At 37.1% G+C, this 140,688-nt stretch overlaps 3 protein-coding genes across 9 annotated transcripts in view; all 3 read left to right on the top strand.

The window, feature by feature from the left end:
- TNPO1 (transportin 1) overlaps positions 1–7,265 on the top strand; it is an 80,656-nt gene extending 73,391 nt beyond the window's left edge. For all 3 annotated transcript variants that reach the window (XM_082075277.1, XM_082075278.1, XM_082075276.1), the window contains 3 exons: positions 1,452–1,526; positions 4,036–4,181; positions 5,673–7,265. In XM_082075277.1, coding sequence (XP_081931403.1) covers positions 1,452–1,526; positions 4,036–4,146 — 186 coding nt within the window. In that variant the 3' untranslated portion in view covers positions 4,147–4,181; positions 5,673–7,265. The remainder of the gene's footprint in view (positions 1–1,451; positions 1,527–4,035; positions 4,182–5,672) is intronic.
- Positions 7,266–20,700: 13,435 nt separating this feature from the next.
- Positions 20,701–117,846, top strand: FCHO2 (FCH and mu domain containing endocytic adaptor 2). 5 transcript variants are annotated; one of them, XM_082074775.1, is made up of 27 exons: positions 20,701–20,878; positions 30,904–30,995; positions 36,681–36,755; positions 38,051–38,192; positions 38,293–38,445; positions 43,278–43,382; positions 50,173–50,271; positions 51,381–51,477; positions 67,935–67,979; positions 69,775–69,847; positions 74,311–74,335; positions 82,434–82,491; positions 84,968–85,143; positions 85,788–85,799; positions 86,187–86,211; positions 87,146–87,188; positions 87,851–87,945; positions 91,721–92,230; positions 93,848–93,951; positions 96,138–96,267; positions 101,174–101,285; positions 101,854–102,009; positions 103,866–103,998; positions 107,950–108,149; positions 110,992–111,056; positions 113,567–113,731; positions 113,969–117,846. In XM_082074775.1, the coding sequence occupies exons 1-27, from the start codon at positions 20,849–20,851 to the stop codon at positions 113,989–113,991; spliced, it is 2,943 nt and encodes a 980-aa protein (XP_081930901.1). In that variant the 5' UTR covers positions 20,701–20,848; the 3' UTR covers positions 113,992–117,846. The 5 variants fall into 5 exon arrangements, with proteins under 5 accessions (XP_081930901.1, XP_081930902.1, XP_081930900.1 ...); XM_082074776.1 differs by lacking the exon at positions 85,788–85,799; XM_082074774.1 differs by lacking the exon at positions 85,788–85,799 and having other exon boundaries at positions 84,968–85,155.
- A 13,937-nt stretch (positions 117,847–131,783) lies between these two features.
- The window catches only part of TMEM171 (transmembrane protein 171), a 14,305-nt gene continuing 5,400 nt past the window's right edge, over positions 131,784–140,688 (top strand). The window contains exons 1-4 of the mRNA XM_082074667.1: positions 131,784–131,927; positions 137,763–137,891; positions 138,359–139,067; positions 140,680–140,688. The exon at positions 140,680–140,688 is cut by the window's right edge and continues 133 nt beyond it. Coding sequence (XP_081930793.1) covers positions 138,437–139,067; positions 140,680–140,688 — 640 coding nt within the window. The 5' untranslated portion in view covers positions 131,784–131,927; positions 137,763–137,891; positions 138,359–138,436. The remainder of the gene's footprint in view (positions 131,928–137,762; positions 137,892–138,358; positions 139,068–140,679) is intronic.

Here is a 140,688-nt window from a genome sequence, read left to right as displayed (position 1 = left end):
TTATTAGATCTTGACGTCTTTTCTCATGTGAAATTTAGTGAAAGCTGTGTATGGAGTATAAAAAAGTTTAGCTTGACATGATTCCCTGCAGGGCATGATGTAGCTCTGTTTTGTGGTTAAGGAGGCCAAAATGTGTATGCTGCAAATGATACATATTGTTACGCTTCCGTAATTATCACCTAGCAGAGGAAAGGAGAAGAATGTTGTTGAATTTAGTTTTTCTCTTATTTACGCAATGTAAATAATGAACTTTGATTAAAATAACTGTATTTTGATACTTCTGTCAGGTTGTGTTCAGGATCTGTATGATAATACAAGGCAAAAGTTGACATACCTAAACCTATTTTCTAGATGTAACCTAGGCTTTTAAAACAAGAAACAGAATAAAAACAGTAACCACCCCTTCATTCTTTAAACTTCAGTAGGGAGGATTCTGTTTTAACTTTGGGTATATTCCTTAATACATGTCAATGCAACAAGGAACATGCATCTCTTTAAAATAAATGGTGCATCTGAATAATAGATGGTGACTTGCTCTTTAATCCTCACACCTCCAAAGTAAAGCTGTACCAATGTAGTGTTTTCTAAGAGTAAAATGAAGGTGATTTTTCCCTTTCCTTTGCCTGGAATTCTTCTTGAAACACAAGAATTGAGCCTCTACCTTGTTTTGAAATTTTCAATTAATTTCACTTATGCCTTGTTCTGTACTTAGTGTTTCCCTCTTCTGCTGTCCATTTGTTCTTTCACGTAGCTGAAGAGAAGGGGATAATTAAGGACTTTTTTTGTTATCCTACTTCTCCTTCTCTGTAGTTGTTATCCTACTTCTCCTTCTCTGTAGTTGTTATCCTCAGTTCCTACCAAAGCATGTGCGTTGTTAATGATTAAAGACTGATGTTTTAATGGTGTAGTAGGAGGTAATGCATGACAGCAGATGAACTAGATATAGAGATTTTGGGGTAGCTTTAGTTTTGAACCTGTATGATAAACATTCTGTGTGTCTCAAAAAAGAAAATTCTGGTTCTGCTTAAAAAATACAAGAGTTTTTTTCCCCAACTGGAAATGCATGAAGAGAGTGTGTTGCAACTGTGGTCTTAAGTTTTTTGCTTGTTCTTAGGGTGATTGATTCTTGGACTTGGTATGTGTACTAAAAGCATTAATATTAGACAAGTATAGTGTGGGAGGGGAGACTGGTTCAGGTTTTTTAACTGTAGTTTTATTTAATCAAAATTTGATTAAACAAAACTATTCATACACTCGGCTATTTCTATTTCTGAACACTTAGGCATACAGTAATTAACTATTACTGTCCGTATTAACTGGGAAATAAATACGTGAAAAGCAGTTGTGAATTAGGATAAAAGACCCTACATAGTTCATAGAATGAACATCAAGTGTTGTTTTCAGACCTATAAATTGAGGTTTCTAACCTATGTGATCGTTCAATCTTGTAGGACTTTATTTTTTTTTGTGATGCTGTTGCATCGTGGATTAGCCCAAAAGATGATCTCCGAGACATGTTCTGTAAGGTAATGTTTCTAATACAACTGTATGTCCTAATGGTGGTTGTTATGAATTCTCCAGGATTTTTTACTTGCTTTCTGTTTCCACTGTTACTCTATTTGTGGTCATGGGGGCTTCTTTGGAAGTTCATAAATTTTCAGACAAAACCTAAAAATCTTGAGTTCCTTTTTAACAGTATTGTGCTCAAGATCTTATTTGAAGGGATAATCATCCTCAAAGAGTTTTTCATAATGTCCAGCCTACTATGTTTTTCCTGCATTTGGAAGTATGGAGTTTTTTATACTGCATTTTTTTTTTCTAGAAAATGAGATTTGTATAGTTCAAGACTTCTTTGCTATGAAGATGCCTACTTTATTTTGGAGAAATATCTAGAAAATTGCAAACTAAAAATATTCTGTGGTATCCTGATCAGTTTCTTTTAGTCCTGCTGAAAATAAGGGGTTTTGGGATTGCTTAATCCTCCTCAGAATCCCTCTTGGATCAGCAAGTTTTAAGAAACTAACATACCATTATACCCAAGAACACATCCCTAGACAAAGTCTCAATAGAATTTCAGTGAAAGGATTATTTGCCGTGTGTAGAACCCCACCCACAATGTGTTATATTGTGTTTTGCCTGATACTGTTTGGTAGTGTGGCTCCCCTCAGAAGTTGTAAAATCAAAAGTTCATTTAATTATCTTAACGCAAAAATGGGGTATATTCCTAAGTAGTGCCACGTGTAAGCATCAGAAGAGAAGCTGGAATCATAGTTAGCTTCACAGATAACTGGTCTCCTTCAAAGGAACATCATGTCCAGGAAATGCACAGCTGTGAGTATTTAGCATCAGCAGATGAGAACAGCAAATACTTAAATGCTTGAAAGAGTCTAGGATGCTGTCTGTGATGATTGCGCAAAGCAGTCTCAGTGTGTGTTTCTGCACTAGTCCTACAGTATTGAATATTTGCTTCAATAAGTTAAGACTCTGCTTTTTGACATTCTTTCCAAGTTATTCATGTGGGATCTAATGCATTTAAACTAGACACAAAGGCTTTTGGTCACTTGGCAAAGGACATCCTTGCTTTTTAAAGTGTATTTTTTGTGCTTTTTGCCATGAAAGGAGACAAAGCTTTCTTCAAGTGATGGTATGCACTTTTTTAGATTACTTCTTTGTGAATACATTATTACTGTAGTCCAGTTAGATGTTTTTACAACAATAATTATGCCTTTCAGGAATGGAAGAAAATGGGCTGTTCAGTGTTTCATTTTTTTGTTTTGTTTTTTAGCACTAGAGATGAGACAGAAGATACCACTTCCAAGAGCATAGGTAGATAAGCTGCCAGTGTTGAAATCTGACACATATCCTAAGAATTTTATCACTTTTTATAAAAGCAATTTATCTGATGACTGTAGCTGAAGCTCTCTTGCTAAAACTCTATTGGAAGATGATGTTAAAAGTGTTCCTTATGTTATACCTGTACATTCTTAGATTTTTCAGTAGTTTCTTGGTAGCTGGCTAGTCTGACTCTTTGGGTTAGGAGCGGGAGGTGAGCCTGCTTGTGGAAGGTCTCTCACTGGGAGAAAAGCAGCAAAGTTAACTAGTGACACTGTACTGTTGTTATTGCTACATCCTGTTTAAGAACAGCTCTGCTTGAGAATGTTGTGATGAGGGTGAACTCAGTACCTTGAGCATTAACTTTGACATTGCCTTTTCTGTGAGGATGTGTTCATGACAGACTTTTCCACAATTCCAGTATCCTTGAATTTAAAAAAGAAAACCAAAACTTTAGATTCTCTTGGCAAAATTTTCTATGAGGAGTAGCCACTTAATCTGTTTTTTTTCTTTCTGACGTTTGTCTTTTAACGTGGTGTTTTGAGAACTAACATACCTTTTTGATAGTATAATTTAATTTTCGTAGTTTTCAATTAATTTATTATGTTGGAAAGTCAAAACTGAAACCTGTAGGCTTCTTTTTTACCTATTTCACGGGCTTTGGACTGCCACTGACTGTGAATCCGTTCTTTGAAAATACAAAAATATTTTGGTAGTTTCCTTTTTAGTGACTGTTGTCTTAGAGGTTCCATGGGAAGCAAAACCAACTCTCAAAGGATGCTTTTGTATTTGTGCTAGAAACTGACGGGCATTAATTCTTTCAAATGCTGGCTGCATTTTTGGACTAGCTTTCTTCCCACAAAATATTACACATCTAAAAAGAGATGTGAATACAGTTATCTTAACATACGTTAACTGTCAATTGATCTTGTAAGTCACCTTACTCATGAAAAATACATAAACACTAATTTGTGTGGGTATGTATATTCTATATGCCACCCTTGAAAGAAAAAAAACTCGAGTTAAGACAGACATTACTAAATTTCATTTGTTTCTTAGTAGCATTTCGGTATTAAATTGGAGAATTCAAACGGACAGATGTACGGTCCAGCAGTTTGTGGTTTACTGCTTACGTTGCTAGTAAACAATGATCATGTATCTACTGTTTAGTGATTACCTTTATTTTTCCCCTCTCGTTTGTAGATTCTTCATGGATTTAAAAATCAAGTAGGGGATGAGAATTGGAGGCGTTTCTCCGACCAGTTGTTTCCTCTTCCCTTAAAAGAGCGCCTTGCAGCTTACTACGGAGTTTAACTTCATGCACTGTAGCTGCAGTCCCATAATTAGAGGTAAGCACACGAATCTTCCATGTTAAGCAGAGCTATATAACAGACTTCCTTCTGTTTGCCTTACGTGAAACATAATTCATCAGATTAAAATTTTTCAGTTATGCTGGATATCTTTCCTTCCTATACGAAGGAGAAAAAAGGGGATGATAGTGTGCCTAAATGATGGTATCTGTAGCAAAAGCAGTTGCCTGACTCTAATATTTCATTTTTACAGACAGAGCAAGAGAGAAAGAAATAGTGAGTGTTATGGTACGCACAGCAGTGTATCAAGATAAGGTTGGAAGTGTAGGGTATAACAAGGTGCCGGTTCAGGTTTAATCAGGAAGGTGATGAATGTGATCCTCCAGCCATCGAGCTGAATATACAGGCTCCCTGGTGTCTTTTGAATTAGTAGGCAGCAGATGTGGTCTAAACAGGTATATTCCTCTACGATAGGAAGGCAGGTTTTTAAACATGTTAGCCGTGAGGAGTCCAGTACACTCCTAATCACATTCTAGTTGATCTTTGCACTGAATAAAGGATGTTATGCTAATCTGTAACTCAGCTGTGGAACTTTATACTTTGGGAAGGCTGATGTGTTTGTTATTTCCATGTTCACAAGTGTTACAGTTCTGTGTGGAGAACTATTTGGTTTCAGCAAAGAATAGTGATAATACATTCTAGAATCCTTATATTATTATAGCACCTTGCTTTGTATGCTGTCTCTGTTCTCTGTATAAAACAAATTTCCACTGTGTAATGCATTGTGATGCTGTGAAGAGATTACTATACTACCCAAAAACAGTATGAAATAGTATGAAATAATGGGAGTGAGTTGTTCAATTCTCTTTTATTGTTGAATGGACAACTATTCAAAAGTTGGCTTAAGATTTTTTTTTTTTTTTTTTTTTTTTTTCAAAATCAGTGACGTAAGAAACTCTGTTTGGTTTATTTTTAATCCATTGTTCAGATCAAACATGTAATACAATTCCAAACATTTATGTATTTTTCAATGAGGGCATTTTAGTTCTGACATAAGGATGTTTTCTCCTTGTAATGAAGGAGAATCCAAAGGAAAAAATTTGCCATTATTTTCAGTTTGAACTGAGGAGACACTATGGATACCTTGTTTAATCCACCTAGAAGTTAAGTTGTTCGGTTAGTAGCAAATATGTTTAATATTCTTTCTCAGTATGTCAGAACTACCTCATAGTTTTTTTTTAGAATACATAGGACTGCTTTTATCTTAAACCGAAGCTTAGCCACAATAGTGGAACCGTCAGTGTAGCTTTAAAGCATACATTGTTGTTTCATGAAAAATAATTTATCTGATAATTGGGCTATTTTCTTAAACAGACTTAAAAAGGAAAACCTAGGCATAAGTTCATTTTTAAGTTAAAGTTTGGCACCTGCTGCTTAGAAAAGGCAAAAAAAGCTCTTTGTTTTTACACAGATCTGTCAGTTAAGGTTCAAGGTAAGTTTTAACTATGCTTTTATCTTTTCCTTTCACAGGTCCTTCAGTCTGGGAGACTATGAGGGAGCCTCTGCACCCAGGGAAAATGTTACCCTTTACTGGGGGGAAGGGTAAACCAGTAGGGAATACAGTACAATCCCAACCCTACTGGGAGGGGCGGGAGGGAGGTGTTGCCGTCACTGTATTAAGTCGATGTTGGGAAATGTTTTAACATCTGGAGCCTTTGTGGGTGGAAATCTGTCTCCTATTACAACTCTGCACTGGATGTGAAGAAGAAAAAAAAATAAAAATCTAGTCACAAAACAGCACATTCTGGAATATTGTGGGGAATTGTACCAAAATAAGAACCATATAATTGAACCATAGGGATACGTAAAGAGGAAAACTATTTTGCGCACAATAAAGGAAACCCAAGGACGGGGGTCACAAACAGTAAAAGGCTTTCTTTTCTCTTATGTTTTTTTTTAAGTAAGGGTTTTCTACATTATGTCATCCTGCTTGATGGGATACCTAGGTATTTGCATGTTAATGAAGAACTACACAAATGAAGTTAGTACAGTTAAAATGCAGCTTGTGTCTGTATTAGGAGCAGGCACTTGCAGCGTACAATATAGAAACCCCATCATAAATTAACAAACGTTAACTTGAACAATGAAGCAACCTGCAAGCTGCCAAATAAGTCACTCCTTTCATTTTTGGGGTAAGGGGAGGGACACTTCAAAGGAAAGATTGACATCTTAATTTTTACATTAAAAAAGAATTAAAGTAGTGGATATGATTTGATTATTGTACTTCATTAGATTTAATTTCTAGAGTAAGGCATTATTCTTAACGTGCAGTTTAAGGTTCAGGCATGCGTTCTGGCTCATAGTGATCAGAAGTAATTTAAATTAGTGGGGAAGTAGCATGCTTGCATCACATAGAGTGGAATTGGTATACATTTACCTATGTTGCGCCAGTTTTGTGTTGCAGTTTACCAATTCAATATAGCCCTGCATTTAAAATTTCTTTTTTAAGATTCTGTGGATTTTATTTTTATTAAGAATATAGATATAAAGTACTGTAGTTAACAATTAGGCCTTGAAATACCTTATTAGGATCTGTTAAGAATAAGATTGATATTGTATTGTGTGTAACCTGCACAATGTGGAAAGCTGATATAGCTGTGCAAAATATTTGCCTCTGTGCTGTCAGTGTGATGTGCTTTCTGCATGGTTATATACTAGTGATTTTATCAGAATCTCTAAAAATGAGTTACATGGTAAGACCTGTTAAAGGCTGCATAAATGTTAGTTGGCACGTAAAGACAATTGTAGAAGTCGATGACATAATTGCTATATTTGTGTTTATTCCCACTCAACATATTACCTTCTACGCTTTCTTTTTTTTCAAAGCATGATCTTAAAGAGATGTTTAAGTTAATGGATGTAATGCAGGGTATCTACACTGTATTGGCGCATGTTGGTGGCCCTTTGTGATGTAGTTAAATGCACAAGGGTGCAAGTTTAAAGCTACAGAGTGAAAGTTGGTTTGAATCCTCTTCATTTCATTTGTTTAGCTTTTCTGTTGTGTTTTTTTTTCTCTACTTACATGTATTCCTGTGAATAAATCCTTGTTAAGTTAACCCTTTACTTTTCCTTCCATGTGTATTTTCTTATGTACTGTGAATGTGAAATCCTAACTGGTACACTTGATCTTGTGTCCATCTGAAAGTGGCAAGTCTTTAATAATACAGATTGCCTAAGAGTATCCCATGATGATAAAGGAAAATGGAGAGATTTTTAACTCTGCTGGTCAGAGGTGAAGCCACAGCTTTCCATTTTTCGAGTGCTGCATAGTTAATCTGAAAAACAAAATTAAGCCATAACAGCCTTTTTATAGATTTAATTTCTCACCTTTGCATTGCAGAATGGATACTGGATAACAGTTCTTGGGTTATTTTGTTTGGGTTGGTTTTGCTTTTGGTTTGCGGGGTTGTTTTTTGTTTTGGGGGTGGTTTGGGGTTTTTTTTTAATTTTTTTTTTTAGATTTTTGAGAACTTGCTCTTCTTTGCATCATTCTGTTCTTTGACTGTTGAATGATTTAGCCATTGCACTGAAGTTTGAGCTGTGTGAGTGTGAACTTATAAATGCTGTCTAAAGAGTTTTGATTTTTTTAAATGCATGATAGCATGCATCTTTTTCATGTCACTTCTCCCTTTTTTTATCTTTTTTTTTCTTTTTTTTTCTTTTTTTTTTTTTTTGCTTTGCAAATTGTAGTGGATTATGCATGAAGAATAGTTTGGATGTGTACTGTATGAAGTACATTCAGTAATGCTAATACATAGTATTTATTCAATTTGGTCAAAAATGCATGTGATAACTTGCTTTCAAATTACATAGCTTTGGTAGGAAATACAAAATTCCTTCTTAACTAATAACTCTGAAGTAAATTTGTAATAGTCACTGACAACACTTCAAAATGAAATTCTGGAATGAAAAAAAAAAAACTTCAAAATTTGGCAAGGTGGCATATTATTTTAGACCCAAACTTGCTTTAATTTTGGGTGTGTTGGAACATTAGGGAGGAGTATCTGAGAAATGACATAAACATTTTGTAGAACAGAAAACCTACCTAAATAATACTGTAACATAACAGCTAGAATCTGAGTGTGACTAAACTTCTTAAATTTCAGAAAGACCCTTTAACCAAATAAAGCCACTTCACCTCAGATTAGCTTAGGAGGCCACTTTTGTACATATGTATTCACAGGTATTTTACAGGTGTGAACTGATCTGGTATAAGAGCAAGGAAAATAATTAAATAAGGCAAAAATAAATAGTACTGATAAAATAATCTTTTGTATCAGTAAGTTATTTCATGGTATATTTTAAAGCAAATAAACCATATTCCTAATGCATAATATAGCGCAGAGATTTGCAGAAGCCATTTAGAGTATGATGTAAGGTAAGAAAAGTTCTGAATCAGCATTAACATTTATAATTCAATTATTGCATCATGGGATATATAAAAAGGATCTTAATTCTTGTGGTGTAGTCTTGACAGTTCTTGAATGTTGACTGAATGTTTATACTGGTAGAATTGTGAGTTTGTCTTTGTTACATTCCAGTGTTTCTGCCTCTTGGCATGCTAAAAAGCACGGCTTACTTCATTTGCTCCTTACACACTGAATAAAGTGCTGTTAGTGTACTAAACTACAGAAATAGCCGCTGCTGTGTAATGGTGTAGATCTTCTACTTGAATATTTTTTGTTGTAGGAACCTCAGGAGGTCAGTGTTTACTGTTTTTATATATGCCTTTTTCATGTTTTGAGTTTCCCTTTTTGAAGGATTCTGAGGGTGAACAAAAGCTGCTGATCAACCTAAGTTGGTAACAGAAAGTATATTTAAAATCCTTATAAAGGCATCTTTTTGGCAGTTCTAAATTGCTATTAAATTAGTCTTAAGTGAAGTTCAATACTAAATTTTTTTCATTATGTATTCAGGAAACAGCCTGTTTCATTTAGGGAAGAAGATTAGAATAGTTCATTATTTTAACCAGTGCAAGCAAAAATAATCAATTTTGTAATTTTTTTCCAAAGGTTGATTATTTTCTAAATCAGTGACTATGTATATATTTAAATTGCAATAAGCTAATTCTTATGCTTTAGTTTATTGCTCCTTAAAGCTTATACTCAAAAGATCACTTTTAGAAGAATGGGTTTAAAATTTATAATCATTTGTCATTTTTAAAAGTTATGAAGTAGCATAAATTTTGTAACTAACAATATTGATACACACTGTGATTATTTTTTTTTGCTAGGACTTTTATGTTAGCATCAATCTTAATTACTTAAGCTGCATATATTGTATAATAGTAAAATGTATATTTTAAAATTTCAAGTGGCTTTCCTCAAACGAAACTTCGTTGCTACTTAGAAATATTCAAATACTAGCTTTATCTCAGGTGAATACTCTTGTACCCTTTTTGTTCAGAACACATGCTAATAAAAATGTGTCTTAATTATATCAGTTTATGTATTTCATTTAGGCAGCTCCTCTGTCTTAAACTTACTCTAAATTAACCTTCTACTATGGAACATTAATGACTTTTGCTTCACCTATTTTATTCATATTGAATGTATTAACAGATAAGGTGCAAAAACATTCTTCCCTTGAGGAGAATGCATCCATATTCAAACAAATTAAATACTTTGTGAAAAATGCTTTAAATGCAACATTAATATTGGGGATCGTTTGTTTTTGGATTTTCGTCAAGGAAAGAAGTTGCAACTTAACACTAACTGCTTCAATATGATCTTTTTGATGGGGATAATAGATGCGTAAAGCTTCTATATAGGGTTTAAAGAGTAGCTTTTTGTCTTAGATAAAGGTTAAGCTCTACAGTGAAGTGGCAAAACAACCTGCAGTTATCTCATAGGCGCTGATGTAGTTTGCATACATATTTGTTATATATTACGTATTTCTAGTAACTTCATCTTGAATAAATAAAGCTTGATCAGTAGCTGTGTATTTCATTCACCTATGCATTCTCCAGAATTACTTGCATCCATCAGTCTTCTAGGTGTTTTCTCCAATAGAAACTTATTTGTCTGCCACTGATGCTTGCTCTTTGCACTTAATGGTTGGAGCAAGCCAGTTTTAGATTACTATTTTAAATGGGGAACTGAGGCGAGTACTCTTGTTGCTTGCCTTGTGGAGTATATTCTGCTAAAATAATAATAAAATATTCACTTGAATGTACTTACATGAGGGAAGTTTTAAAATGGCTCTGTTAGATGAATCCCTGTGTGGTGTTAAAATTTACACTAAGACAGACCAATCCACATCTTGGAAGAATTCGGCGCTTACAGTAGAGTATCACTTTTCTATAAGCTGGTTCTGTTGTGCTAATTTCATCTTAGGTATCTATTTCCTTACTTTAGGATGAGCAACAACACTGAGAAGGCCTGAGTGTTTTTTGCAAGGACAGCAATTAGGAAAAAAGTATTGGTATAAGCAGGTTCATTTGGCTGTTGAAATCTCCAGTGGAATATAATCTTTTTTCATAGGAAGGGATTGATAGTTAACTTTGTACATTGCCTGACTTACTAATACTAGACACTTCTAAAATTTTAAATTGGATGCTATGTACAAAATAGTTAAAAATGAAAGATGACTGGATCTTTCTGCTGACAACTTAGGTTGTATGAGTTTTGCTTGAAAGCTTTAAATCTGATGTTTCTGTATCTGCCACAATGTTGGAATGTTTCCTTCAAACATATCCTCCTGCAACCTCTCAAACTGTACTAAATTGAGTGATATTTCTTGAAGTCTGCCTATGTGCTAACAGAACTTCATTTTAAATAGAATATGGTTTTAATTTTTGATAAGCTGCTGAATTTTAAAGAGTTTTTGGGGCCACCAAATATTTTGGATCATGCAGAGAATATATATTGTACTGTAGTAATTTTGTATTTACGTTTGTATGATGTGACATAATAGATGTGAATGTTAATCACTGCTTGACTATGTTAATAAAGTTGTTTAAATATAGATGTTGCATTGCAATTTTTAATGAAAGGTGAAAATTTAATGTTTTATCTGACTCAGTAGTGCACTCTTCTGGTTCACATGTGTAAGTTCTGGAGTCTCTTTAATAAGGATTTTCATTTCATCTGAAAGAAAATGATCTTTCGATAAGTTAAGGACAGTTTGGTTTAGAAGCTTCATGCTGCTTGGGGTCAGATCAATGTAGAAATAGGAGGTTTATGTGAACTGAAATCAATGCCTGTTGGGTGGTAACTGGCAACTGCTTTACTACTGAGAAATGGAACATCGACTGTCTTTTTGTTAGAAACAGCTGATACTTGCTGAGCCTGAAAAAATGGGAGAGGGAAAAAAACATCATTCTCATTGCTTCTGCTAATGTGAATAAAAAAGGACTAAACTAGAAATAAATTAAAATCATTCATGACTTTGAATCAAAACTCTCAGTGGTCTTAGTCTAATTTTATCTAGCTTTTTTGGGGCCATAATAATGCAAACTGTTTAAAGCTATGTCCTTCCATTTATATAACTTCCAGATACAGGGGTCTTTAAAATGAAGGTATGAAACTAACAGTAGTAGCTCTCTGGACAAAATCAACCCGTGTTGAACATTCTGTGTTCACTTCCAATATTTAACAGTTGGTCAATGGCATGTAGACGATTACGAATGTCTAGCACAGATAGCTTCTATAGTGTAATCATTAAATTCAGTAAAATGCATTGTTATGACTACTGCTCTTAGATAGTAGAAATTGTTTGCTGCATACTCAGCTGAAAGTCTGCTTAATGAAGGGCTTAGATTTCTTCTCCAGAAAGAGAAGGCCACGGAGTAGCTGTTAGCAGCAGTCTAGGTGTGTAGTTGATGAGCAGAGGTCAGTTCCTGTTGGCTGGGCACAGCAGTGTCTGTATGGGGGGAAGTTTTGTTTTGTTTCAAATAGCCCTCTCCACTCCCCTGATGTTGTGGAGCACATATGATAGAACACCCTGCTGTCAAGTCTCCTACTGTGAGCTTAGAGCTTAATCTTAAACTGTGGCCTCTAATTTTGAGTCTGAGGTTAATTACTACTTGTATATAAAAACAAGAGATGAGCAGAGTAAGTATTAGCATCTTCAACAAGTGAAATCAATGTTACAACTAAGTTTCTGGTCAGATTGCAACAGTGCAAAGGATTGTACTTCCAACATAAGTCATGCTATTTCTTAAAAAAAATACATGTAAGTTAAAGAGGTAATTGAATGAAAAAGCATTTCAGTAGGAATATTTTGTGTATAAAATAATTGAGGGATGTTTAGTGCTCACAGAATAGATGCTGGTAGCTATTATCCCAGAATGACCCACAATGAAACACACTGCTTAATAAGTTAATGTTACAGTATGCTTCTTTCAGAGGCATTTACCCTTATTTTGCATAAAATGAGCAACATATACCATTGATACCTCCCAAAAGACACGCAGATATTAATCTGAATAATGGCAGACTTAAAGTTATTTCCTGTATCACTCCACTTTTTAAGGAAAACAGATGCAATTACGCTGCACATGTATTAATGCTTATATGTGAAAGTGAAATCTTTCCCTGTGTTTACAGCATACAGGTTAATTTGGATGTGTAACTACTGCAGTATTACTAAAACTGATAGCAATATTTTAAAATACTCCATTAACTCTCTCTGGATCCCCAGTGCTTAATACACATGCCAAACAGAATTTTGTTTCTCCAAAAAAGTACTGTTACACAAAGAGCAGCAATGTTGATTTGCCAGTCCTTTTACATTGAAATGACTGTCTATAAATGTCCTTACATGTAAGGCATATTCAATTTGCAGTTTTCTCAATCTGTCAGCTTTACATTCATGTCAGCTTGTTGAGGGTTCTGTGGCTTGCAGATAAGAAACTGAAGACTTCTCTAGTTTGAAAACTCATAAATAGTGAATAAGATCATACAAAATGAAAAAGTGGGATTTAGTTTAAAAGTAACATCAACAAAAATAAATATAAACTGTCTTATATCTAAATTCTGTGGTGGTATTCTTCTTCGCAGAATGGCATCTTGACACAAGGAATCTTTCAGTGTCATCTTAATCATGCTCTCAAAGGGAAATTTTGAGTGGTCTCACCCAATAAGTTTTTTTTCTCCTTAGCACATTAATGGTCATTGTCTTGCATATACCTTTTTCATTCTGAAATGTACATGCTCAAGTAAACATTTTGAAGTTTTATCCAAAATAACCCCAGGCATGTAAATACACGCACGTTTTCCTTCTAGCTTTGGAAATACTTTGGAAGAATAGATGAATCACATGACAAAGTAAGAATATTCGTTTCAATTCTTTATGTAGCTTAGCATAAGGGAGTAAGCTGTGTATCTTTCAGTACTCTGCCATAAGAAGATGTAGCTAATTTTAGTTCTGCTTATCCCCATTCTCCTTATTGAAGGCCTTACACACCAAAACTATTGCTATCTTTGGTCCAAAATGAGGTGGAAGGTAGCTGGAACCTTGGGCCACAGCTCTCCTTGGTTGCAAGCATTCACTCATCTGTGTAACTGTTTCTCAGTCCATAATATGGCAATGTTCAACAGGGAGTAGTTGGGCATATAATTGCCCAGTGTAACAACTCAGAGTTTAGTTTGTCTAATTAAGAGCCATAGGCATCTCAGCTACTCGTGTCCTTCAAAAAAACCCCACACCTCATTGCCTTAATTTCAGATTTGGCAGAAATAATGGGATGTTGCTCAGTGTGTACAGACACAGCAGGCCCTCTAAATCATTACTAATACAAATCTGCACATCTTTGTAAGTACTTAGCCTTTTATCAAGAGTTTTATCAAGGTGATAAGGATGCTATGAAGTTCACATCTTCCAGCTGCTCCAGCGGGTGGCTGCCATCAGTAAGCACTAGTATGTGTATCTATAGATGTTGTGAAGAAGCAAGGGTAACAATTACTTTCACATAGCATGACTTCTGCCCAAATGCAAACCATTCACTACCCATCCTGTTCATGCTGCCATTCTCATTTTTACTATGCAATCCTAATTAAGTACCTGCAGAAGTGAACAGTTTTACCTCTTTCACAGTATTTCAAATAGGTGCTTCTTACCTGGACAACTAAAAAGTCTGTCCAGACCAATATATTTCTTTTTTTATTTTTTTCATTTACTATCTTATATAAACTCATTTGCAAGCCTTTTTGTTAGTATAGTAATAATGATAAGCTATATTTGGTTTAAACACAAGCACCATTTCTTCTACACTGCTGTACAGAGAATACCTCCCTGAGATACCATGTAATCAGTTTAGCTTAGCTTCAGATCCTTCAACCACCAGTTAGCTTTCTGTTGTATGTTATATCCAGAGTGGAGATGGTCTTTGTGACCTGAACGCACATCTTGCTTATGTGGTGAATGCTATGGAGCGCTTTGGTATTAAGTTATACAATCAGAGCTTGCTCTTCTAAACAGCTCAGGTTTGTTTGCTTTTCATTGAATTAAAATGGTTTAAAATAACTTCAGTAATTTTCATTTACATTGTTTTTTACTAGCTGACTGCAAATAAGCTGCTTCAGATTCACTGGTTGATGTATTTGCAAGTAAGTGCCTAAAACATGTGCCATGTCAAATACATTGATACATCAACAGTATAAATTCAGCTAACCATTGAAAGTATTCCTGACAGTATTACAAGGTGATAATTTAATATGATATTTCCCCATCTTGGATAGAATATAGATGAAAAGGGTGTAGTAGTGCACCTCCTGAACACATTAGAAATCTCCCACATATTTTATGCAGAGCTGGAGTGTAACTAAAATAAATCAAAATGGAATCTACAACGATTAAATTATTCCAGTTTGTAGTTACCAGTATTCACTAACATGTTGCAATCCTTCCATTCTATTGAAGGTTGATTTGATGAAGTGTGCTTTTGGCAGCAACAGAGCAGAAGAGTAATAAATGTGGTGTATTGGTACCAAGTTACTCATTCTGAAACAATGCTGTTGGATTCATAATTTAAGTAATTGAAGTAATGAATGGGATGTGATCAACCTTGGTGACTAGATCAGTAGTAGTGTGCATTTAGGTATACAGTGAGTCGGATGACACAGCTTAATGGAATATATCATTCCAGGGATGTTGAAAACAGTGTCATTAAAACTTCTGTAGATCTTCAACAGAAAACAGAAATCATTACTAGCTTTGAAAGAGTTTAGATGAAGCATTGCACCAAGCTGAAAAAGAATCAGCTCATCTCTTACTATAATAAATTTGGCTATCTGTAACTCTATGCACAGATATTTTTTGTTTATGTTAAACTCAAAAAAAAGATGTTAGAAGCATCCATCCTACCCAGAAGTACAATGTAGGCCATAATCTCACCAGTGATCTCCCATCAGACTGCCATTTGGGTTTTTGCATATATTTCAGAAAAGGGCCTAGCTTGTCTTAAGATTGTGTTGGAAATTTCCCAGTACCCTTTGAATAAATTATTTCAGGTCAGCTGTATTCACTGTTTATAATCTCTGTCTCCTAGCCAGACTTTTTTCCCTAAGCTCTTCGAGCTTTAACTTCTGTCCATGGTCTTTTTGTACTTTTTGTACAAAAAGGCTACAGTAAATGCCTAGTTGTGAAGGTAATGTATAAGCCATAAGAAGTGAATTATTAAACTTCTGGGTAATGTCTGCAGGTGTTCAGGTACAAGTGCTTGGTTAGAACATACTCCTGGTGATTTTAAATCCTACAAGGTAACCTGACAGTACTTACCAAAGTTAAATGACTCTTGAAATGGGCTTGCCTAACAATTCTGCCTTTTCCCCATCTTTTTTTCTCCACCACAGTGGTAAACAACTCTGGATTTTTATATCTTCTGGGGCTCATAATGTTTTGGAACATACCTCAAGAGTATAAATTTCTGTTTATATATCAAGATTCTTGTGTGTTTTTTTTAACAAGGACTGTAAGGGGGTGGGGAGGGAAGGCATATCCTCAATCTGGTATGTGAAATATATATCTGGTATATAAAATGGCTACACTATCTGCTACTTCAAGTTGTCTTTAAAAATAAAGTGCAGTGTTATTTTATGTATTTTACTTCAATCAGTTTCTTACTCCTTTTTAATTTATAAAAAGCTTTAAGTATCAACTGGCTCTTTGGCAGTTCATTATGACATTAGCAATGTCATAATCTGAATTATTTTTGGCAATTTGGATCTTTTATTCATTTTTCATCTTAAATATTAAAACATTCACTTGTAGGTCCATGTATCAAGGGTTTTGCGAAAAATTCAATGCAGTTATTTTACCTAGAGTTCAAAATCAGTTTTCAAGTGGCTTAGACATAAGGCAAATTTATTTAGTTACTATTGGTAAAAATACAGTACACAATCTCTTTTTTTTCAGTCATCATATTAATGTCTGAATTCTAGATGCACTGTATCTTTAGTATCTTATTTGACAAGTTATTTCAAGTAGCAACTTAGTGTATATAATTCCATATCTGAGATGATCTACACCCTTTAAAACAACTGATTGTTGGAAATAAGTCAATATCAACACTTATTAAACCAGAAGCTGGAAATATGGGAGCATGGGTAAACTTGAGTTGCAGACAGCAAACTGTAAAATCAGGGGATGCTTTTCTGAGAGGGAAACTCTGATCTAAACACCTCCTTTCACATGTATGCAAGCCACATAAATGCCAAATGGCATTTTTCAAAAATTAGGAATATATTAATGAGAGATAACTGTTAACTAGTATAGCCAAGAAGTCTCTTTAGTTCTTCATACCCTTACTGTGAGGTTTGTTGCAGCTCTTTAACCTTATATAGACAGCAAAAATAAATTGATTTTTTTAACTCTCTACTAAAAAAAAAAGGCAATCCAGAAAACTATTTTGATCTGCCGTGAAAGCTGCTGCAAATATGCAATGGGAATGTTTGTTTTATTATACAGGATGCACTGTGTAGTTATGGCTATGAAAATAACGTTCCTTTCTGTCCACCATGTTACACCAGAACAGGAGAACATACATACTGCAAGAAAGAGTCTACCTAGCGCAGTATCCAGCCCTTGGCAGCCAGGGTCTAGGGAAGAGTAAAAGATTAAAGCACTATAAATGACACTATTGCAAACTGTTCTCACAGGCTTCACTAATCTGCACGTCAGGGACTTCCAGAATAAGTGATGTTGCCTTTTTATTTAGTAATCCATTATGGATTTCTCAGATAGAAGAATTTCTCAGAAGAAACCTAGAAACTTGGTCCAGTTTCTCCTTCCTTCTAGGTTGACTGAATTCTCTGCTTGTGCTTTTATTATGTTTTTCACTTTTAGCTCATTTATTCTATTTTTGCTCATGAGTCCTCTGTATTGTGTTCTTTCTCAGACAGCTCTTTTCCAGACTGAAGAATTCTAGATTACTTGGTGGATGTTAGTTGCCGTATCTTGGATTCTTTTTTGGTGCTCTTATCTCAGTCTTGTGAGATTTTTTTCGGTTTGTGGTGTCAGGTTTTTTTATTGTGGGGTGTTCTTTTTGTTTTTGTTTGGGGGTTTTTGTGTGTCATTTTTTTCTTGGGTGTTTCTTTGTGTTTGCTTGGGGTTTTTTGTGTTGTGGTGGTGTGTGTGTATTTGTTTTTAAGGTAAGGGGTACCAATGCTGTGCACAGCATTCAGAGCGCAGGTGCCCACACACTGGGTGAGGTTCTTTGTTCCTTTCCTAATGTTTAACAGTTTGTTTTGAATATAACTGAGCATCAATTTCTGCCTTGAAGTCCTCTATTTAGCTAGTCTCGCAACCTCAAGATCTCATGTAAGTGTCAGCTCAGTCTGTCACCTTCTAGAATTACCTTAATAAACTGTCTGGTTATCAACCCCACACATAAATACACCAACCTACTACATAAAATCACCTCCCCATCACACCTCCATATGCTTCTTTACACTGAAATTTAAATTCAAATAGAAGATACTGAGCGCTGATATCTGCTAATACCTGCTGCTGGGCTTTATGCAAGAAACATGACTGAAAAACTGTACAAACAGCAACTGGATATTGCCATGGCCCTGGCACAACACATGGACTGATTCTTCAGTCATGCTCACTACTGAATGTGCAGTGGCACATACAGCAAAATAATCAGTAATCTAGGATTTTTCTTACCCAGCCCAGTCTCTAAAGCAGCAGCCTGTGTAATAGGACTGTCCTTAGTAATGACTTTTCAGGCTGTGCTGTTTTAATGAGAAGGTAAGTGACAAGATTGGCATGCAGCATGTAGGATGGTAAATTTAAGAACAGCCATTTATTGCTGGTTGAGCTCAGTTTATGCTAGTACAGGGAGTTCAAGAGAAATTCATTCCTAAAAAATTGATTTTATTGTGGGGAATTCCAGTGTGCCTTAAGAACATAACTATTGATCCTCATCATGATCCTTGTCAAAGTGGTTTTCTGTATAACTGTATAAACCTTAAAGTTTAGGTCTTAAGATTTTGCGTTTCACTTGAATTTTTGTGGAAAGCTGTTGTTGAAAACCTGAGGATGAGTTTGATATTTGTGTGACAGTACATTGCTACAGCCCTGCAGCAGTTGCTCCACGTATTAATGTAGCAGTAGATAAGGGATTAATATCATATATAGCTTTGAAAATGTGGAAGATGGGAACTTTTCTATGAAATGTAGAAGTGAACCTGACTCCCCTTCCATACAGCATAGTATCTGTCCATGTGAAAGGTAGTTTTCTATTTTCCATGGAATAAAAACCTTCAGCTCTGATCATGCAGCTTTTATCTCAGTTTGCACTCATGTACCTCCTTAAAGATAGCTATGCACACTGCAAAAAGCATGTTCATATCTTCAGATTGTAATGCAGATTATACTTATATCAAGTAAACAGATGTATAAAGTAGTTTTTCTTAAATGTAGCCCTATAGCATGTTGTTACTGTTCAGAATTTGGTACACATGCTTACTACCATTATCAAGAGAGAGATCCAGATCTAACAGTCTTGAGACTTCTAAAGAAATTTTCACCATGAAAGGGGTCCAGAAGTTTTCTGTCCTGGAATTGGCAATTTAGCAAACTTTGCATAAACTGAAACATTGCTAGCAACAAGGAACTCCTAAACTTACTGTGGAGCTGCAGAAAGTGATAGACCAAAGCTACAGCCAGTTACCGGTAACTGTAATTGCAATACAGCTCAGAATGATATGGTTTATCTTCTCTGAAAGCATCTTTGGTAAAGGTAGCTGGAATTTGGTAATGCAGAATGAATCACATGGACTTTTTTTAAAATATGAATAATACAAATTTGGCTACCTTGTTTGACCTAACTAGTATTTGTTTGCCCAATGAGATTCTATAGCTTTGTAAACTTCTGAATCACATTTTTCCTAACCTTTTGGCTTTCATGGAAGTCTTTAGTCAGCATAAATTTGACGTAAGTTGGTGAATTCATCACGTTATTGGGGTTTACTTGAATGTTCTGCTCCATGCCTTACCTAGTATCTTAGAGAAAAAAGGCCAAAGGACATCGAATTAAGGTGGAGGTAAGTGAGATTTTTCAAACTAGAACTGATAGGGGTTCCATGAAGGGAGAGGACCTTGAGCACAAGGCGTAGAATATCAGCTTCTTTTTGTATCGTCTATAAAGTCTTGCACTGACAACAGCAAAATTTGGATAAAGTGCTTACCACATGTTTGCATAGGGCAACCACCTGCAGCCCCTCACATCACTGCTTAGACCTGGCCCTCTGGTTTTAGTCAATAAGGAAAACCCTACCTGCTGTCTTGGGCAACAACATAATCTCATTAAGGTAGAATGGGAACTCTTTGGGCTCCCAGGAAGAGCCCAGTGGTGCTGGTTCTGCTGTGAAGGATATATTAAGGTATTTTCACTGAAAAGCAGCGCTCTGGGTACAGATGGGCCACAGATGGTGCGTCAGCGGCTCTGTGTTCTGGTCCAGCTGCCAGCATCACCCCCACTGGTTAATCATCTACATCAGGCACAAGAAGGGTCTGTAAACTGTGTCACTGAAGAAGATGAAGGGTTGAAGTAAGCAGTTTCTCCAGGCTCTTGGGCTTTAGATGAGGTGCATTGTTTCTAGGAGCATGCGCCTGGAACTGCAAAGCCGGTGAGAGGAGGCAGTCGGGAGGGTAAGCTGGGCTTTATCAGCGAGTTCCAGCAGGACCAGTCACCACCTGCTTTGCAGGATCTGATCCCGCTTGGCTGGCACGATGCTCGGTTGTGAGGCCACGTCAAACAGTACGAATCTCCTCTCCGTGCACTGCAGCCGTGCCCTGGTCGTTACTCAGGGTTTCTGAGTGTCCCCTGCGACCCGGTCTGTATTTCTACAGATCGAGGTTTCTTCACTCAGGAGCCGACGCCCGCCTGCTGCCCTGGAAAGCCCGTGCTCACCCGGCCGACGGGGACACCCGTCCTAGAACCCCCAACTCCGAGGGCTCGCCCTCCGCGCATGCGCCTCTGCGCGGCAGAGAGGGAGCCGCTTCGCGCCTGCGCAGGAGCCCGGGCGGCAGGCAGCGGCGGGCGCATGCGCGGGTCGGTGGGCGGTGGAGCGAGTGGAAGGAGGCGGTTGCACCGTAACGGGAAGGGCGGAGCGCCGCGGCGGCGCCCGTTTCCTCCGTCGCGTCTCGGCGGCTGAGGCAGCCGGGGCCGGGCTCACCGGGGCGGCGGCAGGGGGATGATGGCGTACTTCGTGGAGAGCTTCTGGGTAGGGAAGCGCCGCGGGCCGGTCCCGCCGCGCCGCGGGTAGAACGGGCAGGGCGCGGCGCGGTGCAGCCGGGGTCCCCTCTGCAGGAGCAGCCGCGGCTCTTGCGCCACCCCCGGGACTGGGCCGGGGCCTTGCCGCGGGGGGCGCGGCGAGGGGACGGTTGCCGCCGTCCCGCCCGCCCCGCGGCCGCCAGCCGCCGCGCTCCTCGGCCGGGCTGGGCCGTGGGGAAGCGGGGCACTTGCTGCGCTGCCGCTGCCCGGGCATCCGGCGGCGGGGCGACGGGACCACCGCCCCCTGCCCGGCCCGCCGCGTCGCGGTGCTCGGGGCTCCGGTGGCGACAGGCGGCGGGGGATTTGCCGGGGCCGTGGGGGCGCTGAGCCGAGCGGGGCGCGGAGCCTTTGCGCGGGGTTTGGCTCCCGCAGCAGCGCGGTGCGGGGATGCGGCTGGAGCTGAGTCCGAGCTCTCCTTAAGCCGCCGAGACAATGCAGCTGTTCTGGGGAACTGCACCGACTGTAACAACTTAACAGTTGTATCACGCAAACGCAAAGCCGCGCCTCGGAGCTCTGTGCTTTTGTACCGATAAGTTCTCTCTGTGTGCGTGTCAGAAGGTACAGCCTGAGCAGCAGCCAGCTGGGGGGACGACAGACTTTGCAGTCTGGCTTAGAAACACAACTTATCAGTCATCTCTGTGCACACATATATGTTTTTAAGTGGGCAGATGTATGTGGAGGAAAAAATAAAACATGGATTTGGATTGTTATTGAGCCTCGCATGGAATGAAACTTGTTTTCATTGTGACCACAGCTGGTCTGAAACATTAAAGTGAGCGTTCTTGTCATCATGGGGCTGTTTACAATGTTGCCACTTTGCTGCATGCTTATTTTTTAGCGTGCATTCCTGCCAACTAATAGGGGAAATATAAAAACGGTTATTTGTTGTGAGTGAAACAACAACAACAGCAACAAAAAGAGAAAATACCTGTTAGATGCCTGCTTTTTCTGCATAAGGAACAGTTATCCCAAATGTTTAGGGAAAACTAATTTCGCAAATACAATGTACTATTCTTGAATATAAATCGTAGCTTAGGCCAGATTTTGTTTTGTTTGCAGCATTGTGTTTAATTCTGACTCTTTAAGGTGTGCTTTCAACAGCATATTAAAATTTAATTAAACAAAATATTGGATTTGCTCTCTTGGCATAAAATCTACTTAATTTGAAGCCTCAGTGCAGGAGATCAGTATTAAACTAATATGTGGAAAAAAATTATTTTTCATTACAATAAAATTTAAATTAATTTAAAAGTCGAATTTTCATTTTAAAAGTTACTTTCTCACCATAAGATTAAAGTAAAATATATGGGGTGTTATTCAGCTATCTCAATTGAAATCAAACACTTTTTATTTAACTGTGTTATGTTGAAGTAAGTGTTTGATCTGTTATATTTTAATTGGTCAGTAATTCAATAAAATTGTTAAATCAGTGAAGGCAGTGGGCCATTCCCATACATTCTGTTTCCCTTCCCTGTCTGTCTCTTCACAAATGCCATCAGCAAATATAAGGTACTAGACATCCACCCAAATTTCCCATTCTCTCTGTTCTGCAGTCTCTGCCTTATAGCTCTGCTGGCAAAACCCATAGTGTGGGTCGGCAGTGTGTGCCAGGAGAAGGGGGTTTTATTCTGTTGGTGTAGGTTTTTCTCATACCCCAAAAAAACAACACAAAGTAGGACAAGTGTATTCTACTTGTTTGTCTTGCAATGATGACAAAGAGACAGGGTCTTAAATTTGCAAAACTTGGCTGATAAACCTTTGTAATACCATGGACAGGGTTTTATTTTGTGTAGAAGTAAAATAAAAAAGAATGGGGACTGCTCCTTCTTTGCTGTTGTGGGTAAATATATTTCAAGATTAACTGTAGTGTCTAAATATGATGAATTTTTAAAGTCAGAAAGTTGAGTTTCTAAATGTCCTCAGAACCAAGCATAGATTATAGGTGTGTACATTTTGAATCATTAGGTGTCTCCATTTCTACTAACTTTTCAGAAAAGGTTATTGTTCAGAATTGTTACTGCAGTACTTTGGAAGACTTGGGATACTTGGGATATGGTTTGGAATGTGGTGAGAAAGTTAGGATGGAAATTAGAAGACTACTATTAAATGCAGTGACTGCAAAATGACAAAAAATAATGAAGAGAAATCCATAAGGAGAAAGAAGGGTGCTATTGTGTAGAACTTTGGAAGAATTGTCTTATTTTTCTTGCTTTTGCCTTGACCTTCTAGGTGGCACCAGGCAAAATGTTTTTGTTACCTATGGGATGGGAACTTTCTAAAGCACTGGTGTGGAAGTAAATCCAAAATATAATTAATATCGTTTGATGCACGTGTTGTCATCAGTTTGCACCTGAAATTGTTCATTGGAAGTGGAACTCTGGATCTTGAGCAGCAGGATGCTCTCTCCTGTCTTGGTAATTTGTTGTAACTGATAGGTAAAGATATCAGAAACTTGAGGGATTTGACTAATTTCTTCAGAAAATGAGAGTAACATGTATGTGAATGTGTATTAATTTCTTACACACTATTTAGGCTGCTGTCTTTCAAGAACTTCCTAAAAGTGCTCATGTAAACAAAACAAATCTTAGCTTCTTTATTATAATAGTCTTGAAGCTTGAGACTTTCATCCTGTTCTGCTTGTGAAGTGTTTGAATAGTTGCAGTCTTTTTGTCATTGTTGTTTTTAGAGAATTTAAGAAAAATAGATGTTTTTTGGGCCTGCTATCTGTTGACTGCTTCCAAGAGGTCTTTGAGAGATAAACATGACTATTTTCAGGATGTGTAAAGTTGAAGTACAGAGACCTGTATTGTCACTTGAAAAATTTTACTATCCCTTGAAAAATGTAGGGGTCTGCTAGTAGAGTGCAGCACTCTAGAGCAGCAGTTTTCAAAGTCAGCAGGGTACAGTTACTTTTTGTTGCATCAAAAGTTATGATCTGGTAGGACAGGCTATAAATGGCTTCGATTCTTATGACTGCGTTTTAGGCATTCAAGTCACGTGGCCAAACATTCCGAACTCCTAATTAGGATGTTGTCATAAAACATTGGGTGCTTGCTGCTATATGTGTGCTACATCAAAACAGTGACGTAATTTAAAGGGAATATATTCATTAAGTTATTTCCATTATACATAGCTACGTTATGTCACTTTGAGTACACTCATACTGGTACAGTAGAATAAAAAGCATTGGTTATCATTGACTTACTGTTTTCTTAAGACTGCTTAGGAAGTGTTGCATAAGCTTTGACATTGTATTTAAACTGACTGGTGTGGGTGATAGTTTTGTTAATTCTAAGTCTATTGAACTATGTCAAGTCAACAAAAATACACCACTTCTAAGTCAGTCAGTATTTATTTATGAATTGTTTAACTTAATTTGATTTAACTGTTGAAAGTTCTATGTATAGCTGAAATTGGCTTCTGTGAAATGCTGTACTTGCTGAGTCTGGAGGTTCTGGGATATAAAAGTGTGTATTTAAATTAGCTTTGAGAAATTCCTTTTATTTTATGTTTTTAATCACTTGTGCTACCCGTAGTTTTTGAGAATGGTTGTGAGGAAGATTCCTTTATTTTCTTGAACATATACGGTCTGACTGTATGCAGGGTTAATAATCTTAGCTTTTGAAGCAGCTTGCTGTAGTAAGTGTAAGACGTATGGTCTTAGGCACTTATGCAATATGAGTGACATTGAGACTTGTCATGCGTCCATCTGGAGTTCCATGCATATGTTTACGCAGTGTTCTTCTGCTTGGCATACAGTTGGATGCTCATTTGCAGGAGAGCTGTTGCGCAATATTTGCTTAGTCTCCTCCCTCCTCATGTGTGCGTCTAGCATGAGTTGGCAACTCTCCATTTTTTGTTCAAAAATATTTGTAATTATCTAGATAGAGAGGAAAAGATCTGTCCTTCCTCATACGCGTAAAGCTTCTCTGGAGCTGACCATTATTCAGTTTATTGAAGCTGGAAGAAGGAAATTGGAATTCATGAGTTGCTTTTGTGTTTAAGCTTGTCAAAACTTTCAGAACTGACGAAGTTAGATTGCCTGTGTAAACGTCAGGTGACTGCTTTTTTCTCCACATTTTGATGCTTTCAGTTTTCTATAGCTCTTTCAGACATTCTAATGTAACTTTACTGATCACTAGCGTTCAAAAATATAACACCATAATATTAATGACAGGAGTATTTTCATGCATGCAGGGCCCATTAAATTAAATAATTGTGTATGTGGAAAGGATGAAACACATGTTACTTATTTGAAACTGCAGCAAGAAGTAACAGTTTAACAAAAACAACAACAATGTTTTTCAAAGCATCTAAAATGAGTTTACACATCCCTGGAGTTAGGAGAATTTCTATTGCTCTGTTTCTTTAAAGTGTTACTCCTTTCTGAATGAAAAGAAGTTGCCAATACAAATGAACACACCATAATGAATACTATACACCTTTCGAAGTTTGTGGGTAAAGAAAAGATTGGTTTGGGTTAATATTTGGAACTTTGATTTTTAGAATTATGGGAATGACTACCTAGTGACTGTTGTTCTTTTGCACTAAAATTTGTACATTAATTGTTAAAATAGGATATCTTTTAAGCTGCATAAATCAAATCTTGTAGTTACTTAACAGTTGTACCTAGTTTCAGCAAATACAGAATTTCACCTGTATGAGGGAGTTGTACTCCCTCAATTCCCATTAATGGATTTTCTACAGCAGAGGTGTCAAACTCATTTTCACCGGGGTCCACGTCAGCCTCTGTTGCCTTCAAAGGGCTGAATGTAATTTTAGGACTGTATATATGTAACTACTCCTACAGTTATTACTTGGCAAATTGGTGTAACTCTGGAATTTTCTTGAAGCAAAACTTTTTTACCAAAAATACTTTGATGCTATTATGGTTTATCTGTATTAGGATTCTTGTATGCATAATCTGTTGATCAGGGGTGTGATTTTTCCATAGTTGTATCTCACAGAAGAGCATGAGCAGTAATATAAGTGTAAAACTAGCTGTAGTACAGCTTCTCTAGGCCTGACCAAAATCAGAGGCAAAGGCTGCAAATTCTTCTATTCTAGCCCCCCGAACTGAAGTGATTCTATTTCCCATATTAATTTCTCGGCTTTTTCTGTTTAGCATTTAGATAACAAGGTGTGTGTGTGTAGGGCTTGTTAGTCATATTTCATTGATATATCATGTTTGCAAAAGGCTGTTGTGAGGTTTATCTAGGATTAGGAAACTCAGTTTGGAGATTATCCAGTTTTCATTTTATGACAATTTGAAGTAAATTAGGGTCCTGAACTTTTTATGTTTAAAAAGAAATCCTGCAATTAAGTTGGAGTACCACTTCCACATGTTGCAATTTGAATATTTGTCTGCCAGTTCCCTGAAGAATAAGTTGTGGGTTTGGTAGGCAATTTTAAAAAGAGGATTAGGCAGGTTATGACTTAAATAATTTATTATAAAAAGTACAGTTTTCTCAGTTTCATCCATTTTTTCTTTCTAATGTGTTGGTGTGGTCATGTTTAAAGGCTTGAAGGAATGATCGCGCATGCTTAACCACCACTAATGCGTGTACTAAAAGCATAGTTCGAAATAACAGTAATTCAGTTATTGTAAAATGTTTCTATAGTTGCTGAACTTTGGTGAACAAAGTCTATCTTTGTCTGAGCTTCTCTCACGCAGATTCTAAAGCCTCACCAAAATATAAATGTGTTTAAGAACTGTGTTTGCCTTTTATTGTCTCATATGCTTAGTTTTGCTGTGAAAATAGTATTTGCAGCTGTCCTTTTCTTGCTTCTCACAGTAGCTAAACAAGTAGTATATATCCATCTAGTCCTGGGAACTTTAGAATCACCTTAATAACTGAGAAACATTTGTTTTTACTGGGTAAAAAAGCAGTGCTGTAATAGAGAGTATTAACTTTTCACATTAATACACATTAATGTTGAACAGTTTTAGTCCAGTGTAGAGGGATCTTGCACTCATACATTTTGATTAGAAACATAGGAAATAAGTACTGCTGCAAATTACCCAGAAATTTCTGGCCTCTTTAACAAATGTAGGTTTTAAATTCAGGATCACCTTTATATTCAACACACAAACTTATTCTCAAAATTTTTAAAGTCTGTTGGGTAGTTCAGTAAAACAGAGTTCCTGTAATCTGTTTCCTGTTATGCACAAGCCATGGAAATGCTGAATTCTGACTTCACATTTGCTGACAGGGTTACTTTCATTTCCATGAGAAAATCATTGCAGTTAATTCTTGATGAAAGGAAATGGAAGGACTGTTTGCACTCACTTTCCATGACTTAATTTATTTTGTATGCAAAGCTGGTCAGTAATGCCTCATTGTAGGCTTATTTAAGTGAACGGTTAAGTTGTATTTAAAGTTTTGTTTCCTCTTATGACTTGCTGTCAGGAGACATCTATATACACAAATGAGCTCTCTTACAGTAGTGTAAAATGGGAAACCTCAACAACACCACCAGCTTCTGAAGAGAGTTTTGTTAGGTCTAGGGAAGAAGGCAGAAACTGCTAATGAACTTCAAAGTAATTAAATGGAGCCTGTGTGGAGAGGGCACCACTTACTTTTGGCATTCTTGTACACAGTTTTACAGTTGTTTTTCTGTTGAGTAATGACAGCATCATCCTTAACAGATGGTGTTTTACCTGTGAATTGACATTCAGAATGGTCTTTCAAGCTGATCTCGAAGTCTGTTGCATACAATCTGATGTTATACGTGACAACAGAGGTTCCTCATTTTCCAAGATGTAACTTCTAGAAGAGTCTGCATCTGACTTTACTGTCTGTCTGTGATAGCAGTGGATCATAATTGCTTCTGAAAGGGAGTAGAAGGTCTTACAAGTTCCCTCTTTTATGTGCTGCATTTCTTTATTTTTAAGTAGGCCAATACTGAGCTTTTAGTGATCCCAACTATTACAACTGCCACCAGAAAGGAACAGGTAAAAACTCTTAATGAAGAAAAATTGACCAGACACACGATTTCCATGTACAGAATTTTATACCATGTGTGTGTGAATGTGTGGTGTTGAGGAAAAACAACCAAAACACAAATAAACTGTGTTGGTGGCATATGTGCATGTAACAGCATACATGTTTTTTTGCAAATTGAACTACTTTTCCTCTTACCCACAGCATACATCTCTATCTTTACCCTAAATACAGATCCTTAACTCTAATGCTCCTCGTATTTATAATCTGAGCTAATCTTCATGAAAATAACTGCTGCGTGAAGGAATTGTGGACAGGTAGTATAGCTTTTTCTAAGCAGAAAAATGTCTGCTTTCTGCACAGAGATAATATACTTAATTTGACATAGGTACATGTCTCTAAACATGAGTAAAAGACAATGTAATTTATAGAATTGGCATCAGGTTAATCATCAGAACCCTTGATCATGTAAATTACTGAACAGTTTTGAAGTCTAGATGTTTGCAGTTATAGGTAGAGCCTGATAATGGTAAGACAGGCTACATTTGGCGTTATATTCACAAGGGAAAACATGTCTTTTAGTTGTGCCAAGCTTAAACTACATAGACCCTCAAATCTAGGAGTCTGCTTTGGACTTGCTGCTTTATTTAAACCTTAATATATTTTTCACATAGCCTCTTAGCCTCTGATAACTATTGATAACACATAAAACGTGGTTTTCAGGAGACTTTTTTTTAATTGAGGAAAGTATCTGTTCTGTTTCTCTGTTGTGCTTTCTACTATAAAACCTGAAGTCAGGAACAAGAGTAGGTCTGATTAGAAAACTTAAGTGGAAAAATGAGTTCCTTTGCAGCAACCTTCAGTTACACTTAGGGAACAAGATGATGATGGGAATTGGTTGTTCTGGCTCATTCCATTCTCTAGAGGTTTGCAAAGTTACATTTCTGATAGATTATCAGCATTAAGGAAGGCTGCAGCCAGAGGCTGGGTCATGGCTATGCTACGCTTCCTGTATTTCTAAAGTAGCAGGAAATTTACGGAGCTTCAGTATAGAAAAGTCCCCATTAAAGCTCCCATTACGAAAAATTGCTTTTAAGAGTTCAGAAGCAGTCTGTGTTCAGCACATTTTGATCAATGTTTTTGTTTAGCTAGAAGAAATACCTTAAGACAAAGAGAACAATTCATAAAGGAGGATTTTACTGTTTTTTCTGGAAGAAATATCCATCACTTATTTGTTAAATGTTTATCTCCAAATTTGGGTACAGTAACAACTTTGGAGTAGTTAAATAATAATTTTATTTTGTATTCTAATTGAAAATATTGGTGAGGTCTTAATTACAGAGCTACTCAGGTGGGTTTGGAATGCAGTGGCATTCAGGGCTTATATTGAGTAAATACAGGAAGTTAATAAGCTACCTATTAGTGCATTAGTAGTCAAAATTACTGTGGGCTTCAAACTACAAGGAAAAATGGGACAAAATTTAAAAAATTAATTATGTTTCCTACTAATTGGTGTTCTTATCCTCTTCTTTTCCAAACTTATAATTTAGTTCTGCTTGTACTTTTTACAGACCTTTCTGTAATTGCACTTACACTAAACCGATCTTCATGTTGATGAACTTTATCAGGTTACAGCTGAGTGCAACTCTAGGAACTGTGGTTTTGTGGGTGTTCTTTTCTTTTAATTTGTTTGGTTTTGTTTTCCCCAGTGCTTGGAAGAAGTAAAGCAGATAATCCTGCCTGGTAATCTATGTGTTGTGTCCGTTACGGCAGCTTGCTATATTTTTTATAAGACTGTATTATCTAGTGCAGTGAACACTTCACAGAAGTGGGCCTACCACCACAACTGCTGTGAAGTTCTTCCATCTACCCGTGGCTGCTTCCACTTACTTAAGCTGGTGGATCCTTGCCTGCCTTCTCCTTGCTCCCACCTCTTCTGCTGAGCAATGCAGTTTTTTGTCCTCATAGTCATCTGAATCTCTGGTCTTGATTTTTCTTTGCCAGCTTTGTTTTTGAGCTGTGTAATTTCCCTTATCAGGTGTACCTTATGACTGCACACATTTTTCCACAACAAAAAGGATGGAAATGTTTGGAAGGCTGTATGACCAGATGCTCAGGCTCTTCTCACTGGAGATGTAGAGGTGTCATTTTGAGAAGTCCAGGATTCTTCTTCCCATCCTTCTTTCCTTTCCACTCTGAACATGCATGCAGTTTTCCTGAGGGTGTGCTTCTGTGTCCTTTGTAGCAGCAGCATTATGGATCTGAAGCTTTTGGAAGGGAGAATGGGAATGGATAATGTAACAGGAAAACTTTTATAGTAGCAGAGCTATTATGCCATGCTTTGCCACGTCTTCCTTTCATTTCTATTGTTGCTTTCTCCTCTCTGGGGAAGTCCACCGTAGTGCCAGAGGTGACAAGCTGGCTGAATTTATTTATCAGTGTTTATGCCAGTGTCTCAGTTTTAATGGTGAGGTACACCTTACTCACCGAAAGATATTTTAAATTTTAAAACTAAACTTAAGAATAGGCAAATGGAAGCTACCTGTAAGAAGGAAGAGATTAGTGATTTTTCTTCTTTTTTTTTTTTTTTTTTTAACCAGTTTTACAAAAAATTGAGAAAGATACTTGGAGCATGAGGAACTGGGGAGGCAGAATATCCAGTGATCCCAAAGTGTGAATTTTAGTTCATGGAAAATAATGAAAGATACAAGAGACTACAATAACTACATATTTAATAACATGCAAAGTGAAAGAATATAAGACCTGGAGATACCCAGAAAATAAATGGCTTTGAATAAAGCCTAGAGTTGTCATTTGAAGGCTAGTAGTAGCTGCTGAGGTGATTTTAGCTTGTTTTACATATAGGGGTTTGAAGGGAACTAACAGCGATTGGTAAAAAGCTGAGGCATTAAAAATCATTCACTTAATGAAATTTCATCACTTATTAAAATGCGTAGGTTCTATACGTTGTTCTGTTGTTGCTTCAGTGTTCAGTGTTTCATAGTTCTGCTTTCTTTTTATTAATCTTTAGGGGGAAAGGAACAATGGCTTTGATGTCCTCTATCACAACATGAAACATGGACATTTGTCAACAAAAGACTTAGCGGACTTTATAAGAGAAAGGTAAGTATTCATCCTCTATATAGTTTGTGGCTTATATTTAAATTTATGCTTAACAATAACGTGCAAAATATGTAAAAATCAATGAGTATTTAAAAATATCTCTTAAATCCTACCAGAATATCCAGGTTTATTCCATTCACTTACAACTGAAAAGTGACTCTTAAGCGTCAAATAATAACAGGCCTCTAATTTTTCAGCTTTGAATTAATAAAAAAAAGAGTTAAAAGCTAGAAGTGTCACATTAGGTGTCCAGCAGTTTATTTAAATTAAGCCAATTTTTTGGTCATGTTTGGAAGAAAAGCAACGAAGTAGCAAAAATTATCAGTCTTACAAAGTTTTTGACCATAGATGTGCAATTAGGATATTAGCAACTGCTAGGATGATATTAAAAAAAATATATACTTTCTGATTAAGATGTTGAGAACCTAGGTTTGTTAAAGAAAAGGGAGTGATTTGTAGGGACAAGAAAGTAATACGCAGAAGATAACAGGGCATCTTCTCTATGGGATGGAAGGGACAGAACTGAAATCTGCGGATGTGGCAATTTCCAAAACAGATGACCTAGAGCTGTTTTTAGTTCTTCTTTGTGGAAGATGACTGCTGCTGCTATGTTGACCATAAGAGTTTTCATTCTGGACAAAAATAATTATACATCTGCTTCAGAGTTTTGTCTTAATTCAGTTATTGTTACTGGACAACACATGGCAAAAACTTGCAAAAGACTGAGGACCTGATTCACTCTTACAGTAAAAGCTATCAAAAAAACAGCCTTTGTTTTGTGGAATTTTTCATCAAAATTTCAGTTTTAGCCTCAAATAGAATTCAAAAAATATATATTTTTTTTTTTAATTTCCACAAATATAACCACCACAAATTTGCAGGTATTCAAATGCACTGACATTTGCGTAGTTTCAAAGTGAATTGGAGAAAATGACAAAAATCTTTCCACTGAGTAAAAATGGGTGAATTCCAGAGTCCATGTGTGATGAGCTGTCTTCTGTTGAAAGGACTATACAAACTAAGGAATCTTGCATTTCAGGAATCCCTGATTCCAGAGAACACATTATGAAGCCAGACAGGGCTCCAGTGAAATCCTGCTTTGGATTGAGTGGAGGGGTTCATGTTTAGGGTTTGAGAAGCTTGCACTTTTAATATTGATCATTATAAATAGTTGCCTTGTGTTATCTTTGTGAGTGCCTGGATCTTTCCTTTGAAACCTGCTTTAATTCTTGGAATCAGTCAGTTTTTATAGCAGTAAGTCATCAACTGGACACGTTTCATTTTATTCGTTTTACATCCGTTGCATTTTGATTTACCTCCATATTTAGATCAGAAGTTCCCTCACTCACTATGCTTCTTACCTCGTTTACATTGTATTCTTTTGGCATGCTCCATTTCATTCATGTAGGTCCTAAGGTGAAAGGTCCTATGCAAATGGATAAAAATAACTTGATGCTCTATCTGTTTTGGATTGTTTGCTTTATTATAGTGACATAAATAAAACTTGACAGTTGTTTCTACATAAAATTCCTGGTAAAAGGAATGTGACATTCTAGTTTTTTTCACTCTATCAGCTCCTAGAAGTTGAATCTTGAATGAGGTGTGCCTTTGCAATTATTAAGTAAAAATATTTAGACCTTTCTCCACATATTAAAAATCTTTCAGGTGAAATTACTGTTCATTCATTCTAGTGGTTTGTCAAGGAGGAGGCTTTGTTTTTCCCTAGTTAAACAACTTTAGTAACATTTAAGACTAAAGATTAATGACCATATAGAAATACATGAGGATCCACATGGGCATTTTTTCCTTAGTGAGAGATTAAAAAATATATTTTCTCCTCTTGTGGATGGATGTGCCAAAGAGATATGTAGCTGTCTTAGAGCATTTTTGGTAAAATATGTGAAAACTTTTAGTTCTCATTAACACACCAAAATTCACTAGAATCCTAGTGCTATATTTTAATCTATTTGTCAAGACTGCAATATAGTCCCTTAAGAGCCACTTGCCCTGGGACTGGAAAACATCGGTCAGTGATGCAGACCAGGAGCAGTAAGTGCAGTCTTTTCCAGTGACCTTCTCTCATCAGGATGTTAAACCTGGAATCCTGTCGATTCCATTGTGTTTCCTTCAGCTCTGCTTTATTGATGCATCTCAGTATACCAGGCTGCCGTTAAAACAAAGCAGGTCAATGCGAAACAGTTACTCATTTCCAAGTGAAGGGTGCATCACTGATCAATCTCAGTCAAAGCTAGCAGTAGTTTGTGGTGTATGGTTTGTAGTTTCAAAGAAATTGATGGACCTTTTTGGTAAAAATGTTTACAAGTGTCCATATCTAGGCAGTGAAGCCCTTCACTATCATTCTGAAGTTACTGCTGGGCTGTCAGGTGATTTCCCAGGTAGTAAATACGGTTTACTAGCACATATTTATTCACATGGGTGAAATTCTTGTTCTCAAAAGAAATTGGATTGGACAGTACTTCAACAATATTTTACAACAGTCCAGTTGTCTTGACCATATTCTATTTTACGTCTTTGTTTATCAGAAAAAATTTAAGAGATGTTGCACACAATTATCTTTTCCCTTCCTTTGTCCACAGAGTATAGTCTGAATATTGTTTTGCTGTACTGTTTTCTTCTAGAAATACATAAGTGGATTAACAACATTTATTAGGAACGTCCTAGATCCTAGTGGTTTTATGCCCTGACTTGCATGTACCTGGTTTTCTGAATGGCTCCCTATGGAAACTAAACTTAACATACATTTGAACTTTCTTCACAGCTATTCTTCCATTACTTTTGAACATAGGGCCATTTTTTTTCGGAGTAGAGACACAGGAGAGTAAAGACTGCTGGATAAGTAGACGAGACAGATCTGAGTTGTTGATAATACTTCTAACAAGTTGGAGGACTTAACCTCTGTATGTGCTGTTTGACAATAGTCACCTGGTCAGTCAGGATTGCCGGAGTCTCCGTATTAGCCACAGAATTTGACTTTTTTTTTTTTTTTTTTTTATTTCAATTGAGTGATCTAAGAGAAGAAAGATGTTTGAGTGTATTTGGATGTACAGACTGCTTAGGGCACAAAGGACACATGTCTCTGAAGTCAGTCTCTGTTGCTTGCGCTGATCGGAACAGTTTTTTGGTTGTGTGCAGCCTAATGGGGAAAGAGTCTATTGTACCCTTTTCTCTAACCTCAGAAATAGAAATGGAAAAAAAAAAAAAAGAAAAGAAAAATTGTATAGGATATGGGAAAATGTTTTGGTTTAGGATGTGGGAAAATGTTTTGGTTTTATTATCGTTGGCTTAAGGATTTTTAAAAGATTTTTCTTTCGAAACTTCTCTGAGAACCTTCTGAAATTGCAAAGTTGTTTCCTCTTAAAAAAAAAAAAAAGTTGGGAATGTGTTCATTTTTAATAATATAACGTTTATGTGCTGTATCTGCTGTTCCAAATGGATATGCCTAGAAGGGGCAAAAGCTTTCTTCTTCAGCTGTGTTCAATTAGTCAATACCAATTCAATTTTCAGTAGTGTTGTTTCACTTGTTCATTTTTGGTTTTGAGTGTTTGGTAATGGACAAGTACTAAAAGAACTGAGAAGCAGTTAGATCTGTGGTTCAGGAATACATAATCTAAAAGAATGAATTTTATGGTAGGCAATCTGCTCAACGTTGGTAAAGCTTGGGTGGAGCAGGTTACTTATCTGCTGGAAGGTAAATATCTTTGTTCTGTTCTTGATAAAGTGTGTAGAAATTTTGTTTCTAAAGAAGTGAAAATCTAAGAAGGTCGGGCTGCTGCCACAGTTTGGTTTGTTGTTTTTTCTTTAATACTGGGAAGATTTTGTAGGTGAACTCTCTTGTATTTGAGTGTTTTTAACACCTAAATTGTTTACATGTAAGAAACCACTGTGCTCAGTTTTTTTCTGCACCACTTGCCTGCAAGCATCATAAACCTAATCTACTTGATCAGAATAAATTGGAAGTGCATATATTCCCGTTTAACTTTTAAATGTTTAACAGATACCAAGCAAAGACAGATTTTCAGATGGGTGAAAATTAATTTACTGAGGCATTCATAGCGTATTACCAGTACATCAGACTGCTCTGGGAAGTCAGTTGACAGGAAAATGTGGATATAAGTGCCCAACTGGTCAGTAACAGCATCTTTCGGTTGTCAGGCTTTGTAGCTGTTGTATGTTGATAAGATGTGGTAAACAACTCGAGTTTTGTGGAGATTGCTCAGGTAAGTATGCGGTAAATTGCTCCAAAGAAAAGAGGTGTGGATTTTGGTCAGAATAAAAAAAAAGGAAAAAAAGGCACTGAGCTATCAAACTAGAAAGCTTTGATAGCAGGTATTGATAATCAATCAAAATATATTGTTCATCCTGTTAACTAATGAAACATCAGTGTCTTTTCTGGATGTCTGTACATATGCACTTGTTGCTGTGCAGTGAACAAAAATTCCAAACCTTGGAAACTGAAACTTGTTCATATAATCAAAAATACTTAGTGTGTGGAAGGATAATAAAGTTATTTGACTTTTTTAGGGTGAATAACTTTGCGGTTGTTTGTGTGTGAGATTTAAAATGTAACTGAGTTCTTACATTTTTAAATTTACATTCTTACTCTTCTCCAAATTGATTGTGTAGCTGACCGCATAGTTACTTTGGAAGTCCAGTAGGTTTAAATACATGGCCCACTGTTTCAGGTGCCAACTGCTACTTTGTTTCATATTTTCATAAGAAAACTCTTTTTTGCCTGGACAGTGTTGCTATTAAGGAGAATTAGAAACCTCTGCCTCAGTGATTATAGTCATGGTGTAACTTGAGAGAGGAGTGAATTCTTCATCTACCTTCTCTCTTTTGCTCCTGAATAAAGGAGGAAAGAAATTGCTTCAAGCTTTTGCGTTTTCAAGAAAAGGCAATTACAGTGTTTACTCAAATCCACGATGCTTCTAAATCTAAGTTGACACTACATACTGAATATAGATTTAGCATGGGAAATTAAAATAGTGTGTATCTTTACCTTAGTAATAGGAGGGTGAGGAAGATGGATGGGGAAAGACATCGCAGGGAGTCACTGCTGTGATACGCTGTGTGTGACTGCTATTCCATGGCAATTGACTCAGCAGAGGTTCTAAGGAGAAAATCTATGCAGACCCTTGAATTTTGGATCCCCAAAACACAAGTTACTTAAAAACAAAACAAAACAAAAATCTGCTTATAAAAAAGACAACACCCCATTTTATTTAGTGTGATTGCTCAATAAGCTTTCAGTTTGTTTATTTTAATGTTTTCATCACAAATGTATTTCATTTTTTTTTTTTGCTCTGTAAATCTCTGCTGTTTAAACAGTGCTAGGCAGGTGATTGTTATGTCACTTTGTTGTGACTGTTACTAAAGAATGTTAAAGGCAGAGAGGAACAGCAGAGAGTGTAAGAAGAATCATCTTTTTCAAGCCTTGAGTCCTTAGGGTTTCTTGTTTCTGTTTCCTGCAACATTCTGTTACAGGCTTCTTAGATACATATATATATTTTAAATATACTGTGATTTTTTTAATAAAGTTTTTGAGGAATCATTAAAATGGAGTCATTTTCAGCTAAATTTGTTTTGCACCTTTAGAATGCATATTCATCTGTCTTCAAATATCTTCCATATTTTGATTATGCTTTCAATGGGTTTCTTTGACAGGGCTACAATAGAGGAGGCATATTCAAGGTCAATGACAAAACTAGCCAAATCAGCAAGCAATTACACACAACTTGGGTAAGTGTACATGAGAGAAATAATTCACTGCATACGTGTTAAGAATCAAGTTTGATTCTGAAGTATTTTATTGGTGATGTTGATGGTAATGTAACTATGACAAAGCAAAAGACAGTACTGTTCTTTATTCATATTTTGAAAAACAAAACCAAACCACTGAGGAACTGCCTGTTCCTCTGTGTTTAAGGTTGAGTTATTTTCAGACATAACAAAGAATGTGACTTTCTATTCTGTGCTTCCAAGCCTATGGTTTTTATTCTGAAGAGAGAACATATCGTCCACAAATGTGGCAGTAAATTTGTCTATTTCTATTATTTGTGCTTTCTGGAGTGTTATCTGTGTCCTCAGAGATGTCAGGAATGAGACTTTCTAGTAGATTTATTCTATAGTTTAATTTACATTTTATAGATGGGGTATGTTTTTAAAAACTGGAATGATTGGATATTGTTCATTAGACAGATTATGCTGACAACTCAGACTTCTTAGGTGAGGATAGATTTTTTTTTTATTTGTAGTAATCACAGCAAGAAATGGGGGGGTTTTCATCAGTGGTTACCAGTTGTTGCTGCTCTCCAAATGTTTTGTAGCAGCATGTTAGTATGAACAACAGTGCTTTAAAGGCTATGTATAGTTTTGAAGTTTTTCAGCAGCATTAATCAGAAAACTGAGGTAGAAGCGTGTCTCTACAAAAGCTGGAGAAGTCTGCCCAGTAGAGAAATCTGAATCAGAGCAATGACCTGTCCCCCACCTTCTTTTGCCATCTGGTTAATCTCTGTTAATCAGTAAAACCCTTTTAGTGGCAGACCATCTTTACCAGTGTTGTTTGTTGTGTTTGGTTTTTTTGTTTGTTTTGTTTTGTTTCCCCGCATCTTCTGGCTCTTATGATATAAGACAAGTAAAAACTTAAATAACTAAGTAATTTTTTATTTGTTTGGACGATTCAAGTATACATGTAAAAATACTTCTAAATGTTAAGTTCTTGCATCATCTTTGTGAATATTGCTTGTCATTATTGTTTGCTTATGATAGAGATGATTAAGTGATTTTTGCTGTGTTTTACTCATTAGAGTCAATACAAGTAACACATAAACATGTAAAAATCAGTAGATAGGATTCCAAGTAAATTTGAAACATATTTAATACAAATTTATAGCAGCTGTTTTTTGTTTCAGTTTTAGGAACAGAACTGAACTTCTGTAAACTTATAAATTATACTTTAGCACTATTAAAAAAAATGTTGATAACTGAAAGGAAAAAATCCAGATGAACATTACATATTGTCTTCCTCAATCTAGGACATTTGCACCAGTTTGGGATGTTTTCAAAACCTCAACAGAGAAACTAGCAAGCTGTCACTTGGATCTTGTGCGAAGATTACAAGAGCTAATAAAAGAAGTTCACAAGTATGGAGATGAACAAATCAAAGCTTATAAGAAGGTTATTAATTTTTTTTTCTTACACATTTTCCATGACTTCTTAACATCTGTTGTTCAAAATTAAAATGGTTTGGTTTTGACAACTATGTGATATTTGGCAGACTAAAGAAGATGTTTCAGGAACATTGGAAGCAGTGCAAAATATTCAAAGTATCACTCAGGCCTTACAGAAATCAAAGGAAAACTACAATGCAAAGTGTGTTGAACAGGAACGTTTGAAAAAGGAAGGAGCAACACAGAGAGAAGTTGATAAGGTAATTATGTGTCTTTAGTTCATCCTGTTCTCAATCAGTAAAACATTAACATTGTATTAGTAAGTGAAATGCTCAGAAAGGATTAGAAGTATTTAAAAGTAGTAGTTGTGACTATTTCATAATGTGCATGATAATTTGAATAACTGATTATCTTTTGTTTACAGTTACTTCCTTATCTGTTCTATCTGCACTGCAGTTCTAATTCTTTATTTTGTAAATACCTGCATCATATGATAACATTGTTTAGTGCTCTTACAGAAATTACATATTACTGTTTCAGCTTCTATTATGTCTTGGATAATTTCCTTAGGTAAATATGCAAACACTTTATGCCCTTGTTATAGATTTAAGTGGTAGGAGGTTTTGTGTAGTCCTTTCAATGAGACAAAGTAGCTAATTACATGAGTATTTGAAGTCTGTTCCATTGTGAAGAAAACCAAGTTAACATTACTTTCAGCACTAATTTAACAGCTTCCAGTTTCACAGACCAAAAACCCAAGGGATGAGTACTGCCCCTAGGTCTTGAGGGAGTTTGATCCAGTCACAGAATCACAAAATGGATGAGGTTGGAATGGACCGCCTGCTGTTCAAGCAGGGCCACCTTGAACCAGTTGCCTTGGACCACATCCAGACAGCTTTTGGATGTCTCCAAGGATGGAGGCTCCTCCAGCTCCTTGGACAGCTTGTTCCATTGCTCAGTCGCCCTCAAAGGGAAAAAAAAAGTGTTTCCTGAAGTTCAGAGGGAACCTTCTGTGTTTCAGTCTGTGACCATTGATGGCCATTGTTCCTGTCGCTGGGCACCACTGGAAACAGCCTGACTCTGACTTCTTTGCACTTCAAGTGTTTGCATACATTGAAGATCTGCCTGAGCCTTCTCTAGGCTGAACTGGCCCAGCTCTCTCAGCCCTTCATTGTGAGAGAGATGCTCCAGACCTTCATCATCTTTTTGGCCCCTTACTGGACTCGCTCTGGACAACCCAGAAGTGGATCCAGTACTCCCAGTGTGACCTCACCAGTGCTGACTAGAGGGGAAGGATCATCTCCCTTGACCTGCTGGTGTCAGTGTAACTTTTTCCTGTTTTCAGAAAACTAAGTAGTAGAGGAAAGAGGTCATATTTTCCTGTCTCTAAATATGTCTTCTCTTTTTAAATCTTGATACTTCTGCCTATTTCCATTTCGATTCCCTGATCTGTGTAAGACTCTTTTTCTCATTAGAACAGTTATAGTGCCTTTTGTACTCCTATCTTGATGGAGCAGAGTTGGTTATTGTCTTTTCACTGATGACAGAAGTGATCCTGTTGACCATGTTCTGATTGGTTTATCTTTGGTATAAATCTAGCATTTTTTTTTCCTAGCTTCTGTCTGAAATGACAGTCTGCTTTGGATTCTAGAGATGAATCAGAAAAATGTGGGTTGGGAAATGTTTTCCTGTCCGTCTATTCAAAGTATGATTTTTCTGAATTCTTGTAAATAGATTTAAACTCTTCAGTAGGAAAAGTTGACTTGATGGAAGGCTTGTTTTTAAGAGGCAACATTGTCCTTGTTCAGTTGGAAACAAAAAAAATGTTCAGTCTGACTGATTTCTATGTGAGAAGGGAGAAAGAGGAAACATTATAGGATGAAGGCCATTTTTTACTGTTTTATGCATTTTCTCTAGATACTTCTGTTTGAACAACTAGGCCATAGTTGCATGCTCGGCAAGTACTTAAAAAATTTCTAGGAGGAGCAGGTAACTGTGACTCTTACATCTCTTCAGTCATGTCTTCATTCAAATTTACACTTGTAATTTCAGAAACATGGTGGCAACCATTGTATTTATTTATTTTCCCATTGTCAGACAATAGATTTGTTACTTTTAGCACACGAAATGCATTTTCTGTCAAAGTTGCAGAATAACTACTTCTGTCAGAAAGCAGAGGATCTACACCAATACACTAAGAGCTTATCACACAGCCAAATATTTGCAGAAATACTTTATGGAACAATCTGAGGAGGTATTTGAGACCCTGCTGTTTTTATTGCAGCTGAATGTTGGTGTTAACTTGTGTAGTAATTTCCTGTTGTTCTCTGGCATGTGGACTTCTCTATTTGTAGTGACTTGACAAAAAATCTTGACTGATCTTTATTTCACTAACTGTAGATCGACTAAATAGAATTCTATCAATTGCTGCACCTGAGAATAAATGCATCCTGTTTTCAGAAGAGATTGCTAGTTAATCATACAACGTTCCCTTGTTTTTGTCATTTTGTCTGTCGTGCTGAGCAGGTGTTTTTTGTAGACGCTCATCAGCACATAACACTCATGATTCTGCTCATCATTAAACATGATAACAAGAGATAGTGAATGTTTTGGTTTTGCCAAAATCTCATGCAAATGGAGATTATATAATGCTTTATGAAAACCCTTATTTTTTTAAATCTTTTAACTTGGTATTTCCTTTCTTTTCAATGATTGTTTGGAATAATTTTATTGCAAAGCAGTCTTAATTATTTTTAAAACCAGGTGTTAAAAGAGCATCTTGGAGTTTCAGAGTAGTAAATGGCATTTGGGAAACAAGATAGGACTATTTTCTTTTTGGTAATTTCCCTATGTGAATATGTAAGAGTGAGAATCATAAAGTAAAACTCAGGACAAATAACTGATGGGTTTGCTAAAACCTGTCATGTTCTCCTTTTAATGCCTGAAGGATCCGTATTCTTCATACAGTAAAGTATGTTCAGGCTTTGTTATGCTGGGTTTAGAACACTACACAACTAAAATCTGCAAAAGTTTTAATTGCAACTGGAAAAATTGAACTGTAACCTTGGTTCCTCTTCCTTTGAAGTCGCAATTGATGTTTCCTCAAGTGAAAAAGTGCTAACACTATATTGTTACTCATGATTTTCAGTTATTTTTCTCTTGTAAATTGTGGAATATGACTCTCTCTTTCCAGAGGGCATCTGTCCTGTTTTAACCCAAACTACCAATATAACCACAATACCTGCTCACTCACCTTCCCTGCCACCCACCCCCAGATAGGAGAGAGAATCAAAAGGGAAGAGATTAAATTCGTGGATTGAGATAAACACAGTTTAATAAAATAACAATATTAATAGAATATGATGGAAAATAGAATATAAAATAAAAGATACTCAATGCAATTCCTCACAAACTGCCTGCACTGAGCAGCCAGTCCCAAGAAGAGAGAGATTCCTGGTCCCAGACAGCTGGTCTTGGGGAGAGAAGAGAGAAAAAAAGACAAAAAGGCAGAAAGGCCCAGAGGCCAACATCAAAATGGCAGAATGCCTTTTGGCTGAACTTCAGCCTTTTGGCTGAACTAAAAGAACTCCCAAATGTAATTCCACAAAAACGGACCAGAAACCAGAACAGGTCTCCATCATCCAATTGTCCTTAAATACAAAGCATGATGCTAATGGCATGGAATATTCTCACTGATCACCCTGAATGTCAGTCAAGCTCTGGCTCATCCCTGCCCCCTTCCTCACTCCTCACACCTGTGGGCGGAGATCTCAGAATAGGCTCCCAGACAACAACTAAGATACTAGTAAGCTCTTACGTTCTCTTTGTTCCAACTCAAAGACACTGGAAAGGTATTGAAGAAAAAGATCAACTCTGTCCCAGGGTGTTGTGTTCTTGTTCTCAAACTAAATCCAAACAACGACTGTGCTAGGTAAGAAAAAGGAAGTTTTTAACTGCATGAAGAAAATTAATTCACTTTCAGTCAAACCAGCACAGCACCTCTACATTAATTCACTTGAAAGTTATAGATAGTGGTCAGCTTTACAAGTCATTGCAAGTGAGAAATAGTTTCTGTTTTTACTGTGGGACAGATGTAATTAATTTGAAAAAGGGGAGGAGAGCTATTCATAGCTAGAACAAATAGTAAATACACAGCTGTCTTCACTGATGTCATTAACAATTCCGGAATACTTTGGAGTTACAATGGATGGAAAATTTCAGTGAGATAAAATAGGCATGTTGAACAATGAAGCTAGAAAAAAAAATGGTGTTCAAGACAATTTTTTTCATTAGCTTTTAATTTGGAAATAGCAAGAATATCGAAGGTTTGAAAAAAATCCATCTTGTGTGTCATGCTGTAAACTTTGGAAATAACTTTTTCTCTGCCACAAAAAAATCACTTCATTCACTTCCGTTCTTCATGTAATACTGGCATTCTCCTGTATTTTGTTTTGTCTTTTAAGAAGATTAAATCCCCAGAAAAATATTATTTTGGTTTATGAACAACAAAAAAAAATTTAAAAATAAAAAAATACTGTTATAAACAAGCTACATAAATCTGCCCATCAGTATGTTCTCTATTTACTTTCAAATATGTGTTAATCTTAAAATTTACCTTGATGTAATGCCTGTATTTCTGAATTTCTTCCTTCATTTCTAACAGAGCACTCTTTTTTTTTTTTTTTCTTTTTTACTATTGACTCTCAGAATTTCACAAATAACTGTTCTGTATTTCAGCTCTGATTTCTTCCTGTTTTTCTGTTGCAGATCTAAATCTTTGACAAAGGCTAATTAGTTAACTTTAGCAATACAAATTTTATTTCAAAATAAGTGTATTATAAATCAGTCATTGCTGATAAGTGGAAGGAATTTAAATGAGGTGATTGTTTTGTTGCTTTTTAATGTGGTTTATGTATAGCTTTCAGTGGAAATCTCTGATGGCTTGAATATGAGTTATTTAGTGGGGAAAATTTGTTTTGACACTTCACTGTTTTGATATGCTCCTGAATTTTTTTAATAGTGACTTTAAAAACCTTGGATCAGATTGTATGTGTGACATTTGACACTTTCCTTTTTTTGTACTGATCTACAGGCAGCAGTTAAAACAAAGAAAGCTACGGATACCTATAAACTATATGTGGAGAAATATGCTGCATTTAAAACTGATTTTGAACAGAAAATGACAGAAACTGCACAGGTAAGGCTTATAGTAAATGAGTTGCCTTTAAAATAGATTAATAAGTGTTATCTCATCTTTGAAGACATCTGAAACCAAAGCTTTTGAAAAATTGTTTCAACATAGAATGATCTTCTGTGGAAACTGATATGAATGATAATGTCAGAAGTAATATGTTTGAGGTGCAAACACTGCCCACTTAGGTTGTGATGGCACTGTCCTTGAATGACACAGTTGAACACTGTCACTCTAGAAAGACTCTTAGAATAAAATTTTAGGAAGAAAACAAAATGAACTTCTGGAAGTATTGCAGATGCATTGTGATAATGTGAGAATTCTTGTGAATTGCTGTACTTTCAGAACTCATTTATAGGAGTTTTAATACTGGGATCTATCATGGTTCTTTCATTAGCATTCCAGCAAAATAGTTACACCTTGTTAAAGTGTATTCCCAGGGTTTACGTGAGGTTTTGAAAAGTCCTTACGTCTGTTCAAGTTTATGTTGTTGGGTTTTTTTAGAAGACTTTTGATCTGTATTCCGGAGGATACCCAGTTCTCTGTATGATTGCATATGCTGCTGCTTGTTACATTTTAAGGTTTCTCTTTCAGATCTATTGATAACAGACCCTTTTCCGTTGCTCCAGATTTCAAAAATCAAACTTCATCAATTCTGCTTTTAGTACTAATAGTTGAGGACTGGTTGGCATACATATTTGTGTATGTTTCTTGCTTTGGTAAAACTTTTAGAAGATGGGAATTGTATTTTTGTTGAAAATTCCTTCTTCTCTTCATTAGTTTCAAAGATTAATTATTGGGCATAGATGCAGGTATTAGGGAGATACAGTCATACTTGTGTTTTTAACACACAAGTGGGAAAGTGCTAGGGTTTTCCTTAACTCCTTGGTAATATGGATTTCACAGCATGGGGATTGTGTAAGCTGATATGTTAGAAGCTTGCCTCTCCTAAACTGTAAACTGCATTCCTACTTTGAGAACTTCATTAGAATTTGATCTAGTTCATCTCCAAATAGATACTCAACACAGCTATTAGAGAAAGGTTACCACATGTATCACATACCAGAACTCTTCCACCCCCCTGTCCAGACATTTGCAATGAAGTGCCCAGGCATGCTACTGCAAAATTCGTCTTTAACATGGCTGTTACATTACGAGTCTTGATAGCTTTTCCTTGAAGACTTTGCAGAAGGCATCTTTTTGTGCAGTATCCTGGCCAAGTTCTGGTTGAGGGAGCTGCAGTCCTTATGCTTTTCAGTTTGAGTTATGTACATTATTTTTCCTCTTTAAAAAAAAAAAGTGACTTTTAAATGCCTCTTTTTCCATTGTAGGGTGTGAAGCAGTGATGATTGCAGTTACTCAGTGGTATAAAAAGGCATTATTAAAAAATAAAAGTTCAACAAGAAAAAGTATGGGTACCATGGTCTAGGTCGTAAGACCTGTTGTACTTCTGTCTTATCTCTGATGTGCGAAGATGTGTTTTCAAGACATGTTTTGAGTCAGTATTGCTGTCAAAGTAGCAGCTGTCCTATTTCCATGCTCTTCCTTTGTCAAGTATTTGTGCAAGGAACTGTCTTGTAGAACTAATTCCGCTAAAACTAATGTATGAAAGAAGGTTGAGTTTAACCCAGAAGAGACCTGCAGTCTGATTTATTAAGAGATCACACAAGTATTTGTGCTGGCACAAAGACAGAGGCAATGTGGTACCAAGGGTAGAGAATTGCATCTTTAAGCTAGTTTTATGTGACATTGGCCTGAACTCACTTGTGTATGTGTCCACCTTACATATTTGTGTCTGTTGCCTTAGCATTGTGTGTGTCTACTGTAAGTTAAAATATTTGTATATCAGTTATCGCTAGGCAACTTGATTTGCATTAGGACTGGCATGTGTGGTTACAATCACTTGAGAATTTGGGGAGTAGGCAACCTTTTTAAATTTAACTAATATGTATCTTAAAACAATTTTGGAAACAAGTATAATATAATAGCAATAAAAGAATCATTGAAGTGTGACATTCCTCCTGGAGAGTTTTCAGAAATAAGTATAGGCGGAATGAAACTGACATGAACACCTACTCCTGCTACCCCAAATGATAACTTTTTTGTAGTGTTCCTGTTAATTCAACTGTTGTATTTTCTGCATAAGCATTCCAGTAACTCCACCATTTTGTGATTTGTACAAATTGTAGTGCAGCCTGACTTTTGCTGTAGACCACATGTTTTCCTACAAAGAAATCAAGTAATTCCATAAAAAATACTGATCTTTTCCATTTATTTGTCTTAAGTCATATACAAGTGCAGCTCATTTGGATCAAGAAGTTTCTGCCCTCTTTTTTTATTTACCTTGCTCTGGAAGGTACTGAACCCCCACTGAAATAGATCCTGTCAATGCTTCTGATCCACTGCAGAGCAAGTTCAGTCAGGTTGCATTAAATCTTGGTCTCTCTGCTGTTGATTTGTTACCTTACAACAGGGGTTTCAAACTCATTTTCACCAGGGGCCACATCAGCCTTGCAGTTGCCTTCAGAAGGCTGAATGTAATTTTAGGACAGTCCTAAAATTACGTTTATACTGTCCTGCTTAAAAAGGTCTCTGTAACCTAAATAGGTTTAAGTCTTGCATTTTCAAATGCTGGAGTTGGTTTTAATTAGCAAGAGCATATATTTGTAATAATCTACTAGATATGAAACTGGTTTTGAGAGGAACAGGAAAGTAAAAGGCTTACAGAATAGAATCAGAAATGGCTTCTTTCCACTCCATCGCAACTCAATAACACTAGTTTTACCAGTTTCATTAGCACTAGTGGAAACTCAATAGTTTCCACTCAATAATGGCATTTAAATATTAACTAAAAAGGGATAAAACATTCAGGTACTCTTATGCAGCCTTTAGCCTTTCCAATAATTCTCTCCTCTCTGACCCTCCTCATCTTCCAGAATGTTACACATGAACACATCTTCTAATCAGAAATACCATAGAAATACAGCATACTACTCCTTCACACCTCACTTGAGCAACTTGAGATATTCCTGTTAGCACAAGCAGAAGAGGGAAATGCTGGCATCATGTAATAACACAATATACAGCTGTTAAAATTATAAATACCTCAGAGAAAAACAAACAAACAGAACAAAGTTATTTTAAAAACTGTGCTGTGCTCTCTTCTCCAAGGCCCATTTGTTCTGTGCACAGAGAAATCCCAAAAGGTGCTTTCTCTTACCATCACTTCATTGCAATGACAACCCAGTAGTGCAGGGGTGTCAAACTCATTCTAACCCCGCTCTCCTGCTCTTGCAGTGCGATGTGCACACCCGCACAGGGGTGGGAACAAAGTGCCGGGCTGGATGTTTGACACCTGTGCCTTACAAGAAAGAGGTGGTGTTTATAGCAGTTGACTTATTGCTCTCTGAAACAATAAGAAAAAAATAACTATGACTTTAGTAAGCTGGCCTTGTTAAATTGCAGTGTAAACTTGTCTCCAGTGAGCAATGAAGATGTGAGTAATTAAAAGGAGTTATTGTCTAGAACTGACAGAAGATAAACATGAAGAGTATTTGAAATAGATTTTATTGTCAGTGAATTCGTGAAGAAAAATGTAGAGGCTTTCAGCAAGCAGATTAGTTGGGCTTTTCGTCATGTACTAAAAAAAAAAATAAAGATCCATTTGAACAGCCTGTGACAACAAAGGATGAGAAACTAATTATAACACCTTATTGTGTATATAGAGACAGAATATAAAGGTGCTATTCCTTCAGCTTTCTTATTGTGTTGTTAGGTGGGTATTGGATATTTAAACCAGGCTGAGATATGTAGAGAGAGAGAACAAATCATTTTACTGTATCAGATGTTACAGCTGGGAAAAAAACTCATCGCACTTTTGGGCTGCTTTGGGTTTTGTTTGTTTGTTTGGGGTAAGGAGGAGGCAGGCACAGTTAGGATCACTTTGATTTGGGTTGGGTTTTTTCCCAATACAAAAATGGTGCAAAGTTACCTCTCACTACAAACCACAGTAATCTGAATTTAATTCCTTAACTGCAACAGCCCTTTTACTTAAAATTCAAATTTTAATTTGACATTATAATGGACACTTGGAAACTTTCTGCTTCTGTCCACACTGGAAATCAAAATTGCCCTCCTGCACTAGCAGTCACATCTATGGAAGTTGCTTTAAGAATAATGATGTAGCTGCGCCTAGTTTAGTTGCGGGGGGCTACTTCTAAGATTATTTGATAGGAAAAATAACAACACTTTTGAATATACGCAAGCCCGCTTCTATATGAAGCACAGCCTAGATTATCTTGACTTATAGCACATTTTACTTGAAATACGCTAGTTCTGGAAACAAAAGTGTGAGCATTCTCAGCTGTTTCAGTGCAAAATCAGTTGGCTTAGCTTAAATTTGTCTTATACTGTTCACATAGTACTTTTCTGAGGACAAACGTCTTTAATTGCTGTGACATTATACTAGGTAATCATGCAGTAATATCCTCACTTAGCTATCCTCTCTTCTTGAACTGATCTTGTTGCATAGATTTTATGTATTTTTTCTTTTTTTGTTATTTACTATCTTATCTGAAGTTATCAAAATGAAGGGACTCATGATATATTATATGGGAGGTTAAATTTTGAAACATATTATCTTCTTAATCTCGAACGGCTAGTTATGGGTTTTGCTGCGATAAACATGGAAGGTTTTATTGTGATTAAAGAAGTAGGAAAATATAGTTAACTGTTGTTTAGAAATCAGATTTGACAGAAATTCCCCACGCTGAAAGATTTTTCTGAGTAAAGTGATAGTTGTATTGTGCTATTGCTATGCAGTTGCTAAGAAAACATGATGTCTTATTTGCCTGATTTTCCATCTTGTTACAAACTTTTTTAAAAAATCACATAGCACAGTCAATTATTGGAATGGATCAAATAGCTGAAAGTGCTAAATTATTCTCCGAAAGTCTTCTGTCTTATTTAGAACTGAGTAAAGTTGAGTTTGAAGGATTTTGTTCTTGAGCAGTCTGCATATAAATAAAGTTCAAAAATGAGTAATAATTCATTTTTAAAATATGCTGTGAAACTTGCAGGAAAGCACAGACTTACGAAAAGGAATACTCCTTACACTGAGTTGGACAGCTAAAGATCCTTTTGATGATTTTTCATTTGTACTGTAGGTTAAAACACTAAGAAGTGACTCTCATTTGTTGGGTCATTAATGCTACAGATTCATTTTCATACATGTTTTTAAAATGGGCTGCTCTTTCAAAAGTGAAACTAAACAATTTGGTTAATGATTACGTTTGCAATATGGATAATGTGGTTGTATTATGGCACCTTTGATCACAACCTCTTTCTATTATCTGTTGTACAAGGCGAAGATGGCTCTACTTCAAAGACTTTTAATCTTTATACTTTAAATCAAAGTATAAAACAATAAGCAAGAAATAAGGAAACAACTGGGGTGGGGGATGCTTTCCACTAACAAAAGAGAAAAAAAATCTCCAAATGGCCAAGTGTTTTGATACACATTGTAAAGAGTTTAAAGGAGACTGGTACCTATGTTTTGCAGAGTTTTGTGGGGAGCTCAAATCAAACAGAAAGGAAACATCATTGGCATAGTCTCTGAAGTTGATTTTGTTAAAATTAAATAGTGGAAAAAGGCACACATTGGAAGGTAACATTTTGTACATGTATCTGATAGTAACTGAGAGCAGATATAGATATGGACCCATAGATAGTTTTGAAAGCAAAATAATATTGTTTATGTAATAAGGCAATTCATAAGAAGTAACATCATAAAGTAGGCTGCAAAGGATGCCCATATCCTCTATAATTAAGAGGAAGGCTGCTGGAGAAAAGAAAAATTAATCTGCTTGGTTCATGGCTAGGGAGGTATGTGAGTAGGGGAAAAGAGAGACTGAGAGTTTAGAAGTTAAGTGATATTTGACTTGTCTGTATGGAGTTGTGTTTGTGAATCAGAGTAGCAAGAGGTGTTAAGTGTGGAGAGATGGTCTTCAGAGAACTCTCTACATATTGGAGAGAGGATTAAGTGATACTCCAAAGTTTGAACACACTTGAAATGGCAGTTACAGAAATAGGAAGAGAACTATGAGAGAGCAGCAGTAAAGATTTGAAGACAATTATGGTTGACTGTTGGAGAGGGTGAGGGCACTTTTAGTTCTGATCTTTGGCTGGGAAGGGGTCATTGAAGACATTGCAAGTTATTTTAAAATGGCTGCCAGCTGGAAGTCTTGTCAAAATGGAACAAACTGCAAAGATTATACATGGCGAGTTTAAAGATCAAACAAATGAATCATATTTAAAGCAAAAAAGGGTATAGATTTACCTAGAAAAAGAGAAAGCATGTATCTATTGTGAGCAGGAGAAGGTGCTAAGAAGGAAGTGCAAAACAGATCCAGAAATAAGATTTCTGGGTTTAGATGAAAAGACAAGACTCTTCAGTAATGGAGAATAAAGTTGTTGTTGTTGTTTTTGTTTGTTCTTTTGTTTTAAACCCTCTAACTATATTTTCTTTTGGTAGAAATAGGTCAGATATTCTGAAAAATCAAGGTAGATAAAAATTTAAAGAGTAAGTAAAAAAGGGATAATGCTTCTAAAAGGAAATACTGTATTTTAAAATAGCTATTTCATATCTTCTTTTCTTGAACACGGTAATTACAATGGTCATGATCTGAAAAATATAATGGTGTGGCTTTCCCATTTAGTGAATTTAATTATTAAAATATAATGTTTACTATTTGAAGAAATATTTTCATTATGGTTTATTGCTTGTATTTGTTTACAGAAATTTCAAGACATTGAAGAAACACACCTTCTTCGTATGAAAGAAATTATAGAATCATTTTCAAATACCATAAAAGAAATTCATTCGCAAATAGGAGAGGTAATTTTTTATATTATCATAGCTAGCATAATACAAGTAAACAATTTTTTTTAATATATTAAATGGAACATTTCTTACTGTGTTTCTGGTAATTACAGAATCACATCTTTCAAATTATGGTTAAGTCAACATAAGCTCAAATTTTTATGGCTTCTTGTTGCATTTTTAAGTTCAGTATCACAGATTTTACAAAGCTTCAATAAATTTTTTCTTAACAGAAAGCAGTGTTTTCACAATTTGCAGAGTTTTTAGTGTATTTTGAATTTATGTTCTTAGATATTAAATTAGCACTCATTTAACATGTTATTGGGATACTTGTAGTTTTCTTTGACTAAAACTCAAAATTATATTGCTCTGAAAATTTCCAAATTTTTGATACACTTTGGATCTCCATAACAGAAGCTTATATAGTATAATTTCTTTAGATGTAAATTGGTTTAATTAATAATCCTTATGAGTAGTCCTTAGTTTTTAGATGTTTTGAAGTTTAGTTTTATTTGTGTACACTTGATTTGAATTGCTGTTTTCCTCAGTTTTGAGGTTTTCTGCTAATGGATGATGGTTACAAAAGTAATGCTATTTATTTCTAAAGTTTATACATACTGCCTTCTTGGAAAAACTTGTTACTAACAGCATGTGGTTGTTCCTTTATCGAATCAAAAACATCACAACAGTAATGCTTTTACTCAAGCAGGTGGGTGCTGTGATAATGCAGTAGTAGCAGTTCACACCCTTAACTGGTGCTGACTTAAGAGTCTGCTTGTTTTCCTGACATGCTAGTGGGGCATGTTGCTGATAAATTCATAAAGTGATATATACACAAGTTGTTTTGATGGAAGAAATGGAAGCAAATCCTAAACTGACCATCAAACTGTATTCTTTCATTCTTTGTTTGTATTGTACACACACTTGCTGTTACTAAAGCAAAGAAGGTATAATATTTCCTTGATAAAATGCCTGTTGATTTTTGGAAGCCCTGTAATACATTTTAGAGGGAAGTACTTTGAACTTTAACTATAGAGAAAACCACTTTTTAAAGTTAATTACATTATTTTGATTACTGTTTTTTAAATTCCTTTTGTGTGTGGTGTTTTGTTTTTTATTTGAAGGTGCATGAAGAGTTCATTAATAATATGACAAATACTACAGTTGAGAGTTTAATACAGAAATTTGCGGAGTCAAAAGGAACTGGCAAGGAAAGACCCGGTGAGAGATTAAAAATAACAGAGTAGGAAATGTTAACTTTAAAACTGTAGATTTCCCCTCCTATTAAAAGGTCAAAAGCCTGTTTGTTAATGTGTTATGTTTTTAATGTACTTGCAGTTTCAAATTCTGAGGTTTCATTAGTTTTGGTGTTAATGGTTCATAGAAATTGATTAATGCACATTTTTTATGTATGTGTAGTATTTGTGTTCTAAAGCATGGCAATTTGTAACTCTGAGTCCCTCTATGTGAAATCTCCTTACACAAACTATGCATTATCTGCTCTGTGTTTCTGCTTAAACTGTATGTCAAAACCTTATTTAATATAAATTCATTGATACATTCAGAACAAATGTGTCTATAAACTTGCTTATTGAACTGTTGAACAGTTGCATCAGTTTATTCTATTAGCTTACAAAATTATGCATTTTGAGAGATTGTATGTAGAATGTTCTTTACTAAGCAGCAAATTGAGTATTAGTTCCTGAAAGTACTGCATGCTGCTTGTGATGCGTAAGAGCTGGTGTAAGAAGACAATCTCACAGTACTGTGTAATTAGCATTGTAGGAAAAAATAAAGTCTTCACCTTAATATTTGGGCATGAATGCACAGTCACTAGGTGTGTGAATACAAGAGTTCAGTAGTACTTTTTTCTATTTTTATTTAGCATTGGCAGTCCCGACTAGCATCTCTGTCTCCTAGCATAGAAGCACAAAGGGTTTTTTTCAGAGCAAGGATCTACATAACAGAGTAAACCTTTAGAATTTATATTAAATTGTTAAATGTGGTTACTAGATATCTTATAAAGCCTCTGCGAGCAGTTTTAAACATTTTGCATTCTTTCTGTGATCTACCAATGCTGATACAGAGTAGGCTGAGGTAATATTGTATATGGAACATACTTCAAATGTTTCCTGTGTATTTTGCAATTTTTCAGTAAAGATTAAGAAATAAAAAGCATGGCTTTCAGGGTTTCAGGTTCAGTCGGTCTGAAATCAGGACAAAGATACATGAAAATTCAGTATTCATACCTATTTTACTAGCTACTGCTGAGATGTCACAGCTGGGGATCTCCTTCTTGAATTTAGGATACTGAGTCTCTGAGTTAAAAAGACACTTGCTACTGTAACCTAGAGCACTGTGCACTTCAAGTCATCCATGTTGTTAGTGTGGCTTTTTGCTAGACAACATAGTATTTGTGAAAAAATAACACTGCACTTTTTCATTTAGTAGAAGTTACGCACCCTCTGTACTTACTTCTCTACCAAGTTCTTCAAATCCAATTAGTATTCTCTAGGGCCAAATAAAAGCTTTTATCATAGGAAATTTCATTTCTTCATCTCTTTTAATAGTGAAATATTCTAAGGAAAGGTAGTGTGTTTAGTGTGAAAAGGTACGCACCTCCAATTTTGTTTTACAGTGTCAAATTATTGTATTGATGTCAACTTTGTAGAGCAGTCAGAGGGAAAGCACAGGCAAATTCAGCAGTAAAAGAACAAATTGACAAGAATTCTGAAGTGTCCAAGATAGGAGACTAGAAATACAGACCAGTAGTGATGTTAGTTATGGTTACTGCTTCTATTATATTCATTTCATTAACTCAGAATCACATAACGTTGAGAATTAGAAAGATTTGGAAGGTAAAGTGAGGTTTCATCCTTCTAAGAATGAAGTGGAAACATCCAGTGTGGGAAGGAAATAATAGAAAAAAAGTCTTACAACTGTCAGTGTTGCTTACAATTCTAGGCCTAAATGCCTTTGAAGGAAATACTTCAAAATCTCCCATGACTGTGTAGGCCTTCTCCAATCTGTATTATTTGTGGGCTGGCATACTAAGTTAGATGGTGGGCTGCTTTCTGAAATACTGAATTTTGACAACAAAGTAAACTAAAAAGGTAATGCATAAGAAAGTATTTTAGTTTATTTCAGTATATTCTAGTTGTAGTTCTTAGCAGAATTTACTTCTTACTTATATCTGTAAAACTAAGAATGAATGTGAAATGAAGTACTGAGAAGGGCTGTTTTATTGCATTGACTAAAAACAATTTATGGTAAAGTTTTCTAGATATAGGCAATTATTTTATTTAATTCTCTTCTGCATATCTGAAATTTCTCTTTGTACAATGGTGTCCTTTATACCAGATTATATGGGCTCCCTCTGGTGGCTGATTTCTGTCACCTGAAGTAGTCATATACAGGGACTTCTTCAGTTTAATACTGCTTTTCTAGTACAAATAATGTTTATTTCAGGCAGTAATGCTTTGTGAAGTTTTTTTAAACTTCATTTATGGACTTATTTACAACGGCTTTTTTAAAATAAACTGCTACCTAAGTAACTTGTTGGCTTTATCACCTACTTCTTATGATTTAACTTTAAGTATCCTTTAAAATTTTAGTTTAGTTTTTAGTTTACATTTTTTAGTAATACAGTATTTAAAGAAGTTGTATTCATTATTTGTTTTCTTACTTCCATCCAGCATAAGAAAAATAGCCACGAACATCCAGTTGCAAATCTTGTAATTTGAAGTGAAAAAAAAAAAAATCACTTAAATGTAAAACATTCAAAACCAGAAAGAGAGCTGGCAGGATATGCAATAACTGGTCAGACTTCAGGTCAGAATTTAATGTATTATCTGAACCATTTCTAGCATTCAGACAGAGATGTACAGGCGTGAGGAGTGGATCTGTGTGAACCTCATGAGATTCAACAAGATCAAGTGCAAGATCCTACACCTGGGTCAGGGCAACACCCAAGATCCGTACAGGCTGGGGAATGAAGGGATTGAGAGCAGCCCTGCGGAGAAGGACTTGGGGGCACTGGTGGGTGAAAGCTTGAACATAAGCCAGCAATGTGTGCTTGCAGCTCAGAAGGCAAATCATATCCTGGGCTGCATCAAAAGGAACCTGGCCAGCAGGTGGAGGGAGGTGATTCTGCTCATCTTACTCCAGTCTGGTGAGACCCCACCTGGAGTCCTGTGTCCAGCTCTGCAGCCCTCAGTACAGGAAAGACATGGACCTGTTGGAGAGGGGCCAGAGGAGGCCACAAAAATGATCAAAGTGTTGGAGCACACCTCCTATGAGGACAGGCTGAGGAAGTTGGGGTTGTTCAGCCTGGAGAAGAGGAGGCTCTGGGGAGACCTTATTGCCATCTTCCTACCTAAAGGGGGCTTATGAAAAGATAGTGACAGACCTTTCAGTGGGGCCTGTTGTGATAGGACAAGAAGTAATATTTTTAAACTAAAGGAGGGAAGATTCAGGCTAGGCATAAGGAAGAAATTTTTACAATGTGGGTGGTGAAACACTGGGACAAGTTGCCCTTTATAGCTGCTGAAGCCTATTTTGCTTTATTTGCCTGTGAAGAAAAAAAATGTCTCAAGGCTCCTGGTAACTCCAGTCATGGGAAAGTCTAAGATCATGACTGTCAAATGGAGACATTAATTTAGGATTTTTTTTATATATATATATGTATAATTTTGAAATTGTCTCTGGGAAGGCTATCAGGTAGTCTAGAGCTGAGGAGGTCTGTTAGTGATTTAGGACAGCTATGGTGTCAGAATATCCACTGCCTCAAGAGGTAGTGCATGTAAAAAAAAAAATCCCAGCATCCTTGTCGATGTCCAGTTGATCCTTGTCTGTTCTGAGAGAACACACTTGGAACCTCTGTTTCAGGACAGCTAACACATTTTGTATTTTAAGGTCTTAAGAAACAGTGGTTTATTTAGGTATGGCATTCCTACTGAAAGCAATGTGTACTTTTCACAGGCTGCAAAACTGTCGATAAACCATAATGTTTACTATTTGGATGACAAGCAAACAGTTTAATCTGAATTTCTTACAAGTTCATTAATGCTGCCAGCATTGCCTGTGAGCCTGTTACCAGAATCACAAAGCATTAGAGCTTCAATTTAGTAAACATTTAAAAAACAATATTCCTATTTAGTTAGTGTGTTGTGTTAAACTATATGTTTTCTACCTAATGAAGAAACGTACAAGATTAAGGGGATAAAGTAGGGGAAAAAAAAGTTAAGAATTAACCGTATTACTCCTAAGAACTTTTAGAAATAAGTTAGACCTTTCCCAAAGATTGAGAGACAAAACAAGGGTCATGGAGTATTGAAGGTTGCTTTGATGAAAGCTACTAGCTGTTATGTGCTTGAATAGTGAACTCTGCTTTGAGAAAAATACTTGAAACTGTGCTGGGTGTGGAATTTATTTTTTCCATGGGTTTGTTTGATAACATAATAGTTCACAGCATTTATAAAATGGACACTGAACAACAACAAAGTAGATGGAAATAAACACTGAAAATACTTCATACTAATGTTTTAGCAGCTTGGCATGACATCTTTGAGCTTCTCTTCCACAAGGAAGTGTAACAAAGCAAGTATTTGTTTTGTGTTCCTTAAATGATATTCTTTATATTTTCTGTAAATATTGTGAATACTTTAATGCTGCCAACAACTGTGATCAGGTGCTTAAATAGCCAAAAGTGTCACCATTTCTCAAAGCCTGCTCCCACACATAGTTCTACCCATAAGGCTGACTGAGGAATGAGTTTAGTTTATCAACACTGGCAGTACCCCAGGGATTCAGAAAACTGTTCTTTGTAAAGGAAGGCAGACCACTGCTGTATTTCAGAATTTAATGGAAGAAATTAACTGTGGATATCTTTGAGGATTTTTATGAGAAGCTGGGTTTGAGGCAGATGAAGAAGTATTTAAGGGTCCTGAGCTATAGAGCTCGGTTTTCAATCAGAAGCTGCAAGCTCAATAACTGTACCAGCAAATGTGTCTTAATTCTTGTTCTGTTTTATTTTGCCTGCAAAAATTGTGTCCCTTCACAAATAACAAGCCTGTCAAAGCTGATGTGGACTTTAGGAAGTCCTATCTGCCAGCATAAGTTTGTAATTATTGCATATACCAAAGCTGCAAACTTGTTTTAGATTGTGATTTATTTTTTCTTAATGATCTGGAGAGTTCTAGCTGCGCAGGTTTTGTTCAAAAGGTCTCTTAATGCAAGTGAAAGGCTAGTAGCATTTATAAAAATAACTTAGACAACATCTGTAGATAAAACTGGGTCAGAGCTGGTTTTTGAATTATTTTGGACACTCAGTAAGATCCTCTTGAATTTTCTTGCTAGAAACAAAAACAGTTGCAGCCTGAGGCAAATGGTTTTTCTGGTCTGTGAGAGCAAAGCAATGCCCATTTCAGTAACTTAAGGAGAAAAAGACATTAATTAGGGGATAGTCATCAGAAAATGCAGTAGTATGCAGGACAGGTGACACTATGACGATTACAAAAAAATACCAAAGAGCTTTTAAACACCTGAGAATAGAAATAATGTACTGAGATGTGTTTTGTGCTAATAAAGTAAATAAGACCTGTACTTCAGTTACATAAAGTAGCATAACCTTATGTGGAACAAAAATTGAGGGAAAAGTTTGGAGTTTTTGATTTATTTATTGGAGGCATATCTTTCTTTTAATATAGGAAATGTTCTTTGGACAGAATTGACTAGACCATTAACTAAATGGCCTTTTCAAACATGAAATTTTCACAGGAAGTGTACTTAGCAAAATTAGAATGGAAAAGTGTATTCTTTTCCCTGTTTTTTTCTGTCAGAAGATAAAGCTTACAATAAATGAAACTTTCTGAAATCTGGAAATATTTTGAAACCTATTTATAAACATCTCTGCATTGGTTCATTCTTACTATACTGCATTGTTAGGTAAGAACAAAAGCTTGAGTCTTGGAACACAAGGTTTTTGAGGAAAAATGTGGATTTTAAACTAAGGAAGCAAAACACAGGAATCTAAAGTTGTACTTAAAAACACCTATCTTGTCTAATAGTCTGCCTTTCTAATAAAGTTGAAACAAATCCTAAACTGTGGATATGATCGTCTATCTAGTATTAGTGATCGTTAATTTGTGTTGCACATGGTCCCACTTCTAATTAACTCATAATTTCATTGGCAATAATACTGCAATGTGATAGTATGTGATACCAGGAAAAACTATCATTGAACAAGTTCTGCATTGAATTGACTGTCTGGTCAACTAGGTCCATACATCATACACTTTCTTGAACTTCGATGTTTGTTCTGGCATTTGAAAATTAATTCTCACTTGACTTGTATTTGAACTTGTGTGTCCGTGGTGCTTCTCAGGAAGTGCAGGATCTTTTCTGCTTTGTCTTTGTTATATTTTTATTCTTGTCTTAATCATTATAGATCACCTAGATGACCACCTGTGTCAGTAATTCCATTTTAAATGATGGATATTGATTTGTGTGCATTTTGGCAACATGAGGTACAGTGGGCTACACCTTGTCCCGTTGCCTGAATAGTATGAGAGTAGGAAAAAGGAAAATGTCATAGCAGTAGCTAATCAACCTAGCTGCACAGACTTAAGACCTGGTTTGACCATAAAAATGAAATTTCAAATTCCTAGCTTTGTTAATAATGTTTGTAATTTGAATTCTTTATTTAATGTTGAAATGGATTTGTTTTGAAGAGTTTTCTCTATTGGTTACTCTCTTTGAGAGAAAGGAGATATCTAGAAAAACAGTATAAGATATGCTATTACTATCATTAAAATTTGTCCTAAGCCTCAGGAATTCAGTTTCACAGAGTCCCTCTCTGGTATATGGTCTTAGCTGATATAATTCTTCCAAGGATTGTGTAGTTCTGTATCATTTTTGGTAGCCTGGTTCAGGAAGAACAGACAGGAGTGGAAAACCCTGATCTTGTCACATGCATTCATCCTCTTTGCAACCACTGACTTGGAGACTATTGATAATATTTATCAATATGCATGTTTTGTGTCTTTAAATGCTGAGACATATTTCAAAGTCAAAACTGTATTGTCTTGGGCTCCAAGTAGCTCCTTGGGCATAAATATGAGACAGATTTTGTGGTAATACTTAATAACGTGTCTCTCAAAGTTACTCCTCTGGCTTCAACTTTCTCCTTCTCTAGAAGGAGAAAGTTGTACTCACCATGTACTCACTCCTTGTACTCACTATAAGCTGCAGAAAAAGCACACCAGGAAGAAGTTCACATTGAATTGTTTGCTTATTGATGGTGCATGTGTGGAAACTGTCATACACTAATTAATACTTCCGATTTTACAGTTAGGGTGGAGAGGTGGTTAAGCATATATACTTTTCTTTCTTTGCCCACAAAATTAATCTTCTTTTCGAGTAAATAGGAAAACACTTTCAAAGCACTACAAAACAGGAAGATGTTCCCAGGGAGGGGATTTTGTCTAAGTGAAAAAAAGATTTTTCTGTGTGAAAAATTCTGGCTACTATAAAAAGTAAATATTTTTTTCTCATTAGGAAATGTATCCAGTGACATGTCTTAGCCTCTGGCAATTTCACAGGTTTAAGTTCACAACTTAAGTAAGACAGCATAGGCTTCTTGGTTTACAGGTTCAATGTGCGACTGTTACAAATACATGATTCTTTGAAGCAGTCTTTAAAGATGAGGGCTGTAATTCAGCATACTTACATGCCTACTGTTCCCAAATCTTAGCTGACTCTTCTTTAAGATGAAAACTACTTGGATGTGTCTGTGCGTTTTTCATCGCCGCCTACTTGCTTGGCCTGCCTTCGGCAGGTCAAAGACAGACTGTGCAGTCAGGCAAAGCCATTTGTTACAGATATTTATATTTATAGACCAGGCTTATGCAGTTCTGCTGCTGCTTAGTTTTTTTCATACACAAGCTTTCACAAGACTTTGCTACTTTCATTTGATGGAAAAGCAGAGTTTGCAAAGACTATAAAAATGAGAAGTCAGGGAGAGAAGAAGGACCCAAACTAGACATGCCATGAAAGGGAAAGGCAGTTGTAATGATGTAAGTTACTCATTTGGAGAGTCAGCAGACAGCAGAGTGTTTGTTTGTATATATGTGTGTATGTTGGCCAGCCACTTAGCCCATGGATAGTTCAAAACCAGCTACATCTCACATCCTGTTGTTTGTGCAACCAGAAAGGAAAGATGGGGTGAATTTAAAGTATAGAGCAGAAGAATAGTAGAAAAGGATGAGTAAAGGGGCTGGGAGTGGTGTGGAGGATAGTGCTTGGGGAACACAGTGTTCTGGAGATTGATGTCTTAGCTGACATTATTTTGCTGCTGACGGACCTCATGCTTTCATAAATTGCAGCTGAAACTTCCAGTGTCTGTTGTCATAGCAGGTGTTACAGGCTAGTTGGATCTCGGAGTTGAAACTTTCCTTTGGGTATGTGTTTAATGTCTGCTGTTGAAAATTCTTATGTTAGCTGAGCAATAAAAAACATTTTCTTTGTAACTGAAGATGTTTGACAGCTTTTAGGTTTAGAAAAAACTCTCTCCTTACTGCTGATAAATGTCTTACTTGATAATAATTACTTTAAAGCTATTCAGATTGTGATCCTTTTCTACTTTGTTTTTGGTTTGTAAGCCACACAGAAATACTGCCCCTTGAGAGTAGTGTGCTTGAGCTTGTACTCACAGTACCAGAATAGCCCGAGATTAATGTTTCCTTTGATCCTGTGAACTGAGTGCAGGGCTGGAAGAGTAATAACAGAATCAGGGTTAGAATTGATTGCTTCTTTGCTCTCCTTGTATGTTAATTTCTTCATCTAAAGAATTACTTTCCTTGGAAGTGCTACATATGTTGCTACTGATAATTGTAGTTATCTATGCTGCCACTCCTTTATTTTTCAAAAGGAGTATTATCACCATGCTGTTGTAGTTTTTTCAACAAAAAAAAAGAGGATTTGGTCAAGTCTTAAGCATCTGTAGAGGCCATAAGCCTGGGCACGTAACAAAGAGTGGTCAGAAATTCAGTGATTATTGTAGTGGAACTGTGTCTTTGTAGAATTAGGTTAAGGGAGGCTGTTTTACCAGTATTATTTTAGCATTTTCCCTCACCTGGCCTGTTAACAGGCCAGTTGTGTTTTCTGTCTCTTATCCATTTTTTGGGACAGTAGAGCTGACTGAATCCACAAACTAATATTTGCTTGTGGCAGTCTAGTACTAGCACGATAAAGATATCACAAATATGTTGTTTAGCCCAATGATGGTAACAGCTATTCACCTCTTGTCTGCATTCCTACAAATCAGCTGTTCTTGAATTTAGTTTTATTTCTTCTTCTTTTTAAAATCCAGAATAAGAAGTCCTTTTGTGGGGAAAAATAAAATTCTCCTTATCTTTTTATAATATCACTTCTCTTTTTTGGACAGGCAATAAAAATGAGAAGTTAGTGTTAGAAACAGTAATGTGAAGAAACTATATTTTGGTTTCCTGGCTTCTAAATTTGAAAGCTTGAAGTTCTTTGATAAACGTGTCGCAGGATCAGATGATAGTAAGAAAAAAATTGCTTATATGTTTGTGTACATACAAAATTGACCTTTGTGATGCAGCTTAACATCTAAACACTAAAAGCAATCATTTGTTTTGACAGCAGAATTAATTGAGGCTAAAACAGTCGAAATTCCACTTGTATCAAGCTGTTCATTAGGAATTGCTGTCTGGCTTTAGTGCTGTCAGAAAAATAACCCTGTTCTGCTATGATTAAATAGCAGAATGATGGTCGGTCCACTGAATTTGAGAGAGAGGTTGAATAAACTTTCTACTGCGGAAACAATTCAGAAGTGACACGCTGCAAGGGGGGTCAGAATGTGCATTGATATCCAGCTGAGCTGTCAACTGGCACTGAGCCAGGCACGCAAAGCTTTGCCATTTGAAGCAGCATGTGAAGCATATGCAGTTTTAAAAAAATTGTCCTCCTTTCATGCATGATTTACACTTGTTTTTATCAAAAACAAGAATATGGTTTGTTATCATATTTGTAACTATAAGTACAAATTTACAGAGTTTTTTTAAAAGCTTTTGCTTGAAACAGATATGTTATAGTGTTTATATGTGTGCATGTGTCTGTGTAAACTGATTCCTCATGATGGGAGGAAAGGCAGAATTTTTTTGTCTGAGTGTTTCTAGTTATTGAAAATTCAATGTAGCTAATAAAAGTAAATGCTTGGGTGGGATAACATTTCTTTCTGGCATGCATACCCACCTTAAAATAGAAAGGAGACAGTTTTGAGAGAAGATGCAAATGTAAAGCAGTTTTTAGTTGATTTGTTGACTTCCTGATTTGTTTACCTTTTTAGCTCTGCAGGATTTTCCAGTTCATTGTTGTGCTAACTGGGGGCTCTTTTTCAGGGTATGACATAATATTATGTTTTCCTTCATAGTAATAGTAGTTGGCTTTTGTATTTGCCTTGTTTCTTTAAGAATCCAAAGAGTAAAACTTTTTTTTCCCCCCCTCTGTTGAGCAAAATAAAATTATTTCATTGTTTTGACCTTAGCAGAACATTCTCCCAATGTCTACCACACAGAGGTTTTGTGTAAGAGGTATACAGATAGGTTGGAAAACTTATCTCTAGGGTTTTGTAGAGCTAAGTTTTGTCACTTTTCTAGACAGTTGACAACAAACTTGACTGTCTTCATGATAATTAGTGTCACTTTGTAGATAAATGAAGTAGCAGGTGTAAGGTTGTTATTTATAAACTGTCTTCTGTTGTTGCCTAGTGTATACTCTGAAAATACGGTTCTCAATAGACGTAAATACATGGTAGATGCTGTAATATAATTTACAGTGCTATTACATTTTCTTTGTTTTTGTATAAAATAAGTATCCCCTTATTGCTAGCCATCCACTTTCCCTATTAATGTCATGAAATCCCACATACTTATATGCCACTTGTAACAAGAAAAACAGTACATGTATTTCCTGAACAGTCTAGGAGATGCATCCTGAGCTGCAGAATCACTGGTGCTTAATATATGCTAGTGTCACTTATTGTAAGTTATTAGATTAATTAAAACAGAAAATATCCATTTAGTCAAATTACCTTTTGTCTTTTCTGTTCTAGCAAACCAAAGCTTCCTCATTTTCAGAAGCCTAGGAACTGACCCACTCCTGGTTTATTTGCTTCAGTGTCTTGTCAAATAGCAGCTGTCTGCTTCCATGTGTCTGTAAAAACATCATCCATTTGCCTTTTCATCGTGTCCATGTCTGTCTCAGCTGGTAGAATGCTGCGAGCTGCAGCAGCTTGCCTTGGAAAATGCTTTCAGATGATGCTTGGTGGGAATGTTTACATACAATTAGAGAAGCTTACTGAATTTTAATGCATGCTCTCTTTGTAGAATACTCATTAGTATCCTGATAGCTAGGTATGTATCCTTTAGTGACTGAAATCCCACTAGATATCTCATATCTCTTTCTGTTATAAAGCCTAAGTTTCATTTATGCACTGTATTATTTTTTTTCTATTCTGTATGTGTACAGTAACAAATACTTTCAGGTCTACGTGTAGGTACTTGAGATGCTTAAGCCATACTTACTTTTCAATGGATCAACATAACAACAGGCAGACCAGACTGTAAAAAAGTTGTCTTGAACCTGCAACTATCCATGCTTAACCCAACAGACTATTAATTCAGAGACTTTTGCAGGGAATGGACTAGATCTCAGCTATAACTTTTTACTTACGCCAATAAATGTCTTAAAGTGTATTTTTGATTTTTACAGTGCTGCTTTAGTTCTAATATTTGCTTTCATTTTGTGTTCATATGAATGCTTGAGAATAGGCTTCCTTCTCAGTTCACATTGTTATCTTGTTATGAGAAAAAGAACAAAGGAAACCTCAGTGCTTTAACTGTAGTACTGTAGAATATAATTGTCCTTGTTATTGCAGTCAGGATGGTCCTTTTCAGTGCTTTGGGCTACCTACTGACTGCTTCAGTGAATGACTTCAGTCGCCGACATCAGCAGTACTACTTAAATGTGAAACAATTGCTTTTCTTTCCTTGGATGTTGCAAGACACAGTGAATCTGTGTACTTACTTCAGAAATTTTGGCCATGATAATCTTCCTGATATTGAGCTGAAATCCTTGTTGGTGTAATGCCTGTGTCTGTTAAGCACGCTTTTTGGCCTCATAGAGAAGAGGTTGTGCATGCACATGAAAGTCTTTGTGTAGCTGTTAAAAAAAGTTCTTGTGATACCAGCATATGGATTTGCATGTTTTGACTTGCATCTATACATTACACCTGTCTGACAATCTCTTAGAACTCCAACCCACTGGGAATTTTTAACAATACCGTCTAACGATTACAGAATCAGGAATCAGAGAGATAGATTGGTGGTTCAGAGAAGAAGGCTCTCTTCTTTTTTTTTTTTTCCTGTGACAGTACACATGCTTTTGTTTCCATATATAAAAGTACAGCAGACAATGCAGGGGAGTGTCATAAGAAAGTTTCCAAATTCCTTATTGATGCTCTGCTCTCGTAGCAATATGTGTACCTAAGGCTTTTGGGTGGCTAGGAGGCTGCAGCTGCTTCTAGCAGGAGATGATGTGGTCACAGTACACACTTCTGGCTGGGGGATGGTATTATTGCCTCTTTGGGCACAAAGACATCTCCCCACAGGAGACTCCAGCTGTTATGTGGGCTACCAAAAGCTCGTCACAGCTATCCTGTTTTCTAAATTGACTCACCATAGAGCACCACAGAAAATGTCTATTTCTGTAATGTTATTGCAGTTTAAAAATACGACTCCCCAGGCAAAACATGGTACTCTTTACAGCAGCCATGTAGGAAGCAGAACTGTAGGGAGATCTGAAGTTACAGAGCAAAACTCTCAAAAAATTAAAACCTGCTACAAATTTCACTCTACTCAAAAGGCAAAATGCACAAATTTGACTTCGCTGCAGGCAAATAATGCAACGTGTTTTATTGGTGGAGGTGGATTAAATACAAATTTTACAAAACCAGCAAACATTTCTGGGCATTGGAAGAAAATGCTGAATTTATTTTTTTATGTTTGTGGATTCATTAGGGACAGCCACTGGCATCTTGAACTTCTAGATTCCAAATGGTGAAGGGCACTAATAGAAATTTGAATTAAGTAGGAAAAGCAAGTTAGGATCAAAAGATGTTTTTGAAATGTAACTGATTCACAACATTTGTTTTAAGAAAATGCTGTTTTCATTATTATTTATCTTTCCTGCAGTAAAGCAGCTAGTAAATACAAGGCAAGGAAAAAGAGATGACTCTACCCATTTTGCTGAAACTTGAAAAAACTAATAGGTATTATTAAGAAGAAAGTGTAGCATACACATTTCCAAGTTAACTTCACAGACCTTAGTGAAAAGTGAGACCTGCTTTAGTGAAATCTTTTATGCTACTTCAACAGATCATTACTACCTCAGGCAGTTCTTCAATAACTGAGATTTTTTCCAGATTGCATTTTATAGTCTTCCCTATGAGAAAAGAAAACATTGTTGCAAGACTGAAGGGAATTGGGGGGCAGGGTAAACGAGCTTTTGTTAAGTCTAACTAAAAATGCTAATCTGATCTTCATATTTTTGCATTTCTGTACTAAGCATGAATGTTTCTCTCTTCAGATAAAACTTTTATCAATCTGAAAAAAAAAAAAGCTTTCAAAGACTAATGTTAGGCAAGTGAAATGGAGAAAATACAGGAATTTGGATGTGTTGTTAAAGAAAATACTTTGTTTCTTCTTATGTTAGAAGTCAAAGTTATAGATACTGATCTGAAATAAGGATGAGTTTTACCTAAGCCTTGAATAATTATTTTAATCATTAGTGTAAAAGTATTAAAAGTCTGGGAATCAGTCTTAGTAACTGGAAAGGGTAAAGAAAAAGATGGTATTTTGAAAAACTTGAGTACTGGTTTTCTGTAAGAATATGTTTAAGTCTCTGTTGTTTACAGTCTTTTTGTTCTGTTTTTGTTTTGGGGATGAGTGTTTGTGGTTGGTTTGGCTTTTTTTTTCCTCTGGCCAAATGGGAGTATGCATAGAGGCAAGAAACAGAAGTAGTTGAATCCTTAGCAGAGTGATGAAAACATATTGTCTGAAGTGTAGTGCTGAAGAAGTAATGGATTTGTTCTTCAGCTTCTATGTTTTATAGTATGTTTTTTAATTTGTTGCTCAATATATTTTGAACAATGGAGTTTAAATTCCTGAAATAAAATGTTGATGAAATCAGTGTGGGAATGTAGACATCTACAGTTCTCTAAATCCACTTCTCTGGATTTTTTTGCTGGTTTTTGTTTCATGAAATACACATTTCCTGGTTTGTGGAGCAGGCTGACTTTGTTTTACTGTGAATGTGGTGGAGTGCAAAGGAGAAAGGATTGGAGGACCAACTTAAAATGCCCATGTATTTACAATATTGAGTAGAATGAGAGTGCTGTTAGGAATTTGAATTTCATCTTGTTATATTGAATTATTAGACTTGCATTGAAATTATTTAGTAATTGAAATTTAAAGGGCAGTTAATACTGCCGTTTGATATTCTGCTTTCAAGAGCTTCATTTGGAGGCCAAACAATTACATTATCATAAACAGGATATTGATGGGTTCTAGTCCCAGATTCTCATCCTGCTACTAGTTTTACAAGCACTCAGATCTCTTAACTGGCAGCAAAAATTCTGCAGATTCAGTCCTAATTACAATAAATGCAGGTCATTACTTTGGCAATACCTTTAAGAAAACATTAGAAGTCTCCAAAATTTCAAAGAAAGTTATGTGGTAGATTTTTATCTAATGTGTCTAAAATTATTCCATTTGCTTAACATCAGGGAGTATTGAGTTACATTGTCAGCTTCTCAATTGTCTTTGTATTTGTTTGACATAAGGATAATTTTTTCTTATTTGCAGTTTTGAGAAGTGCTTTCAAAATGTAGCATTTATACTGAGTCGAACACAATTTTGAACTGCAAGAGTTAATTGTACATACTGGAGGTTACATTACAAATAGAACCATTTGATTTACTTAACTGCATGAATCAAATACAAATTAATTCCAGTTGTTTAATTCACAATGCTAATGCACAACTAAATTATATTTTACTTTAATTGTGGCATTTCTAATTGCAGCACAATGATTTGCTATGGTGTACTATTTAAAATCAAACTGAAGCTTGTAGTATCCATGTTTCTTTATTTTGAGATCTGTTATTTTAAGACTAAGAGTATGACATATTCATTTTGAAAAGAGTACAAGTGAAAATCCTGGAAAATATTTTCAAGTACACCTTTTATGTAAAAACACCTTAATAATTGCACAGCTCTTGGTTTTATGGTGGATGCTCTCAAATAATCGTAACATCATAACAAAGATAAATCAGAGCACTTACTAGCACGTGTGTTATGGGGCAGGAGTGTAAGTAGATTCTGTATTTGAGGCTTCCACAATTACTTTCTTTCTGGTTGATTTTAACTGAAATTTTCAATATTTTGATCTCTCACTTGAAGTAGGTGTTTAAGTTTAGGGAGCATGGAGGGAGGGACATTCTGCTGCCTTTGGATATAGAATTGGGAATCTTGTTTTGAGATTCCTCCCCATCCCCTCCATCTTATCTGCAATATTCCTATATATAAACTTGTGTGCACTCCTTAAACAAAAATACAGAAGTAGTAAGAACCCCTTTGTCACAATGCTAGCATGCTAAATTTTGTATTTTCTTTTGTGAATACAGTTGAAAGCTGCTGTTTCAAACAGGGGCTGAAGGGCCTATTCATAGTATAGGCTGAAAATCATGGTGCCTGCCTGCATGTGCTCTCTCTGTTTAATTCACACTTGCACAAGTGCTGTTGTGATTGTGCCTTTCCCTGAGTAAGGTCTTATGGAAAATCAGTGTTTTTTCTGCATGTTTTCTCCCCAAAGTGGCTCATAATAGGGTTAAATAAATTCTAGACCCGGCCAGACTGAGAGAATAAGGGTTAGGACTGCACTTTGCAATGACAGTTGCCTGGTACCTTGTGACAAATGTAATGGAAGGCCATAATAATGCATTTCTTTAGATACAGTGCTTAACCAGTGTTCTTCGCTTTTTTTGGTCCTGTTCAGTCTTAATTATTTTTTAAAGGTTTTTTTTTAAATCTACTCTACTGCTGTGTTTAAGATTCTGCATGCCACTTTAATTGTCTAGGTAAATGGCTATGAAGAAGAAACAAGAAGAACTAATGATACGGAGTTAGCAAGAGTGTGAATCTCAACATTAGGGCTGGAGCTGTGCTTTCTTCCTTTTTGATTTTTCTTTATATAGCTCTTGATCATTAAAAAATGATAACTTTACACTGATACTATATTATAGATGCAATTTTGAATGAGAAGAGGCAACTGGTTAGAGATGTTTCCTGTGGTTGTAATAACATAGGAAATTGAATTGTACCTAGACAGTGTGCCCTATTATTTCAGGTTTTCAGTATAAAAGAGTGAAAAAATGTATGATTTTGCAATCTGTTTGATCATTGGCAGGGTAATTGTGCTTTTCTCTTACAACCTAAATTTATAATTAGATTAGCTAGTATTTTCAGAAAATTATAATAGTCGTTTATATATCTTTAATTTGACCTATTGTTTATCTTCTTTTTGATTTATTTAAGGCCCTATTGAATTTGAAGAATGTAACACAACCAGTGCAGTTGAAGGTGAGTTGTAGCATAGTTATTTATGTAAGAATACTGTGGATAAGGACCTGAAGGGTATTCAGTGTGTGAATCTGTGTAACTTTAAAATGCTGCAGTAGACTAAAAAGCAGTTTTCCTTCTGAGAAACAAACTTCAATGAAAATAAGACCTACAACACTTTATAAGCCTAATGCAAAAAGGTCAGAGAATGTTAATGTTTCTTATAAATATACTTTGGCTATCACCCTGTCTTTGCAGGGGGTTGGATTTAGTTCACTTATGACTGTATTGTAACTTAATTTACACATGTGAAAACATGGCCCAGGCTTTTTCCATTGTTACCATGTTAGTTATACCAAGTCTAATGCAGTGTTATGGTCACAAAGCCTTTCTTTGTTGGCATAGCTTGTTTTGCTTAGAGGATTGTTTTAAGTGGCTAAGAACTGCTTTATTTGCATAAGCTATGTATTTACTTTTGGGACAGAGGAGTTGACAGAGCTGTAGCAGCCAACAACTTTTAATTGCCAAGATTGCAGCTGAGACTTAAAATCTTTTTTTAACTGAAGCAGAGAGAATCCATGTTCAGAAACTACTCATATCCCATTTGTCATTGTTTTGGGCTACGTAAGGCAGAGAAGCAAGGGGGAGGGGGGAGGAGGAGGGCCCGGAGTAGCGCTTAAAAATTGTTTTGGAGTAATTTTTGTCTCTATTAAAATACAAGACATGGCTGAGTTTACAGCTGCCTAATTTGAGAAGGTTTGAGTTATTTAACCCTGAAAATCTGTAACAGTGGAGAGATTCCTCATGTGCTGTGTAATGTATTTCTGTAAAGGGGAATATAATAACATTTTAAATTATGTGCTCGAAATGTCAGTAGTTAAATTTTGGAAACCAAATTATTTCCACCATTTTGCTCAAAAGCATGCTGTCAGTAGTATCTTATATCAAAACAGAATTGTAGACTAGTTGGGTCATATGCTTGCACTTAGCCATTTTGTTTGGCAGTCTGCTTTTTTCACCAAAAACTGGGGAGATAAGCAGACGTGACAGCAAGTCTGATTGAATATTTAGATGTGTTTTAATTTTATTACTTTAAACAGGTATGAAAGCAATTTTTTTTCCTGTATTTTAGCTATAGATATCCAGTTTTAAAAACAGGGAAGAAATTACAGAGGGAGGCATGGTTCCAGACTCAGTGAGAGCCAGTCCCTAGACCTGGCTACAGCACTCCAAAAGCATGAACTTGGCATTAGCTGGAAAGCCAAGAGATGTTCTCTTTTTTTTTACATATCCTGCTTCTCAGTAGAGACCGGGGCTTGCAGATACTGGGAACATGGAGGGAAATAAGAACAGGGTGTCAAACTGCAATAGCTGGGAGGGACAGGGTTCTGTTTCTCGTCAAAGTGCATTGGCTGTTCAGGATCGGCCACAGCAATAACTCTTGTTGAGTTCCTGTGAGCAGGGTCCCTTTCCTCAAAATTGATAATACACTTATTTTATGTTTAAAAAAAAAAAAAAAATAGTAGCAGTCTGCATACTCATCATGGAGAGTTGGATGTACAACATGAATCAGTTTTAAAAGACTTATGATATTCATGTGTTGAACCATATAATAATGTAATTTTTTGATTGGTATGTTGCTTAACAACAAATAAGAATAATGTTCCCTTAGTTTGGCTCCATATCTGTCTCCACCCTATTTTTGTATCACTCATGACAGCATTTAAGATGTATTGGCATTCGTGTGCAACAGTGTTTTACATTGCTAAATAGATACCTGTCTCTTTGGTATTTAAATGAAATGTTTGTTCCATAGGGATAAAACCAAGGAAGAGGAAGCCTTTTGGTTTATCAGGAATAATGAAAAAAGAAAAAGATACTGAATCTATGTAAGTATATTTCCATCTTGAAGCCTCATCTTGTGTGAAAACTAGTAAAAGTATGGGAATAAACATTAGCTGATCTTTTAAAAAAAAGAGAAAATTAAAAATAATATTTATAGCAGAAGCTTAGAGGAATGCTGTGACTATGAAAACATCACAGCTATTTAAGATATTTGTAATTAAGGATTTTAAGAAAATAGCATAACTGTATTCTTAATAGTCTAGTCATGTCTCATTCTTTCCTATACATATGTAAGTTGTTCTCCCTTGTTCTACGTTAGAACCTTCTAGATAATATGATTCTCTTGTGTGATCCTAATGAAATAATAGCTCTGTACATGGAAAGGTACTGAATGCCTGTGTTTGCAGAACTGAAGCTTCAATTGTCCTTTTATTAGAAAAATTTTTGTGTACAGTATCAGACAGAAAAATCTTTGCTTCTTCACTACACCACGTGCGCTCTCATTTCTGAAAGACTATAACTTTATCTCATGACTGCTGCCCTTGGTATACACTTTGCCATATTCATTGCGTGTGCTCTGTCTCCCAGGAGTTAAAACTCTCCAGAAAGTGACTTTGAATGAAAGTTCTTAGGTGGATTGGTAGCAGTCTACATATTAGTAGATATGGTCACTATATTCCAATGTATTTTTTTCTTAATTTCTATATGTGTTTTCTCAGTAGAGGTATTTGATTTAACATAAAATAGCTTTCATATCTGACAAACTTGCCTCTGAGAATACTTCTATATTGCTAACATCTGCATACATATTTTTCAAATTACTTTTAAAAAATGTATATCAGCCTTAGTTTTTAATATAATGCTGAAAAACTAATGACCTAAAAACTGCAGGTGCTCATAATTTGCACACACAAAGTGCCTTAGAGCTTTTTATTTTGATGTTTTATTTCAATAATGATACACTTCTGAACCATGTTTTTTCTGCTCTCTGTCATGATGGTTTTAGAGCTCCAAGGTGACGGGGTTTTTTAAGTCATGCCTATGAATTTCCTTTTGTGATTTACTCTTTCTCCCACCTTATTTCTGCATTTAGTAAGCTAAAGTAAATGGTGAGAGAAGTGTTGTGTATATAGTGTGATTTTGGTCAGCAGTAATCTTGAGAATACTGTTTTGTTACAAACTAAACCCTCATCAGAAAAAGATGTTTAAAATAATTAAAGTGTTATAAAGATTTGATGATATCAGTGTTCTAAACAGTTCTAGTGCTCCCTTTAAAAGTAATCCATTTTCTCTGGAAAGTTGTTTATGACACTTTTTTTTGTGATGCAAAACTTTTGCAGTATCAAATAGCAGCAAAAAAGTACGTTTGGTCATTTGCCTTTTGCATCTTGCATTTACTTAATTGCAAAATAATTGCAAATATTTTGATAGTACCAAGTACTGTTATATGATTGAATTCTGTACCTCTTATCTTGTCCAACAAAAAAGTTGTTTTGCCACCACGTCAATTGTTACTCAAGTTAATCTCACGTCCCATGTGTTAAAGCCTCCTTGCAAACCTTCCATCCATTCTTTGTCAGGCGATGAAATGTAATCTGGCCCCAGCAAAAGTTTTAGGCTATTAATAGTAGTTTTCTGGAGCCGTAAAAGGCCCAAAAGCACCAGATTAACTCTTCCCAGGTGTATGACTTTATGTGTTCTTACTCAGACATTGTTTTTCTTTGACCTGTAACAGAAAATTTTCTTAGACACTGAGGGCTAAAAACTGGCTTCTGCACTACCCTATTTCCCCCAAAATAAGACCTACCCCAAAAATAAGCCCCAGTGTGATTTTTTTTCAGGATTTTGGAGGATTCTCGAAATAGAAGCCCTACTCCAAAAATAAGCCCTAGTTACAGTTCATTTAAAAAGTCAATTTAAATAGTGTCCAGGCAGCTATACATGTAAAAAAGTAATAAGTTTTGGAGCAAAAAATTAATATAAGATCCTGTCTTATATTCAGGGAAACAGGGTATGTTAATCCCTTTCTATCTTTATATGCTTATTCATTCTAGTATCTGAATACTTTTCTAAAAGCTACTTTTTCCTGGAGGTATTTTTTTTAACATTGAAAGATAAAATGAGTGTTTCTTTCTAGAAGAAATTTTGGTTTTCATGGCATAACAATGTCATCAGAAAATATAAACCAGCTCAGCTAATCTGAAATGCAAAAAAAAATTTCCTTGCTTTCAACAGTTGTACTGAAATGTGATCCATATTATTTTGTTTCTATATTTACACACAATACAAAAATGAATAGATTCTGCGGTCAGACAAAAGTGTGACTGCATGATATTGACCTCCTATGTAACACATGCCATAGACTTTTACGGAGATTCTTACATTAATCTGTAATTTGTAAATTAACTAGAACATCACAAATAATAGAGGATTCATTATGTGTTTAAGTAAAATAGTGTAATAGTCGTTTATGATATTTTTAAAAAATGTTATTGCTAGTCTAGATTTGTCTAATTTCATCTTAGCTGATGATTCCGTTATAGGCTGTACATGATAAAACTCTATCATCAGAAAGTTTGCTGCACATAGAGGTCAAGTCCTTTCTTGACGTCTTGCGAAATTAAGCTGTTTATTTAGTTTGTGTAGGACAAGCTTACCCGATCTAGAAAAACATTAATGGTTTGTAGGGTTTTCAGTTCATCAATACAGTTTTTAAAGTGTTGACACATAAACCACATGTTGTGTCTAGTAATGATTTTACACAGGGAAATTCCATACACATATTGCTATACAGGTTAGTCAAGGATTTACCTTCTTTTTTTAATAACTGCTTTGCATGATTTGGTTGTTTTGGTTTCTCTCTACAATCCTTAAATTCCCTATTTGCTGAGATATGTTACTTTATACTAGACACATGACCTAGTTCTTTGAATTAAAAGAAAGATCATAATCTAGTGATGTAAAAGCACATCTGTCTAAAACCTGATGTCCTCATTTTCCACTTCACAAACATTTGCGAATTATTGAGTTTTCCTTTGTATCTTGAAGGGATCATGGAAAGTACTGAATGATACTAGATCTGCCATTACTTTTTGTGATCTTTTAGCTCACTAATTTGAAAATCTTCATTATAGGCTGAATTGCCTTCATTGTTGTTTGCCTCACATCTTTCACATTGCTTAACTTTTATGGACTTTAGGCTGTCTCGTTTGAGTACAACCACTTTTTAAAACCAGATATCAGAAAGTCTGTGTTATCTTTTGAGATAAGTCTAATACTTTGTCTTTTTGGGGTGTAAAATAGCTTTTAAAAGCTCTTCTTATTGCTGTGAATTCAGTTTAGCCAGCAGAGGGAGGTAAGACATAAGTCAATTAGGAACTTAGTCACTTACGGGGTTTTTTTATGTGCGGCCTTTCAGAGGAGGAGGGATCCTTCATCTCAGTATTAGTTGCTGAACAGACTGTGAAGAATTTCATACTAATGTTTCCATGTTAGCAAGTTCTCATACCCATTTTTAAGGGCACTATAGTTTTTACATTTAGCCCATTTAGCCTTTCAGAGAAGATTATTTAGATTGTAATTTTTTTCCCCCTCTTTTTTTGATAAGTGCATGTTTAGGTAGTTCAGTTTGATTATATAAAAACAGTATTGTTCAGTTACACTGCCACTTGTGGCTTTATTTGCCAGGATGCAAATTAGAGACAACCTATATGCTGCTCAAGTATTCCCACATTCTGTAAATGTTATTGCTTCTGCCTTTTGCAGACATCACAGAGAATCAGTGTCTTTCATTCTTTTAAAATATCACTTCTTAAGTCTAAGTTATTGTGGAAAAATATTACACTTGTGGTTAATGTGCTTGCGATCACTACATTTCTGCTCATGCCTTTTTTTTTCTTTAAAAAAGTCCTTTTATTCTTTTTATATAAAAAAAAGGTGATTATTAGGAGAGTACTTCATAATTTTTCCAGCATCTCCTAGTGGTTGACTGCAACTGCACTTGACAAATATGAACTAAGAATGAGATTCCAAAAGAGTAAAGCTCTGAACTCCTCTAAGAATAGTATAATTTCTTTGGATACTGTTTATTGTCCAAAATGGTTTGCAATTGCATGTGGACTATTTCAGTAGCATTGATGACTTCTACTTATTGGGCACATCAACCACACAGACTTGACTCTTAAAGTATATTTATCCAGAACATAGTGTGGTACTTCTGGCTTCCCTTAATTTTTATTTTTCATTATGATGTGAGTTTGGTTTTTCAGCATTTATTTTGAATTTTTCTTCTGTGTTTTGAGCATAAACTTTCAGCTTTTATTTAAATCTCAGTAAGTTGGATGTGGATTATTTATGGTGAAAATTCTAACAGAGTTTGAGACGCAAAAGGGACAAATGTAGTGTTTCAAATTAATTGAAAAATATTAAAGGAAGTACAAGAACTGCATTAATAAACTGATTTGTGCATTTTATAATTGTGTGTTTGTTGTTTGTTTGTTTTTAATAGGGAGTGTCCAGATGCAGACTCAGTTGTAAGTAGACTTATTTCCAAAACAAATGCATATGCCAGTATTGTCAAGCACTACAGTCTGAGAAACTCAACTTATATACCATCTCTGCAATGCATTATTTATCTGATAGAGGATTTAGTATTTTAATAACATAGATAAAGTGTTAATTTTGCTCAGTATTAAATATTTAGAAGTATATGCAAATATGCGTCAGTAATACATTTTTATTTCCTAACAATTTTAGTTTTTAAACAAGATGTTCTTGCTGCAAGCATTTACTACTTTTTTTTCTCAAGTTGATAGTTCAAATTCTTTGGCTAATAGATGCTAAGTAAGAAAAAGTTCGGTTTATTTTATTGTGAATCCAACTTTGCAACATCATATTCCACTGCTTACTAATGTTTCCTTTGAGAACCCTTCTATTATCAATGGGATTCTGCTTTACCACTGGTGATAGGGTGTTGAAATGCACCTTTTAATGGCCTGTTTTTCACTACTGACAGTTTCATCTGTGATACGTCTTACAATTTTATTTATTAAATCCAAATAAGTGACAGTTGCAAAATAAATTGGTATGTTAATGCTTTTTTATTTCCTTAATTGAGCCTTTTTATTTAAATATATATGTGTTCTCGAATTATGTGTAACAGATATTGCATCTCCTTATAGCTATATTAGGGAATAATTTATGGAATAATTTAAGTAATTTTTCTGTAGTCTGATTTGGTTTTCAGTTCATTTATTTAGGTGCCAGTTATGTTAAATAATTTAAATTTCCAAGTTCATCTATTTTGTGGATTTTCTTCTTTGTGTCTAGTATCTGGAAGATTTAGTACCTAATAGTAAAACTTCTTTTGAGAAACTTGGTTTTAAAAAAATGTAGTAGAACCATTCTTCTAAATAAGGAAATTTTGCCACATAATAAAACTATATGTATAAGAGCAACCTTGTAAGCATCATCAAGACAGTTATTTTATCCTGTGCTAGGTAACCTTGATATAGAGCAAATATATTTCCTTGGGTACATTTAAAGGAAAGTACCTTTAAAATTATCCATATACTTGTCCAACTTTTCATGGAAATAGTATCTTTTGAGAGTCCAGATTGCATCACTTGAGTGAACTACAACTGGGTTTTGGCTTGCAATGTTTATTGTCGTCTTTGCCTATTTTGGTCTCTACATTTAAAAAAAATAATTAATTAAAAAATTAGGTGTAAATGTGTTTGACATTCTTTCTGGCTACATGAGGCACACCATATGATCATCTAATTTAATTGTTCTGTCTAAGTTAATTTTCTGTCTAGATATTACTTGTATTTGGTTAAAAATTAAGACTTCCTAACTTTGTCTAGCAACCAAACTGATACTTTCATTGCATTCCTTTTTTTTTATGCCCAATATTTTATGAATGCATTTGGAACTGTAAATTGGTCAATCATTTCTTCTTGCTCTCTACAGGCAACAGTTTTATTCTGAATGGTAGAATGTTTTAACAGCAGAAACCATTATTATAATTCTCATTAAAAGTGATGCAGCATACCAATGATGAGATTAATTTCCCCCCTTAGAAACAAGCACCCCAGAGTGCTCTTACATCTTAAGGTTGTTATCTTCTTCTGGAAGGTTCCATTTCAAACTATTTCATTTTTGTCTTTTCTTTTAAGGTTTCCTTTCTATGTCGTATTTCAAACTTGATCTAAATAGGTACAGCTATCTATAATATTATCTCTATGAGCATTTGTTTTGTATTGATCTTTGCAATAAATTACACATTTCAGGAAATTTAAATTGGAAAAATATTATTGCAAAAAAATAAATAAAAAAGGCAAATATAATTTGTATTTAATTGCTAGAAAATGCTGAGGACTAGCCCTCAGAAAATTAGACTTATTTGATGTGTTCCAGTTATTATTTTAGCCAGCTTTGATCACTCACAGAAAATCTGTCTGGCTTTTATATTATTAACATAGTCTTTGTTAAAAGTTGACTTTTGTTTATTTGTCAAGGATGTTGATTGTGTGAAAGGAATGTAAGAGATAAGCACTCTACAGTTATAAATAACTCTAAGTACTAAGTACTCTAACTCTAAGTACTAAATATGTTGAAATTTTAGAAGTTAAGGATCCAGTGAGAACTATATTCAATACTTTATCTACCAGTTCTGTGTGATATTACGAATTTTTGAACATCCATTGTGTAGTCAATACCATTAGGGCCTTCTCACTAATCCAAAATGGATAATGCAGTGTGTTTGAACTTGTTTTCTCTGTTTACAGAAAACGAAACAGTGAGATGGTCCTAAAAAATGTCTTTTTTAACAAAACGGAAGTTGTCAAATTTATCTGTGGCAAGACAACCACTTATGCTCATGGTTTTTGTAGCTGCCAGTTTACATGTATTAAAAAATTGAATTTTCAAATAAAATTGTTAATTTCTATCAAGAATTTTTGTAACTGCAGTAGGAGATTTTTTGAGCTCATGAGTAATAAGGCAACTGAGAGCTGGTATTTGTTAAAAAGATTGACTACTTGAATAAGCAGTCTCTGTTTAAATAAAGATTATAGTATGTCATGAGATTTAAAATTCCTGTGTTGTTATATGTCAGCCTACACATGTAACTTCCATTAAGCTAAGCCTTGATAATTAAGAAAAGTAGAAACTTAACTGTGTGTACACTGAAAAGAGATGGCAACTGAAGTCTGGCTCTTTATTACCTAGAAAGTTTTTCTAAAGGCAGAATTAATTGTTTCGTTTCCCATGCATTTACCATATCTCTAGGAATTGTCTGTAGGAAGATACAAGCTCTAGTAGAAACTTTTCTTTTGCAGAAACAATTACAAAGTTCCATTTGTGTCCAGTAAGATCTGAATTTGAATTGCAGCCCTTCCCTTGGTTGGGATACTTGCAAATCTCTTTCTTCTACTTGACTGCCTATTTTCATGAAGACCAGAGTAATGTAATTATCTTTGAGTCCTCTGTTCTGTCTGTCAAATCCATTTGAAATTGTCCAGTAAGTTCAAAAGTAATTAAGAAGGGAGCCACAGATGCACAGAACATAATGCTGAACCTTTTTTCCTAGGCAACTGGGATGCAAACAAATATATCAAGGCATCCAAAACTTTTAATTAACCTCTTTACATATGACTGTAGCATGATTATGGTTGTATGGTTGTATTTTTATTGCTTGGGACTGATTGAATTTGGAACCATCAAACTCTAATTAGTGGAACCTAAGCGTAACCTCATATTTAAGGAAATTCAAATGTTTTTCTTTTCTGCATTTTGTAATGTTCCGTTCTGGCATATTTTGAATAGCTGCTGTTGAGACTGGGTGCAAGGCTTTGTAGTCACAGCACAAGACAGGAGCACTTTGAATACCTGTTTTTCTTACTTTCTGCATCTCTGGCAATGCAAGGAACTGGCTGCTCTGTTCTTACATGTCTTTTGGGTTAATAGGCACCCTAAGGAGGGGAGGCTGATATTATGCAATAGCTCTGTCTTAACCTAAGGATGTCACAATTACATCTCAAATATGTCAAAAGTGGAGAGGCTCTTTTTTTTCTCTTGTTCCAGGCTATAAGCTTCAACTGCTTGCTTTGAGTTCACTTTGATTCTCCTCTGGGTTACAGGAAGTCAGTCCAGTTCAGTAAAATGATAGAAAGCTCATCTCTCAGAAAAAGCAACAGTGAGCTGTTCAGCTGTGCTCTATCTTGAAGCATAACCCAAGAAAAACTTGATAAAAAGCTCTCATAACCACTGTAAATATCCCAGGAGAAGAGAAAATAGACAGAAATCAAGCTGAAGTGAAGGTTCTTTGCTTCTTGACTGATGGCCAACCTGTATGCAGTGCTAATGGTGCTGAGGAAGGGCCAAATGAAGTAGCTATACTGCAACATGCTCCTGATGTTCTTCTCCTGTCCTTTTTATGTAACCCAGAAGAACTAGTGACATGGTAATAGTGTGGCTTCTTCCATTCCTTTTGGATGATAGATGGGACAGAGCTAGGAAGCCAAGTCAAATTATTCACCAAAACTCTGAAAATAAGTTTTGACAACAGGATGCTCAGTCTTCATGTTTTTTTATATAGCCAGTTTTACTTTGTTATTTGTTATGTCCTTATGTTTTATTTCTTTAATTATTCACCCCAGGAAGTTCATGGAACATACTAATGCAGAGAGTTGTAAACCCTAAATTTTTAATGAATATTTAGAACTATATAATATCTTAATTAGTAATATGTTGTATTACATCTGCAAACATGGGGAAAACTCTGTGCTTTTTCTAGCTATTTGTTTAATTGCTTAACAGAACCTTTGAGAAGGTGAAACCTTCTTCCGAGGAAGTCCACCTTTCCAGTAACTTCCACGGAGTTCAAGTTACGTGCATATTGAGCTTTTCTTTACTGCAGAGACTACAAAAAAATGTGTTTGCACAGGGGGCTCGACCAGACCTTCATCCCCAATTTTACTAATAGCTACTTCTTACAGAAACCTGAAGTTTGCAAAGATTTTCTTCCTCTGCATTGAAATTCAAAAGTGATGCAAGTATACATGAAGGCAGTGGTTTTTTCTTGCAATCAGCATGATAAGCAAATCAGGTCTTGTCTGTATTGTGACTGCTACTTTAAAGTCGCACTGTGATCCACCACAGAACATACGGTTCTGTCACAGGAGTGTTGGGAAGGGAGTAAGGATTAGTCAGGTAGATGTAAGTGCATTTATTAACATCAAATTCACGAATAAGTCTCTCTCCCAAAGTGCTGTGTACTCTACTGCTGTTACAAAATGTAGATTAATTAATAAAATTCTGATGTTTCAGAAAGCAGAACTGTTCACCAGTTCAGCTCTTCAAAATGTTGAAAATAATTTTTTAAAATTACTTCTTAACTTGTAAGAAAGATTTTGAGGTACCATTTGCTTGTACACGAAACAATCTGTCTTCGTCAATCCAAAGGTATCACAGTATCACAGTATCACAGTATGTTTGGGATTGGAAGGGACCTCAAAAGATCATCTAGTCCAATCCCCCTGCTGGAGCAGGAACACCTAGGTGAGGTCGCACAGGAACATGTCCAGGCGGGTTTTGAATGTCTCCAGAGAAGGAGACTCCACCACTTCCCTGGGCAGCCTGTTCCAGTGCTCTGTCACTCCTACTGAGAAGAAGTTTCTTCTCAAATTTAAGTGGAACCTCTTGTGTTCCAGCTTGATCCCATTACCCCTTGTCCTATCATTGTTTGCCACCGAGAAGAGCCTGGCTCCATCCCCATGGCACTCACCCTTTATATATTTATAAACATTAATAAGGTCCCCCCTTAGTCTCCTCTTCTCCAAACTAAAGAGACCCAGCTCCCTCAGCCTTTCTTCATAAGGGAGGTGCTCCACTCCCTTAATCATCTTGGTTGCCCTACGCTGGACCCTCTCCAGCAGTTCCCTGTCCTTCTTGAAGGTACATTAAGTATTTCTTCCACCCTTCTATTGGTTTACACAAAAATGTAAAATCAGCATCTCATTAATTAAAGCAGGAGGTGTGTTAAGAATTATCATAAATGGGTACAAGATCAATCCGAATCATTTACAAACCAGGTGATTTCTCACTCTGTATACACTATGTACAGTCAGAAGTTTTAAATTATATATATTTAAATTTTAGGAATAGGAAAAAAAGTACAAATTAAGTTATCTGCAAACAGTTAGAAAAAAAAAAGTAGTGATGTCAGCCTGCTGAAAAAAAAGCAAGGAATTTTTCAGTTCCTGTGTTCAGAATCTAAGTTGTCTTGGTTACCTACATATTAACTTCAACTTTTTTTAAAGTAGTGGATACAGGCTACTTGCTGAAGTGCCATTGCTGAGGAATAGGTGATTCAAATATCTTTGCAAGATCAGAAATAATTAACATAAAATATTAAGAAAGACATTTAATACTTAAAGAACTTGAAGATTTTAGTGCTTTCTATGGATTTAGTTTGTCCTAGAGATTTATTCAGTAAATTAAAAATAATCCAATGAAAATAATTTCTGCAAACTAAGTTCTTTCACAGTTTCATACCACAGATTTGCCAGCTATGTTGTTCATGATGTGTGTGCTTAATAATAATATCCTTTACATATATGACCCAGCTGGAAGAAAAACTAAATGTTGTATATTTAAAGATTTTTGTTGGTTTTCAGTTCATCTTAACCATGAATGATCTTGATCTATTGAAAATTGCTTAATATGACAACTAAAATAATTTCAGAATTCAGAAATTGTAGTATTGTAGGAAAATGTACCTACCCTCTAGCTATATGTTTTTGTTCTGTTTATTTTGATGTCAAGTTCCATTAGTGTTTTTTGGTAGATAAACAAGGTCAGCCTGAGGTCAAGCGTAGCTAAGAACTCTGATTCGAGCAAGTAGATCTAAGGTACTGGACCGTGTGATCCTGCTTTTATTACCTTTTCCACCGCCCCCCCCATTTCTTTTTCTTCTTCCCACCCCCACCTCCCCTTTGTTTTTTTTAGTCAAATAGTGATGAAGTCCATGTCTTACAAGTTTTTCAAGAAATTTCATCTATGTGTTCCATATTTTAAAATTCAGGCTCAGGCTTAAAGCTTTTTTTTTGTCCTTACTTTAATGCACTATTTAATTGGCTACAGTATTAAATCTCCTATATGGGATTGTATTTCTTACTCTTTTTTAGCATAAATTTGATCTATATTTAAAATCATTTTAGTTCAGAATTCCTAGATTTAAAGAGCTGTACAGAGGACAATCTTAGTAAAATATCAGACATCCCATATGGGATATCTATAAAAGGAATAGAGGGGCAACTACTTTTTAATGTTTATCTTCCTCTGTAATTCAAAAACTTCTCAAGGTGAATATATCCTTAAATTTGGTTTCAAATTTTAGGTGAAGTCAAGTGGTTTCTTGCTAGTCCACTTTAAGTCTTCATTTTGTTCTGTCTCATGATTTATATACAGTAGGGTGAAATATATCTTGCTGATATATCTCTATCAGTCAAGCTGCTTCCCAGTACCTGATTGGTACTTCAGAATAAATCACTTTTTAATATGAATCTTGTCATTTTGCAATAAATTTGTAACAGCTGAAATCACTACATTTTGAAGGCATTTCGTTTGTATTTTTTGTAATAAACTTACTGTAGCATCTCAGCAGTTCACATAGACTAACTATGCACACAAAATCATGAGTGGGCTTTTCTGTTTTGAATGGACAATGTGTATCTGTGTATCCCACTTTATCCCTTTATAAACATGCTCATATGTATTTTTTTGCACATTTTAAAAATCTAGATTATTATACTAGAGACTTGTTTTTCCCTACCCCAAAACATTTTTATGAAACTAAGTGCTTAGCTAAGCCTTCTGAATTATTTTAACATAATTCTCTTCAATTTATATTCAATTGCCTGCAAGAACTGAAAAGTTGAACTAGTGTGAAGCTCCCAGGTACTTATTAGTGCTGAAAATCCAGGAAGGTGCTGGAGTTGTGTAAATGAAAACTTTGGAACCTGGGATTGAGCACTTGTGTTTAAGTTTCATCTATGCCTTTTAAATAATGTGGATATTCTTTGATAAAGTAACAATACAGGCTTGCTGCCTTTTCAAGGGGGGTGAAAATTGCGACCTGTGTAACCTGGAACACTTTTACTTGTTTATTGAAGTATTGACTAATACTTAGGAAAGATTTTGATCCTGCACCATCAGAGCCTCCAGTGCCTTAGCTGGGAGAATTAGAAGGAGGAATTGGAAAGGTATTTGAGGCTGAGAGAATTGCAGGCTTGTCAGTACTACTCAGTAGTAAAGCTAGAATTCTTCTGTGAGTTCCTGACCTTTTCGATAGAGTACCAGTAAAGGCAGATGCATTCAAACTGGCCAGTTTTCATAGGAAATTTAGAGGTTGTTCTGTTGTTTTCCGTTCCGGAGGTATCTTGTCTATCACTGCTTCTGAACTACAGAGCATAATTTGAGATAACTAAAAAGATGTTGTTATTAGACTGAATTTTTATCAGTAACAAAGGAAAATTTGATTACGACGGCTTATGAAAGTCATTGCTATTCACCTTTAATTATTAGTTATTTGTCAATATCATTATTTGTTTGTTTGTTTGTTTTTAGAACATTCCTGATGTAGATGATGAAGGATACAGCATTAAACCAGAAGCAACACAGGATATCCTTTTCACTATTAATGTGCCAAGTTATTTGATGTTTTTACAGTTCTATGTAGAGAAGAAGTACTGATGAAGTACTAAACAACGTATTCTTATATGTATAGATCTTTGCAAAATATACAATATTTGTCTTAGGTTTTGTGTGTATGCAAAAAGAAAAAAAAAATCCAGAACAGAAGCTTTAAGGTGATCACACAGATCTCTCTCCTTGAAAAGAGAGTTTGTAAACTTTTTTAAGTATACAGAGTGGTTATCTTTTCTATACCTGCACCCTTCCACTTTTTTATAACACCATTGAAAAGACTGGGAGCTCCCACAGTCTAGAAATAGAAATTCTGTTACTTAATGAAGTCATTATGCCACATGCTTTTTCTAACTGGTGCTTCTAGCTTTTATTGTCTTTTTAATAATAGATTTGATATGCAGAATAGTTTTTTGTTATGGGTACTTTTTTATGGAGGCTTGTGATTTTCTCTGTTCTTCCTTTGAAGAAAAAGATTCTTATCCTCTTTTTTCCTCCCATCAGAAACAGAGGGAAGCTGTACTTAAGTGCTGGAAATAATTGATCTAGGTCTAAGCAAGCTTAATATGTTTGCAAGGTAGTTCATTTTTGGAAATGTATTCACTTATGGTTCTGAGTACGGCAGATAAAAGGTAAACTTACAGTAAAAGTAAACTTATACTTTGCAATTACCTTAAATGGTGAAAACTTTAAGCAGCTAACAGCACCTTAAAGTGGGCCAGTCCATCATCATAGCTTCTCTGTTTTCATCATCTCTGCATATTATGCCTTTGTTGCCCCCAGTGAAGATTCCTGCACTGATAAAAGCACTTCATGGTTCCTATTTAGAAAATCGGTATAAAAGTGAAATACTTTTGTCCAGTTCAGGGTTGAGGGGGGGATTTTTTTAGATTTTGCATCTATTCATGAAATGGAAAGAGGAGTGAATAACATTCATGTTTTGTAAATGATTCACCTGTGCATCCTTTTCTCCCTTATCCTTTTTGTCATGAAACAATAGAAAAGACCATTCATCCAGTGAAAAAGCTTAGTGATTTGTAATACCTGTCAGCCTTGAACTTTTGAAAATCTTGACCAGATTCAGGAAGGTATCAGTTCCTTTCTCCTTTCCTCCCTTAGCATCCAAGGGTGGATATTTATTCTGTTGATGGGAACTCTTGACACTATTTGTTGTAGGACAAGGGTGTCAAACTCATTTTCACCGGGGGCCACATCAGCCTTGCTGTAGCCTTCAAAGGACCAAATGTAATTTTAGGCTTGTATAAATGTCCTACTCCTATGTTACTGTATAAGTGTAACTACTGCTGTTGTAGGACATTCTTTTACCATAATGTCAGTCAGTCTCAATAAGTCCAGTTTTAAGTTGGAAAAGCGCTTTACAAGAGCTGCCTGATTCATACGAAATGTATCTTGAAACTCAGTGATAACTTTGAAGGCAAGAGATCTTTTGATGAAATGAAAAATGACTTTAACATTTTCTTTTCCAGATATAATCCACTTTGGGCGACAGATAGCCTGTAAGATGAAGACATTTGACTTTTTCCTTACCACAACTCAGGGATTCTTTCAGTTGAAATGGATTTGGATTGTCTTTAGGGTTCAGGGCTTTAGTCTTTGTCAGGAAATGGTTTGAAGAGATTTCATTCAAATGGCTGGCATATTTCCAAGTGAAAACAACAGAAGTGAGATATAGAATATGTATGCTTCCCCTAGGTGGTAAGAAATGTTTAAGCACAGGAAAATCTTCAAATTCTGATTTGCCAGAACAAATCCACCTTTTAAGGCTTAGCACAGGCCTTTCAGAGCATTTGTTCAGTGCAGATTCAGTCCATTTAAAATTTGTCTGTATGTTTTGCTTATTTTGAGGACTGAGTTGTTGTTGTGATGCCTTTAAGCAGCTGATGGTGTTCAGTTTACTGTGCAGCCTTCTGTGTGATGGGCATCCTTTCTTGCCCCTTTTGCAGGGTGGTACTAAAACTTTTGCAAGCAATGGTGGCTGCTGCTGCTGCTTCTTCCTCTACTGTTAATGCTTGGTACAGGTAGCATGTGTGTTTCACTGCTAATTAAGAAGGCTGGGCATTCCTTCACTTGGTTTAAAAGGATTTATACATTTTTCATTACAAATCATAAATTTAACATGCAGAAGTCTTGCTACTGTAGAATCTTTCCGTTATCCTGATGCCTTCAAATATGCAGTTGTTCAGTTATATGACATAGCACCTTTTAGAACAGAATGTCAATATGGAGATGAAAGGAATATAAAATCTGAATTTTACTTCCAAGTTGTGAATTTTCATCAGTGAATATATTTGAGTGTCTGTATAAACACATAAAGAGCTTAGGCAGCGTTGTTAATCTGTGGTGTTCGCTTAATATGAGTATATTGTAGAGAGTAATTACAAAATGGATTAAGCAGATGAATTTGAAGTATTTCCACCTTAACTGAGAAAAACATACCAAAGAGAATCATTTCTATTCATCCAGTGATTCTGACTCTGAAGATGATGAACCCAGGAGGTTCCATGTAGAAATAAAACCTGTCCAGCCAAATAATAGCTCTCAATATACCATGCCTTCGTTGGATGAATTAAAAGTATCGATAGGAAACATTGCTCTTTCTCCAGCAATATCTGTAAGTTATATTGTTCCCTGTATTTTTAATGCATAGACAAGAAAGTGGTAAAGAATTCTTAGTGTAAACATAGATTTTATTGTTCAGAATTTATTCTAGGTTTAAGTACAGTTATTGGGGGGTTTTTTTGTTCGTTTGGTTGGTTTTGTTTTGGTTTTGTTTGGGTTTTGTTTTGGGTTTTTTTTTTGTGCACTAGGTCATCTTTGGTATGCTTTATTGCAGTAAAACATCAAGTAGCTTCTCCTTTCTCGGATTTTAACTTTCCTTTGAGTCTTGGGAGTACTCCGTCTTTGCCTTTCTGCTGTTGCTGCCACAAGACATGTGAATACATTGTGGAGTTAGATGAACATAGCTTTTAACATAGTTTAACGTAGTTTACTCTTCAATAATATACAAACCTTTAAAAGAGCATAAAATGTGGATACATGTAACTTACCATGCAGCGTTATTGTATGCATTCTGCAATCCACAGAAAGATCCTTTATACCATGTGGTGATATTACAGATAAATAGTATTAAAGTATGCTAGCACAGTATTCAGATTGCAATAAGAATGCCTCTGATTTTAAGGAGAATATCGTGCATAACATATTAAAATAATAATGATGATTTTTCTCTTATTTTCCCCCACATTTTGAAAGCAGAGACACAGTCCTGTAAGTACAGAATGGCTTTTTATTCACACTTTTAGATTAAAACCAAGCAAGTGTAGTATGTGAGGGAGTTACTGGGAAAGCCATGTGATATATAAGCTGTTTAATTTTACTGCCCCAGCTTGTGAAGGGATTTATTATAGTAATAGTGCTCCCTTTGTCAGTTCTACAGTGTTCATTCCAGCCTTTTCTTACTGGTGTGATGGGTGTGCACTGTTTGCTCTGTCCTGCCTCGTGTTCTCGTCTTCTGCAACCTCAGAATGTTTTGCCTCGTGTTGAAAGCAAAGTATCTCATAGGAAGTTGAGTGGAAACAAGAATCATGAGGCTATTAAGTATTTTATTTGACAGTTGGTAAAATAATTTATTCCTTTCTTTTTGTTCTGTTTCAGGCACAGATGAATCGGAATTCATCCAGTAAGTGTCAATCTTTTAGTCTATTTCTGTTATATTTTTGATATAGCATGAAAATATTTTTGAAAAAAATTGTTGAAGAAATAAACTTTTTAAGTATCTGTATCTTAAACAGAAAAAATATTTATTCTCAATTCTAGATACCACTATGATATTTGCCTTTGAACTACTTGCAATAAATTCAAAGGACACAAATTTTTTAGTCAACATTTCAACATAGCTAGTAGGAGTGCCCAAATACCTCTGTTCTTTTTTTTCTTTCTTTTTTTTTTTTAATATATACACACATATATGTATATACACATACATACATACATATATATATATATGTATGTATGTGTATGTATATATGTATGTATGTATAGATATATATATACTTGGCTGTTCCTGTTCTGGGAGCAGATGAGGTTGTCTGTGACAGTGAAGAAAAACATCCAAGAGCCAGAGTGGAGACCCCATGGTAAAGGCTCCTGTGCAAGTTCTTAGAACCTTTCCACCTGCTATGTTTAGGGTGATCCACAAGCCAGCAAGGCACACTCTCTCTGTTTTATAGCCAAAAACAAACAAAAAAGTGGCTGTGGAGACAGAGGACAGAGCATTATTCTCTATCCTGTAGGGTTTTTTTTCAATGGGAAACCAAGCCAGATTTGCAGAAGAATTATATTCATATAAACAGTACAATTCAAGGAAGAAATTTCAAATGAACAACAACAGTTCCTCCCCTAATGTATTGGTCTATCTAGTACTCTCCTGTTAGAAGGTATTTCAGAAGTATATGAATTTATAGTTAGAAATAATGCATTTTCTCTTTTCCATTTTAATAATCCCTTATTAGTTTCAAACTTCAACCGTTAATATTTACTATTTTTTTTTTTTTAATGAAGATGAAATTATTGAGTGCCACGGCTTTAGTGATAATACTGTGTCTTTTGCCTAGGTGAAGAGTTAACAAAATCAAAGCTTTCTGCTCCAACTAATGAGTAAGTTCAAATTTCAAATTCTATCAAGTACAGTTTCGTGGGAATTTAGTCTTATTTTGATCTACTACTCAGAAACTCAATTAAAATGTCAGCTGTCTGCTATTTTAAACTGGGCATTGATTGCATCATAAGAATCAAGCATTATTTATGTCAAAATAGTGACTTCTGTTCATTTGCTTTCCCCTTCTAATGCATTGGCTTCAATGTGACCTTTCTCAGTTGATGTTTATAATTACATGGTTACAAAACATTGTTTTTTATTAAAATCTCAGGTTTACTTTCTATTATATAGTGTTCGGTAGTAAAGCATTTAAGATTACAAGCCCCAAATTTGGACAGGTCTGTATTGCTTATAGATGTACATACTGAAATAAATTGATTTGAAGATGTATGTATCCTTGAAAATTACAATCATTTAACTGACATTATGAAGCTATGCACCAAGGTATCCATTCAGATATTCTCATTATGAATAAATCAGTTTCTTGACCTGCACTTTGTAAGTACTTTTATTTTTAGGTGCGAAGACTAATAAAGGAGCATTTATCAAATGTATTTATTATATTTTTACATTTATTATCAAATTATTACCAAAGTTGTAGTTTGATTTTTATGAGTATATACATCTTTCATTTGTATTCCAATTGTAACTCTTAATATAGAAAGGGGAACAGTGACTTCCTGGCATGGGATCCACTCTTCAGCAGTTCTCTTGAATCTTCCTCTTCAGCTTCCTTGGCATCCTCATCCTCCTCAGGTAAAATATTTGGTAGTAGAAAACCTTTTCTCTATATACTTCAGAGTGTTCTGTTGTTGCTTTTTTAGTTATTGCAAGGGGACACGCTTTGACTATTGAAAGAAATTTGTAAAGCATTATGCTGTGTTATAGGTAATATACAAATGAGGGTGCACTATATCAGGCTTTCATGCTAGGGAGCAAAGGTGCAAGAGGGAACACTAGAAGCCTTAGGAAAATTCTGTCTTATTTCTACCTGTTTTTTTTAATCACCTTCTTTCACTTTCCAAAAAAAAAAAAATCACCATCTAGAATATAGTCCTGATTTATCAACTGGTACGTTGGTAGATTAAATGGAGATTGTTGCAGGAACTGTGAGCCAAGATGAGCTTGCACAGTGAATAGGATGGATTTCTTCTTTCCAGGAACGCCTGTTGAGCTCTGTAGTACACAGGCACCACAGAACTTTGCTGTGAGGAAATTGTGATTCTGTTAGGAGATATACAGGCGTAATCCAAGGGGAGTGGGATACACACCGCAGGTCTGAGACTAGAATTAAGGGGGAGTTCCTGGCACCACCTGAGAGCAAGGGTGTTGGGAAGAAAAGAGGGTTCAGGAGTATGGGATGTAGAGGGGGGAGGGCAGATATTGTGTGGAAATTTGGGGGTGCAGGATTTTTGAGGATATTAGTGTGGGTGGGACACTGGCAGGCTTTCCTGAAACCTGGTGTTTGGGGAAAAAGGGGAAAAAAAAATCATTGATTGATATATTCAGAAGGCACTGAAAGAGAGGAAGGCAAAATAGCGTATGAGTGGGTATGTGTCTTGAAGAGGCTGAAAGCAGGACATGTTGAGAAATTAGCTCAGAAAGGAAAGATGGAAACAAAAACAGAAATTATGGATATGTTAGGACCTACTCACTAAAAATATTTCTTTACATTATTTATTATTTGTGTTGATTATCTTAGGGGATTTAAAGCAGAATCTTCTATTTACTAGCAGCAGCAGATATGCTGTTTCCATAGTACTTTTAAATCTGTCTACTGTGGATCTGTTTTCCTGCTTTCTTAAAGTAGAGACTCTTCTCCCAAATGCCTAAGAAAGGAAGTGTCCACTATTACTTTTAGCTAGATTTTAATATTAAAAAAAATATATGGTAGACTTCACTTCTTAGTTCACAGTCATTACTTTCTAGCTGTTTTCCTCTGTACTTAATCATACATGTATCAATAGGGGAATCCTGTTCTTCTTGGCCTTGGTAATCTCCTTTTAGCAGCAACCAGCATTGCTATGTAACCCTTCGGGTTTTAAGAAAAACTTCTTCTTTCACTACAAATTTCTGTTCCTTAAAATGTATGGGTTTTAAAAAAATCTAATTTACAGAAATCATTGGATCGTCCCTTTCTCACTTAGATAACCAGTAAAGATTATTGGCTAGTGGATCCAACTTTGTAACATATTGAAGAATAAATTGTATGTATATAAGTGGAATATGCTGAAAAGGAGTGATGCTTTCTCAGAACACTCTCTTTTGCTAGCTTTGGTCTGGTGTCAGAGTCTGTAGAGGATGGCAGAAGATACTTAATTTGTTGTGCTTCTGGTTGTTACTGTATCTAGTTGTTCATTGCTTTGTGTGGATGGAAGTTAGACCAGGTCAGGAAATATTCATACAGTCCCTCCTTGCAGCAGAACTGTGCAGAAAGTATTCCTTGGCTGGTGATTAAGTGACATGTAATTGGGATCCATAACATCCTCTGTAGCCATGTCTGGAGGGGAGTCACCTGCCTGAGCCCTCATACCTGACAGAGCCCTAGATTTAATTGAAATCAGTGGAATATAGTATCCTGTGGGCATAAGTCAATTTTTGATATAAGACATCTCTGCCTTGGCAAACTGTATCTGCTACATAATTGCTTAAAGAATTGTTATTCTAGGCATTAACTGAGATATTTACATTTCTGTAATGATCCCTGGAGTTAAGTAGAAAAGTGAGTGGTCTAAAGTATAACAAATCAGTAATACATTTTTTTGGGGGGGAAAAAAATGTATTGGATTAATGTAGGATGAGGAGAAACAGCCACATACTGAAACATAAAAGGTTCTACCTGAATACAAGGAGAAACTACTTTGATGGTGCCAGAGCACTGGAACAGGCTGCCCAGGTAGCTTGTGGAGTCTCCTTCTCTCTGGAGACATTCAAAACCCACCTGGACACATTCCTGTGCGATCTGCTCTGGTGATGCTGCTTTAGCAGGTGGGTTGGACTAGATGATATCCAGCGGTCCCTACCAACCCAACCATTCTGTGATTCTGTGATATTGTTTAAATCAAGTTCTGATACTGACTAACCTGCAGCTTAGTTCTAAAGACTTTAAAAAATACATGGCTTTGATGTGGTTGTATTTTCCTTAAAATCAATGTTTTATCTTCAACTCCAAGCTTAATATAGGAAGGCTGATGCTTAAAGCTTTTGAAAGTCTGAATACAAAACTTAAATTACATAACTTAGTTGTTTTTTTATCTGCATATCGTGATGTAGCATGTTTCAGAGATTACTTTTTTACTACTAAAACATTTCTTCAGATATTGTTTTGTAATTCTGTGTTAATGATTGAACACTTAAACTACCACGGTATTTGAGCAGACAGTGGTTTATGCAGCACAGAAGTAAACTTCAGTCATCCATGAATAATCCTGCTTTATTAGAAGTTTAATCTAACTTTGTTATCTTAAACAAACACAACAGACATTTTTTAGCTATTGATATTGTAAAATTGCTTCTTTTTATTTATCTTCCTCATTTTCATCCATGTGTATTTTCTAAATAGTTTGGAACATTTCCGCATTGCTTTTGAATAGGATCTATTTCATATCCTTTGAATGATACTTAAAATATCTGAGAAATGGAAAGCTGTGTCAAAACTCTGTTTATGTGGGCTTAGAGAATGTACTTGTTCATGACTGGAAGACCACTGTAGACTGGACACCTGTGCTTTTGATCTGAACTTTTAAGCATGTTGCTCTCTCTTTTCTGTTTGTCTGCTGTTCCTCTTAGCTTTGCCAATCTGCAAGATGTCAAGAATTGACTAACGTTGCATTTTCTGCTTCTGTTGTCATCTGCTGCAACAGGCTACAGCCAAGTGCAGTGAATACTTTTGGAAAACTCCTGTTTTCTAGCACCTTGAAGACTATAGAATGAGAGAAAATAAACTGGGATGGGTGACACCTCATACATACCGTTACTAGATATGGGTTGATACAGATAGAATAATGTCAGACAGGATCGTGTGACTGCATTGTCTTTATTCATTCCATGAACAGCCATTTATGTTGGGCCTTCTCATAGCAAATGTTAAGGATAAGAGTATAAAAATGTTTGGAAGAAACAGGATAGGATAGGTTTGATTAAATAGCTTTGAAATAAAATAAAAGCAGAAAGCTATAGAGAGGAAACAAAATTCCAGTAGGACACAAGAAGGGAAAGACAAAGATGAGAGGAAGTTAAACCACGACAGAGAGGAAGTTAAAGGAATAAGGGAAGTCATGACAAGTAGTGGAGAGAAAGTCAGAACATTACTTTTTGGCTTAAAAAATGGAAAGTGGCAGTATGAATGAAGTACATGTGATATGCGGTTGGCGTTTTTATTTGTAAGTGGTGGGTTTTTTAACCTTGTAGAGCAGTTACTTTTCATGCTGTTTGGTAATCCTCATGTAGTAGATATTGAATACTTTTGGGGATATTGAACTTTTTATCTTTTCACTGTTGGTCCAGTTTCAATTCTTCCCTTTTCCTCCAGCCATACTAAAAGAGCACAATAGGAGCTCCTCCTCATCTACCATTGATATGCCGGGGTGTAGAATATCTCACTCTTTGCTTGGACACCAGGCTGATTCTGGGTCTACAAGCCCATCCTCACCAGACTTTACTCTTAGCACTTTGTGCAAATCTGCTGTTACAGCAGCACCATCAGGGAGCACCAGTACTTTATCCTGTGTTTCATGGTCTCAGAGTCAGTGGATTTCCTTTGCTGATGAACTTCTTACGATTAGACATACAAGCACAGACAAGAAGGAGCCCCCAAGATTGCATTTTAAAACTGAAAATGCCTGCCTTGCCTCTTCTGCTTTGCTTGGGAATTCTTCCAACAGCTGTGCTTCTGAGGATCAAAGTGACCTTTTCAATAATACTATATGCCATGAACAATTATTCATTGAAGAAACTGTCACTGCTGCTGAAATTTCTTCCGCATCATCTTCAGCACTACTGGATTATAGCTTAGTGTCTTCTTGTGCTCATACAAATAAGGGTATGGCAAGCATGCATTATGTACTGCTCTTTGCTAATAACTGTCTCCTAAAAGCAAGCTTTTGACTCATTTTTCTTTTTGTTATTATCGCTCACATGACACTAAAATTAATTAATCTTACTTAGAACGTACTAAATTGCTTCCTTGAAAGTTAAGACAATGAAGTAAATATTCAGCTTGAAATAAGAAGGAAATTTCAAATTAAAGGCATTGCTTTCTCTTAACGATGGAGAGCTTTGCTCTTTTATAAATAGGAGTGTATTTTTGTAGGATGTCAGACAGCAGTAAGATCTCAAAGATTAAGTGATTGAATTTGCAAAAACAATTCAATTCCTAAACAGCTTTGTATAGATATTTTCAAATTAAATAAAATTCAATAAACTGAATTTATAACTGTTCCTTTTTAACACCCAGTCCTTTGAGGCATGGATGATATCATGGTAGTGCTACATACTATGAAGGCAAAGTGCATTTGGGCGGGTGTGCCATGACTCACTGAATACCTGTGGTGCTGTAGCAGACTACTCAGTGTTTAGCAGGAACTGTCATTTTGGAGCATAATAAGAATTTTAAAGGAAATGACTGATATTTTAGAAGTTAATTTTTCTAGGCACATTTGACTTTGCAACTCTTATTGTGGATGTGGTCAGTATTAGCCTAATTTCTTTCTTTCGAGTCAGTGATGAAACTCCTGTATTTAGATGACAGAAGCATTATGCTCAATGCCTGAGAAAACTCCATGCTTAAAAGCTGCATTTTAAATAACATTATATAAATAACATTTATATAACTAAATAAGTGATTTAGTTAGAAAAAAAGAACCATCCAGAATAATTTGAGAGAAGTAATAGGATGTGCTGCAACAACATAGTAATATACTAGGATTTCAGGGTTTTTTTAAGTTTATTTTAGATCTGACATGCTCAATGAATGGCATCTAACATTTATTTTGAAAGACAGTTTTATTCATTTATTTAGAAAAGTGACTTCATAAAAGTGGCATCTTTGTACTGTCACCACCATGTGTTACTTGTTTCTGGTAGGTTTAGGAGGACATGGGGCCAGTATTTTTTCAGTTGCTCTTTACTGCCGATAGCTTGGCTAAGTGACAATAAGGAGTTAGTGTGTTCTTACAGTCAACAGAGTAATTTATCTGCTACACTGGTTTATACCTATTGAAGTCAATGGGATTTCAGTGGGCAAAATTTGGTGTAAGCAGGGTTATGTCAGTGTGAGCCAGGACTAAATATGCATTTCCACTGAATTTGTGGTGCGACATGAAAGACTGACCTAAATTCTGGATCCATATAAATTATACACAAAAGGAAACTCAGGTAAAATAATCCTTTTACATACAAACCTCCAAGGATAGTTGGTATAAAATCATTTGAGAGCAATGAGAAAACCCATGATGCCACTTTTAGAGTCACTTTTCAGGGTATCACATGGCCCTATTTTAAAAGCATTTATGATTAGTGGTAAATCTTACAAAATGGACCTTGTAAACCAGGAATTTTTGATAGAAATATAACTTCCAGTTATCTATTCAAGTGTGTATGTATATATGTTCAGCGTGACCTTTCTGATATATATTTCCTTACATTTGCTTTCTTTCAGCAAGGCCCACAACTCCTCTTTCTGTAGGCACCATTGTACCCCCTCCAAGACCTGCTTCAAGACCAAAGCTGTCTACCGGGAAACTTAGTGGGATTAATGAAATAGTATGTATTGATTGTTTTTAAAAATTCTTCATTGTAACTGGCTTTCAGATATACTGTTAATTTACACTGTTACAGCAGAGTTACCTTCCAGCCAACGTTCAAGAAGTCACATAAGCAGACTTTCACCGTTGCCAGATATGCATGGAAGTTGTTCATGATAACTGTATTACTATAACAAACTAATTCTTAACAGAACTACAAACGTCCAAATCATATTTTTTATGTCAGCTGAATGTTTTTAATTGAACAAACCCATAATTTGACAAGGAAAGGATAGCATGTTCATGAGATTGAGCTTTTTACAATATGAAAGAGTAGTGAAGTTATTAACAAAGCTCCATTGATTTAGGGATATCACCAAAGCTTTGGAGTATGAATGGTATTAAGTAGATCTTTATCAGTCACGTGTTGACACAAGTAGCCCTGCTGTGACTTCTCCCTGCCCTTGGTGCTGGTTGGTGGAGCAGGGAGGTGGCAGATTGCAGCAGCTGCCCTTTGGGTTAATGAGAGGCTGCATGCTGCCTGCACCTCTGCTCGCTGCCTGCAGTACAGGTCCGCCTGCCAATAAGGAATGTGGCAAAGAATGCAAATACCCAGACAGCATATCAGACCCAGCCATGCTTAATCTCCTCTGTGAATGTTAGGATTCTTTGGGTTTCATCTGACTTACTGACTCGGAAAAATGTTGTTGTGGTGAGATCCTCTTCAAAGTAGCAAGATATTTCCACCATATTGTTGTTATGGACAGAATTCTGGTCCTATGCTTTGACAAATATGGAACATTTTTAAACTGTACTGCATTTCTGTAAGGTCAGAAAGCAGTTCCTTCCTAGATGCTTTTCTCGTTCAAATATAAACTTGTAGTAATTGCTCTTAGACCAGGGAATCTATCCTTCATGTTATTATAGTTAAAGAGAGAACTTAGCTGGTACTGTTCTGCTGTGATGTATGATTCTGTACAAAGCTACGTTCATTTTAAACTGTTGGTTTAGAAATTGGCTATTATCTGGATACAAGTGGAAGATTGCCAGTTGGCTTTGCTACATATCAACTCCTTTTACAGTTCCCATAATCTGTCTTTTGACACTGTATCCCACAGCATTCTCCTGGAGAAGCTGGCAGCTCATGGCCTGGGTGGGTGTACTATTTTCTGGTTGAAGAAGTGGCTGGTTGGCTGGGCCCAAAGAGGTTGTGGTGAAGGGAGCCAAATCCAGTTGGTGACCGGTCATGAGTGGTGTTCCCCAGGGCTCAGTCTTGGGGCCAGTTCTGTTTAATCTCTTTATCAATTATCTGCATGAGGGGATTGAGTGCACCCTCAGTAAGTTTGCAGATGACACCAAGTTGGGTGGGAGTGTTGATCTGCTGGAGGGTAGGAAAGCCATACAGAGGGATCTGGACCGGCTGGATCGTTGGATTGAGGCCAATTGCATGAGGTTTAATAAGGCCAAGTGCCAAGTCCTGCACTTGGGTCACAACAACCCCAGGCAGTGCTACAGGCTCAGGGAAGAGTGGCTGGAAAGCTGCCTGGCAGAGAGGGATCTTATGTCTCTCAGAAGAGCCTGACTCTGCCTTCTTTGTACCTCCTTTTAGCTAGTGAAAGGCTGCTAGTCAATCCCTCCTTAGGCTTCTGTCCTTCAGGCTGAGCAGACCCAAGCCGCAGGTTCTTCAGCCAGTCTTTCTCTCTCGCTCTTTCGCTCGCTCTCTCGCTCGCTCTCTCGCTCGCTCTCTCGCTCGCTCTCTCGCTCGCTCTCTCGCTCGCTCTCTCTCTCGCTCTCTCTCTCTCGCTCTCATGCTCCAGTGCCAACTGTTTTAGTTGCACACTGCTTTAGTAGCTCTGCTTTGGCTTTGTAATCCACGTTTGCTGCACACATACACAGGGCTGTAAACTTAGGTTCTGCTACTGTGTTATAGCACAATTATTGACAGGCTGCCACATAATCAAATACATTAGACTTAACTACCCAGGCAAAAAAATTAATAATGATGCACTATGAAGTAGTGTAAGTGATTTCAGTGGGAAATGTGGATTCTGTGTTCTACACTAAAAATAGGGTAGTATTAAAGGAACTATGTTGAGAAACACTATAAAATTTATTTGGGCATGAAATTAAGAACTCTTCTATTTACATTTTTTTCATCTTCTTAAAACCACTTTGTGTAATGCTCTTGTAATCTCTTTTGTTCAGCCTAGGCCATTCAGCCCTCCATTGACCTCTAACTCGAGTCCACCACCTGCAGCTCCCTTGGCACGTGCAGAGAGCATTTCCTCAATATCTTCTTCTGCTTCCCTCAGTGCAGCAAACACACCTACAGTTGGTAAGTTAAATTAACTATTTTAACATATTTTAGAAATAGCATAATTCTGCCACTAGGTTCCACCTGCTAGGAAGATCAGTCATTGGAGTTAGTTGTTCTATAGTAAGTCTAGTCTAGGTACTTCAAACATCCTTTGCAATACCTGCTTCTAAATGACACCGAGAGACAGGACAGTGGATTTAATTAGATTAGACCATAGGTCAAATTACCATATGGTCTTTAGGGAAATATTTTTCAAAATTATTATTCCATGAATTCATATTTTATTTGCTTGTATATACATTCATCAACACAATGAGTTATCAGGTTTTTGTTCAGAAGATGTTATTGTATATGTGCAGAAATATATTTGGATAGTGATAAATTTGAATGAATATAGATGTTCACAAAATTGGATTCTTTTATGTTCTTTTTATTTTGTTTGTTATCCTATAATTGCAGTTTCAAAAAAACCAAAAAGAAACTAGTGCATTTTTTTCAAGCTAGTGAAGTATATAAGATAAACAGAGGTTTTTACTAAAAGCAAAATAAACAAACAAAGATGGAGATGAAAAGCAGTCTTGATGTGTTGCCACAGATTTCAGATCTTGTCATGGTTTTTAAAGGAAAGTCCTTGTCCTTCAGTTTTGATATTTGGTTATAACAAATTAAAAGGACACTTATTTCAAGGTGTTGGTTGGTTGGTTGGTTGGTTTGGAGGTTTTTTAAGACATTTTAACTTGTTTCGTTAGCAGAATTGAAGCATTTTATTTCTGAACACTATTACCACTTTAGTCCCAAGTTAAATCAGATTCTTGAGTTAACAGTCAGTTATCTGTGAATGTTACTGACACCAAGGATTCCTTGCCCAGGCTTAGCAACTTGGGGGAGCATCTGCACAGTTTCCAGTGGAGTTCTGCACTGAAAGCAGTGCAGCTGTTTGGTGCCTGTGCAGGACCAAAGCTAATAAGGTCTGTCCAGCCTTAGCTGCCACAGTTCACTGTCCAGCAGTTTCCCAAATACTGAAAAGCGTCACAGGAAGGTAACTGATATTTTGCTTGCGAAAGTCCATCCAGGCTCACTTCCTTGGGCCTCAGCACTGGTGCCAAAGAACCAAAAGTTGGTGGCAGTGGCATCAATACCCCCAGCTCTGAGTGTGTGTGTTGTTGGAGACAGCGACAGAGTGAAATTGTGAGGTGAGGGAGGAGGTAAGGAGGCGTGTGCTGACACAGGTTTGAGACGGTTATTAACCTAGCCTACCAAAAATAAAGGAGGTCAGTTCCATCTGCACTGACTGTATGAATTAAATAGTCCTGAAGAGCTTGAAAGGGCAGTGCAGACAGCTGAATGACTTCTGGGCATGAGGATATACTCTGGACTATTGCCTGTATTCTCTTGACTTTTGCACAATCCAGTGTTTCCCGTATCCCATTTGTTATGAGTAATGGATAGTTGACTCTATCTTCTTCCAAGTGAACTTTATGGTATGCATAATTGAACGTTTCTTTTGTGCTTTAGACTCATTTTAATTTGCAAAGTATTTCTATAGATATATATATATATATTTAACATCTATTTTTGCTTGAAATATTTTGTTTTCTTGCAATGTTTTGTTTCATTTAAATGTAATAGAGGATGATCTTTTGATTGGAAATCTTCCTACAATTGAAAAGCTTTGTGAGACACCACCAGGTATTGTACTCAAAGCAGATTTACATGTTAACTAATCATTCTAATACACTACACCTAATAAAATTTAATTTCTTTTGAAACAAGATTCTGCAGCTGTTTCTAGTATCTGGCAGGTACAAGAGGCTTGAAAGCTCAACTACTTAACAAGTTACATGTTGTTGAAATCACCAACACTTGATGTAGTTACTTTTATATAATGCAATCTTCTGTCTATCCCTCCTACCCCCAAACAAGCTGAAACTTGGTCATGCTTCTTTGATTTGACATTACTACTTTCTTTCAAGTGAAATGAATGTATTTTTTACTTTGACAATCCTTATTCTTACAAGACAAGCAGGTAAAAATATCCTATATTTACATACAATACTGATATTTGAAGATACACATAATAAAAGTAATCTTTTTTAGAAATAAATTTTATTTTCATGACAGCCATTTAGCCAATATTAAAATTGTCTGAATCTTTGTTCCTAAACTGAACTAACAAAACCATTTGATCAGGCTTATTTGTTTGCCCTTTTTATGACCAGTGATGCAGTATTTTATTCTGCAGCTTGGCAACCACCTGGAGTGTGTCAGTGCAACTGTTGGCACAGTTGTGTCACTAGCTTTTGTGTCAGCACTCCTCAGGGGCTGTTAATGGTGGTCAGGCTGAGGCAGGTGCCAGGGCATCAAAGGCACCTTTGCTGAGGGCTCATTGCATTGTATTTTCAGCAGCCAGGCAACAAAACAATGACTTTTGGAGTTAGGTTAAGCAGTTATGTTTGTTTCAACTTACTGGTTTTTAGGAGAATGCATAGATTTTTGTGAATCAAAGGGCAATGAACAGTGAGGGCAGAGCAAGTAAGACACAAGCTATCTCATTTGTAGTCTCTCAAATACATCTGAGGAATGTATGTACATAAATATATTCACATTGGTGTTCCCCCCCAGAAAGTAAACATAATGTTATTATTCTAATTAATTTCACCCTTTAGTCAAGAAATCAATGTTTGTCTTTTACCAGTAGGACTGTCATTTATTTACTTGCTTTACTCTGCATGATTTTGAAATATCAGCATAAAAATATACATGAGGCCATTCTAAGTAAAAGATTTTAAAATAATCTGTAAACAACTTGCCATAATTAATACAGGGAAATCTCCTTCCCTCTGCTCTGCAGTTGTTTGTTGTTCCTTAGTAGATTGGGAAATAAGACAGAAAACACACCAACAACTGTAGTGCCACACCCATTTGTAGAACCATTGAATGGTTTGGGTTGGAAGGGACCTTCAAAGGTCGTCTAGTCCAACCCCCCTACAATGAGCATGGCCATCTTCAACTAGATCAGGTTGCTCAGAGCCCCATCCAGCCTGGCCTTGAATATTTCCAGGGATGGGGCATCTACCACCTCTCTGGGCAACTTGTGCCGGTGTTTCACCACCCTCATTGTAAAAATTTTCTTCCTCATGTCTAGTCTGAATCTCCCCTCTTCTAGTTCAAAATCATTACCCCTTGTCTTATTGCAACAGGCCTTGCTAAAAATTCTGTCCCCATCTTTCCTATAAGCCCCCTTTAAGTACTAAAGGCCACAACAAGGTTTCCCCGGAGCCTTCTCTTCTCCAGGCTGAACAACCCCAACTCTCTCAGCCTGTCCTTACAGCAGAGCTGTTCCATTCCTCTGATCATTTTTGGGGCCTCCTATGGACCCCCTCCAGCAGGCCCATGTCTTGTGCTGAGGACCATACTCCAGGTAGGGCCTCAACAGAGAGGAATAGTGCATATTTTGCTTTGGTGGAGAATGCTGGAATACTGGAATGCTGTATTTCAGCAAACAGAATTTCTTGTTGTTGTTCACTCTTTATTGCACATCTGCTTCTTGAAATAATGATTTCTCGATTCCTGAGAGTATTGAGAATCACAGCTTTTATTGGTAGTTTTCAGGGAGAGAAAGAAAACTTTGCAAAAGTGACGCATGTATTGTCTGAAATAATTAAAAACAAACAAGCAACAAACAAAACAACGAAAAACAAAACAAACCACCACAAGCTACTGTTAATCTTGAAAAATTAGATTAAGCGGTGTTTTGTAGGTAGCATAATAATATTTTGTTCATCTAAGATTTTTTGGTTTTGAACACTTGCGACTGGAGTATCACTTCTGATCTAAAGAGGCCTAAATGTTGCCCTAAGATTTTTCTCATGGTATGGAAGTATTCCATACATTTTACCACCTTAGGCAAGAAATCATGATGGAGAGTGAGGCATGAGGTAGAATAATTAGACCAACTCCTGTCTTGTATTCTCTTGTTGTTACTACTTCTTTCACTTATCTTTGAAGTTCAGGTCTAATATCTTGCATTAGATCTGTGTAGAGCTGGTCCCAACTATCTTTTTCCTTCTGAAAAGGAGTGTGAAAGAAAAATTGTTGATGAAACAAGAAAGATCGTGTCTCCATTGTGACAGAGAATACTGTGTGATACAGGCCATTTCATCAGTGGTACAAAAACTTAGTAAGATGCTCTCCACTGTGCTGCTGCACTAATAAAAGGGTGGAACTTCCCAGTATTGGCTTTTATATTCAGCACACAAATAGAAAATTGGTGAAAAATAAAATCCCATTACAATTGGTTTTGTCAACTGTACACACACATTTCAAAAGCTGTAGCATAATGTCTGATTTGATTTTTATAGTTATACATTGAAACTGTGTTGTGTTGGCACGGGCATCTGTGAAGGCGTCTACAAGCATTTCTGCTTGGGAATTGTAATCTTTGTTGGCTGAAATAACTAAAAGAATGTTCAACAGTTTATTTGTATGGGGCAGTATCAATATATTTGCATTTAAGTTCATGCATACTGTAAGTGAATTCTTTGCATTTCTGTGACCATTTTATGATACATTTTTCCATATAATAAGCATACAGTAGGAATTTTTTTTTCTAAGTATTCTAGTCAATGTCTAATTTCCTTTGGATCTGTTGACTTCCATCTGTAGCCATTTTAATGCAGTGTTCCTCTCTCATGTGTATTTCCTTGTGTCTGTCCATTTACATGATGTCATACTGATAGTCCTGTTTTCTTAGGCTGCTAAGCAGTGTTTTGATGGTCCGATTGTACTGTACTATGTTCATATTTTTCTACACACTTTTCAAGTAATGTTTCAGGCTCTACTGTGAACTTGATGGTGGTAACCTCTTCTGAAATCTGTTGCTAAGCTTTTTGAAAATTAAACCTATACACTGTATGTATTCTAGGTGTTTCACGTGGCCCCAGCCCTGTCAGCCTTGGAAACCAGGACACCTTGCCTGTTGCAGTAGCCCTTACTGAATCCGTTAACGCCTACTTTAAAGGAGCAGATCCCACAAAGTTAGTTAAATAGTGAATTGTTTTGAATGTAATAAGTTACAGTAAGAAAACACACTGGTTTTACTTTTAATATTTGGGGGGAAAATGTGGATGCATTAGAAGGGGGATTCAAAGGGTACTTTTTCCCTGGTCTCAGTAACAACAGTGGCTTATTGCTCTGTATTGGCTTGCATCCTGCTAAGAGTTCATATATCCGTGCTTTACAAAAACGCCTTCAGTGAGAATACTTGAGAAGGATTTTTGTCAGCCAGGTAGGTGCTACATGTAAATTTGGGCAGCTAAAGCACCTCATTTCCTCTGTCACATCCCTTGCTATGCTACTTAGGCCTTGCCTAAGCACAGCTTTGTCATCTTTTCAGAGTCTGAAAATTATCCACCAAGACTACTGTATGCTTAATCAGCTAAACATTTTCTTTACTTATTTCATCTGACTTCTGAGTTGAAAGTGATTGTACATTGTCACAGTGCCGTATTACCCTTATTTGAAATTGATTTTGTCTTTAGTTTTAGTATTAAAATTAGGCAGTGAATGAGTTGCAATTAAACGGATGTTTTCATTTTCTTCTAGATGTATTGTGAAGATTACTGGTGATATGACAGTATCATTCCCCAGTGGGATTATTAAAGTCTTCACCAGCAACCCATCTCCAGCTGTGCTCTGCTTCAGGGTAAAAAACACAAGCAAACTAGAGCAGATTCTTCCAAATGCACAACTTGTATACAGGTTTTGTATTTTTTTTTTTCATATCATAGTAAACTACATGATTTGTAAAATGTGGGTTGTGTATGTAAATCAGAATTTTCTACAGTCTTGCTGATTTGCCTGTAGATAACTTAATTTCCTTAATTAATCTTGTTCAGCTCAGATCTCTCCGCTGCCACCATTAAAAAATCTCAGTAACTCCTGGGCTTGAAACTTGTGCTGAATATAATGGGAGCCATAAAAAATAGTTTGTAAACATAGCTGTGTTTTTACGCACATTTGATAAATTATTTCTTTATACAGTAGTAACAATGGTAAGATTACATGATGAGACAGTAGCCTTAAATGGAAAACAAGTAGTAGGAGCTGCATCCAATCTCATTTGTCACTCAGTAGTGTGTTTTTAAGCTGTATCATTTCTGCAGTAGATGAGATCCACTATATAACTGTATCTCGCAGATGTGTAGCAGCGTGCTTGGGATAATTCTTGAGAAAAAAAAGGCTGCTGGTTGAGTAGGATAATTGTGGAAATCACAGCATTTGGAGATCTTAGATAGATAGATAAAAGCATAATTAGCAGAGGTCTGTTTGACTGAGCAGTTTCTGTTTATTTTATTGGAGAAAATATTTGAAAACTAGTTAATGCTTTTAGATTCTACATTTTTTTCAGTTACTGAAATAAAGAATCAAACTACATGCATCCATTCTTTTGTATTTAATTTCATTTTGATCATTCATACTGAATGAATGATTCATGCAAAATCAAATTTAATAACTTTTTGAAATGACAGTTTATAACTGAAATGTTAGCAAGGCTGTATCTGACAGAGTGAATTATACTGAAAAAGTCTATTTTGCAAAAGAAGTGAAAATGTCAAGTATTCTTGTCTGAGTGCCGTGATACTTCACTTTTAATTAGAAAGAATGCATGCAATAGATATTTACGAAGTTAAACCCGTATGTTAATAATTTGACTTTTCTTCATATACTGCGAAAGCTATAATTTGCTTGGTATTTATAGAGATTAAAGTTTTTAATGAGAGTCATATTTGTGGTGACATTTGAATTTCTTCTCTGTATCCACAGACATTCAGAGGAGGTGTTTGATTCTTAAATTATTTGAATTTCACTTTTGAATCAGTTTTCTTCTTCAGCCTTACTCAAAGTAAACCTGATACAACCAAAGCTGAAATATTCTTGATCTGCAGAGCACCATGTTCCAGTAGCTCCCAAACAGGATTTTGGTTCAGCAGTCTTGTGTGCTCTTACCTGCATATAGAAGTGATATAATAAATTGTTACTAAGATTGAATGCAACTATATGTATCTGAGAAACAATTCTTTAAAATAATTTGAAAATTACTTTTAATTGAAAAAATTTTGGAAGTTCACCCTCTCCACAAATATATGAAAGTATAGTAACACATATAGCCAAAATCTTAATTCAGTGCATTAGTGAAGCTATGTCATAACCAAACCTAATTGTGATTTTAGGATTTATTCCAATCTGGGTAACATTCCTTCTCAAATACCACTTTCATCCCCAACTCTCGTACATTGTCACAGCACCTAATCATATTAAAATTCTGTTTTATTGACTGTAAAGTGTAAAATTTATCATTAACTCAATCTTGTGATTGAAATCATCAGTGGAGAAACTCACTGCTCCACAACATGGAAGGAGAATTTTTACCAGACACAACAAACAGTTAATTTGTCTTAATATTTAGGAAGACACAGTCATGTCTTATAAAGCGTTAGAACAAATTCTTTCTTGAAGTAGTGAAGAAGGGGAAAGGTTGAGTTGCAATTTTTAGACTTCCAAAATAATAAAACTAAGTATTGCCTTCTGACTCCTACCTTGCTTTTTCTTTATAGTGATCAGTCACAGAGTGATTCCAGTACTAAGGATTTTTGGATGAACATGCAAGCTATAACTGTCTACCTCAAGAAATTATCAGAGCAGAATCCATCTGCATCCTATTACAACGTGGATGTTTTAAAGTATCAGGTAAACTCTTTTTTCCCTTTGGAACTTGTTAAGGAAGTCTGGAGATTTGGTATCTACACAGAAATTAAAATTGGTTGTTCTTTGGCTGCTAGCATGCAGATGAAATGCCATCCCTCATCTAGATGAATTCTGGGTGTGTCAGTGTTTACAACACACAGGCTCTGCCCAGGCTTAGTACATTCCTGCTATGCTTCAGGTCATTTCCTTGGATTCATGACCTGTTACAGTTTGCTCACACTTCAATTCATCTGTGCAAGCTTCAAATACTGCTTCTTTAGGTATTTGCTAGCAAAACCAAATTTTCCTTGAATTTAGAGGTTTTGGTGAGGGTTTGTTTGAGTTGGTAGTTATACTGTCTTTGATTTTGTAATTGCATAAGTTTTGCATTGCTGTAGTTGATAAATTGTAATATGTGAGAATCTATGATGTTCTCGCTTCTCGCAATATAATGGAACATGTCATCCTGGAAACCATGTACAAGTACACAAAGGACAAGAAGGTCATCAGGAGTAGTGAGCATGGATTTACCAAGGGAAGGTCATGTTTGACCAACTTGATAAAATTCTGTGATGAAATGACTGCCCTGGTGGAAGAGGAGGGAGCAGTGGCTATTGTCTACTTAGACTTCAGGAAGGCTTTTGATACTCTCCTTCATAGCATCCTCATAGAAACGCTGGTGAAGTATAGGCTGCATGAGCAGGCACTGAGGTGGATTGAAAACTGGCTGAATGACCAGGCCCAGAGGCTGGTGATTAGTGGCATGAAGTCTAGTTGGAGGCCAGTAACTAGCAGTGTACCCCAGGCATCAATACTGAGTTTATAGTCCTCATTAATGATCTGGATGGTGGAGCAGAATGTACCCGCAGCAAGTTTGCTGATGACACCAAACTGGGAACACTCTTTGGATAGACCAGAGGGTAATTCTGATATTTGCTGGGGGCCACCCAGCTGGAAATCAGCTTGGCAGGAAAGGGTGTGAGTGTCCTGGGGGACACAGATTTTGAACACGAGCCAACAATGTGCCCTTGCCGCAAAGGCAGCAAGTGATATCTTGGGCTGCATTAGGCAAAGTATTGCTAGTAGGTCAAGGGAGGTGATCCTTCCTCTCTACTCAGCACTGGTGAGGCCATACCTGAAGTACTGGGTCCAGTTCTGGGTAGCCCATTGTAAGAGAGACCTGGATGATACTGAAGAGAGTCCAATAAAGGGCCACAAAGACGCTGAAGCAACTGGAGCATTTCTCCCATGAGGAAAGGCTGAGAGAGCTGGGACAGTTCAGGCTGGAGAAGGGAAGGCTTCGGGAGGATCTTATTGAAAGATACAAATACTTGAAGGAAGGGTACATAGAAGACATGGCCAGGCTCTTTCCAGTGGCAGCCAGTGTCAGGACCAGAGGTATTTGGCACAAACTAAAATGCAGATGGTTCCCTCTGAGCATGAGGAAACACCTTTTTCCTGCAAGGGTGATGGTGCAGTGGAACAGGCTGCCCAGAGAGGTTGTGGAGTCTCTATCCTTGAAGATATTCAAAAGCCATCTTGACATGGTCCTGGGCAGCTGACTCAAAGTGGCCCCAGGGGACTTGGAACAGATGATCTCCAGAGCTCCCTTCCTGCTGCAACTATTGTGTGAATCTGTGAGAAGATATTCTGGCTGTCAATAAAAAACCTTTATGAAAATTCAAGGTAGACTCAGCTCAAAGAGAGAACAGGGATTTACTAGGCCTGCATTGAGATGGTTTAACATCTGAGACAACAGTGTACATCAAAAAAACAACCAAACCTCTCAGTCCAGCTATTAATGTCATTGTAGTTTCCACATCCTCCCAATATAGTTTAAAATCTTGGCATACTGAATCTATAAAAAACGTGTTATGTACACAAAGTTCTTGAGAAAGATGGAAGGAACAACACATTTATTTGGATTGCAAAAATAGTACTGTGGAAGAATAATATCTATTTAAGATCTTTACTGCTGGGGAAAAATGAGGCATTGGCATACAGAAACCCTGGCAGATAGAAAAGGTTCTCAGCTACCAAGGAAAGGTGAGAGGGGGAACATGGATATAGAAGGTTCCTCAAGTAGGCTAGGAAGGTGGTAGAGATGCAGCAGGGCAGTAGCACAAGCTCAACTACAGAAGTGGCAGCATCCAGCCCTCCCACAGCAGGAAAATAATGGTTTGAACAGGTAAGAACTGTGTAGCTGCCTGCCTGTCCCACAATGACAGTTATTACCCTCTGCTGCTGGCTTCTTGGGCAACTGAACTGGTATGGCACACAACTACTAAGGATGAAGTCATTTTGCCACAAGCATGTGTCTCGTGTGAAGCAGAAATCAAGACTAAAACAAAGCAATTTTGACTCTCCAGCTTTCTTGTAGATCCCCTTTAGGTACTGAAACGCTGTTATAAGGTCTCCCAGGAGCCTTCTCCAGGCTGAACAACCCCAACTCTCTCAGCCTGTCCTCATAAGAAAGGTGTTTCCAGCCTTTTGTGGCCTCCTCTGGCCCCTCTCCAACTTTCTTGTCTTTTCTGAGGGCTTCAGAGCTGGATACAGGACTCCAGGTGGGGTCTCACCAAAGCAGAACAGAGGGGCAGAATCACCTCCCTTGACCTGCAGGACACGCTGCTTTTGATGCAGCCCAGGATACAACTGGCTTTCTGGGCTGTGAGCACACATTGCCAGCTCACACTAAGCTTCTAATCAACCAACACTCTCAAGTCCTTCTCCTCAGGGCTGTTATCAATACATTCTCTGTCCAGCCTGTATTTGTGCTTACAATTGCCCTGACCCACATGCAGGACCTTGCACTTGGCCTTGTTGAACTTCATGAGGTCTGCAGGGACCCACCTCTCCAGCCTGTCAAGGTCTTTCTAGATGGCATCCCTTCTCTCCAGCATGTTGATGTGAGCACACAGCTCAGTGTCATAGACAGACTTGCTGAGGTGCACTCAATTCCACTGTCCATTTCACTAACAAAGACGTTAAATAATACTGGTCCCAATACCAGCCCCTGCAGAATGGCACTTATCACTGTTCTCCACTTAGAAATTGAGCTGTTAACCACAACTCTTTCCATGCGACCATCCAGCCAATTCCTTATCCAACAAGTGGTCCATCATTCAAATCCATGTCTCTCCAACTTAGAGACAAGGATGTCATGCAGGACAGTGTTAAATGCTTTGCATAATTTCAGGTAGATGACTTCAATTGCTATTCCCTTCTCCACCAAGGTTGTAGTGCTGTCGTAGAAGGCCACCAAATTTGTCAGGCATGATTTGCCCTTAACGAAGCCACAGTGGCTGTCACCAGTCACCTCCTTATTTTCCATGTGCCTTAGCATAGTTTTCAGGAGCATCTGCTCCATGATCTTGCCAGGCACAGCTGTTAGACTGACTGGCCTGTAGTTTCCTGGGTCTTTCTTTTTCCCCTTTTTAAAAATAAGGGTTATGCTTTCCATTTTCCAGCCAGTGGGAACTTCACCGGACTGCCATGACTTCTTAAATATGATGAATGGTTGCTTAGCAAGTCATCTGCCATCACCCTTACAACTCACAAATGCATCTCATCAGGTCCCATGGATTTGTGCACCCTCAGGTTCCTTAGATGGTCTCAAACCTGATCTTCTCCTACAGCAGGTGGTCCTTCATTCTCCCAGTCCCTGCCTTTGACTTCTGCAACCTGGGTGGTGTGTCCAGAGCACTTGCTGGTGAAGACTGAGGCAAAGAAGTTGTTGTATACCTCAGTCTTCCCCATGTTTTGGATAACTAGGTCTCCTGTTTCTTTCTGGAGAGGGTCCACATTTTCCCTAGTTTTCCTTTTATCACTGACATACCTATAGAAGCTTTTCTTGTTATCCTTGACATCCCTGGCCAGACTTAATTCTATCAGGGCTTTAGCTTTCCTAGCCTGACATTTTAGTTAAGCTGCTTTCAATTATTTGTTCTTTTACAGGTATCTTCAAATGGCATCCAGTCCACTCCCTTGAATCTTGCAACTTACTGGAAATGTAATGCTAGCACTACTGATGTGAGAGTGGATTATAAGTACAACCCAGAGTCTATGAATGTGCCTAGTACACTGTCTAATGTCCAGGTTGTGGTACCAGTAGATGGAGGAGTAACAAACATGCAATCACTTCCACCTGCAAAATGGTAATATTTATAGTTCTCTTTTTATTATTTCAGATTAATTTCAGTGTATTCCTTGGTGTCATAAGACAGTCTGAAAAACTTCACTGAAAGAAATAGTTAATTTTTTGTCTTGATAAAATGCATATGTTGTGGTTAAATCCAAGCTAGCAATACAACCACGATAGCCGCTTACTCACCCCTTCCCCCACCCCCAACAGGAGAGAGAATCAAAAGGGGAGGGAGAAACTTGGGTTGAGATAAACACAGTTTAATAAAATAATAAAATAATAAAATACTAATACACTACTAGTAAATATATATATATATATATATATGTGTGTGTGTATATATAATAGAAATAAAAGATACTCGAGGCAATTCCTCACAAGCAGCCAGTCCTAGGAAACAGCCCAGTCCCAGCAGCTGATGCCTAAGTGAGAAAAGAGAAGAAAAAGGCAGAAAAGCCCAGAGGCCTCTGCAAAATGGCAAAAGGCTGGGCTAAATGTCCCAACCAAACCTCCTGGTTACCCCCAGAGAGAGAAAAAACAGAGAGATCAGAAGAAGCAGCAAAAAAAGGGGGGGCTACCCAGAAAAGCAACTCTCCTTAAATAATTAGCATGATGCTAATGGGATGGAATACTCTCATTGATCAATCTGGATGTCAGTCAAGACAGACCCCATCTCTGCCTCGCTGTCTCACACCTGTAAGCAAGGCACTTAGAATGTCCTTGGCTCTCAGATCAGAGCAATTAAAAATGTTAACTCTGTGCTGGGGTGTTATCTCTTGTTCTCAAACTAAGTCCAAATAATGAGCATGCTAGCTATGGAAAAGAAAGGTTTCTAACTGCATGAAGAAAATTAACCTATTTTCAGTCAAACCAGCACAGCACTGTATCAGATGTTTAGGATGTTTTATGGTCCAAAACAGATCATATGCAGCCAATTCACATAAACTACAATGAGACAATACGCACCCATTCCAACTGTGTAATCATACATTATGAAATTTCCAAGTTTGCTTTATTTTGGCCAATAGACAGGATAGACATTTTTAATACGGTAATTTGAAACCAAAATCTCTTAATGTTTAAAAAACATTTTGTGTGTGTCTGTATAAATATAACCATATATACAGATTATATAGAGTAGAAGAAATGCAGTTCTTAAAAAGATTTCTTGATTGTTCAAGCTTAAATATTAGCTTCTAATTGAAATGCTTTTAAAACAATCCTTACTAACGGAGGAGCTCTTCATAAGCCAAGTAGCATTGTCTCTCACTCAAGCATCATGCAGATTATTACCTTACTAGCAGCTGCCTGCCACCACCTTCTAAGCCTACATTTACAGTAGCACTTGAAAGTGAGACACAGATCTCACGTAATTATGTTTCTACAAGTTTGTGAAAACAAGCAGATGGTACTGGGACTGGGCAGAACAGCACATCCCCGGAGCAAAAGATGAGCAGAATTCAACCACCGCACCTGTGGTTTGGCAGCCCGTCAGTACTTGCCCAGCTGTAACATAATTCCTGGACTGTGTATTTCCAAGAGGGTCTTTTTAATGCAAATAGAGTGAAGAATACCAGGTTGAAGGAAGTCAGGCTTTGTTAACATTGTTACTTATAGATCACTTTACCTTATAAAGCAAGGTTCAGAACATAAATAAACCTGATGCATTTGTCAGATAGATTCTGATGTTTCTGGAGGCAATACATTTAAATGCGTTAATTGGACAAAGTAGAAATACAGTATAATTTTAAGTGGAAAAAATCCTGGCAAGACTGAATAGTTCTTGACTTGATACATCAAGGGAGCAATACTTTTAATGAAATCACCTTCAGCTTAATCTGAGCAAGGGCAGGTTCAGCATCCTGCCTGCACAACATGACTAGAACATCTGGTGAACCCGGACTACTTGCCCAGGCTCCTTACACAAACCTGTCTGTAAGGAAACCTCAGTGAGAGCAGGAATGCCTGCCCAGAGCACTTAGTGTTAGCTTGGAACAGTCAAATCTTAGCAACAGTTTCCTGACAGATTCATCAGATTAAGGAACTTGAGCTACAGCTCTAGTATTTGTGTTGTGCTACCTGTTTGGTCTACTGCATTGTGTAGTGGAGTTTTGTTTGGTTTTGGTTTGGTTTTTTCAAATATATGTTTTATAACTTGACACTCCTGCAAGCAACCACTACCACCTGTGCTACTAGTGTGAGCATTTTACTCCTGCTACAGCACTGCTAAAAGCAATTCCAAACCTATCAGCACTTCATGCCACTCACAGCTTTATGTTGTTGACTGTTTTTGGATAGAACTGCTGCAAAGTGCTCCAGGAGTTAAAATGCCCTGGCAGCTTAGAGCCTCTGATGCTTGTCGCCCTTTTCTGCCTCTTCAGAGCATCAGAAGTTATCTTAAACCCTGTGTCACTTAAACCAAGTAGATTTATTAGAATAGAAATGGAATAGAATTTATGCTGTTAGGAGTCTCACATAGGGGAGAGCAATTCTTCCTCATACCGTCATCATGAAGCATAAAGACAAAGCTTTCAAACTCCTTCCAGGACGTCTGGACTGTCATTGCCCTTTCAGACTTGGAGGGGTTTGAATTGTGGAGTCATAGCCGGGGCATAGGACAGTGTCCACTCCATTAAAAGGTGGTGTGTACGTCTGAGCTCTGCTGCTCTGGGGCAATGCTGACACACCCTTCTCTTTTCCTGTTTGCATTGCACAGTTTTCCACAAACTTACCTTAGAATGATCAAGTATTTTTATAAATCTCTGTTTAGAGATACCTGTAACATACTGCCATAAATCTAGGGAAATAATATTCTAAAAACTGGTCCTTATAATTAACCTGCTCCTCTCTTACAGGAATGCAGACCAGATGAAAGCATATTGGAAAATATCTAGCATTTCGGAAAAGTCTGAAAATGGAGGCAAGTTGACTCTTTTTTTTTTTTTTTTTCCCTTGTTTTTCTTGCACAGAAAAAATGTTATAGTAAAAAGGTAGTAATTTTAGCCTTTACGACCTAATGACTGTTTACGCATCTTCTCATACTGTACCTGTTTACTAGTTCACCACCTTCTCAATGGATTTCCTCTGAGAGATTCCATTAACAGTGCAATATCAAAATATTGTTATTGATTAACTGTAAAAGTAAAAATAGTGAAGCCCCTGAAATCAGTTAGTGACTCTAAAATAAAGTTTGGGCTAGTTAAGAAATTATTACATTAATACTGTTTGGAGATAAGCAGTTATTCAAAGGAAAATATGTCTAATATTTGTATATTTACACTACTGACAATTGACATAAAGTAGAAAGAGGCAAGTAGAAGAACCGCATGGAAGAAAAGAAAAAAAAAAATAAAAAGTCCTGTGCTGAGGTAGGCTCAGCAATAGATAATTCTAGACCAACATTTTAAGGGTCTTTGTTTTGACCATGTACAACTCCAGGAAAAAAAATGAATCTATGTACAGCCGCTCAGAGTAGTAATTTATATAGCATTTTGTAAAGTACCAATAGTTGTCCTCTGCCCAGCTGCCTTTCTCTGAGGCCCAGATGATATCACAGCTCTTGCAGCCTCTGCAGGGGCAACGTTCTTCCCAAGCAGAAAAACACAGGGAGTCATTTATCTCATCCTTAAAGCCTCTGTGGAGGAAAGAACTCATGGTGTAAAGGAAAGGTCTCTAGCCCTGATAGGAATTCAGTGAAGGGCATTGTGAAAGCACAGATTTGCTTGTAAGAATGACCGGTTTCACACAGAAATCACAAGCCTGGAAAGGGAAGACCTCTTCTGTTCCTGTAAAGGCTGCAAAGTTGTGGTTGTCATTCAAACAAAATCAGGGAGAATTTTATCTGACAGAGGTTATTGCTGTAGTCTGGTGTACTTTGTCATTCACTGACCTCACAGGTCTTTGCCATCTGTCTTCTGTTATGATTATGTAGGGATAGCCCTCTTTTTTTTCTTTCTTTCTTTTTTTTTAATAATTTCCCCAAACTGTGGAGCTTCTTTTAAAAGAAGAAATAATACCAAACTACAAATACAGCCACATGAAGAGCTACCGTACACCTGCAGAGCAGCAAAAAACGGGTTGCCAGTGGTACAGATTGCATCTTGTGTATGGTCAGAAGACTTGCATATATGCCACTGCTTCTCCTGTATTTCCATCTCTTCTCACCATCTTTATTCCCCTTTTCTTTGAGTATAAACACATAGTACTCACAATTTGGTGTTTAAGGGGAAGTAATACTATGCTGGTCTCATAGAAAGAAAGGGAGAAAGAAGTTGCATAAACACGGTTGATATTAGGACAAATAACTTGAAGTCTTATTTATTCTGGTGTACAGGGTGGTAACACGTTTTGCTGGTTTTTATGGTCCTATACATTATGTAAGCTGTCAATTGCAGACAGAGATAAAACATAGAACAAACTTTCAAAGCACTTGAATATACAAGTTTCCATACTTACAGTGGAAGACAGACCTACTGAAGAAATAAAAAGCATCTTAAGCCAAATTTATCAAGAACAAGCCATTGCATAGAACAATTTCATCCATTAATTCCCATTTTTATCCCAGTAACATTTTGGTTACTAACTTCTTTTGTCATTTAGCAGTTCCTATTGACTAGCAAGAGTAAGTTGTTTTAAAGAAGTAAAAATAATTGACTTTCATTATTCCATTATTAATTATTTAAATCTCATTTTCCACAGCATATTTTGCAAGAATCAGAAAAAGACTTGCTTCAGTACTAGAAAAATATACTAGTAACAATGTTGTGGGGTTTTTTAAGTGCCTTGCTATGACTACAGAAATGTACTTGAAGTAATTTTGAGCTGTTATTACTTTATAGTATCATTGAACGGATGACACTTCACCACTGTCTTTGAAAAAAGCAATTGAAATTTGTGGGGAAAAGTATTTAATTAGACCTTGTCTTTATTAGAAAAATAATAATTTCTTTCCTCTAGGTACATTACTGTATAGCTGCATTTCTTCCAATGGTTTTGTTCCTGTACATTCATCCAGACAGATCACTACAATGTCTTAATATTCTGGTGTAGTTTCAAATCTGCTAATGAAAAGTACTACATACAAGATAGGTGATTTAAGTACTTACAAACCAGTGAGCATAAATTGTAATTATAGGAACCAATCATATATTTCAAGAATAAGAGATTAACAGGCTGTCTGATACACATATTCTGTATAACCTTGCAGAAATATGTATCCTCCTTCTTTAATCATTCACTACTCATTGTCTTAAACAGAGTATTGGAAAAAACAGACTTGGACTCTCACATCTTCCAAAAATTTATGTAGGACTGCTGCTAGGGATAGATCCAAAAGCTCACCATGTTGGTTCACTTCTTACTGCTAAAAATTTTGGGAGATTATCTTGTTCTTGCAAAACAACCAGCTTTTCAGTTTTCTTATTTTTGTAGGTTCTGGATCCCTCAGGGCAAAATTTGAACTTTCAGAAGGACCCAGTAAACCAGCAACACTTGCAGTGCAGTTCATTAGTGAAGGAAGCACTCTGTCAGGAGCAGATGTAGAGCTTGTAGGCACTGGCTATCGGCTTTCCCTCCTTAAGAAGAGATTTGCCACTGGTAAGGCACTGACGTGCTTATACATTCAGTTAATATTATATATTCTGTAGTGTTAAATTATAAAATATGAAACTCTTAAATAAGTTATGCATAAATAACTACTTTTCATTAAAACATGGCTGAAAAACTGTTTCACAGGTTATTTGGTTTTCCATGGTTACTCAAACTGCTTCCAGGAAAATACTGACAAAATCTGTTTTATCTACTGACTGCAAAAAACCTACCTTTATTTTTCAGGACGATATATGGCAGACTGCTGATATACCCATGAAAGTCATTGGATCAAAGGAGTGCAAGAAGCTCATTCTGCCCTCTCTACTTTTCAAACACTATTTTAACATGCATTAATTTTTTTTAAATGTTGACCTACTTTGAGGCTGAACTACAGAGCAGAAAATGCACTTTTAAAAGTCATTTTGCAAACTTTTTATTACTTTATAATAGCACTGAAGTTAACTTCAACACTGTAAATTATCAACTGCAATATTTGGGAAAATTTGTTGAAATTTTAGTAAATTTATGTAGATGAATTCAAAGTAGTAATCCATAGTTGTAATGAAAGTATGAAATTATACTGTAAACATTAAACCTAAAAATGTAGGAGAGCAAGTAAGACATATTTGAGCTTTCCATAAGTAATATTCATTTTCAGATTCTTTAATTGCCAGTTTTTAAAGAAAACAGAGGCAAAGTCTCATGTAGTTCTTCTATCCACTCATACCACAAAACCAGCTGAGTTAGGGATACATAAAAGAAATGTGACTTGATGCCCGTGTATCATATATTATTAACATGTAACTTGTTTTACATAGGGGTTTTTTCCTAAGTGCAATGTGTTACAAAATTGCAAAAGACAGCAGAGATTTATTTCTGCATTTAGTAAATTTTATGGGCGCTGTGATTATTTGAATTAATGCTGTAGATTTAATTTATTTTTATATGAATTGCATAACATTTGTGCCTTTAAAAAAAGCCTGTGCCTATCCAATTTGTTATTCACATGCCTCACTTCCTTTTTCAAAGTTTGGCTCTTCATCAAGAAAGCATGGTGTTTGTATAATACACACAACTTTATAAAAAAATCCTTTGACTGGGATTTATTTAGAAGGCAGATTTGCAAAAACTGGGGATTGTTTTAAATACTGGATTACTTCCTCATGGGGTAATTGCAATAAATGCGGTTGTAGTAAAGAGAGGTGCATCACACAGGACTTTGGAACTTTGAGATAGTAACATTAATGTCACCAAAGATGAGAATCCTGAAAAATCACCGAGAATGGTAAAAGCAAACTTGTAAAAGCAAAGAGTATTTCACTTTGACTGCAATTCTTTGGACTTTGAGTACTGTTGGGGTTGCGTGATGTGAATGTAAATGCAGTACTTTGAGAGAAATAGCATTTTAGAAGGGTATTTTATGGCAGCAGGATGACAGGTACTGCCATTTCTATTAGTTTAGATTTTTCTATCATCACCAATTTTAATATTTTATTGTCATCTAATCTGCTTGCCACAGCCTAAGCACAGGGACGTGACACATTAGTAACATTTTTTAAAGCAAGTCACTGATTTAGAAAATCTTCTATGTATTTATATTACCAAGTCTTTTTTTAGTGCTGAAATCGTATGTATTGGAGCAAAATAATTCAGTAACATGCATGTGAGAATTTTTACATGACCATTTTGAGTACCAGTATCTATTTCAAATTCTCTATTAAAACAATAAAATGTACTTCAACTAGTTCATGCAAAACCAGTAATGAATTGGACTGCTGAAGCTTTAAAAAAATTGAACTTGTAGAGGCTATATAAATTATAATGTATACTCCACACTTTTGCAGATGACAGTTCCACAATTAGCACTAAACACATACTGTACTGTAGATTTGATGGGAAGAGTATATTTGGCTCTTAATTTGCTAGTCTTAGTGAATGGTAAATTTCTAACTCATAAAATGGTACAGTCTTTTTACTGGAATCTTAATTGTAACCTGTTTTGCAATCAGACCGTGTTTAACATGACAATATTTTGTTAATGAAAACCCAAAACTGTATTGCTGTTTTTAATCAAGTATTACTTTCATTTATGAGTTAAATGAAGTAGTTATGTTTCAGCACTTTTTAACTAGCCTTCATTCAGGTGATTATACATACATTTGAATTGGGTGCAGGTTACAATTTTGAAGCCATACAAGTTTATATAGATTTTTTGTAAAGAAATTCAAAAACAATGTAAAAAATACATGTCGCTATCTGGTTAAAAAACACCCAACATCTAGCAAGCTGGTTCTTGCTTATGTACACAGCAATATCTCTTGTAGTTGCCTCCTAAGAAAATTAATTTGTGAACACAACTCTAAACAATCTGAATTTTTATTAATTGTTACTACGTCAGACTGTAAATTAGAGCATACAAGTTTATCTTACAAAAATTGTAAATATTTCTGATTTTTCATAAAATGTAATTTTTTTAAAAAATTGCACCCATAATAAACATGTAATATATAATTTAAATACTGATTTATATTGCCTATACTTTTGCAGTTAGTCTCACAGATGTTCTAAGCAGTAAGATGATAGAACAAAACTATGTCTGTATTGAACATTTTTAAAGTTTTAATTGATTTTTAAGTGATAAGGGGAAGCGATAATATACAAACTCTTTTATATATTTAAAAGATGCCACAGAGAAGTTGGGTGGAAAGATGACTTCTGCAAAGAGTTGCTTCTTTACTAAACTGGAATGCTTGAGATGTCTACAATGGCTTATGCCTTTACTAAATTTATATGCTTAACTAAAAACTTAGATTAAGCAAAACTGGGGATATGTTTATGAGAAAAATCTTGACTTTGTAGACATGAGCTGCTCTCTGTAAATAGTGCTATCAAATGTTGTACATTCCCTAACTTCCTTAATAAAGCTATGTTTTGTTGAATGCACAGAAAAAAAACAGTGGCTGAATTAAAGTAATTCTTTCTGATTTCTTATATTCCACCAGTCTGAAAAAATAGATGATTTAAGTAGTACTTCAACAGTCTGAGAATAGTCCTAAGCTGTGAGCACACCATCAGAAGCTGAAACTGAGCAAGTGCTTTTGAATGTTTCTTTCCTGCTAGTCCCACAGCCTGTTTAGTAAGTAATGGCTTATTAAATTGACTTTCTCAGCTGGCTGGATATCATTGCAGTAAGTACCATTCTTGTCATGCTGGAAAGGAATTGTCCAAGGGCTTGATTCTTATCTTCTGCTGGAAGGCAGGAGTGAAGAACAGAAACGCTCGGTGGTCAAACAGCAGTCTGTCTTCAACCAAAGAACAGAATACGGCATGGAGAGCTCACAAGCCACTTCCTTTCTACTCCCCACCATCCACAGTTATTTGTTAGGGATGTAAAAGGGTACAAGGCTGCTCAGTTCTTACATTATTCATTGACATTAAAGTGTCAGAGATCACTGCTCTGGCACTTTGTTAACATTTTACTTCTGTTTTTGTAATGTAGTGCCCATGTACTACTCATAACTACTATAAACTGGATTTATACTGCTCAAGCAGGTTTGTGATTATCTAAGTACATGATCAGGTTGTTTTTCAGGGATAACTGACTCCCTTTACCACTGCCAAATAATATTTATGTAGGGTATTTGAAGGAGCTAAAATATTTGATTATCAACTGGAACAGCGTGGGAGTTACAAGTGTGGTGGGGTTTGCTACCTAACTAGAAAGGAAGGTCTTGCATAATTTCAAGTTTTGTGTGTTTCAGAAGCTTAAGATAAGCATCTTAATATCTGTGTACCTTTTGTTTCTTTGGAATTGCTAGATAATTTGTTTCCATTTCAGTTGTCATGAAAGGGCAATTTTACTTTAGAGTATACAAGAAAAAAATCAGGAATTCCTTCAAGGATATAGAGTAAGCTAAAAACAGTTCAAGGTAGTAGAGCAGTAAATAAAATATTTACTGTGCAGTGCCATTGATTGGGCTGATTGCCAGGCCTCTTAATTAAAAACTTGATGTTTATCTTCAACTCTGCATGTTATTATGCTACTGAGTATTCCTTCTCAACTCAGTTTTACCTGAGTCATGTTGATTTTTAAGTTCTCCCTTAGTTCATTCAATAATGGGTAGAAAGCATACAGTCTTTAAAGAATAAAATAATCTTAAAGACATAGGAGGCCTTTCTGGATTACTTATTAAACATTTAATACTCAAATTCTGCATTTTCTGTAGCTGCTTTCACTTCCTTTGGAATCCATTCTTTCTGATTTTAAATCTGGGATGGCTGTTTTCTTTATATAAAAAGCTTTGTTCTGTAACTTAGCTTTTTTTTTTTCATTATTAAAACTCAGCTCTTTGTTTTTTAAAACATAGGTTAATAATTACAAGCCATAAATCATGCCAACTTTACCTTTCTGATTATGATTCAATTTTTCCTCTTAGCATCACCCAATCTACCTTCTTGAAGTTCTCATTTTGTAAGTAATGTTTTCTTCTCCAGAAAGTTAGCAGTGGTTATGTTCAGCAATGACTCAATTCCTTCTTCATTGTGGTTAAATGAAGCAGCCCATTTTTATAACAATTGCTGATTCTCCCCTCCAGATGCCTCCTACTTATTTGTAATTAGATAAACTCCTGGTATAATAGCCACAGCCTTTCCTTCCAGTTCATTAATATAGAAATATTAAAGCTGCCCCAGTGTTAGTACTGATAAGACATTGCATCCAGGCACGATGCACCAATACAATTTGGGAAGGAAAAAAAAAAAAGACAAACCCAAGCTCCAAAACTGTTATTTACCTTCCACTTCTATTATACTCTGTTTCTCTGGAGCCTTACAGGACTGTGGATTTAACAGAGAACCAGGGTCCAAACAGACACAACTTTCAGGCCCTGACTAAGCATTTGATCTCATTCTTGAACACAGGTTTCTCCTCCACATGTCAGAATCCCTCAGCCTCTGTGTACACGTCCCTTCTGGCTTCTGAGCAATTCCCAGACTGACAACACACACTAACTACTTGAGTATGTGAGCACAGGAGGACTGTCACCATCTGTGATCTGCCATCTCTGCAGATGACATCTCCCCAAAGTCTTACCAGTCTATTTGCATGTGTAGGCCAAATGCTGCTGCAGCTTTTCTCCTGCTGAAATCAGATTTCCATGTTCTGAGTCACTTTATAACAAACAATAAGCTCGATGTCCACTTCTAGTGAGAAAGTGGAATTTGATAACTGAAATGTCAGAATAAATTTAGTTTTGTTTAACAGAAGATTGCTTGGTTTAAGAATTGCATCTTGTACCTCCAGGACAAGAAACTTTGCCTCAGATGAACACACTGAGCAATAATGCAGAGCAAACACTACACTCACAGGAGACAGAATAAGGAAATTACCTGGAAAAACAAATGTGAGCTCCAGTGTTCCCTTTAGATTAAGGGCGTGAATATGTATTGGACAGAACTTTCCCATAAAGGAGTTGAATACTAAAAAGTCAAGGTGATGGGCCATAACAACTGTTCTCTTGCATTTTGCAAAATATTTGAGGCAGCCATCAACCCACTCGAAACTGAAGCTCAATCTTTCATAATACTGTGGGAGAGCACACAGGATATCTTCCCTTGCAAGAAGTGCTGCTCTGTCCATGTAGCTACGAGCCAGGACTTGGCATTACTGCATTCAGTGCCGACTGAGCATGGGGAGCGCAGCTCACCTGAGCACCCTCCTCCGCTTTCAGGCAATAGTAAATTTCCTAGAGGCAGAATCAAAATTCAGAGGTTTTTGGCAAATAGCTCCTTCTAGCCTTTCCTCCAGTGGATCATCCAGCTTAAAACAGTCCTACAATAACCTGGTTTTGGTCAAAACGAGTAAAACAATAATTGCATAATCTGTGTTTCTGGAAGCAATTAATCCCCTGTGTAGGCAGCAACAGTGCAGTCTCCTGGGTTTTATGCTACCCTTAGAAAAAGCCAACAGTGGTCACAAGTTGAAAAGAAGCTTTCAAAGAATGTTGCATCTTTCTTAAACTGGTTACTGTTACTTCACACCATTTTTAAGCAAAAATTGTCCTGAGTTTTACCCCTAAAGGGTCATTCCCAGTCCAGAGGAACATAGACTCAGCTCTACCTTCTATTCATGTCATCAGTAAAGTGTTTGCACCAGCACACAGCAGGAACAGTAGTATCCAGAAGACATGCTCCCTATTTCAACTCCTCACAACAGTCTACAAGCCATTATTTTAGTATCTGAAGCGAATCTTAAAACCTTGCTTCTATGTCCAGCAGCACCTGCAGCCTGCTATGTCCTCTTCACAGAAGCTGTAAAGTATTCACAGCATACTGTGCCATATACAACATATTACAGTTTGGACGCAAAACAGATTTCTACATCAACCCTGTAAAAATTAACTGGTAGCATCTGGAATCTCACACTACTATATTTGAAACCCTGCGATCTCTTCTATTGTTTTGTTTTGTTGGGTTTTGTTGTTGTTATTTGCTTTTTTCTGGAATTAAAAAAAACCAGTAGAATATTTTTAAGAACTTTGTTAGTGTTCATAGTGAATAACAATATCTGCCATCTCTCATCTGTCCTGTCCAAAAATGGATTAACCAACTGTACTAAATTTTTTGAGCCTCTTCTGAATATTTTCCTTTAGTTAAAGGGTCTTCTATTCTCTTAGACTTTTTAAAGCATTCTGTACTTGCCTCTGTGTCTCCACCATGAACGTTTAGCAAAGCCTTCTTCACCTCTCTCCCAGCAAGGCTTGGTTTTTTATTGTTATTGCTACCATTAGCTATATTTAAACACACACATTAATTGTATGTTTACAAGAGATATGCAACCAGATCTAACCAGAGGTTTGCAGGTAATGATTCAAATGAAGGTTAGACCACATCAGGTACAAGTGTTCTCCCCAGACTCCACTGGCTCTACAGAGAATGCTCTCAGCATCTTGTACGCACTCCACTGTCATCTCTGTAAGCCAAGGCAAGGAATATGTTAAAAATTATGTGGGAGTATTTATGTAGTGAATAGACTGATGCCATCCTTCCAGAATAAAGCACGCTGCGCTAAAATTCAAGAGAACTCCTTGCTGTAGTCAAGATGCACATTAAAACCAGAAACACAGAGGGCTGCTGGTAAGGACCGTATTGGAACTACCTACAGTCTGCTCACACCTTGACTTAGTGAGATACTGTTAATGTTGAAGTGATCTGCTGTCAGCCATATCTAATCTTGGAGATTCCCTTTGGCCTGTCACTTTCCTGAATTAAGAAATTCTGTGCTATGATAATTTTGTACAGCAGCTGCTTTTCTCTAGGAGGGTCCCAAACTCTGCAAAAGCCCCAACACTTGCTGGGTGCAAGCAAATATTGGCAACTGTTTTATAGTGCCCCAAACTGATCTCAAAACTGGAGGTTGGAGCATAGAGGTTGTGGAAAGAAATAAAATTTATATGAGACACTCTTGGATGCAGTTTCCATCAAACAAAGAATCATAAAATATAACTCATCTTAAGCTGCTTGTGTGGATTGCACAATCAAATATTAGTGACAATCAAGTCACCATTACCTGATTGCATTTGCTGTTTATAATCAGGTTCAAATAGTATGGGCAAGTGGTACTTCAAAAGGTTGACTTCCAGATTTTTTAGATGCTCATAAAGCAATAATCCCATGATTGAGATACCTACACTAATTAAAACCAACCAAACTGGCTTAGGCTACAGGTTCTTGATGAGCCAGGTAAACAGTTCAATACTGCCAAAAGACATAGACCATGCTCTCCACCTTCACCCACCACACCTTGTAACAGCTCTGGCATGCATCATATCCGTCTATGAGTCAACTCAGCAACCAGACATATATTCAACACACACACACAAAATAAAAGAATAAATATTTACACTAAGTTAAACCAACTGAACCAGCTTGCAGCAGGGTCCGGCAGACACCATGCAGAGAGAAGGGGTAGGGAATGAGATTTCCCCCTCTTGATAGCAACCTCCGCTCAGCTGTTCACTAAACCATAGCCAGAGTGAGGAACTAAAAGCAGCTGGCTCCAGTGACATAATGGAAGACTTCTCCTAACAGTGGCTATAAACCCTGAAGTCATAAACTGTAAGAGGTCGATAAGAAAAGCAAATAAGCACAGGGGGTAGTAAAGTCCATGTAGATTGTTTAACTGAGAATGATAGAAAGGAGTTTATTCCAAAAAAACCCAACAAAATAAAATTTAACTCCCACTGTGCTACTGGACCCTTGCTACATAGAAATGCCAGAATAAGTAAGAACACAAAACAGGGAGAAATAAAAATGTTTGATAAATATTTTGTCACATTTCTTAAAGGATATGTACATTATGTAATCACATGGTAAAAATACTTTGCAATCCAACGGTATCTAAAGAGAGATGTTAACACATGATCTACTAAAGCTAAATATTTTTAAACCAGCAGATCAGATAAACAACATTCAATAATTTAGGAAGTTGAATAACACATACTATGGGCCATTAATTTTTATTTCATTGAGTCTTAAAATGCTGGAAAGTATTAGAAGAGTAGAAGAAAGCTAACATTGGACCATTAAAACAAACCCAAACCTGACAATCCAAATAATTATAATAGAGAACTTGGTAAGAAAATTAAAGTACAGTTCAGATAATTACTATAAGTCATGGATGTACTAAATAGAGGTCTTAAGGTAATTTAGGATTAGGTTGAAAATCTGGATCATAAGAGTAATAGGGTCAAAGGAAAAAAATATTTATGTAAGATACCTGATTTAGCAGCACACAGTATTTTGCTTTATAACTAGAGCAATGCAAGAACATGATACTTTAAAAAAAATTAGTCTTACGACATAACTAAACTGGGAATGAGCTTTAAGCACATTTCTGATGGGTTCCTGCAGACTTCATATTATTTAATATTTTTTCCACTTACCTGATGTTAAAAAAAACCTGAAGTTTTGCAGATGACAAAAGACCGGTACAGAAAAAAAAATAAGCTAGATCTCATGTATAAACAGTTTTTGCCACTTAATTGTCACACAAAATAGGCAGGAAGAGGCAGGACTAAAAAAATAAGGACAAAATAACCTATCACTTTGGGATAATTAAGGACTTTACTGAACTATTCTTAAATGACACACAGGGCCAGAACTGCTAACAACAAATCTGCAGATCTTCATGAGATCACGGAAGAGCTGAGGCTGGAAGTGAACTCTGGAGATCATGTAACCATTTCCCCTGCTGAAAGCAGCGGCGAAGACCTGAAGTCTCACTAAACTAGTGAACTCTTCAGAGTTTAAAACGTGGCGTTTAACAACAAAAAGGACCAAAAAAATAGTTATCTCTGTGGAACCAGTCATTCCCCCATTTACCAGTACAACCTTCTCCAGGCTGTATTGGCTTTCTGAACCTTCCATTAGTTCAGTAAACATCTATTTAACTATTACCTTATTATTTTCCTTCTTTTATTATTATATTGACTGAAGCTCCACTCCCAGCATATTCCTTTGAGTTTTTCTTCAAATGAAGAAATAAGTTCCCTGGAGAAAGTTTAATTTTAGTCTCTTGACCTCAATAGAATAGTGATGTAAGCCTTTGGTTTCATTTACTCTTTTCCACCTTAGTAAAACTTGGTATCTGACATCTTTTACGTTAGCTACAATAATTGGAAAAGGCATAGGCCAGCGCGACAGATCTGCCTATACAAAAGAGTTTTGGAGGCAAGGTTTGCTTCAAACGGACGTAAAATTCCTACCGAATGGTAATTTCTAAGCTTCACCTAGTCCAAACTAACCCTACATCATGTCCTAAATCTTGTTCATCCACAACAGAAGTAACAGTCTCTACCTGACATGCTTAGATTTTTTTTTAATTTGGACAGAATAAACTTCTGTTATTGCTTTCACCAAATAACTTCCCACAGTATCTTTTCCTAGTGTCCATGTCAGATCACATTTGGAGACGAGTAGCTTAGGTGTGTGGCAGTAGCATCCCATAGGTACCTTTAGTTAAAGGCTTTCAGCTCCAGTCCCTGGATGCATCCACGCACAGGCTCATCCATGCTCACAACACCCAGAAGAATCAGTAACCTGCCTTTCTTCTGTTATGGTGAATTCCACAATACAGGAGAACAAACTTTGAGATTGCACAGAAATGAATTTTTCATCAACTCTAATAGGAAAATAATTAGATAAAGCAAGCAAAGCATCACCAAAAAAATCAGCTTAGGTAAGGTCCCTCTGCATTTATAATCGTATGTGGTACTACTGGCCATGATTAAGACAACTCTCCTTGTTTCTTGTTTTTTTTATTTTTAGATAAAATACTTTAGATGCACTAAAATGCAAAATGCAGAGGTAGAGACATTAAAATAATCCTAAATCTTAATATTATTCCATTTGACTTACTTTAAAGCCAATATGAAGAGTTTTGGGGGGAAAAAAAAGGCCATGGAACTTGCAAAATGAGTGGAACGGGACACCAACACTTTGAGTCCATTTTATTCTATTAAAGTCACAGCTGATATGAACACAGGTAGAAAAGCAGCATGCCAAGTATGGCAACAGCACTGTAAGGGAAAGATTAACAGCAGTTATACTAGATTCTTTAGCTACCAGATTTTAAAACAAAGACTGTGTAACTTTTTAAGATTATGTGCTCTAATTTACGGGGGAAGTGATACAGAAATGCTGTATGGCCTGGACTTTACAGGCTGTATTATAAAGCTGTAGTGCTTTATAAGCTGTAAGTTTCGAGCAATAACTCTTGAGGGCCACCTTAAATGCTCTTCCAATAAAAAAATCCTTCCAGGTCTATAACCTCTTTGTGGAAGGACCAGAAAAATAATACCTGCAGGTGGTTGTTGCTGTTGTTTGGTTTTAAAAAACAAAACAAAAACTTGTGGATCCATCAGTTCATCCTTATTTTGAAACTGAAGATGCATATCCTTTATATATGAGCTCAAAAAGAGAACTTGTAAGCTGATATAAACCATACTAGCAAGCACCATCCCAAGCTTGGTTTGGGTCAATCACCTACACAACGGACACATCTTACGCTCGTGCACGCTTATGCACGTGTCTGCTTTGGATAAAATTAATCAAGAAAAAAAGTTGACAAGAACATAGAATGTCAAAATTGCATAACAGTAAACAGTACTTTACTTACAGAATTCTTACTTTTCATTCAACTCTCTGTAAATCTAATTAAAGATGTAATTAAATCTTCTCAGAGCTATGCTTTACACAAAAGCATGCCCCATGTGATTAAGATGTTATTTGATGTGTGGTCTGACGACAAACTGAACTTTACATAACTCATTTTATTTATCCACAAAAATCAGTTAATTTTGCTCAGTGAAACACAGTGAAATCTCAATTTCACTACAAACGCCCTCCTCTCTAACTACTAAGTAGGCTTGTTGAAAAGAAATGTCTGTGTTTTGAGAACAACCCTCCTAGAAACATCACTTGCTTAACCATTTGGCTAGTTCACGAAGCACTGTATTCCACACAAAGGCTCGTGCACTCACCATATGACAAACAGCTGGAAGCAAGAAGACCTTTGCAATCATAACCTTCACTGACGTGCCTCCAACATACTCTGTAGCTCTACTTAAAGGTGTCTCTGTGAATTCTCAGGATTAGATTAAAAGAGGAGTAGTCCAGTAAAGAACGGGAGAAAAATCTGTTCATGGGTCACTCCTTCAAGTCCCACTCACATGCTATGTGACTGGAGTGTGTAAAAGTTTTATTTTAATTACTTGGATGTTATGATCAGTAGGTGCCTAAACAGCACCCACTTCAGCTATGTGGAGAGGGCAGAGGGACACAACTTCAGCAGCAACAACAACCCGATTACCTCACCCAGCCACAGTTCACTGTTAGTCTGGTTCATATTTTGAAATACATCCAAGTCCTGTTCTTCAAGAGAAGTAAAACCATATTCAAAGGGGATTTTTACCTGTGTAAGTGAAACTATCAAAACAAATCTAAATATCACCTAGGATGCTCATAACATAAAAGTTGCTTAGAAAGTAAAATAACTGATTAGACAGATGGAGAACTATCCACATTTCATTAAGACTTGTTATTCCCTGTTATTCCCCTCCCCCAGGAAAAAATTTCATATTCCAGGAAGTTTGTCCTTCTACAAGTTGCAGTACCACAACATGAAATTAAATTCTCTAATTTTTTTCTGTCTGATAGATTACTCAGTTTTGGGCTAAGAAATACCTCAGATGCGCAGAAAGCCTTCAATACATTATAAACAGTAAGTCCCGCACTTTCCATACTACAACACAAAATTTTATGTTTGCAAGTGGTTTTCCAGCCAAAAAGCTCTCAAGCTACATGTTACAATGATAAATTTATCTACCCAAAAGGTTAATAATAATTTGAATGCACCTACAGAAGAAGAAACAAAGTACAATACGACCGGCTTTGGCACTTGAACATTTGAATGCAGTAAGTACTTCCCAAAAATGAACTCAGAAGGTAATCTTGGTTAATACTTTCCAAGGAAGATTAATTAAAGGAGTGCTAAAAAAATTTATCAAGCCAGTAACAACTGGCACACAACCTGGTAAGGTTTTCCTCTATAACCTTAGAACAGATATTATTTCCCATTCAATACAGCAATCCAAAAGGGCTAAGTATAGCGTCCTTAGTTCTGATATCACACACTGATGATATGTTGCCATCTCTCTCGAATAAATATTGATTCTTCACAAAGATAAATGTAAAACACCACATTTTGACCACTCAACTCAAGCTCTTTCAGCAGTGCTAACCTCAAAACAACAGTTCTCGTTGAATACTTCCAAACAGGTCCTCACCTGTAAATAACCTCCCAGCTAGGACCTGCCCTCAGAGTTTGAGGAGTTCAAGGTTTCTCATTGACTCAAACTCTGCTGTGATTTGGGCCTAAAGCTCTGGAAAGTACAATAGGATGGGAGGACAAAAATGCATGGATGCAGGTCTCTGGCAAACCAAAATACAAGACTCCCAGGTCACAGAAAGTAAGCGGTCTGACCTTGTAGCCTGGAAATGAATGCTCAGCCCTTGGAGTCCTTTCTGCTGGACTGGGGCCACTTAATCATTTACATTTAAAAGTTAATTGAACTCAGTCAATGACACACCACCAACATGCATTTTTCTCCTGGTTAAGCGTACACCCAACCTACTGGCCTTGTGTTCCTTTTAAATAAGGGCACTGATGGTGAACTCCTAAACAGAAAACTACAGGTCTTTTAAGACTGCTTTGGAAGTGTGCAGCTTACATAGGGAAAGGATTCCTCAAGTCCAGACTGGGTCTCTGTGTGCACAGGATGAGAAGAAATGGAAGAGTTTTGCATCCCTCTTCGCATCTTTTCACAGCATGACCAAGCTGCCTGTCTCCAGGCTTCGGTTCCTGACAGTCAGAGGCAGCACAGCCTTCAGCCAGGGACAGGGTGTCTGCTGCAGGCTCCACACCAGCAGGTGCAGCACTGAGGAGCAGTCACAGCGCCCACCCTAATTTTCTGATCCCCATTCCACCACAGATCAGTGCAACAGATCAAGGGTTACCAGCACCACCAGCTGAAGTATCTGTCACGCCTTTCTCCTAAAAATCAAATGTAAGCATGGTAAGCAAACCCAACAAATTAAGATGAAGGTGTAAGATACGGGTCTGCATCTCCTGGCCAAAACAAAGCTATTGCATTTTTATTAGGGTTAATGCATAACCTCCTTGAATTTTATTAATTTTTAATCACTTGTCTCTAAATATGTCAATTTCCTTTCAATACTTAGAGTGGACCTATAGGAAAGATGGGGACAGACTTCTAGCAGGGCCTGTTGCAATAGGACAAGGGGCAATGGTTTAAAACTAAAAGAGGGGAGATTCAGACTAGAGATAAAGAAGAGGGTTTTTTTTTTTTATTATGAGGGTGGTGAAACACTGGCCCAGGTTGCCCAGAGAGGTGGTAGATGCTCCATCCCTGGAGACATTCAAGGCCAGACTGGACGGGGCTCTGAGCAACCTGATCTAGTTGAAGATGTCCCTGCTCACTGCAGGGGGATTGGAGTAGATGACCTTTAAAGGTCCCTTCCAACCCAGAATATTCTGTGATTTGCTAACAGAAATATTAAACTGGACTGTTGCATTCACACACATTTTAGAGGGATGAGCAGGGGAAGGGTGGGAAGATTTATGAAGAAGAGGCAGTGACAGTGAGCCAAGTCCTGAACACTCCTGGCATGCCCAGGACCTGAAGAGAACAGTCATCTTGGTTTTGTTATTGAGTCTTAGTTCCTCCCTGGGGGAGGGATCTTCATGGGTCACTAGGGCACCCTGCAGGAGCACAGTGCCACAGACCCAGCTGGCTGCTGTTTTGGGGTGAGGGTGTCAATGCCTGGTTCACCCTCCCTTCCAGTATAGCCAGCAAGACACTCTTTCATGTGGTTCTTTTGTAGCTATCTTCCAAACTGCAAAGAAGAACCCTTTCAGGGTTAATTAAGTTTGGTTCAAAAGCTTACTGAATGTTGGCAGCAATGATTTTGTAATTTCTGAGCCTATGAACAGACAATTCTAATAAAACAAATATTTTTATATGGTCCTATTTATAAGTATAGCTCTTTTGAGTCTACCAGAACTTAAACCAAAACACACAGTTCTCAGCTATTCAACTGAGCTTTGCAGTTTGTATGCACACTGAGTGCTTGCTGTGAACTGGCTGTACAGAATTTAACGAGAACTGGAGAACTGGGTCACTCTTGACTTCTGTGCCATCATCTCACATCTCATTTGGTCCACACCACCACAGCAAGCAAGTTGCACTTCTAAAAGTAACATGTACTACCTTTACTCCATGCCTTATGCAGCAGTTCTTGCTTCAAAGTATACCAATGAAAGGTCAGCTCCAACTGAAACAAAGCAAGCAGCACCAGATCCTTGACCCAAGGATCTTTTACGATTTCAGAAGAACAGAACATAAAAGCTTCCAAATGTTCTGTGAATTACAAACACTGGGTATTTCTCCAGTGTTTACATTCTCATCAGGACAGGTGGGGACAGCCTAGATTCTCTCACTGTGTTTTCAAACATCTAAACAAGTTCTGCAGATAATATTCAGTGTTTTGAACTAAGGCACAATCTCAGTACATCCAGTATTTCACGTCTTATTTCAAAACACAAAAATGAATAGCTGTGATTTTATTTACCAATCTTATATTGCTCACAATGGATTAACATTTCTTCTGCACAGTGGAATTTTATTCTAGAAGTGACCAGCATTTCGTCCCACTTACTGCATGTATGCCCTCATTTCTAGACACCATCATCATTAGGCAAAGAATCTAAACCACTTAAATAGCTTTGCTGTTTATAAATATATTTGCTAATTAAAAAAAAAAAAGGCAAGCAAAGTTAGTAATTTTCATTTCTATTTCACCAGATTATTGCTATAAGTAGAGGCTTCCACCAAAACAGTCTTGATTAATTGCCAACCAGTAAGTTAACAACTATATTTCTCTGCTCATATCACAAATATTTATCAATGCTTGTTATTGACTTCACAAGTATGTGGCCCCAGAAATTAATGGCTTTCTGGTAGTTCTGTGTTCCCTGACATACCCCAGGTGTGAATGCACTGTAGCTCTCCACAGCTCTAGGATTGCTTTCTACACTGGTTCAAAATACTGTGTTTTCTCTGTTAGTATCAACATCTGAAATACTTTATTAGCATCTACATCCAAAAAATACTGCCATACAACTATGTCCAGACTTAACACAAAAAACTCTCTCAGTAGTTTCTTGTACAGACAAAAATATTTTAGCTCAATTTTTGCCAAATATTACCACTTAAGGCCCGGAATTGAAATATGCATTACTTGTAGTTAAACGGTTACTCCGTTAAAAGGGTTGTTTTTTTAAAAAAAAAAAAAAAAAGTTAAAAAATAATTCTTATCTTAAATCACAAGATATGGCTCAAGATTAGAGTTTTATGACTGCAGTCGTATGACAGGAATTAAATGCACTTGATCCACTGAAAACTCACACCAGGCTGAGTCAGAATCTCACAAACTGAAGAATGATATTCCTGAAATCCCTTCTTTCATCATTTGTGTCAAATCCTGAAACCAAACACTACAAGAAACCCAAGTGGTGGATGGAGGGAAAAAGCTGATTACAAGCTATGGAGAGAGAAAACATTTGCATGTAGATGCTAGTCAAGAAGCTTATTAACGTTTGCCAAGACTGGCTTTTTTTTACTATTTTTAAAAAGTGAAATGCTTAAGACATGCTATGTTTGGTACAAGAATTATTTACATAAAATGAAAAAAGCATTCACATAACAGGAAAAGAGAACATATATCACAACGGTGGTCCAATCATTTAACGGTATCAGACCACTGAAGAAAGTTAAGCCTGACAAAGTACTTCATACGCAAATGAGTGCCACAGAAATTGGGTTCTTCTAATTGTTAAAGCTCTATGCTGGAAGAACCACAACAGAACCAGGGTCAGATACTAGAAAACTGCCATATAAACACAATTAAATCTCCTTGTGTCACACATCATAAAAAGTCTGAACTTTGTTGCTCTTTCACTCTCTTCAAGACTTCAGCTTCTGTTCACAACAAACAGTGCTCATCTTCTTTTGTTCTCTTCAGGCTTTTTTTAATTCCCTACTTCATCTTCACTGAGATGCTTCACTCTTCACAGAATACAGGAATCTTCACAGACTCTTCACAGTAGTGTCCAAGTGTTTCACAACTGCAGCCCACCTTCCAGTCAGTGGTAGCTGAGTTGGGGCATAAAACAGTCAAGACCGCAAAAGGTCAATAACATATAGGAACCTACAACTCCAGAAAGCTTGAAGTCTTGTGCCCTATCACAACCTCCCTCCTACAGCCCACATATATTTTCATACTTTGCAAGTCCCCACTCTAGTTTTCCACTGAATTCCAAGTTTTCCCTGGTTCTCTACCCAAATCCACATCCTCTGCAAAAGCCTACAGATCTCATTTTCCCCCAATCTCATTATGTAACCAAACTATCTCCCTGTCAAGGAAGACTTTATTCCATTCCCTTTTCCTCCTTCCATGTATTTTCTGGGTATCACCCCACCTTTAAGCCCTATGCTCACTCCGCTCATTTTGCCTCACATAAACCCAAGTAGGTTTCCCTCGCACCTCATCCGATTCCAGGCTGTGCCGAACCACTGAGGCAGTGGTTTAGTCCCAGCTTTAGTCCCGCTGCCATTCAGGTCCCACCACTGCTACACCCACCTACCAGCAGCACATCGAGACCTTCCTCCCCTGGGTCCTCGTCCTCTCACACGGCTGCTTCTTGCACTTCACAGCTCTCATGTCTCCACTACCACAGCCGGCTTCCTCCTCCACACTGCCTGCACTGTCTCCTCAATTCCAGCGGCTGAACTGGCCCACCACTGAAGGAAATCAGCCACATCTGCACTTGGCCTGTCTTTAATGTCTAGCAAGCTCCCAGTTTGCAAAAGGAAGGTTAACGCTGGTAAGGCTGCAGTGACAAGAACAAGCAGGGCTCCTGCGCTGGGAAATTGGGCGCAGCCTCCCCGGGCGGACGCTCCCTCGCCTCACCGAAGCCGCCGGTACTTCAGGGGCACACTAGACCTCGGCCACGCACACACGCCGCCAGAGACGCCTGCGGCAGCCCTGCCCAGCGAGCTGCGTCCCTGCTCCAGCCCACTGGCTTGGAAATCTCCCAGCCGGGCGGCAAACACGGCCGCACCAGCCGGGACGATCTCCCCAGCCCGGCCTCCAGCGCCCACAGCCGCCGCGTTACCTCAGCGCCCCGAGGCGGTAACTAACATGGCGGCTCCCCCCACCTGCTCCGCCCCACCCGCCAGGGCAGCGGCAGGGCCCCAGCGCGGAGCCGCTCGCCGCCACAGCCCCCTGAGGCCGGTCGGGCGTGTGGGCGAGAGGCCGCCCAGCTGCCCCGGCAGCGGCCGCCCCCTCCCTGAGAGCTGTGGGAGGGCGGGAAGCGCCCTGACTGCGGCGGGGCGGGGCGGCTGGCGGACGACACCACCCGGCCCAGGCCGCCGCCGGGCGGGGCGCTCGGCAGCGGGGGAGGTGGTGCCGCGGCAGCTGCCGCCCAGGTACGCGCTGCCTGGCGCAGGTGCTTAAATAGCGGCGCCGGCTGCGCTGCGGCAGTCTTCCGCACTGCGGCCAGGTAAGGGCGGGCGCTGGGAGGCCTTCGCTGCCGACCTTCTTTCATACCTGCACCGCTCTGCCCACCCCCGGCGGCGGCCGCCGGCCAGCCCGGACTCCGAGGCCGCCCCGTGGTGTCAGGAGGCCGCCCCGCTGCGTGCCGCCGCCGCCACCCGCCATGGCGAGGCGCTTCCCCTGGCTGCCGGCGCCGGCACAGCGCTCGCCGCCGGTTGAGGAAAGCGAGCGGGGGGCCGCAAAAATGGCGGGCGGCCCCCGGGCGCTGCTCGGGCGGGGGGAGGCAGGGCGCGGCGCGGAGAGCCGGGCACCGCGGGCTGGCTGGGGACCGGCGGGGCTGCGGGAGGGCGGCTCGTCCCCCGGCTGCCCGCCGTGAGGTGCCGCGGCGGACGGGTGGGCTGTGCCGTGTCTCCCAGCGGCCGCCGCCGGCTCGGCCGCTGTCCCTGCCGTGTTTTTCACCCCCCTCAAGCAGTGGGCAAAGGCTGGGGCAGTGCACCTGCCTGTCACTCATCCGGGGCACAAAAAGCCTCTTTTTTCCTCATCCCTGGAGAGCCCACCTTTCCCCATACTGCTTTCCTGCAATGACCTTTATGCAATCCCTGTGAGAGGGTGGGATGTCTCAGAAGAGGCCTCTACAAATTATTCCGCTGGCATAAAATGCTTTGGTTGCTGCTGGGACATATGACTGGGAAGTCATAGAATCATTTTGGTTGCAAGAGGAGGCTCTTGCTGGGTGATGGTCTGGCCCCATGCGTCCCGGTTTCTGCTCCCTCACAGGGAGGTGGGGACGGGCTCTCCTGCCCTGCACCTCGCTCCAGTGCAATGCCTGGGAGCCGTGCTTTTGGGGCATAGTCCAACCTGTTGACGACCTTAGTGTGACCTGGAAGATGCAGTGGCTTGGAAGAGAGCCTGCCTGACAGGCTGGTGCATAAGGAGGGGGGTGCCATGGGATGCTACTCTTCCCAGATGGAGTGGAGCTTAATTGCTTGTCTGTGAGTAGATTGTGGTTTAATGCAGCACGCCAACCTCAAGAAACTGGGTCAGGGAGGCTTTGGGCAGTTTTTGCAGCCCTACAACTTCCTGATGATCACAGTCTTAGCATCTCAAAGATCTCTAAGTCTCTTTGCCTGTGCCTTTTGCTGCTTTGAGGTACATCAGCCCCACAGAACTTACCAGAATTTGCTCTGTCTTGTTACCTGTTTGAAGAAAGTCAGCTCTGCCTTTAACTGTGTTCATATATCTTCTACCCAATCTCCCTTCAGGTGCTCCAGAATATAGTACTTCTAGCTCTTGTGTGTCACCAGTGTGTTGTGTAAAAAAACATCCCACCCACATGGGACCCTTCAGAGCCCGTTGCCAAATCTGGGTGCTCTTTTAGCTGTCTGCATGGCACCCAGCCAATGGGTTACCAAACTCTGCTTTGCAAACTCCCCTCTGTTTCCAGACACCCTTTTGGAGTCTTCACATCCAACTGTGACATTAGGACTCTCTTTCCTGACAAAGTGAGTGGGCAACATTTGTGGACCAGCTCTTACTGTAGCTGTTTTTGTCTCATAGCCCACAGGAATAGTAGTTGGCAGCTTCTTCATGGAGTGTAGCTCTGTCTGGCACAGGTCAGAATCCGTGTCTATGCTCGTTTGTGGTGGGAAGGGTTCCTGAAGCACACCTGTTCTGGTGGCTGGCAGGATTTGTCCTATTTTCTGGACCTACTGCAGCTGCTTTCCAGCACTTCTCCAGACGCGAACTCCTGTCCCACCTGCAATGGTCATAAATAAGAGCATAGCATTACACTGCTAACACTGTGAGCTGACACAATCATTTTGTCAATCCATATGGCCAGAGTTTCTTTCTGTGGCATCCACTCCCTGTTTAGGGATCTTTTCACAGAGTATCTAAATCTTGGAAATTCTCCTTCTAGGATACCAGGGTTATATGCTTTTTGAGATGAGAGAGCTGTCAGGCACTAATTAGAGACTGCATTGCCAAGAGGACAAATTTGATGTTAGACTTCTTCGTGCTTGCAATCTTAATGTTGTTTGAAATCAGAAAACTGGAAGTACATTTTGTTGGGCATTTCCCCCAAGTTCTTCACGTAAGTGATTAAAAACACCATGGGGAGGAAAGAGAGTAGGGATGAAGGTAGCAAACTCCAGATTACTTCAGTTTAGCCAGCTGTAATCATGGATGCATGCTTCTGCTGAATGTCACAGCTGTATGGAGGGAAAGCTGTGATACAAGAAAGAACAGACAGTGGCATGTGTACAGAGGCAGATGTGAGTGGAGGATGAAATTAGGTAAGAGAATGTGGAGAGCCATTCATGTTTTGACATGGAGACTAAACTGAGTGAAGAGGACTTTTCCTTCCAGGTCACTTGTCCTATCAGGAGTCATGTATTAATTTGAAACTTTGAAAAAAAAAACAAAAAACAAACCCAAACAATCACAGAATGGCAGTGGCAACTTCCCAGTAGCAGTTAGAAAATTGGAAGTATAAGTGAAAACATTTAAATGGAAAACTCTTTTAAAAAGTGCTTGTGACTCTAATGGGGTTTCCATTGGGGACTACAGCTGACCGGATATTATAGTTCTTGAAATAACTACACAGACTAGGCCTGATCATTCTGCATGAGATGATTTGAGTGCTTTTGCAAGCACAAGAGCAGGAATGAGGCCTACTCTGGGAAACATAAAACAGACGGACAGCAGTGTTTTAATTCTTCCAGTGCTTTTTTTTCTCATAATCCTCAGTTCCTGAATTTGTATGACTGCATGATGATATCAAATTTCATATGAGTAAGGGGAAGTAAATTTATAGCCCTGGTGTTTGCAGTGGAACTCTTGGAAAATATGAACTCTGAAGGTTCAAATAGAAAGTGAAAAGTCCCAGTTTCATAATTAAAACTTGTGTTTTAAAATCCTTGGAATTGTCCATAATGTGAAAGTTGTAATGCGAGTGTGACACAGAAAAATGACAAGAAATTTTGATGTTTTTTCCTATTCTATATAGCTGACATGGGCTGGACTTAAAAAAGGATGAAGCACTTTGTCATTTAAGTTAAGCTCATAACCAGACTTCCTTTACAAGCTCTGTTTCCAATTCCCTCTTCCCTCATACTTAACTGCCTCCACACTTCTGGATTTTTGTTCTAGCAGTTTCTGACCTGATATTTCCATGTCTGCTTTTAGACTTGGGGTCAATGTGAAGGAAAAATTCCCTTATGTCAATATGTCTGTGGAGATAACAGATCTAATGGGAGTATTTCCAGCATGTAGTCAATATAAGGCTTGCTTCTTTCTTAAAATACTACTTCTTGAAAAACAAGGAATAAAGCTTAATATTGTGTTGGGTCTTCTGTTAAAATTTGATGCTAGCATAAATGAAAACTAGTCCTTTCTTGGATTTTACAGCATGAAATCTGTGGTTTTCTTCTTCAAAGCCACAACAGACTGTTCTGAATGTTCCTTCTTTTGTGGCCTGAAAGAATTAAGAAAATATGCACATGCTTAATTTCTAATGTGTGTTTTAACTTAATCTCATAACAAGAAGATTGGTGGAAGAGAAACAGGCACTGTGTTGGAGCAATAAAAACAAATCTCTAGATTTTTCTTTTTAAGGGCTAAAGGTTTGAATTTGTTGTTTGGGTTTTGTTGTTGTTTTTTTTTCCCTTCACATTGTTCCCTTTTGTCCTAATGTACTTACTTCCATGTTTTCTTCCCAAGAGGGAACTGCAAAGAAAGGATTTGGAGTTCTCTCTAATTATAGTGTATTGCTGTTATAATGGTTAATATGCCTCAGCAGAAAAATATCTCAAGACAGTTGTGTCTGAAACTGGGTTTTGCTGTGGCTTTTTATATTTCAGAGGCCCATTACTCAGTTTCATGCATTTGTTGGTAGGTTAGATAATCTGACTCACCTCAGATCAATTATGAAAATGGGGAAAATTTCTAGACATGAAGGAGCATATGCATTTATGAGAAAAAAAAAAAATGTTAGGAAAGACCAATGAAATAAGAGGAGTGTCCAACCTAATCCAAAATGGATTTTTCTCAGAAATAGAAATTTCTTTTCTTAGAAATAGAGCCTTCAAACTGACTGAAACTGTTGCAGTGTTGAAAGTGTGCTTGGCTAAAGGTCTTCAGTTTGCAGTCTGTCAGAATTCATTTAATTTCTTTTTTGTAAGATACTATCGTGTTCTTTATAACCATGTTTTTTCCAGGGTGAAGCTGTGACTATTCTACTAAGGGAGCCTTGGTTAGCAGTTTTTCAAACTAGTTTTGGTAGAGGGATAGACTGCATTCAGAACAGTGAAGAAATGCTTAGCAGACATGAGATGGGGCTTTGAGCAACGTGGTGTATTGGAAGGTGTCCCTGCCCGTGGCAGTGGGGTTGGAACGAGATGATCTTTAAGGTCCCTTCCAAACGATTCTGTGACAGTTTACAAATTAACTGACCACAGTAATCTGGTACATTAAGGCAGGTCCCACAGTTTTTCTGTTCGGGCTACCCAGCCGGGAGACTTTGCTGCTTCCCGCAGTGGCTGCACTGCTGTGTGGTGCAGCCCGTGTCCTTGCCTGCCAAGTCTCGTGCTTATTGCGCCATTTACCTGCAAGCTGCTGTCTGCCTCCTCCCACGCTGCTGGGGGTCTGTTCTGATGTTCAGCAGTAAAACATCCAATAACTTCATCATTCTTGTATCTGCTCAGCCAATTCTTTAATTGGGTTCTACTCTTGCAAGTGGCTAAGTGACTCAATAGATTGCCTTGCGTTGCAGACAGATAATTATGTATTTGAGTGACTAGTGGGTTTTATGGTTGTGTTTTGTTTTCATCTCAGTGGGGCGCTGCAGTCACTGAGGAGTGACACGGAGCTGCTTGTGCCTGACACATGTTCAACAGTTTGCTTCCAGAAATCACAGAATACTTTGTTTTTCTTGTGGAGTAACTGTTGTCAGGCATGTGTGAGGAGGAGTCAAGCTAACTTGACTTTTAGCTTACAGTCATCTGAATTAGTAGTAAGGGAGTGGAAGCTGGTAGAGACTGAAGGTTAAATAACAAACAGCAGTTACCATGCTACTTCCATCTGTGACAAACTTTCCCAGTCCCTCTATATCTTTTCTCATATATCCAAGTCATTGATGAAGTTGGCTGTCGTGGCAGACAGCTGCTGAGGGGAAGTGGGCAGTGTTAAAACACAGAAATATGGCCATGCTTAAGTACCTCCTACACTTGGTAGGCAACGGCTTTGTCATGATTCATCCAGCCTTGTTTTCTTTCCATAGTATGAAATTCCAGTTGGTTTCAGATTGGCTTTTGATGGATGGTAGCCACTTTGACTGAGATCTCTGTGGTTGCTAGTCACTATGCCATGGAGTACAGGTGTCCATCTGAGCCCTGTAAGCTGGAATGTTGGAGCAGGACAAACTTACATGTGGGTAACGACAGGAATATATATTTTTTTTCTTTTTTCTTTGTCTTTTTTTTTTTTTCCTAGAGCTCACTGAATGGCACTCTGCCATAACTTTGTCAGGCTTTCCCTGGCCCAGTTTGTTCACATCCAGCAGATTTGTCATCCATACGGCTATGTGGACTGGTTTTGGCCACAGCATTACTGTCTGTTTTCTTATTTTTTACTTCTGAATCTAGACTCCTGTGGACCCTGAAGCCTTCTGTGAGACACCTTTGCTATATTTATTTTTAAAGCTTTCTTGGAGCACAGAAAAAGGATTCAGGAGTAGGGAAGGTTGAAAGGAAGTGTGGGAATCAGCGAGACTTAAGTACACAGTCTTTAGTATGGCTTTTTAATTTTTTTCTTTTTTTTTTCTTTTTTTTTCTTTTCCCCTCAGAATGGAACCAAAAGTCTTTGGTTTACCTGCTCTTGCCGTTATATAGGACGGGAAGCCAATTTAAGGAGAGAAACAGAAAAGTCTTTATTGCCTGCGGAAGTAGAAGCAAGATTTGTGTGCTTTGAAAAGGTATGTATTAGAAGATTTACATTATAAAAAGTCGTGTAGTCATCAATACTCATTTGCATTAGTGTTCATTCTCTAAAGAGCTGTCACTTCCTGCCATTTGCTACAGAAATTTCCCCCAGCTTTCTGTTTTCAAGGAGAAAGCTAGCAAGTCCTTGTTCCCAAGATTCAGCCTTTGAAGATAATGTCCCCTTAATCATAAGACCGTACATATGAAGAAACAATATAGCTGTGCAACAGCAATTACAGTTGTGTTCAGTCTAACTGTAGAACAAGTTCTGTCTTTTCATTGGCATTTAATGGCAGCAAACTTGATTAGGCCCTTTACTCCATAATGGAGGTACTACCAAGGATATACAATTCTAATAGGCTGAGAAGCAAATGCAGGAGTAAATATTACAATGTAGCTAGTCCCCCTGTTTGGTTTTTTTCTTCTTCTTCTTTTGATTTGTGTATTTTTATGTTCACAGATCTACTGTAGTGTTCTGCCTCTTAACAGGGGAAAAATAACCAAACAAACTTAACCTGCTGGAGGAGGTTCTGTTGTCATGTATCCAGTGGCTGTTCCTGCCCCAGGAGGTGAAGGAAATGATGGACAACATGGGAAAGTTATTTTTTTCCTTTTTGTTTTTGGAGCTGTGTTGCTCTGTGCTGGATTCCTGCTTTCAGTCTTTATTCTCCAGTCTTGTCCATCCGGAACCTTCAGTGACTGTAATGGGGTCCTTAAGGCTGCTGGGCCAGTGCTGGCTGTGACTGGACTCGTTTGTGTTTTACTGGCACGATCAAGGGCCAGGCTGTATATAAGACAAAGACAATTGCAAAATGAGCAGGTGTACAGCCTTGTTTTTTGTCGCGGGAGCTGTCAGTTTGCCCAGTTTCTCATATTTGGGTTCCTGTTTTTAACTAGTGGAATGCTAATCAGCATCCTGGGCATTTGGGTTCCTGGCTGCAGCCCCAGCTGGCACAGCATACAGCTCAACTACACCAGCAGTTCTGATGTGGACCTCCAGGGCTGTGGATTCTTGTCACTTCAAATCATGGGACCTTTGATTGTGCTCACTGGGTTGTGTTTCTTCGTGATAGCTCATGTTAAAAAGAAACAAAACTTAAATCTCAACCAAGAATCTTGCGAAAGTGAAGAACATCCTCAGAGCCCTGAATCTTTTCAGGTTACAGTAGGTGGGTAAATAACACTTGAACTGCGCATCTGAGACTTAGGGTTTTTTTCTTCTAATGATGTACCTCTAAATATTACTCATTTGAGCTCCAGGCTTGTTGGTTCTGGCATGTCAGACCAGCCAAAACAGAATAATGTTGCTTTGTCTCATATGGTCTTGGTATGGTCGTTTCAGTTAGCTTTCTGTCAAAGAGAAAACCTTTGGCATCAAAAGAAAGGTCTGACTGTTTGGCAAAAAAACCCACATAATCTGATGCAAGTCAGTCCAATATGCCTTTCCCAAAGGGTGTAGCTGACATTGCAAATCACAGCTCTAATGACTTCTATGACTATCTATAAGATTTTTGTTTAGCCTTGAGTTCTGACCCCTTAAACAGGAGAACCTGATTCGTAAGCAGTGTATTGTATCTTTTTTTAATCATGGCCACATCTTATGTCAGTAAGAGATGTAATTGCAAGATGCCTCTGTTAATTGCACAGTATTTGAGTAAACGTGGTATGTTAGCAGGGAATACTCTACTGCATATAGCACTGCTTTTAATACCCCATGAACACATTCTGTGCATAGATTATTCTGATAATTTTCTAGCTCTTGGAAAGGATTAGCGACTCAACCATAGTATTGCTTGACTGTCATCTGACTGACTGAAGTTCATTATGCAAATTTTCCTTTTGCCTGTCAAACCAGTGTACAGACCTGTAACCTGGCAATCTTCAGAAAAGGTGACAGTTTAATGTCAGTTTTCCAACCACAGGATAAATCAAAGGGTGATAGAAGGGAATTCAGATTGTCTTTCAAGGTGAGAAAGCAAAATTAAGCAAAATTAATGGATTCCTTTTATACTTCCATCAGGAAAAGTAAAACTGTAAGGCGGAAGGCTGAGGCCTCATTGCCATAGTGACATTCTGGAACAGTGGTGACACAGCTAGAAAACACTCCCTACTTCACTCAACTTTTCTAATGCTCCTTGACCTGTCCCTTCATACAAATCACAAAAGAAAAAAGGTGCCAGGCAGCTGAGTGTTTACATAAATTATGCGAGCTCAGTTACTGATACAAACTTTCTGTTTAAAAAAAAAAAACAAACACAACCTCAATTACAGAAGATATGCTGCACAGTACACTTAGTGAATTATCTATCAATAGTGTTGTGGAAATTGTCGTGGCACACAAAATCAGTCACAGAGCCACTTATGACTTTAATACTTTTGTTATAACACTGCACGAGGTCCACAGAAACTTAAATCTCCCTGTTTTAGGAAAACAAAATACTTGCCTACCCCTGAACTGTGTGCTTTGCACTTCAGTTTTTGAAGACAGACGACAGTGAAAGTTTTCTGTCTCCTGGCTAGATGGAACACTACTCCTCCCCTAGCTGTAATTTCTAAATGAAATCTTCCATCTTTTGGGGTAATTTTGGTTTTGAACACTTCCATTGTACTTTAACAGCCCAGAATGTAACAGATCTGTATGTGGGATCATTGAACTTTACTTTAAAAGATAGACAAATACAAATACTCTAACTCTAAAGACAGGAAATGTTCTAGGATACAGTTAGAATGAACAGTGGTGCTCTGTTTTTCAGAGGTGGTAATTGGTAATTTTTTTCCTAGGTGATGCTG

Source organism: Streptopelia decaocto (assembly GCF_964273445.1).
Source record: "Streptopelia decaocto genome assembly, chromosome: Z".
NCBI lineage: Eukaryota > Metazoa > Chordata > Aves > Columbiformes > Columbidae > Streptopelia > Streptopelia decaocto.
This window is presented reverse-complemented; position numbering and strand designations above follow the sequence as displayed.

Coding starts and splice junctions, on each gene's coding strand:
- FCHO2 (XM_082074775.1), top strand. CDS start 20,849: ATGATGGCGTACTTCGTGGAGAGCTTCTGG. Junction 92,231..93,847: donor TTGTGCTCATACAAATAAGG/GTATGGCAAGCA, acceptor GCTTTCTTTCAG/CAAGGCCCACAACTCCTCTT. Junction 103,999..107,949: donor TGGATGTTTTAAAGTATCAG/GTAAACTCTTTT, acceptor GTTCTTTTACAG/GTATCTTCAAATGGCATCCA.